General features: G+C 33.7%; 4 protein-coding genes and 1 non-coding gene across 5 annotated transcripts; 1 reads left to right on the forward strand and 4 right to left on the reverse strand.

Annotated features, from left to right (window-relative positions):
* Positions 1–10,325: 10,325 nt before the first annotated feature.
* Positions 10,326–51,762, reverse strand: LOC135152834 (uncharacterized). The gene is made up of 5 exons (XM_064093954.1): positions 51,732–51,762; positions 51,434–51,573; positions 47,104–47,253; positions 46,815–46,934; positions 10,326–10,490 (listed from the first exon to the last, which is right to left on the reverse strand). The coding sequence occupies exons 1-5, from the start codon at positions 51,760–51,762 to the stop codon at positions 10,326–10,328; spliced, it is 606 nt and encodes a 201-aa protein (XP_063950024.1).
* A 9,254-nt stretch (positions 51,763–61,016) lies between these two features.
* On the reverse strand, positions 61,017–74,272 carry LOC135152835 (uncharacterized). The gene is made up of 5 exons (XM_064093955.1): positions 74,242–74,272; positions 73,944–74,083; positions 69,644–69,793; positions 69,328–69,474; positions 61,017–61,181 (listed from the first exon to the last, which is right to left on the reverse strand). The coding sequence occupies exons 1-5, from the start codon at positions 74,270–74,272 to the stop codon at positions 61,017–61,019; spliced, it is 633 nt and encodes a 210-aa protein (XP_063950025.1).
* An 8,473-nt stretch (positions 74,273–82,745) lies between these two features.
* LOC135146860 (small nucleolar RNA R71) lies at positions 82,746–82,853 on the reverse strand. Its single transcript, XR_010283954.1, has one exon. It is a non-coding gene; the product is annotated as a small nucleolar RNA R71 (small nucleolar RNA).
* A 9,446-nt stretch (positions 82,854–92,299) lies between these two features.
* LOC108192686 (protein FAR1-RELATED SEQUENCE 5) lies at positions 92,300–97,477 on the reverse strand. The gene is made up of 9 exons (XM_017373492.2): positions 97,306–97,477; positions 96,619–96,887; positions 95,569–95,584; positions 95,341–95,477; positions 94,554–95,251; positions 94,077–94,335; positions 93,898–93,991; positions 93,577–93,797; positions 92,300–92,548 (listed from the first exon to the last, which is right to left on the reverse strand). Exons 1-9 carry the CDS (start codon positions 97,475–97,477, stop codon positions 92,300–92,302), a joined length of 2,115 nt encoding a protein of 704 aa, XP_017228981.2.
* Positions 97,478–120,291: 22,814 nt separating this feature from the next.
* LOC135152837 (uncharacterized) lies at positions 120,292–122,104 on the forward strand. Its single transcript, XM_064093956.1, has 5 exons — positions 120,292–120,498; positions 120,637–121,032; positions 121,075–121,221; positions 121,507–121,617; positions 122,090–122,104. Exons 1-5 carry the CDS (start codon positions 120,292–120,294, stop codon positions 122,102–122,104), a joined length of 876 nt encoding a protein of 291 aa, XP_063950026.1.
* The last annotated feature ends 22,075 nt before the right edge of the window (positions 122,105–144,179 follow it).

Raw genomic sequence — 144,179 nt, forward strand, 5'->3', positions numbered from 1 at the left:
TGTTGTTTTTACTTGTTTAATGTAGTGCCCAATGAGGCAAAAATTGTGCAAAAGAATCTTCACTTGGATGAAAAGGCTTTTAAGCAGTTTAGGGAAAAGCTCAAAGCTCAAGAAGAACAATATAGGAAAATTCAAAAGACCACCAACCACCAGCATAATGAGAAGGTGCAAGAGGTGGAAGAAAAGAACTATGAATTGGAGATCCTAGGGGATCAGCCCGAGTTCAAAGAAAAGGAGTTACTTTCCAAGGATGATGAGATGGATAGGCTTAGGGAACGAGCAATAGGTGCCGAGGTAAAATGGTACAGGACATGCATGAAATTATCACGAAGGCAAAACAAGTTGGTTTCAACCACAAGTTGCTCCTTCCTTCCGCTTACAATCCTACCAAAAATACTCAATGATTTTTTATTACTTCTAGCAAGTTCTTAGTGCCATTTGTATTTCGATGCAATATATTATGTGGGAGAATTGCAGATATCTAGTGACCATGACATCCATATTTTTAGATTACTATAGTTTTTAGTTCTGCATGCATGTAGTCATTTAGTTTTCTCAAATTATTTTTTATTTTGGTTCCATTGGGCATACACCATGAACTTTATTAATTTATTAATATAAGAATTTATATGTATTCGTAAGCTTCTGGAGACGATAAGACAAAAAAATCTATCACCTCAACAAGGTGCAGATACAAGAGGTGATTTAGAGTTATGGAGAGTACCAGTAGTAACATATGTAGGTCTATATTTATATATTGGAATTGACTATCATATCTTCTGGTAACCAAAGCACCCTTGGTATAAATGGAGTGACAGGAGTTAATATATATATATATATATATATATATAGATACATACATACACACACATATATATACACACATACATATTATAAAATATTATACGGTGACAACTATTTTGTTGGACATCTGAAACAACATAGTTTGTGTGCAAACAGAATAACATGTCACCTATAAAATAACATATTTTATAATATTCTACTTGTAAAACATATATAGTTTTCAATATCACCTATAAATGCATACATTTATCAATATTTCAAATATAAATCGGCATCCAGACATATGTAAAAGAATTACTCGCCCTATAGATCGTTGAAATCATAAATATATAATTATTGAAATGTTGTTGCCTTTTAAAATATATTGCGTTATAGTTTGATCGATGGGCTTGCATGAACTTCAACATTTAGTAGACACTACATACAAAAAGGTGTCGAGACTATAAAAAGAAGAGAACATCGAAGAATATTTTGGAGATCTTTTACCTTGAATCAACCTAATGGTATGTCCAAGGAAAACTTGATAAATTAATTGGCAAGCTATGAGATGAGCATGTCATTTGGCTTAAAAAGAATGTGAATCCAGGAAATCAGAGTTAGAGGAAAGCCTTGTTAGGTTGTATCATTTACAATTAAGATATCTATAATGCACTTTACAAGTACTTATCATTTTTTCCCAAGAGATGGATCTTAAGAGGAGGAAGAAAATCGTGACTTGAAACTTTTTAAGGTTACCTTTGTGGAATTCATGGCCGAGTAGCTTCCACCTTATTTTCCACAAGGCTAGAAGTAACTTGAATAAAATATGTTACCACCCTCTGAGCAAAAGAAGAAGAAGATATGGCAACATGCTGGCAATGAGCTATCCCGAGCAAATCTCCCGAAACTCAACATCCATGCATGTTGAGATTTTTGCAGCTCCTCTTCTATTTGGCATTCTCCAATAACTAAGATTATGCAAAGCTACTATAGAAAGACATTTGCTTGAAAGAAACAAAAGAGAGGAAAATTGAACAAGTCAAAGGTAAGAAATGAAGAAAGTAACCGAGTTAAAAAACAAGGACACATATTGTTGCAATGGCGTGAGTTCCCTAGAACTCAATATGAGAATCATCAGAAGTTTTGATAATTCCTCGGTGATCTCTTGGAGAGGTGGCAAACTTGGACCATTTGGACCCCTTCTTGGATCAAAGGGCGTCTTATCAAATTGTGTAGACATTTTTTCTTCATAAAGAAGAAAACTCCTTTCTCATTCTCAACCACTAAAGGTTTAGAGGATGTTCTACCCTGCTTGGCTTTATCGCCCTAGCACCCTTTACTGCACCAGCCTCTCTTTGAGCAAATATCTTGCCCAGAGCTACCATGGCTAAGAAAAACAATAAGAAACATTTAAAACATAAAATAAGAAAAAGGAAGAATGATGGAAGAAATAAGAAGTCATGCCTACAGGCCCCAAAAGGCTTAAAATAAGCCTTTGAAAAAAAAAGTTCGAAGATAGGCCTGCACAAAAATGGCCACAGTCCCTTGTATGAACTTTAATTGCATTTTTGTCATCCACTGCTAGGTTGATACATTGGGTATTTTTACTGATAGCATGAAGAAAGTTGGCTCTAAAAATTAATTCCAATCACCCCCCTCGACCTCGACCCAATACCACTATTTCTTCTATTTAAGAATAGTCTAGAGTGGTACTCGGGGTGAAAGCAAGAGATTTCCAAACTACGGTGGGTGATATGTACCCACAATTATGGTTAGAGATGTTCAAGAATTTGAACAGATAATGAAACACGACAATAATAGGAGCTAAGTGGTTTTCGCTATATTGAAAAAGGTAGCAAAATATGAACCTCCAACTACTGTTGGGCATGAGCTGGGTGGGGAAAACTCTAGCCTCCGCCAGAAGATGATAAATGAACAAGGAGGTTGAAACCTGAAGCCTGTATAAAGGGTTCCTTATGGATGTAAAGAAACCGCGACTTGGGATTGCAGGCCCCTTCGTTGGCTATCGCTGCAACTAATCTTAAACAAGTTGGCTTGGAGATCTGCTAGCTACTGGTTATACTTGGAGGGGATGTTGGTTGCTTCACAACAAAGCATGTTTAGGAATGCATTGCCAAACTCATCAAAAATGTTGTGAATGTTTACTACACTCACATGGACAATGAATTTCTTTGCCAGAGTAAGGCGAGGATCCTTGACCACTTTCATTTACTTTCCATTGTCGTAAATAGGAATATTAATCTCACTGGAAGAATTGGAGTCAGCCATCTTGAGGGAGAGAGATAAAAACAAGGTTTCCATAAAAACCATCAAAAGATTTGAGAACAGAGGAACATAGAATGCTTGAAGAATGAAAGAAGTAAGAAGAGAGGAAATGAGACCTCTTTACACCTTTTATAGAGGCAAAAATGAAAAGTGTATTTTTGCTTTTACCAGTGATTAGATTGGCTTTGAAATAATTGAAGAATTTAGGGGCATGATGTTAATATTATCTCCTCAAAGGATCTAGAAAACACTCCACGAATTCTGTAAAATAGATCCCTTTTCGAGTTCGTCATCAATGATGATTATAAAAATAATTACCAGTCAACGAATGTAAAAATAAGTTCATATTAAAAAAATAAGATTCTTGTTCAGGTCCAAAACCACACAAATTCATGTATTGCATCCTTTCAGAAGGACGAATACAAGAACGAACACCTTATTCGAGCTTTGAGCTGAACAGAATTCAGAAAAATACCCGATAGAAAACATGACTAGAGAAAAACACCTCATGTTCATCTTATATGCACCAAACAGAGAGGGTTTTGGCGCTATCTATAAAAACTAACGAGGGACTCCCCTCCTAGACATTTTCGGCACCGAATAAGGGAGTTTTGGCCAAGAATCATCAAAACCGACAACGAACCCCACTATTCGGTTTTCAAATCGAAAAGTGGTTCGATCCTGGTTCCTGAACAAATAAGGAAATATTCATGTTCGAGATTCGCTTTCAAAATCATTTCATTTTATTTTTTATTAAAAAGAAGGAAAATAATAATAATAATAATAATAATAATAATAATAATACAAATCATGAAATAATATATAAAGATAGCAACCAATATTCAATGTTCGATGCGAAGAATTCTAAACTTCTACCTTGATTTCAAAAAAAAAAAAGAAATGAATGGAAAATGATATGGGCCAATCTTAAAGAATTAAATTTAAAATTTTATTTTGAGAAATGTTGGATATTAGAAATTGATTAAGATTTAGCTCATACTTACAGATTTGATAGCCGATTTGGGGAACTGCTGAATAGTCCGGAACCAAACTTAACCTGTATTGAAACAAATGAAACAATAAAAATACGATAGATTATAACCACAAACGAAAATAACATGAATATAAAGTTAAAAATTACTTGGAGATATGTACCTAGATAATGAGATTGACACACTCAGATTGAGACCAGATATACGTAGAATTTGACATAGATGAGATATACTTACAATTTGAATCAGATATAAGTAGAAATTAAATTAGACCATATATACATAATATTGAAGTGAGAGACACGGGCGATTCAAGATTGTGATTATATAGACTTTGAGATTGAGACAGACGGCTACTAGACTGAAACTAGGCAATTTAGGGGTTGGGCACCATGAACAACAAGTTGGTTATATATGCAAAATTTAGGGTTTTTGAAAAGACATATTTACCCTCTAAAGTACAAATGTAATACTATTCTAATTTCTATGTGAATGGTAGTCGGGAGATAAAGAGTCATCCAAATACTTTTAAATCTAGTAATAAAATCTCGGTTTTTTTTATATGTTTATAAGACATTATACATGCTTTTCACGAAAAATATTTGATATCATTTACGTAGATAATTTTTAATTTTTAAAAATAATTAACTTTATTAAATAAATACTTAATTCAAAATTTATCATATTTTCTAGCATAATACGGTAAGAATTGATTTTTGTGGCACCACCAAACTCAGGTGCCATGACATACATTCATATATATATATATATATATATATATATATATATATATAGGGATATGATCAAATAAAAACTTTTTTAAGTTACAAATTTACAAACTTTTTTTTGAATTTTTTTTTTATTCTCCCATCATGTTAATCCTTAGCTATCAAAAGTATTCATGTTAAAATTTCTTGAAAAAACATCACAATTTTTAAAAATAACGCATACATTAATCGTGCATTCAACACATTTGTAACTAGGGTTTAACATCGGGTGTAGAATACTAATTATCATTATGTTGAATATATCCATAAAGATGCTTAAACTATACCTCTGGGGTTTGGGTAGGGTCTAGAAGCATAAATATTAGTTATATAATACGTTTAACTTACATTGAAAAATTAATTTATGTACTTATCCAACACAATTTTAATCGATGTTCAACAAAATATGTTAAAAATATGTTGAACTCAAATTATATATGTGTTGAAGACATAAAGTTTGTAAGAATAATTTACACTATTCTTGTCCTGCATTTCTAGTAATGTATATTAATATTCTTGTCCTGCATTTCTTGTTTTAGTTTTAATTTAAAACTATTTTTATAATTTACACTATTCTTGTCCGTCATTTCTAGTAATGTAATATTAATAATTTGTCTCGCATATTTGTGATATATCTAAGTGTTATTTTGTCTTGCAACAACATCCTTCTTTTCTTCCGGTACAGGTGACTCAACAACTAGAGCTCTCGAATGGTTCTGTGTTTTACCCCAGCCATATCTCTGTTTACTCTGAACTTGCTCCAGTTCATAAGTTTTCAAAACTCCGTAGAATCTTTCCAGAGAAATCTCATTCAGATCTCTGCTTTCCCTGATGGCAGTGATTCTGTGTTCCAGATGTTCGGGAAGTGTTAAAAGAAACTTCATGTTGACCTCTTTCTTGTCAAAGAATTTCCCATTCAGATTTAAATTATTTATCAAATTATTACGTTTGAAAACCCTTCTCCGGGATTGGAACCAAATTGTTCATACTGAGCCATCAGTATCTCTTTCTTGTTTTCCCTAACTTCTTCTGAGCCTTCATTGATAATCTCTAACGTATCCCAGATTTGCTTCGCGTTCGTACAATTAACAACAGCATTTTACATCACTGGATCTAGAGATTCAACCAAAATCAGTTGAAGAGCGTCATCTAAGTTCATCTATTCACTCTCTTCATCTGTGTACTCAGAAAGTTCTTTCGGAATAGTCTGATGAGGTATTAACACACCATCTTCTTCGTGTGCTAATATGACATTCATCGGAATAGAAACACCCTTGTTTAATATCCCGATATATTTTCTGTTGGCGGTGCGGAGGAACAATAACATATGCCTCTTCCAAAGGCCAAAGTGTTCCTTGCTGAACGGTGGGATTTTAATGCTACTGATCTTTTGTGTACTCATGTTTAAAGATTTAAAGTGAATAGTGTTTGGATGAGAAATGGATTTTTGAAAGAAAAATATTTTAAATCAAAATTAATTTTTTTTTTTAAAAATTAATTCAAATTAAAAAATATTTGAATTTGAAGTGAATAGTGTTTGGATGAGATTTGGATTTTTGAAAGAAAAATATTTTAAATCAAAATTAATTTTTGGAATAAAATTAATTCAAATAAAAAATATTTGGACGTTACAGAGTGTGTATAGGATCTGATACGGAAAATGGTATCGACTGCTCTGATGCCAATTGTTAGGTCTAGATACGATTGTAGAAGGGGGTTGAATACAATCTATACCAAATAATCGCGGAAGTGAATCTGATTGGAATATAACTTGTTAATCAGATTATAATTAATTAATATAACAATGTTTGAAGTCGTTATATAATTAATATGGTTCAGTTTTAATGTCCACTAAAGTTCGTAGAATAAATTCGACAGGGTATATTCTAGATTTAGTGATTAAAACAACCGGGTTATCAAAGCACAGAAAACTGTGGATATAACAACTTGAAAGCTTTACAAATGCTTTGAATTACAAACTGATGAACACTTTCAAATGAAGAAACTAAGCCATATATATATGCAAAGCTTTGTACTTGAAAGACAAACACAAGACAAGACAATTACAAGCTTGGAAAGACAAATACAAAGAAGGTATGACAATCTAGGCTTGGGCAAGACAATACAAGGCAAGGTAAGACAATTTTGGATTGTCTACCATGCTTTCAACTCTCCAGAAAGACAATTTAAGGGAAGGTATGACAATTCAAGGGAAGGTATGACAATCCCAGGGAAGGTATGACAATTCCAGGGAAGGTATGACAATTCAAGGGAAGGTATGACAATCTGTCACAAGGTAAGACAAACTAATTGTCTACTAAGCCATTGCACATGGCAGAAAGACAAAGTGAGATTGTCTTGGTCACACATGAAGCACACGGCAGAACAATGTAGATTGTCTTGCTGCCACCAACCCATTTCGCCAAGACAATTCAAATTAATTGTCTTGTACTTCTCCTTCCTTCCTTGAAGCAAGTTAGGTAAGACAATCTTGAATTGTCTTGCTCAGCTTGTTTTGGTGATAATGAATGTAATATTGTAGTATATATAAAATAGAAAATTATCCACTTAATTAAGTTAATCATATAAATTCATAAATTAAATTAATTCAAGAGTGAATTAATTTAATAAATAAATTACATAATTAATATAATTATTTGTGAAGTGGAATAATAGTCTATTAAATATTTAATCACCCATTCTTCAGTAGAACTGCTTCCTGTCTTCTTTAAACTTTAATAACTTCTTCTTGATTTGTCGAACGAATGAACTACCACTTCTGCTTGACTTCAAATATTTAATTTGAGTAACTGATACACACACAGATGTACTGTCTAGTTCATCTGTATCTAGTTAAATCAAATATTCTTCGTCAAATAAACAATATAAATTTGGTTTGTTCGTCGAGTCTTCGACTTGTAAGAATTTCTTCATTGAATGGAATCTTCTGATAAAATAAAGTATAGAAACTTTATATCTTCTGAACTCTTGGACGTGCCACAAAAGATTATTTGTGCACTGAGGCTTGAACATATTAATGAACTTCGTTCAGTGGTGTGCAGCATCCTGGAATTTATCTGACATATAATTCCCATAAATCATTTGACGCTATTCATATGGATTCCGATGACTTGCTATTTACTGAGCTTCTTATCTGAGTTGAGTTGTACCTCTTTAAAATCCTTATCTATTTTTTTATAATTACTATATTATAAAGAATTTTAAGTATGCTTCTGTTTGAATATTCAATCATAAAACTGATATCATATTCTTCTAGTAAGAAAAATATAACGATAAATTAATTTATTTTCAAAAGTTAGAAAACTAATGATTTAATAAAATACCTAATAAATAATGTTGAAATTTAAAATCTGAATATAAATTTTAATACATTTACTTAGTTCTGTAATCTGTGTTGCTTATTATGTAATTTATTTGTGTACATGTTTTGTAAATTTTCTTCTCATGTTTTGTAATTTATATTTTATATTTAGTTTTTTTCTATTTTATATTATCTATTTCAATATTCAAAAAATTTCATGTGTTATGTATTTCATTTATATACTTGTTCTAAAAATTGTGTCATGTTATCTGTATTTTATTTATGTACATATTCTGTAATTTGTCTCACATGTTCTGTATTTTGTTGATATACATGTTCTGTATTTTATTTATATACTTGTTCAGTAATTTGTTTCATGTGTTCTATATTTTATTTATATACAGGTTCTGTAATTTATTTAAATTATTTGTATTCTGTATATTCTATAGTTGTGTTATGTATTTATTGTTAATATCATTAAAATATAATATAAGAAAATACAGAACATACAAATATTTAGAAAAGAATGTACCATCACTAAAAGAATATAATATAAATCAAAGAAGAAAATTATAAATATTAAGAAATAAAGAACAAGAAAAATTGAACATAAAAAAGATATTTTCATAATATACTGAGCAATACATATATTAAAAACAAATTATATTTAAAAATATAAAAAATAAGGGATATCCAGATATTGTAGCGATAATTATAGGATATACAAATATAAACAAGTCAAAGAAAAAAATGAAAATGCAAAAGTTACAAAATAAAAACATATGTCCAGTTTTTTTCAAATTAAAATATATACGATTGAACAAAAAAATGTAGTGTTAAATAAGAAAATTATATATAACTTAATTTTAATGTTCTGTATTATTGTGTGATCTATCGATTTTGTGCTTTTATATGTTGATTTTATATTTTTGCACAAGTTCTGTAATTTATTTATTATATAATTTAGGTTTTTTGTTGTATTCTTTTTAGCACATTATTACACTTTTTCTGTAACACTTTTGCAGTTATGAGAGACACTGTAGAGTGAGTATAAAACATAAGAGCTAAACTCGTTCACTTTACACCTCCTCAATCACCTAGTTCTGTATTTAGGACATATTTATTGATTTTAATCCTTATTGAATAGAGGAGCAGATCATAATTTGCTTCCTCTAAAACTATTAAGCAACTTATTTATTGTTTTTCTATTCACTTGATACATTATATGAAAGGTTTTATAGGAACAACCAACAAAGTTTTTCAGTTACATTTTTTTAATAACATGAAATTGCAGACTTTACTTTACTGCTTTATTAGTTATTTTTTGTGCTTGTTATGTTAAAACTTATGAATTAATAATATAGCTAGAAAATATCACTTTTTTTCTTTGTGGAAGGTTAAAACATTGTTCACGGTGAAAAAATATATTTCATAAATTTTAGTGGATCGGAGATCCGATTCGATTATCCATGATTCGAATGAACCGAATATGGATTGACTTGTAAAATATCTGACTCTTGATCCGATCCGATCCGAATCTGATAAAATTAAATAGATTAGGATATTGATAAAATTAAATAGATTAGGATATGGATTACTCCTATGACTGGAGTAATTAGGTTAGGCGTGGTAACTGTCGCACGGCTCCTCTGCTTCGCGTACCAGCATAACTCATCTGCATGTAATATCTAATGGTTAAGATTAGAAGTTACTTAGTTACCAGTTACGTAACTGGTTACCCACTATATATATATATATATATATATATATATATATAGTCTTACCCCAATCGAGACCTCCTTATTCTACAAACTAAAAACCAAACTGGAATATCACTAAATCCTAAAACAAATACCACTAAATTCTTAAATAACCCCATCTCCACTTCCATCTTCACCAACCCCACCTCCACATCCGCCACTCCACCACCTCCGGCCCCGCCTCCTCCATAACCACACCACACCTTTATGTAGCCCGCCACCTCCAAAACCACCACTTCCATCTCCACCTCCATTATTTCTCTAAACAACACAATCTCGACCTCCATCTTCACCAGCCCCATCTTGTCGCTGCTTCAACCTCCTTCACCCCCGTTCATACTTCTTTCTCCACCTCAGCTTAACTTCAAAACGCAGCGGAGCCGCCACTATTCCGGCAACGCTCCGACCCCCTACTTCAAGCCGCCCAGACCTCCGCTACAATCATCCTTCGTCCATCTCCACCTTCAACTCCACCATCTCCACCACCGTCACCACCATCTGAATCAAAAACATCAACAGATCTGGAGATCTCGAACAAATCTGGAGTTTTTGGGCAGTTTCTGCAAGTTTTCACTAATTCCTGCAACACAGATCACTAAATCCTAAAGAAAATATCACTAAATTGTACTAAGAATGTCACTAACTTGTATTGGTTTCTAGTTTTTATTTTAAAAGTGATTTCTATTTGTTCATGAGCCTATATATATATAGATATAATATATATAGATATATATATATATATATATAGATTCCTACTTCAAAGAAACCAATTAGCCTAAAAAACTAAATCCAGTTTCTGGACAGTTTTTTATCACTATTTTTAACTACAGAAATCACTAATTTGTACATAACATATTACTAATTTCAATATAGCATATCTCGCGAATATAAATAAATATATATATATATATATATATATATATATATATATACATACATACATATAATGCAACGTATATGACCATCATCTTCATCACCCAATCGTAATAATGGACCTCTTACCCCCATTACCAGACGTTTCAATGACTTGCCACCATTGTCTATCATCACCAATAGTCACATACACTTTTCATCATAACTTACAAAACTAACACTACTACCCATCATCATACAACTTCTCTTGCGGCTTCCTACCGCCAAGAACCTTCCTACGGATGAAATTGATCATCTACGGATGAAATACAATAAACTGCATCCGGGATTTCTTTCTTTCAAGAAAGTTTATCATCTAACCGAAAGTCATGCAAGCATAACTCCGGACGTTTAGACAATAAAGCTTAAATGAATTAGAAAAGAATACCCACAAGGAAATCTCGCTCCAAAGTATCCTGAAAAGAGAAACAAACAAACAAACATAAATCTATACAAGAAAATATATATGTTATATATATATATTTATATAATATATATAAATTTAATTAATGTAAAAAATAATAAATCTAATGAAACAAAAAAGAAAAGAGCGTACAAATAAAAAATAAAAAATATAATTAAAACTACAAGAGAAATCTAACCAAAGGAAAATCCTTTGGTTAGACTCATAAAATTAAAATATTTAATCGAGTATAACATAATAGACATTAAAACATAATTATATATATATAATATATATATATATATATATATAGATAGATATATATATATATCATATTAATGACCATCACAATGGTAACACAAGCCATAAAATGACAACCAAAAGGTACTAAAAGCCATTAAAGGCACAATAAAGTCATCAATGATGACTCTCATAAAAGATAATAAATATTCATAAAGAGTATTTAACCTGCAAGAAATTTGAAATATCACAAATAGCCATAATATTAGCACATGCAATATGAAACATCAAATTAAATGATAAATTAGCACAATCTAATGCTAAACATACCAAATTAGATTCTTTTCCGATTTAAAATGTATGTATTATATAAAAACAATGACATAAATAAAATAAAATGTTACATGCACCTAAAACCATGTTACAAAATTAAAACTATTAATATAGAAGATCAAGCACACACTTAACAACCCACACAATCAAAAACCCAAGAACACTTATCGAACTCGACAATGGATCTGATTTCAAATAATATTACGGCCAACCATAACAAAATTACGGCAAAGACAAAAGCATGTCAGAAAAATTCGGAAAACGGTTACAAACTCGACCTGATCTACACAGTAATCCAAACAAAATTAACAAACCAGATACAAATCCAAGATTTCGATCACCTAAATTTTTTACACAACCTTAAAATCAGAAGAGCAAAAATATGAAAAGATATATATGAAGTAGATATGCTATCGTAAAAATACAAAACAAACAAATTGGACAATAACCACAACAAACAATTATCTTTGATCACAACAACAAGATATTCGAGAAAAACGTACTTATTCGAAGAGACGGGAATATCTTGATTACATATGATATTGAGTGAATAAACTTACCGAATCCAAAGAATTAAGTCCTTAAAATCGAATCAACAACCTGAAAAGAGATGTAGTGATCGACGGAGAGCACGCGAGTATGACCGCCGTTGTAACGGAGGACGCCATCATGATAACGGGAGAGGATTAGAACTCATATCATATAAATGGATTTGCATGTATAGAATCAAATATCGATCAACTGAGAAAGAAGGTTTTTGAATTTTTTGAGATGGGGTTCCTTGGCGAAGCCAAGAGGCTTTATTTTTAATTCTGCCAAAACATTTGAATGCCCATGATTCCGAAAATTCTTATTTTCCCGCTCATAATATTATATCGAATTTTTCGGTCGAATTTAATTGGTTGAAAATAAATGGTCAAAATTATTTTACCTATTTTATTTCATGATCGAATTTATTATACCATATTTAAAAAAGTACAATCTATGCAGATTTCTAGCCAACATGTATAAACCTAATAACAATGCTTTAAATCAAAGTACAAAGTAACTAATATCCACATATAAAGACACAAATGTAAATATTAAGCCAAATAACCATTACCTTTAGCTAAATAAAAAAATATTCAAGTCATTACCAAAATATAGAGAGTTACGATCACTTTTATCACAATCCATCAACTAAAAATATAAAAGTTAATTTTTGACATCATCACTGATCTAAAATATCAAGTGCAGTAGCAAAATGTCAATTCTAACAACCAACACAGTATATGGGCCTCACTTTTCTAAACTTGGGGGAATAAATGGGTATCGGGGTCAAACTCCTTCAATCTCACTTGTCTCCTCCACAGCAGTTCTTTTGGCTTTCCCGCTGGCTGACTAGGCTGTTATCAACATGAGATTACAAAATAAAGTTTAGAGAATAAGTCATTAAAGATTATAAAAATAGAATAACTACGGAGCAAAACCCAAACATACATGATACTTAATTAACAAATTAACTAAACAATCATTCAGAATAAATTCTCGAGCAAATAAATAGCACAATGGACAAATAAGTAATGTACCTCTACAATGACCTTGTCATCCTCCTGGCCGGGGTCTGAAAAATTGCACGTCTGTAATAAGTCCTCAATAACTCATCTATCTGCACGTATGTAATGAGTCCTCAATAGCTCCTGGCATGGGTCCGGAAAAGTTGCAGTGTCAAGCTAGCCAGCTCCCGATCTAGTACAAGTTGTGTGACCTCACGTGTAGGCAAAACACTTATTACCATCTGTTATACACCGCCCAATGTATTGGACATGATCCTGTAAATACAATGAGAAACTTTACGCGTGCCTTCAGCAAATTTTGATGCTTCTGCTCTTCCGACAAGCTCGGACAACTTTGACAGGATGAAGAATGACTTTCCTTTTCTTGGAAGCCTTTCTTGCAGCGTCACCAACAAATCTTGCTTCTGTGAATGGCATTTTTATCTATTTTGATATTAGGGGAAGGAGTTTAATTAGCATTTTCAGGGAAAGCAGCCTTAGCTAGAAAAGACTCGTCTGCTTGATTTTCTTGCAATGTAGCATATAGGCATCAAACTTAATATTTGACATCATCGAACTAGCCTGACCAAGCAACAATTCAAATTTAATATTTGACAACATTAGTAGAGACTAATGATGTTTCTTGTGGCTCCATCTCCACATGTATTATAGGCTAGACGCGTATGGCCTGTTCCATTGACAATGATGGTTACTTTCAGTTTTTTTTCCATACATATAATGATCACTATATATCAATGCTATATTATATACAATTTAATATAATACCAAGGGTGCTTTGGACACGATATGATCGTCGAAGAGGAATCAAATCCTGTATATTCATATAGACCCTGTGTTACTGGTGCTACTCTCTGCTACTTTGAATCACCTCTTGTTTTGTAGCTTGTTCAATAGTAGATTTTGTGTCTTATCATCTCCGGAAGCTTACAAATACATATAAAATCTTATATAAATATTAAGGTTGATGGTGTATTGCATCCGGATACAAATGGAAGTGAGAACTTGTTACAAGTAATATAATAATCATTGAGTATTTTCATTGGATTGTAAGAGAAAGGCAGGTGCATCTTTTGATGAACCCAACTTGTTTTGTTGTCATGATAATTTCATTTTTCCCTGCCTGTACCATTTGCCTCGGTTGCTATTACTCCTTTCCTAAGCCTATCCATCTCATCGTCCTTAGCAGTTTACCTCCTTTTCTTTGACCTCGAGTTTAACCCCTAGGATCTAATAATTCATAGTTTTTTTCATCCACCTCTTGCACCTTCTCATTAAGTTGGAGGTGTTGGTAACCTGAATTTTCTATATTGTTCCTCGTGAGCTTCGAGCTTTTCCTTAAAATCCTTAAAAGCCTTTCCGGCCAAGTGAAGAATCTTTTGCACATTTTTGTCTCATTGGGCACTGCATTAAACAAGTAAAAAAAATTAGCCATAATATTAGCACATGCACTATGGCAACATCAAATTAAATATAAATAGCACAATCTAAGTCTAAACCATACCAAATTAGATTCCTTTTCCGATTAAAAATGAAATTTTTGTATTATATAAAAACAATGCCATAAATAAAATAAACTGTTACATGCACCTTAAAAACCATGTTACAAAATTAAAACTATTTAATTATAGAAGATCAAAGCACACTAACAACCCACACAATTCAAGAACACCAAGAACACTTATCGAACTCGACAAGGATCTGATTTTCAAAATAATATTCGGCCAACCATAACAAAAATTACGGCAAAGGACCAAAACGCCTGTTTAGAAAATTCGGACCCGGGGGACAAACTCGCGACCTGCTCGACACAGGAATCCAAACAAATTAACTAAAACAGATACAAATCAAAAATTTCGATCACCTCAATTTTTACACCCAACCTTCAAAAACAGAGAGAGCAACAAACAAATAGCAAAGCTATATATGACGTAGATATGTCTCGTAAAAATATTACAAAACAAACAAATGGACAATAACCACAACAAAATTATCTTTGATCACAAACAAACAAGATATTTTTTTTTTTTCGAGACAAAATTACCTATTCAAAGAGACGGGAATATCTTGCTTACAATGATATTGAGTAATAAACTTACCGAACCAAAGAATTAAAAAGTCCTTTAAATCGAATCACCACTGAGACAGAGATGTAGTGATCGACGGAGAGCCCGCGAGTATGACCCCTGTTGTAACGGAGGACGCCATCATGATAACGGGAACGGATTACGAACTCAATCCTATAAATGGATTTGCATGTAGAGAATCAAATATCGATCAACTGAGAAAGAAGGTTTTTGAATTTTTTGAGCGATTTGTTCCTTGCGAAGCCAAGAGGTCTTTATTTTAATTTGCCAAAACAAATTTGAATGCCCATTGATTCGAAAACTCTTATTTCCCGCATCATAATATTTATATCGAATTTTTCGGTCGATTTCGTAATTTTAATTGGTGAAATTAAATGGTCAAAATTATTTTACCTATTTTATTTCATAATCGAATTTAATTTACCATCTTTACAAAAGTACAATCTATGCAGGGATTTCTAGCCAACTATGTATAAACCTAATAACAAGTTGCTGTTAATAAAGTACAAGTAACCTTAATCTCCACATAAGACACAAATGTAACCATATTACCAATAACATTCCGTAGCTAAAGAAAAAAAATATGCAAGTCATTACCAAAATCTAAATATAGAGGTACGATCACTTTAATCACAATACATTCAAACTAACTAAAATATAAAAGTTACTTTTTGACATCATCATGATCTAATAATATCAAAGTGCAAGTAGAAAAATGTCACTTCTTTTTTTTTTTCTACCAAACCAACACAGTATATGGGGGTGCCTCAATTTTCTAAATTTGTAAGGGGAATAAATGGGTTATATCGGGGTCAAACTCCTTCAATCTCTTGGTCTCCTCCACAGGCCGTTTTTTTTCGGCTTTCCCGCTGGCTGACCTAGCGCTGTATATCAACATGAGATACAAAATTAAAGTTTAGGAATAAGTCATTTACAGATTAAAACTAGAACACTACGGAGCAAAAACCCAAACATACTGATACTTTAATTAAACAAATAATCCTAAACAAATCATTTCAGAATAAATCTCGAGCAAATATAACTAGCCAATTGGACAATAAGTATGTCCTCTACATGAATCTTGTTCTATCCTCCTGTCCGGGGTCTGAAAAATGCACGTCTGTCATCAGTCCTCCAATAAACTCATCTATAGCAAGTATGTAATGAGTCCTCAATTAGCTCCCTGGCATGGTCCGGAAAAGTCTGCAGAGTGTAACGCTTAGCCAGCTCAGATCTAGTACCGTTGTGTGACTCACGTGTAGGCAAAACACTACATCTGGGGGGGTTGACACCGCCCACTGTATTGGAATGACATGTAAATACAATGAGAAGAAAAAACCTCTCAACGGACTTTACGCGTGCCTTCACGCAAATTTGATCTCTGCTCTCCGACAAGCCGGAACAACTTTGACAGGGATGAAGAATGACTTGCTTTCTTGGAAGCTTTCTGCAGCGTCACCAACAAATCTTGCTTCTGTTTGAATGGCCTTTTTATTATTTTTGATATTGGGGAAGGAGTTTATTCATTCGATTTTCAGGGAAAGCGCTTTAGCTCGAAAGACAAAGGGACTTCGTCTGTTGATTTTCTCTTGCAATGTAGCATTAGGCAATAAACTTAATATTTGACATCATCGAAATACTAGCCTGACCAGCAACAATTTCAAATTTACTATTTGACAAACAGAGTAGACTAATGATTGTTTCTTTTGCCATCTCTCCACATGTTATATAGGCTAGACGCGTATTGGCCTGTTCATCTTGACCTGATTGTTACTTTCAATTTTTTTTCCATAACTATTAATGCATGATCATATATATCAATGCTATTATAATAAAATTTAATATACAAGGGTTGCCTTGGACCCGATATGATGTCGAAGAGGACTCCAATCCTTGTAATTCATATAGACCCTGTGTTAGTGCTAACTTCTCTGCTACTTTGAATCCACCTTTCTTTGTCGCTTCCACCACTCTTTCCAAGTGTAGTTTCACTTTGATAATGATGGTTAGCCACCTTCAAACACTAAATTTCAACTGCATCTTTATTCCTTCCGGACCTCGTTTCAACATGCGAATCAATCTTTGTGCCGTGTGCCCAAGTGGCCATACACACCAGTACCGCTCTTTTGTTTCTATCCTGTAATTTGTCATAGTGATACTGGTACTCTTGAGCACTTTGGGCGACGGGACATTAAGGTTGGATGCTCAATTTGGAAACAGAGGCCCAGAAGGATATAAGCTCAGGGAGCACTTACTGTTTGACGGGGTAAATTTTAACCAGACTGAAAAACTACAACTTGGCACGAGTTGGTGTTTTGGTTTTTAAGTCTTGCCTCCTCTGTACCTGAAACTGGTGTCTATGAGATTCACAAATGCTTTGTGAAAAATATATAGTCCTTACAGAAAAGTACTGTTGAAAACCAAAAAAAAAAAAACAATATGATTTAGGACAGGAGTTTCATGACGGAGGTCAATCCAGTCACCAGGCAACAAGAAAAGGTGCTCGGGTTGACTGAAGAGGCTGACGATGTGGACGCCTTACAGTGTTTGCTTGACCACCTTCAAATTTTGTGTTGATTGGATTCTCAAAACTAAATTTATTTGAAGGTAGGTAGAACTAACATATTTTTTTAATTCACTTCACTGACTGGGTGATGGGTAGGAACTAGATATTGGGAGTTATTAGTGGGTATTTTGAGCTTTTGCTTCCTATTACATTTCGCCATTAAGGTGATGCTTGTTTTTACTTGTGTAAGAGTGCCCAATGCGGCAAAAATGTGCAAAAATTCTTCACCTGTATGAAACGGCTTTTAAGCAGTTTAGGGAAACGCTCCAAGCTCAAAAGAACAATATGGAACTTCAAACGCCAAACCAACCACAGCATAATGAGGAAGGTGCAAGCGGTGCAGAAAAGAAACTCTGAACTTGGATCCTAGGGTCAGCCCGGATGTCAAAGATAAAGGAGTTACTTTCAAAGAGATGAGAGGATGGGCTTAGGGAACGAGCATAGGTGCGAGGTAAAATGGTACAGGACAGCTGAAATTAATCACGAAGGCAAAACAAGGTTGGTTTTTGGTTCAACCACAAGTTGCTCTCCTTCCGCTTATCAATCCTACCTACAATACTCAATGATTTTTATTACTTAGCAAGTTCTTAGTGCCATTTGGTATTTCGATGCAATATATTATGGGGGAGAATTGCAGAATCTGAGTGACAGGACATCACGATGTTGTAGTCTTGACGATAGGGGTTAGTGCTGCATGGCATGGTTAGGCATGTAGTTTTCTCAAATGATGGTGGTCTTTTGTTCCATTGGCATTCCCACCCTGTAAACGAACGTGATAATTTATTAATATAAGAATTTATAGGTCTTCGTAAGCTTCTGGAGACGATTTATGACAAAAAAATGCGAGGCACCGTAACAAGGGTGCATGAACAAGAGTGCGAGGTAGAGGTAGGGAGATTACCAGGAGAGGAACAGATGGAGGGCTATATGGAGATAGGGTAAGTGACGATCAGATCTTGGCGGGAACCACGCCACCTTGGTAGCAATGGAGTTGAGTGAAGAGTGATATATATTATATATATATATATACTATAGATACATAATACCACACATCTATACACCACATAATATTATAAAATATTATACGGTGACCAACTCTTTTGTGGACCTCTGAACAAACATAGTGCGTGTGCAAACAGAATTTTTTTTTTCCCACACATAAAATAACAACAACCAAATAACAAGTAAACCACACCCACCTAACCAAAACCACAACAACACAAACCCCCCAACCCACCACCCTCACACACACACCCACCCAAACTCACAAAACAAACACCAACCACACAAACACAAACCACCAAAACCAACACCAACAACTAAACAACAAAAAACCTCAAACAACCTAAACCAAACCCCAACAAAAAAATCACCAACAAAACCCCAAACCACACCAAAAAAAACAAACCAAACACACCCAACCAAAAAAAACAAACACAAAACACCAACCCACCAAACCCACATGTCACCTATAAAATAAACATATTATATATTCTACTTGTTTAAACATATATAGTTTCAATATCCCCTATAAATGCATACATTTCTCCATTTTCAAATATAAATCGGCATAGACATATGTAAAAAGAATTACTCGCCCTATGATCGTTGAATGAAATCATAAATATATAAGTATTGAAATGGTGTTGCCTTTAAAAATATATTGGTTTATAGTTTGATCGATGGGCTTGCCACGCAACTTCACATTTATTAGACACTACATACAAAAAAGGTGTAGCGATATAAAAAGAAGAAGATACATCGAAAGATATTTTTCGGAGATATTTTACCAATTGACTAACCTAAGGTATGTCCAGGAAAACTTGATACATTATTGGCAAGCTATGAGATGAGCCATGTCATTTGGCTTAAAAATATGTGGAATCCGGGAAATCAGGAGTTAGCGGAAAGCCCTTTTAGGTTTATCATTACATTAAGAATCTATAATGCCCACTTACAAGTACTTATCTATTTTCTTCACGAGAGGATCTTAATAGGAGAAGAAAATGGATTGAAACTTTTAAGGTACTTTGTGGAATCATGGCCGGCCGAGTAGCTTCACCTTATTTTCACATAGCTAGATACTTGAATAAAATAGGTACTCACCCTCTGAGCCCAAAGAAGCAGAGATATGGGCAACATGCTGGCACTGAGCATCCCGAGCAAATCTCCCGCAAATCTAAACATCATTTGCATGTGCGATTTTTGCAAGCTCCTCTTCTATTGGCATTTTCCAATAACTAAGATTATGCAAAGCTACTATGAAAGCCATTGCTTGAACGAAACAGAGAAACAAACGAGAGGAATAATGCACAAGGTCACAGGTAAGAACTGAAGAATAACCGAGTTAAAAAACACGGACCCATAGTTGCAATGGCGTGAGTTCCTAGAACTCAATATGAGAATCATATAATTTTGCTAATTCTCGGTGATTCCTGGAGCTGGTGGCAAACTTGGAACCCTTTTGGACCCCTTCTTGGTCAAAGGGCGGCTTATCAAATTGTGTGACATTTTTTTTCATCAAGAAGAAAACCCTTTCTCATTCTCAACCACACAGGTTTAGGAGGGTGTTCTACCCGCTTGCTTTATCGCCCTAGCACCCGTTACTGCACCAGCTCTCTGTGAGCAAATATCTTGCCCAGAGTACTATGCTAAGAAAAACAATAAGAAACATGTTTAAAAACATAAAAAAGAAAAAGGAGAATGATGGAAGAAATAAGAAAGTCAGGCCTACAGGCCCCAAAAGGCTTAAAAAAGCCTGTGAAAAAAACAGTTCGACGATAGGGCCTGCACCAAAATGCCCACAGGTCCCTGGTATGAAACTTTAATTCATTTTTGTCCTTCCCTGCTGGTTATACATTGGGTATTTTTACTGATACGCCTGAAGAAAGTGGCTCTAACATTTAATTCCAACACCCCCCTCGACCTCGACCCAATACCCACTATTTCTTCTAGTTAGAACGTCTAGCGTGGACCCGGGGTGGAAAGCAATAGATTTCAAACTACGGTGGGTTCTATGTACCCACAATATGGTTAGAGATGTTCAAGCATTGACCGAGATACTGAAAATACACATACTAGGAGCTAAGTGGTCTTGCTATATTGAAAAGGTAGCAAAATAGATGAACCTCCAACTACTGTTGGGCATTGAGATGGTTGGGGAGGAAACTCTAGCCTCCGCCAGAAATGATAAGAAACAAGGAGGTTGAAACTAAGCTGTCTAAGGGTTCCTTATGATGTAAAGGAAAACCGCGACTTGGGGATTGCAGGCCCACTTTCGTGGCTATCGAATTTGCCAACTAATCTTTTAAAATCAAGTTGTGGCTTGGAGATCTGCTATCTACTGGTATACTGGAGGGGATGTGGTGCTCAACAAAAGATGTAGGAAATGCATTGCCAAACTCATCAAAAAATGTTATGTAATGTTTTACTACACACATGGACAATGAATTTCTTGCAGAGTTAAGTCGAGGATCTTGACACACTTTCATTTACTTTCCATTGTCGTAAATAGGAATATTAATCTCACTGCGAAGCAATTGGAGTCGTTCAGCATCTTGAGGGAAGAGAGATAAACACAAGTTTTCCATAAAAACCATCAAACGATTTGAGAAAAGAGGAACTAGAATGTTGAAGAATGAAAGAAGTCAGAAGAGAGGAATGAGACTCTTTACACCTTTTTATAGAGGCAAAAATGAAAAGCGTACTTGTGCTTTACTGATTGATTGGCTTGAACTAATTGAAGAAATTTAGGGGCATGATGTTAATATATCTCCTCAAAGGCTCTAGAAAACAATCCACGATTCTGTCAAATAGATCCTTTCGCGTTCGTCATCAATTGATGATTATAACAAATAATTACCAGTCAAGCATGCTAAAATAAGTTTCAATTAAAAAAATAAGATTCTTGTTCAGGTCCAAAAACCACACAATTCATGTATGCATCCTTTTCAGTAAGGACCACGAATACAAGAACGAACACCTTATTCAAGCTTTTGAGCTGAACAGGAATCAGAAGAAAAACTACCCGATAGAAAACATGCTTAGAGAGAAAAAGCACCTTCAGTTCATCTTCTATGCACCAAAAGAGATGGTTTTGTCGCTATCTATAAAAACTAAGAGGGGACTCCCTCCTAGACATTTCGGCACCGGAATATAAGGGAGAGTTTTGGCTAAGAATCACCAAAACCGCCCAACGCCGAACCCCACTATCGGTTTTTCAAATCGAAAAGTGGTTCGAATCCTTGTTCCTGAACAAAATAAGGTAATATTCATGTTCGAGATCGCTTTCAACATCATTTTCATTTTATTTTTATTCAAAAGAAGGAAAAATACTCATATACTAATAATAATAATAATAAATCAATACAAATTCATGGAATAATATCTAAATGATAGCAACCCAATTATTCAATGTTCGATGCGAAGACTTCTAAACTTTACTTGATTTCAAACAAAAAAAAGCAATGAACAATGACGGAAAAATGATATGGGCCAATCTTAAAGAATTAAATTTAAAAATTTTATTTTGAGAAACTGTTGAGCTTATCGAACTTGATTAAGACGATTTAGCTCATCCTTAAGATTTGATAGCCGATTGCGGGAACTGCTGACGTCCGGAACCAAACTTCACTGTATTGAAACAAATGACAATAAAAATACGCCTAGATGTGTTAGTTATAACCACAAAAACGGAAAAATAACAGAATCTAAAGTTAAAAATTACTTCGGGATATATGTACTAGACTAATTGCGATTGACACATCAGATTGAGACCAGCTTTATACGTTAGGAAATTTGACATAGGAGAGATCTATTACAATTTGACTTAGATATAAGTAGAAATTAAATTAGACATTTTAATAACATAATATTGAAGTGAGCGACCCGTGCGATTCAAGATTGTGATTATATAGGCCTTTGAGATTGAGACACGGCTACTAGACTGAAACAACTAGGCAATTTAGGGTTGGGCACCATGAACAACAAGTTGGTTATATATGCAAAATTTAGGTTTTGAAAAGATATATTACCCTCTAAAGTTACAAAATATACTATTCGACTTTTCTATGTGAATGGTAGTCGGGGAGATTAAAGAGCATCCAATACTTTTAAATCTCGTATAAAATCTCGGTTTTTTTTTATTATGTTTATAAGACATTTATACATTGCTTTTCACGAAAAAATATTTGATCTATCATTTACGTAGATAATTTTTAATTTTTAAAAATATATTACCTTATAAATAATTACTTAATTCAAAAATTTATCATATTTGTCTAGATGAATACGGTAAGAAAATTGAGTTTTGTGGCACCACCAAACTCATGGGCCAGGGACATACAATTCCTATATATTATATATAGATCTTATATATATATATCTCTATGGGATTATGATCAAATAAAAACTTTTTTAAGTTCAACTTACCAACTTTTTTTGAATTTTTTTTTTGATTCTCCCATCATGTAAATCCATTAGATATATCAAAAGTATTCCATGTTAAATTCTTGAAACACAATCACAATTTTTAAATATAACGCCATACATTATCGTGCATTAACAATTTGTAAACTAGGGTTTAAACATCGGGTGTAGAATACTACTTATATTTGTTGAATTTATATCCCTGAAAGATGCTAAACTATACCTCTGGGGTTTGGGTTGGTAGGGTCTATCGTTAGCAGCCTACATATTTTTATAAATACGTTTAACTTCTTACATTGCAAAAGTATTTCTGTACTTATCCACACAATTTTCATCGATGTTTCAACAAAATATGTAAAAATATGTGAACTCAAATTATCTTGTGTTGAAGACATAAATTTGTAAGAATAATTTACACTATTCTTGTCCTGCATTTTCTAGTAATGTATATACTATTCTTGGCCTGCCATTTCTTGTTTAGTTTGAATTAACAACTATTTTTAATTTACACTATTCTGTCCCGTCATTTCTCGTACTCGTATATTAATAATTTGTCTCGCATTATTTGTGATATTCTAAGTGTTTTGGTCTTGCAAAAACTCCTCTTTTCTTCCGGTACAGGTGACTCAAACAATAGAGCCTCGAATGGTTATGTGTTTTACCCCAGCCATATCTCTTTGTACTCTGAATTGCTTCAGTTCATAGAGTTTCAAAACTCCGTAGAATCTTTCCCAGAGACATTCATCGTCTCTGCTTTCCCTGATCGGCCGTGATCTGTGTTCCGCTGTCGGGAAGTAGGTGCAAAAGAAACTTCATGTTGACCGCTTGCTTGTCAAAGAATTCCCAGTCAGATTGCAAATTATTTATCAAATTATACGTTTGAAAACCCTTCTCCGGATTGGAACAAATTGTTCATACTATGCCATCAGTATTCTCTTTTCTTGTTTTCCCTTAACTTCTTCTGAGCCTTCATTGATAATCTCTAAGATTCCCAGATTTGTTCGGTTCGTTACAATTAACAACTAGGCATTTACATCATGGCTCTAGAGATTCAACCAAAATCAGTGAAGCGCGTCAATCTAAGGTTTCATCTATTCACTCTCTTCATCTGTGTATCAGAAACGTCTTTCGGAATAGTCTGCATGAGGTATTAACACACCATCTTCTTCGTGTGCATAATATGAAATTCATCGGACTAGAAACACCCTTGTTAATATCCCGATATATTTTTCTGTTGGCGGTGCGGAAGGAACATAACATATGCCTCTTCCAAAGGCCCAAAGTGTTCCTTGCTGTACGTGGTGGATTTTACTGCTACTGCTTTTGTGTATCACTGTTAAGATTTAAAGTGAATAGTGTTTGTATGAGAAGGATTTTTGAAGAAAAATATTTTAAATCATAATTAAATTTTTTTTTTTTAAACAATTAATTCAAAATTAAAAACCTATTTGAAATTCTGATGAATAAGTGTTTGGATGAGATTGGATTTTAAAAGACAAATATTTTAAATCAAAATTAATTTTTTGGAATAAAATTATTCAAATTAAAAAATATTGGGACGTTTACAGCGTGTGTAAGGATTGCTACGGAAAGGCACATGTATCGACTGCCTCTGATGCCCATTGTTAGGTCTAGATACGATTGTTTAGAGGGGTTTGACTACAATCTATACCAAAGTAATCGCGGCGGAAGTAACTCTGTTGGACTATAATGGTAACTCTTATAATTAATCTAATTTAAACCAATGTTGAAGTCGTTTATATAATATTGGTTCAGTTTTCATGTCCACTAAGTTTCGAGAATAAAATTCGAAGGTGTATATTCTCGATTTAGTGATAACACAACCGGGTATCAAAGCACAGAAAACTGTGGTATTATAAACAACTGAAAGCTTTACCCATGCTTTGAATTACAAATTGATATGAACACTTTCCAATGATAGAAACACGCCTAATTATATGACACGCTTTGTACTTTGAAAGCCACCCACAAGACCAGACCATTACAAGCTTGAGAAAGCAAATACAAAGAAGGTTAGCCAATCTAGGCTTGGGCAAGACAATACAAGGCAAGGAAGACAATTTTGGTTGGTTCTTACCATGCCCTTTTTCACTCTCCAGAAAGGACAATTTAAGGGAAGTATGATCCATTCACGGAGGTATGGACAATCCCCGGGAAGGTATGACAATTCAGGGAAGTCTGACATTCAAGGGAAGGTATGACAATTGTTACAAGGTAGACAAACTACTTGTCTTATAAGGCCATCTTGCAACATGGCAGAAAGCAAAGTGAGGATGTCTTGGTTCACACATGAAGCACACGGCAGAAACAATGTAGATGGTCTTGCATGCCACCAACCCATTTCGCCACGACAATTCAAATTAATTTCTTGTACTTCTCCTCCTTCCTTGAAGCAAGTTAGGTAAGACAATCTTGAATGTCTGCTTCAGGCTTGTTTTGGTGATAATGAATGTAATTGTAGTATCATAAAATAGAAAATATCCAATATAAGTTACTCATATAAATTCATAATTAATTAATTCAGCGTGATATTAATTAATAAATAAATTCATAATTCATATACTTATTTGTGAAGTTGGATAATGTATATTAAATATTTAATCACCCCATCTTCAGTAGAACTGTCCTGTCTTCTTTCAACTAATAACTTTCTTCTTGATTTGTCGAACGAATGAACTACCACTTCTGATTGACTTCAACTATTTTAATTGAGAATGATACACACACATATGTTAACTGTCTAGTTCTTGTCTCTAGTTAAATCAAATATTCTTCGTCAAATAAACATACTAATTTGGTTTGTCGTCGAGTCTTCGACTTGTAAGAATTTCTTCATTGAACTGGCATCTTCTGATAAAATAAAATAAAGTATAGAAACTTAATTTCTGAACACTTGGGCGTGCCACCAAAATATTTATTTTGGCACTGCGGCTTGAACCGATTAATTGAACTTCGTTTCAGTGGTTGTGCCGCATCCTGGAATTTATCTGACCATATAATTCCAATTAAATCATGTGACGATATTCTATGGATCCGAGACTTGTCTTTTACTGAGCTTTCTTATCTGAGTTGAGTTGTACCTCTTTAAACATCCTTAGCTATCTTTTTTTATAATTACTATATTATAAAGAATTTTAAGTAGATTCTGTTTGAATATCAATATAAAACTGATATCATATTCTTCTAGTAAGAAAAATATAACGATAAATTAATTTATTTTTCAAAAGTTAGGAAACTAATGATTTAATAAAATACTACTCAATACTGTTGAAATTTTAAAATTGAATATAAAATTTTTAATACATTACTCGTTGTAATCTGTGTGTTTGCTCTTATGTAAATTGATTTGGTTACATGTTTTGTACATTGTCTTCTCATGTTTGTCCTTTAATTTTTATTAGTTTTGTCTAGTTTCTATGATCTCTTCCATATTCAACACATTTAATTTTGTGTTATGTATTTCCTTTATATACTTGTTCTAAAATTGTGTATGTTATTCTGCTATTTTTATTTATGTACATTATTCTTTAATTTGTTCAACCCCCCATGTTCTGTATTTTGTTGATATACCTGTTTGTCTTTATTTAATATCTGTTCAGTAATTTGTTTCATGTGTTCATATCTTATCTAATACAGGTTCTGTAATTTTTTAAATTAATTTGTTATTCTGTATATTCTATAGTGTGTTAGGTATTCATTGTATATCATTGTAAAATATAATATAAGAAAATACAGAACATCCAAATATTTAGAAAAGAATGTACCATCACTAAAGAATCTAATATAAATCAAAGAAGAAATTATAACTATAGGAATAAAGAACAAGAAAAAATTGAAACATCTTAAAAAGATATTTTCATAATATACTGAGCAATACTTATATTAAAAACAAATTATTATTTAAAAATATAACAAATACGGGATATCCAGATATTGTAGCGAAATTATAGCGAATATACAAATATAACCATGTCACAGAAAAAAAATTGAAAATCAAAGTTACCAAATAAAACCACATATGTCCAGTTTTTTTCAAATTAAAATATATAGATTTGAACAAAAAAATGTAGTGTTAAATACGAAAATTATCTATATTAATTTTTAATGTTCTGATCTATTGGTGTGATCCTATCGATTTGTGCTTTCTATGTTGATTTTTTATATTTTTGCACAAGTTCTTTAATTATTTTATTATATAATTTAGGTTTTTTGTTTGTATTCTTTTTTTTTTAGCACTTATTACACTTTTTTCTGTAACACTTTTGCCGGTATGAGAGACACTGTTAGAGTTAGAATCAAACATCAGAGCTTCAAAACTGTTCATGTACCACCTCCTCAATCCCTAGTCTGTATGGGACCTGAGTATGGATTTGAATCCTTTATGGCATAGCGGAGCAGATCATACGTTGCGTTCCTCTTAACACTATTTTAAGCAACTGCTTTATTGTTGTGTTTCTATTCATTGATACATTTTATATGAACGGTTTTATAGGAAACCCCCCATAAGTTTTTTGCAGTTTCTGTTTTTTTAATAACATGAAAATTGCAGCTCCTTTACTGCCTTTTCTTAGTTAGTGTTGGTGGGGTGTGATGTGAAAACTTGAATAATAATGAGAGCGAGAAATTTTTAGCACTTGTTTTGCGTTGTGGAAGGTATAAACCATTGTTCACGGTTGAAAAATTGTTTGGAAAACTATATTTCATCATTTTAGTGGGCTGGACGATCCGATTCGATTATCCATGAGTTCGAATGCACCGACTATGGATTGACTTGTTACAATATCTGCTCTCTTGCTCGGATCCGATCCGACTCTGATACAATTAAATAGATTAGGATATTGATAAAATTAAATAGATTAGGATTATTGGATTATCCTAGGACTGGCGTCGTAATTGGTTAGGGTTGTAACTTGTCGCCTACGGCTCCTCTGCTTCGCGTACCAGCACACTCCATCTGCCTTGTATATCTAATGGTTAAGATTAGCATGTTACGTAGTTACCCGTTCCGTACACTGGTTACCAAATATCTATGACGCTACTATATTACATAGAATATATATAGTCGTTACCCAATCGCAGACCCCTTATTCTATACAAACTAAAAACCAACTGGAAATGATCACTACAATCCTAAACCAAATACACTAACTTCTTAAATAACCCCATTCCTTCCTCTTCCACCAACCCCACTCACATCGCACTAGCCACCACGCCGTCCCCGCTCGCCTCCCGAACCCACCACAACCTTTATGTAGCCCGCCCCCCCCTCCAAATACCACCACTTCCATCTCTACCTCCATTCTTTCTCTAAACACCAAGCTCGGACCTCCATTCTTCACCAGGCCCCTCTGGTGCTTGCTCAACCTCCTCAACCCCGTTCATACTTCTTCTCCAACCTCAGGCTTAACTTCAAAACGCAGCGGAGCAGTACACTATTCCTGGGCGCCAACGCTCCGAACCCACGCTTCAAGCCGCCCGACTCCGCTACAATCACCTTCGTCCATCTCCACCTTCAACTCCACCATCTCCCCACCGTCACCACCATCTTGAATCAAAAAAAGCAAACCGATCTGGAGAGAGCGAACAAAGCGGAGTGGGGGGCAGTGTGCGGCAGGGGTTCCCGCCGTCCGGCAACAGAGCGCACTACAGCCTACAGAAGAATCACGTAGAATGGTAACATAGAATTCTCAGCGAACGGGATGGGTTTAGTGTTTATTGAAAATAGTGAGTGTATGGGGGGCATGCGCCTAGTGATAAGTATAGATATGAGAGATATATATATATATAAGATAATATTATATAGATTCCTACTGCATAGAAACTCCCAACCTTAGCCTAAAAAACTATAAAGCAGGGTCGGGACAGTGGTGATCCACGATTTGGTTTTGAACGACAGGCAAGCACGCAGTTGGTACGCACCGATTACGAAGTTCAAAGATTAAAGCATAATCTCGCGAAATATCAATAAAGCTATCGATATCGATATTATATATATATCTCTATCCTACATTACATCTATCAACGTATGGGACCTCAGTTTCACCCAAAATCGTACTAATGGACCTTTCCAACAGTCAACAGACGTTTCAATGACTTGCCCCCATGTTCATCATCACCAATGAGTCATCAGACACGGTGCCAGCATAACCGTACAAAATACGAAACCCGACGACCCCGGCAGCATCCAAGGCGCTGGCGGATGCCGACCGCCACGAACCGGCCGACGGCGGCCATTGAGCATGCGGAGAACAACCAGAAACTGCAGCCGGGATTCTGCTGGCAAGAGGCAAGAATAGTGTAGCATCCAGCACGGCCCTGCACGCAGACCGCCGGATCGGTGAGACAAGTAAAGCGGAAAGGACTTAGAAAAGAATACCCATCAGGAACGGCCGGCCAAAGATCGGAAATAGAGAAACAAACAAAACAAAAACAGAAATCACTCGACAAGACATCATATTTGTTCGATAGAATTATGTTATCTCTATATATTTAAATTGACTGATGGAAAAAAATAATAAATCGAAGGAAACACAAAACGCCAAGAGCGGAGCGGTGCGCACCCAGAGAAAAAAAGAAAAAAAAAAAGAGGAAGGACCAAACTACAAAGAGAAAATGTCGAACCCAAAGGAAAAGCGGGGGGTAGACGCAAGAAAAGGAAAAATTATATGAGGAGGAGGATAGGAAGGATAGAACATATAGAGACAGGGTATAAACCGATTAAAGAGTAAGGAGTTAGTATGAGAGAGAGGATAGAGAGAGAATAGAGAGATATAGATCGAGCTATCTAGATATAAGGACCAGTCCCTAAGGGAACAGAGCAAGAAACGGACAACCAAAAAGGGGTGACGTGAAACGCCATTTATATCGGCACAAGAAAGGCGCAAGGGGACGGCAGCAAAGAGACGAACGAGGCAAATAGAGTAGGGGAACCGGCACGTAAGGGGACAAGCAAAGGAGCCTAGAAGACTGCGCACAGCAATATGAAGCAGCATTAGTATGAGGAAAGGGGGGAAAGGCGCACAAGCGAAGGCCGAAAACAGACAAATGAGATGCTTGTGCCGAGTGTGAAAAAGGGCAGTGTAGTGAGAAGAAACACAATGGACAGAACGATAAATAAAGGTTACCGGCACCTAAAAAACCAGGGTACACAAGGAAACACTATTCATCTCGCAGAACTCAAGCACACATGAACAACAACCCAAGCAAAAACTACCCAGAAACACTTATCGAACTCTGCCAATGGATCTGATTGCAAAATAATATTAGGCAACCATAACAAAAGACGGCAAATAAGACAAAAGCATGTCAGAAACAAATTCGGAACCGGTTACAAACCGACCTCCTGATCTACACAGGCATATAAACAAAAAAACAAACCAGATACAAATCCAAGCTTTCGATACTAAATTTTTTACACAACCGTTAAAATCAGAAGAGCAACAAAATATTGAACCGATATATATGAAGTAGATATGCTATCTGTAAAATATACAAACACAAAAACAAATTGGAACAATAACCAAAAACAAACAATAGCTTTGATTACAACAACACCTTGTGTTCTCGATATTCTATCACAATAGAATATGTGATGACTGATTAAATCTTTATATGGATACTGCTCATATATGGAAACTGAAATGTCAGAGCATGAAACCTGTAAACAATCTTTGACACAATCTTTTAAGAGAGAATAAATTATACTCGAAATCAACTATTAAGGGAAACAATATGTGATGACCGATGAAATCATAAATGAAAGCCGTTACATGGTTATCTTAACAATATATTAATAATCTTAAATATGGATATTGCTCATATATGGAAACTGAAATGTCAGAGTGTGAAACATGTAAACATCTTTGACACAATCTTTTAAGGGAGATAAATTATACTCGAAATCAACTTATTAAGGGAAACAATATGTGATTGCTACAAAAATAACGTCGGTATATGTGTATTTTGTAGTTTTTAAAACGTGCCTATAGCCCTTATTACGATTTAAAGAGAGTTTATACAGTTTTAATGTACATTAATTCTGACCACATGATAAAACTGATCTAACGATGGATATGTGGTCTCTCGAGTCTCTCAGTGTGGCTCGGTGTCTCTTGGACCTCCCCCTATATATATATATATATATATATATATATAGATATAAGTCTTACCCCAATAGAGACCTCCTTATTCTACAAACTAAAAAACCAAGCTGGCATATCACTAAATCCTAAAACAAATACCACTAAATCGTAAAAACCCCATCTCCACTTCCATCTTCACCAACCCACCGCCACATCCGCCACTGCCACCACCTCCGTCCCCGCCTCCTCCACACAACCACCACCTTTATGTAGCCCGCCCCCTCCAAAACCACCACTTCCATCTCCACCTCCATTATTTCTCTAAACAAACACAATCTCGACCTCCATCTTCCACCAGCCCCATCTTGGTCGCTGCTTCAACCTCCTTCAACCCCGTTCATACTTCTTTGCTCCCACTCGGCTTAACTTTCAAAACGCAGCGGAGCCGCCACTATTCCGGCAACGCTCCGACCCCCTACTTCAGGCCGCCCAGACCTCCGCTACAATCATCCTTCGTCCATCTCCACCTTCAACTCCACCATCTCCACCACCGTCACCACCATCTGAATCAAAAACATCAAACGATCTGGAGTCTCGAACAAATCTGGAGTTTTGGGCAGTTCTGCAAGTTTTCCTAATTCCGCAACACATATCACTAAATCCTAAAGAAAATATCACTAAATTGTACTAAGAATGTCACTAACTTGATTGGTTTCTAGTTTTTATTTTAAGAGTGATTTCTATTTGTTCATGAGCCTATCTATATATATATATATATATATATATATATATATATATATATATATATATATATATATATCGATATATATATATATATATATATATATATATATATATATATATATTATATCTATATATATATCTATATATATATATATTATATATATAGATATATATATAGATTCCTACTCCAATAGAAAACCAAATTAGCCTAAAAAACTAAAATCCAGTTTCTGGACACGTTTTTTATCACTATTTTTAACTACAGAAATCACTAATTTGTACATAACATATACTAATTTCAATATAGCATATCTCGCGAATATAAATAAATAAATAATATATATTTACATACATATATGCAACGTATATGACCATCATCTTTACCCAAATCGTAATAATGGACCTCTTACCACCATTAAAGACGTTTCAATGACTTGCCACCATTGTCCTATCATCACCAATAGTCACATACATTTTTCATCATAACTTACAACACTAACGACTCTACCCATCCTCATACAACTTCTCTTGCGGGCTTCCTACCGCCAAGAACCTTCCTACGGATGAAATTGATCATCCTACGATGATGAAATACAATAAACTGCATCCGGGATTTCTTTCTTCAAGAAAGTTTATCATCTAACCGAAAGTTATGCAAGCATAACTCCGGACGTTTAGACAATAAAGCTTAAATGAATTAGAAAAGAATACCCACAAGGAAAGCTCGCTCCAAAGTATCCTGAAAGAGAAAACAAACAAAACAAAACATAAATCAATATACAAGAAAATCATATATGTTAATATATATATATATCTATCTGTTTATATATATATATATATTTAATTAATATAAAAAAATAATAAATCTAATTGAAAACAAAAAGAAAAGAGCGTCCATATTTAATAGAGTACAAATAAAAAATAAAAAAATATAATTCAAACTAACAAGAGAAATCTAACCAAAGGAAAATCCTTTGGTTAGAATCATAAAATTAAAATATTTAATCGAGTAATAACAAATAGACATTAAAACATAAATTATATATATATGTATATATATATATATCATATATAATGGACCATCACAATGGTAACACAAGCCATAAATGACACCCAAAAAGGTACTAAAAGCCATTAAAGGCACAATAAAGTCATCAATGATGACTCTCATAAAAAGATAATAAATATCATAAAGAGTATTTAACGTGCAAGAAATTTGAAATATCACAAATTAGCCATAATATTAGCACATGCAATATGAAACATCAAATTAAATGATAAATTAGCACAATCTAATGCTAAACATACCAAATTAGATTCTTTTCCGATTAAAAAAAATGTATGTATTATATAAAAACAATGCCATAAATAAAATAAAATGTTACATGCACCTAAAACCATGTTACAAAATTAAAACTATTAATATAGAAGATCAAGCACACTTAACAACCCACACAATCAAGAACACCAAGAACACTTATCGAACTCGACAATGGATCTGATTTCAAAATAATATTCGGCCAACCATAACAAAAATTACGGCAAAGACAAAGCCTGTTAGAAAATTCGGAAAACGGTTACAAACTCGACCTGATCTACACAGTAATCCAAACAAAATTAACAAACCAGATACAAATCAAAGATTTCGATCACCTAAATTTTTACACAACCTTAAAATCAGAGAGAGCAAAAATATGAAAAGCTATATATGAAGTAGATATGTATCGTAAAATATACAAAACAAACAAATGGACAATAACCACAACAACAATTATCTTTGATCACAACAACAAGATATTCGAGAAAAAACGTACCTATTCAAAGAGACGGGAATATCTTGATTACATATGATATTGAGTGAATAAACTTACCGAATCCAAAGAATTAAGTCCTTTAAATCGAATCACAACTGAGAAAGAGATGTAGTGATCGACGGAGAGCACCGCGAGTATGACCGCCGTTGTAACGGAGGACGCCATCATGATAACGGAAAGGATTAGAACTCATATCATATAAATGGATTTGCATGTATAGAATCAAATATCGATCAACTGAGAAAGAAGGTTTTTGAATTTTTTGAGAGATGGGGTTCCTTGGCGAAGCCAAGAGGCTTTATTTTAATTTTGCCAAAACAATTTGAATGCCCATGATTCCGAAAATTCTTATTTTCCCGCTCATAATATTTATATCGAATTTTTTCGTCGAATTTTAATTGGTTGAAAATAAATGGTCAAAATTATTTTACCTATTTTATTTCATAATCGAATTTAATTTACCATATTTACAAAAGTACAATCTATGCAGATTTCTAGCCAACATGTATAAACCTAATAACAATTGCTTTAAATCAAAGTACAAATTAACTAATCTCCACATATAAAGACACAAATGTAAATATTAAGCCAATAACCATTCCTTAGCTAAATAAAAAAAATATTCAAGTCATTACCAAAATATATAGAGTTACGATCACTTTTATCACAATCCATCAACTAAAAAATATAAAAGTTAATTTTTGACATCATCACTGATCTAAAATATCAAGTGCAGTAGAAAAATGTCACTTCTTTCTACCAACCAACACAGTATATGGGGCCTCACTTTTCTAAACTTGTAAGGGGAATAAATGGGTATCGGGGTCAAACTCCTTCAATCTCTTGTCTCCTCCACAGCAGTTTTTTTTGGCTTTCCCGCTGGCTGACTAGGCTGTTATATCAACATGAGATTACAAAATAAAGTTTAGAATAAGTCATTAAAGATTAAAAATAGAATAACTACGGAGCAAAACCCAAACATACATGATACTTAATTAACAAATTAACTAAACAATCATTCAGAATAAATTCTCGAGCAAATAAATAGCACAATGGACAAATAAGTATGTACCTCTACAATGAACTTGTCATCCTCTGGCCGGGGTCTGAAAAATTGCACGTCTGTAATAAGTCCTCAATAACTCATCTATCTGCACGTATGTAATGAGTCCTCAATAGCTCCTGGCATGGGTCCGGAAAAGTTGCAGTGTCAAGCTTAGCCAGCTCCGATCTAGTACAAGTTGTGTGACCTCACGTGTAGGCAAAACACTTACATCTGTTGTACACCGCCCAATGTATTGGAATGATCCTGTAAATACAATGAGAAACCTCCTCAACGACTTTACGCGTGCCTTCAGCAAATTTGATGCTCTGCTCTCCGACAAGCTCGGAACAACTTTGACAGGGATGAAGAATGACTTTCCTTTCTTGGAAGCCTTTCTTGCAGCGTCACCAACAAATCTTGCTTCTGTTGAATGGCATTTTTATTATTTTGATATTGGGGAAGGAGTTTAATTAGCATTTTCAGGGAAAGCAGCTTTAGCTAGAAAAGACTTCGTCTGCTTGATTTTCTCCTTGCAATGTAGCATATAGGCATCAAACTTAATATTTGACATCATCGAAATACTAGCCTGACCAAGCAACAATTCAAATTTAATATTTGACAACATGAGTAAGACTAATGATGTTTCTTTTGCCAACATCTCCACATGTATTATAGGCTAGACGCGTATGGCCTGTTCATTGACAATGATGGTTACTTTCAATTTTTTTTCCATACATATTAATGCATGATCACTATATATCAATGCTATTATAATACAATTTAATATACCAAGGGTGCTTTGGACACGATATGATCGTCGAAGAGGAATCAAATCCTGTAATTAATATAGACCCTGTGTTAGTGCTACTCTCTGCTACTTTGAATCACCTCTTGTATTTGTAGCTTCCACCAACTCTTTCCAAGTGTAGTTTCACTCTGATAATGATGGTAGCCACCTTCAAACACTAATTTCAACTGATCTTTATTCCCTTCCGGACCTCTGTTTCAAAATGAGAATCAATCTTTGTGCCGTGTGCCCAAGTGGCATAAACACCAGTACCGCTCTTTTGTTTCATTATCATGTAATGTCAATAGTGATACTGGTACTCTTGATGCAACTTTGGGCGCACGACATTAAGGTTGATGCTCAATTTGAAACAGAGGCCCAGAAGGGAATAAAGATCAGGAGCAATTACTGTTTGAAGGTGGTAAAATTATTACCAGACTGAAACTACACTTGGCAAGAGTTGGTGGTGGTTTTAAGTCTTGCCTCCTCTGTACCTGAAATGGTGTCTAGAGAATTTCACAAATGCTTTGAAAATATATAGTCCTTACAGAAGTACTGTGAAAACCAAAAAACAATATGATATAGGACAGAGTTATCATGCTGGAGGTCAATCCAGTCACCAGCAAACAAGAAAAGGTGCTCAGGCTGAAGATGGTGGAAGCCATTACAGTGTTGCTTGACCACATCAAATTTTGTGGATATGGATTCTCAAACTAAATTCATTTTGAAGGTATGGTAGAAGCTAACAATTTTTTTAAGTTCACTTAATATTACATGGTTGATGGGTAGGAAACTAGATATTTGGGATTATAGTGGTTATTTTAGCTTTGCTGCCTATTACTATTTCGCCATTTTAATGTTATGTTGTTTTTACTTGTTTAATGTAGTGCCCAATGAGGCAAAAATGTGCAAAAATCTTCACTTGGATGAAAGGCTTTTAAGCAGTTTAGGGAAAAGCTCAAAGCTCAAGAAGAACAATATAGGAAATTCAAAAGACCACCAACCACCAGCATAATGAGAAGGTGCAAGAGGTGGAAGAAAAGAACTATGAATTGGATCCTAGGGGATCAGCCCGAGGTCAAAGAAAAGGAGTTACTTTCCAAAGATGATGAGATGGATAGGCTTAGGGAACGAGCAATAGGTGCCGAGGTAAAATGGTACAGGACATGCATGAAATTATCACGAAGGCAAAACAAGTTGGTTTCAACCACAAGTTGCTCTTCCTTCCGCTTACAATCCTACCAAAAATACTCAATGATTTTTTATTACTTCTAGCAAGTTCTTAGTGCCATTTGTATTTCGATGCAATATATTATGTGGGAGAATTGCAGAATCTAGTGACCATGACATCATATTTTTAGATTACTATAGTTTTTAGTTCTGCATGCATGTAGTCATTTAGTTTTCTCAAATTATTTTTTTATTTTGGTTCCATTGGGCATACACCCATGAACTTTATTAATTTATTAATATAAGAATTTATATGTATTCGTAAGCTTCTGGAGACGATAAGACAAAAAAAGTCTATCACCTCAACAAGGTGCAGATACAAGAGGTGATTTAGAGTTATTGAGAGTACCAGTAGTAACATATGTAGGTCTATATTTATATATTGGAATTGACTATCATATCTTCTGGTAACCAAAGCACCCTTGGTATAAATGGAGTGACAGGAGTTAATATATATATATTATAGATATATATAGATACATACATACACACACATATTATATACACACATTCATATTATAAATATTATACGGTGACAACTATTTTGTTGGACATCTGAAACAACATAGTTTGTGTGCAAACAGAATAACATGTCACCTATAAAATAACATATTTTATAATATTCTACTTGTAAAAACATATATAGTTTTCAATATCACCTATAAATGCATACATTTATCAATATTTCAAATATAAATCGGCATCCAGACATATGTAAAGAATTACTCGCCCTATAGATCGTTGAAATCATAAATATATAATTATTGAAATGTTGTTGCCTTTTAAAATATATTGCGTTATAGTTTGATCGATGGGCTTGCATGAACTTCAACATTTAGTAGACACTACATACAAAAGGTGTCGAGACTATAAAAAGAAGAGAACATCGAAGAATATTTTGGAGATCTTTTACCTTGAATCAACCTAATGGTATGTCCAAGGAAAACTTGATAAATTAATTGGCAAGCTATGAGATGAGCATGTCATTTGGCTTAAAAAGAATGTGAATCCAGGAAATCAGAGTTAGAGGAAAGCCTTGTTAGGTTGTATCATTTACAATTAAGATATCTATAATGCACTTTACAAGTACTTATCATTTTTTCCAAGAGATGGATCTTAAGAGGAGGAAGAAAATCGTGACTTGAAACTTTTAAGGTTACCTTTGTGGAATTCATGGCGAGTAGCTTCCACCTTATTTTCCACAAGGCTAGAAGTAACTTGAATAAAATATGTTACCACCCTCTGAGCAAAAGAAGAAGAAGATATGGCAACATGCTGGCAATGAGCTATCCCGAGCAAATCTCCCGAAACTCAACATCCATGCATGTTGAGATTTTTGCAGCTCCTCTTCTATTGGCATTTCTCCAATAACTAAGATTATGCAAAGCTACTATAGAAAGACATTTGCTTGAAAGAAACAAAAGAGAGGAAAATTGAACAAGTCAAAGGTAAGAAATGAAGAAAGTAACCGAGTTAAAAAACAAGGACACATATTGTTGCAATGGCGTGAGTTCCCTAGAACTCAATATGAGAATCATCAGAAGTTTTGATAATTCCTCGGTGATCTCTTGGAGAGGTGGCAAACTGGACCATTTGGACCCCTTCTTGGATCAAAGGGCGTCTTATCAAATTGTGTAGACATTTTTTCTTCATAAAGAAGAAACTCCTTTCTCATTCTCAACCACTAAAGGTTTAGAGGATGTTCTACCCTGCTTGGCTTTATCGCCCTAGCACCCTTTACTGCACCAGCCTCTCTTTGAGCAAATATCTTGCCCAGAGCTACCATGGCTAAGAAAAACAATAAGAAACATTTAAAACATAAAATAAGAAAAAGGAAGAATGATGGAAGAAATAAGAAGTCATGCCTACAGGCCCCAAAGGCTTAAATAAGCCTTTGAAAAAAAAGTTCGAAGATAGGCCTGCACAAAAATGGCCACAGTCCCTTGTATGAACTTTAATTGCATTTTTGTCATCCACTGCTAGGTTGATACATTGGGTATTTTTACTGATAGCATGAAGAAAGTTGGCTCTAAAATTAATTCCAATCACCCCCCTCGACCTCGACCCAATACCACTATTTCTTCTATTTAAGATAGTCTAGAGTGGTACTCGGGGTTGAAAGCAAGAGATTTCCAAACTACGGTGGGTGATATGTACCCACAATTATGGTTAGAGATGTTCAAGAATTTGAACAGATAATGAACACGACAATAATAGGAGCTAAGTGGTTTTCGCTATATTGAAAAAGGTAGCAAATATGAACCTCCAACTACTGTTGGGCATGAGCTGGGTGGGGAAAACTCTAGCCTCCGCCAGAAGATGATAAATGAACAAGGAGGTTGAAACCTGAAGCCTGTATAAAGGGTTCCTTATGGATGTAAAGAAACCGCGACTTGGGATTGCAGGCCCCTTCGTTGGCTATCGCTGCAACTAATCTTAAACAAGTTGGCTTGGAGATCTGCTAGCTACTGGTTATACTTGGAGGGGATGTTGGTTGCTTCACAACAAAGCATGTTTAGGAATGCATTGCCAAACTCATCAAAAATGTTGTGAATGTTTACTACACTCACATGGACAATGAATTTCTTTGCCAGAGTAAGGCGAGGATCCTTGACCACTTTCATTTACTTTCCATTGTCGTAAATAGGAATATTAATCTCACTGGAAGAATTGGAGTCAGCCATCTTGAGGGAGAGAGATAAAAACAAGGTTTCCATAAAAACCATCAAAAGATTTGAGAACAGAGGAACATAGAATGCTTGAAGAATGAAAGAAGTAAGAAGAGAGGAAATGAGACCTCTTTACACCTTTTATAGAGGCAAAAATGAAAAGTGTATTTTGCTTTTACCAGTGATTAGATTGGCTTTGAAATAATTGAAGAATTTAGGGGCATGATGTTAATATTATCTCCTCAAAGGATCTAGAAAACACTCCACGAATTCTGTAAAATAGATCCCTTTCGAGTTCGTCATCAATGATGATTATAAAAATAATTACCAGTCAACGAATGTAAAAATAAGTTCATATTAAAAAAATAAGATTCTTGTTCAGGTCCAAAACCACACAAATTCATGTATTGCATCCTTTCAGAAGGACGAATACAAGAACGAACACCTTATTCGAGCTTTGAGCTGAACAGAATTCAGAAAAATACCCGATAGAAAACATGACTAGAGAAAAACACCTCATGTTCATCTTATATGCACCAAACAGAGAGGGTTTTGGCGCTATCTATAAAAACTAACGAGGGACTCCCCTCCTAGACATTTTCGGCACCGAATAAGGGAGTTTTGGCCAAGAATCATCAAAACCGACAACGAACCCCACTATTCGGTTTTCAAATCGAAAAGTGGTTCGATCCTGGTTCCTGAACAAATAAGGAAATATTCATGTTCGAGATTCGCTTTCAAAATCATTTCATTTTATTTTTATTAAAAAGAAGGAAAATAATAATAATAATAATAATAATAATAATAATAATACAAATCATGAAATAATATATAAAGATAGCAACCAATATTCAATGTTCGATGCGAAGAATTCTAAACTTCTACCTTGATTTCAAAAAAAAAAAGAATGAATGGAAAATGATATGGGCCAATCTTAAAGAATTAAATTTAAAATTTTATTTTGAGAAATGTTGGATATTAGAAATTGATTAAGATTTAGCTCATACTTACAGATTTGATAGCCGATTTGGGGAACTGCTGAATAGTCCGGAACCAAACTTAACCTGTATTGAAACAAATGAAACAATAAAAATACGATAGATTATAACCACAAACGAAAATAACATGAATATAAAGTTAAAAATTACTTGGAGATATGTACCTAGATAATGAGATTGACACACTCAGATTGAGACCAGATATACGTAGAATTTGACATAGATGAGATATACTTACAATTTGAATCAGATATAAGTAGAAATTAAATTAGACCATATATACATAATATTGAAGTGAGAGACACGGGCGATTCAAGATTGTGATTATATAGACTTTGAGATTGAGACAGACGGCTACTAGACTGAAACTAGGCAATTTAGGGGTTGGGCACCATGAACAACAAGTTGGTTATATATGCAAAATTTAGGGTTTTTGAAAAGACATATTTACCCTCTAAAGTACAAATGTAATACTATTCTAATTTCTATGTGAATGGTAGTCGGGAGATAAAGAGTCATCCAAATACTTTTAAATCTAGTAATAAAATCTCGGTTTTTTTATATGTTTATAAGACATTATACATGCTTTTCACGAAAAATATTTGATATCATTTACGTAGATAATTTTTAATTTTTAAAAATAATTAACTTTATTAAATAAATACTTAATTCAAAATTTATCATATTTTCTAGCATAATACGGTAAGAATTGATTTTTGTGGCACCACCAAACTCAGGTGCCATGACATACATTCATATATATATATATATATATATATATATATATATATAGGGATATGATCAAATAAAAACTTTTTTAAGTTACAAATTACAAACTTTTTTTGAATTTTTTTTTTATTCTCCCATCATGTTAATCCTTAGCTATCAAAAGTATTCATGTTAAAATTTCTTGAAAAAACATCACAATTTTTAAAAATAACGCATACATTAATCGTGCATTCAACACATTTGTAACTAGGGTTTAACATCGGGTGTAGAATACTAATTATCATTATGTTGAATATATCCATAAAGATGCTTAAACTATACCTCTGGGGTTTGGGTAGGGTCTAGAAGCATAAATATTAGTTATATAATACGTTTAACTTACATTGAAAAATTAATTTATGTACTTATCCAACACAATTTTAATCGATGTTCAACAAAATATGTTAAAAATATGTTGAACTCAAATTATATATGTGTTGAAGACATAAAGTTTGTAAGAATAATTTACACTATTCTTGTCCTGCATTTCTAGTAATGTATATTAATATTCTTGTCCTGCATTTCTTGTTTTAGTTTTAATTTAAAACTATTTTTATAATTTACACTATTCTTGTCCGTCATTTCTAGTAATGTAATATTAATAATTTGTCTCGCATATTTGTGATATATCTAAGTGTTATTTTGTCTTGCAACAACATCCTTCTTTTCTTCCGGTACAGGTGACTCAACAACTAGAGCTCTCGAATGGTTCTGTGTTTTACCCCAGCCATATCTCTGTTTACTCTGAACTTGCTCCAGTTCATAAGTTTTCAAAACTCCGTAGAATCTTTCCAGAGAAATCTCATTCAGATCTCTGCTTTCCCTGATGGCAGTGATTCTGTGTTCCAGATGTTCGGGAAGTGTTAAAAGAAACTTCATGTTGACCTCTTTCTTGTCAAAGAATTTCCCATTCAGATTTAAATTATTTATCAAATTATTACGTTTGAAAACCCTTCTCCGGGATTGGAACCAAATTGTTCATACTGAGCCATCAGTATCTCTTTCTTGTTTTCCCTAACTTCTTCTGAGCCTTCATTGATAATCTCTAACGTATCCCAGATTTGCTTCGCGTTCGTACAATTAACAACAGCATTTTACATCACTGGATCTAGAGATTCAACCAAAATCAGTTGAAGAGCGTCATCTAAGTTCATCTATTCACTCTCTTCATCTGTGTACTCAGAAAGTTCTTTCGGAATAGTCTGATGAGGTATTAACACACCATCTTCTTCGTGTGCTAATATGACATTCATCGGAATAGAAACACCCTTGTTTAATATCCCGATATATTTTCTGTTGGCGGTGCGGAGGAACAATAACATATGCCTCTTCCAAAGGCCAAAGTGTTCCTTGCTGAACGGTGGGATTTTAATGCTACTGATCTTTTGTGTACTCATGTTTAAAGATTTAAAGTGAATAGTGTTTGGATGAGAAATGGATTTTTGAAAGAAAAATATTTTAAATCAAAATTAATTTTTTTTTTTAAAAATTAATTCAAATTAAAAAATATTTGAATTTGAAGTGAATAGTGTTTGGATGAGATTTGGATTTTTGAAAGAAAAATATTTTAAATCAAAATTAATTTTTGGAATAAAATTAATTCAAATAAAAAATATTTGGACGTTACAGAGTGTGTATAGGATCTGATACGGAAAATGGTATCGACTGCTCTGATGCCAATTGTTAGGTCTAGATACGATTGTAGAAGGGGGTTGAATACAATCTATACCAAATAATCGCGGAAGTGAATCTGATTGGAATATAACTTGTTAATCAGATTATAATTAATTAATATAACAATGTTTGAAGTCGTTATATAATTAATATGGTTCAGTTTTAATGTCCACTAAAGTTCGTAGAATAAATTCGACAGGGTATATTCTAGATTTAGTGATTAAAACAACCGGGTTATCAAAGCACAGAAAACTGTGGATATAACAACTTGAAAGCTTTACAAATGCTTTGAATTACAAACTGATGAACACTTTCAAATGAAGAAACTAAGCCATATATATATGCAAAGCTTTGTACTTGAAAGACAAACACAAGACAAGACAATTACAAGCTTGGAAAGACAAATACAAAGAAGGTATGACAATCTAGGCTTGGGCAAGACAATACAAGGCAAGGTAAGACAATTTTGGATTGTCTACCATGCTTTCAACTCTCCAGAAAGACAATTTAAGGGAAGGTATGACAATTCAAGGGAAGGTATGACAATCCCAGGGAAGGTATGACAATTCCAGGGAAGGTATGACAATTCAAGGGAAGGTATGACAATCTGTCACAAGGTAAGACAAACTAATTGTCTACTAAGCCATTGCACATGGCAGAAAGACAAAGTGAGATTGTCTTGGTCACACATGAAGCACACGGCAGAACAATGTAGATTGTCTTGCTGCCACCAACCCATTTCGCCAAGACAATTCAAATTAATTGTCTTGTACTTCTCCTTCCTTCCTTGAAGCAAGTTAGGTAAGACAATCTTGAATTGTCTTGCTCAGCTTGTTTTGGTGATAATGAATGTAATATTGTAGTATATATAAAATAGAAAATTATCCACTTAATTAAGTTAATCATATAAATTCATAAATTAAATTAATTCAAGAGTGAATTAATTTAATAAATAAATTACATAATTAATATAATTATTTGTGAAGTGGAATAATAGTCTATTAAATATTTAATCACCCATTCTTCAGTAGAACTGCTTCCTGTCTTCTTTAAACTTTAATAACTTCTTCTTGATTTGTCGAACGAATGAACTACCACTTCTGCTTGACTTCAAATATTTAATTTGAGTAACTGATACACACACAGATGTACTGTCTAGTTCATCTGTATCTAGTTAAATCAAATATTCTTCGTCAAATAAACAATATAAATTTGGTTTGTTCGTCGAGTCTTCGACTTGTAAGAATTTCTTCATTGAATGGAATCTTCTGATAAAATAAAGTATAGAAACTTTATATCTTCTGAACTCTTGGACGTGCCACAAAAGATTATTTGTGCACTGAGGCTTGAACATATTAATGAACTTCGTTCAGTGGTGTGCAGCATCCTGGAATTTATCTGACATATAATTCCCATAAATCATTTGACGCTATTCATATGGATTCCGATGACTTGCTATTTACTGAGCTTTCTTATCTGAGTTGAGTTGTACCTCTTTAAAATCCTTATCTATTTTTTTTATAATTACTATATTATAAAGAATTTTAAGTATGCTTCTGTTTGAATATTCAATCATAAAACTGATATCATATTCTTCTAGTAAGAAAAATATAACGATAAATTAATTTATTTTCAAAAGTTAGAAAACTAATGATTTAATAAAATACCTAATAAATAATGTTGAAATTTTAAAATCTGAATATAAAATTTTAATACATTTACTTAGTTCTGTAATCTGTGTTGCTTATTATGTAATTTATTTGTGTACATGTTTTGTAAATTTTCTTCTCATGTTTTGTAATTTATATTTTATATTTAGTTTTTTTCTATTTTATATTATCTATTTCAATATTCAAAAAATTTCATGTGTTATGTATTTCATTTATATACTTGTTCTAAAAATTGTGTCATGTTATCTGTATTTTATTTATGTACATATTCTGTAATTTGTCTCACATGTTCTGTATTTTGTTGATATACATGTTCTGTATTTTATTTATATACTTGTTCAGTAATTTGTTTCATGTGTTCTATATTTTATTTATATACAGGTTCTGTAATTTATTTAAATTATTTGTATTCTGTATATTCTATAGTTGTGTTATGTATTTATTGTTAATATCATTAAAATATAATATAAGAAAATACAGAACATACAAATATTTAGAAAAGAATGTACCATCACTAAAAGAATATAATATAAATCAAAGAAGAAAATTATAAATATTAAGAAATAAAGAACAAGAAAAATTGAACATAAAAAAGATATTTTCATAATATACTGAGCAATACATATATTAAAAACAAATTATATTTAAAAATATAAAAAATAAGGGATATCCAGATATTGTAGCGATAATTATAGGATATACAAATATAAACAAGTCAAAGAAAAAAAATGAAAATGCAAAAGTTACAAAATAAAAAACATATGTCCAGTTTTTTTCAAATTAAAATATATACGATTGAACAAAAAAATGTAGTGTTAAATAAGAAAATTATATATAACTTAATTTTAATGTTCTGTATTATTGTGTGATCTATCGATTTTGTGCTTTTATATGTTGATTTTATATTTTTGCACAAGTTCTGTAATTTATTTATTATATAATTTAGGTTTTTTGTTGTATTCTTTTTTAGCACATTATTACACTTTTTCTGTAACACTTTTGCAGTTATGAGAGACACTGTAGAGTGAGTATAAAACATAAGAGCTAAACTCGTTCACTTTACACCTCCTCAATCACCTAGTTCTGTATTTAGGACATATTTATTGATTTTAATCCTTATTGAATAGAGGAGCAGATCATAATTTGCTTCCTCTAAAACTATTAAGCAACTTATTTATTGTTTTTCTATTCACTTGATACATTATATGAAAGGTTTTATAGGAACAACCAACAAAGTTTTTCAGTTACATTTTTTTTAATAACATGAAATTGCAGACTTTACTTTACTGCTTTATTAGTTATTTTTTGTGCTTGTTATGTTAAAACTTATGAATTAATAATATAGCTAGAAAATATCACTTTTTTTCTTTGTGGAAGGTTAAAACATTGTTCACGGTGAAAAAATATATTTCATAAATTTTAGTGGATCGGAGATCCGATTCGATTATCCATGATTCGAATGAACCGAATATGGATTGACTTGTAAAATATCTGACTCTTGATCCGATCCGATCCGAATCTGATAAAATTAAATAGATTAGGATATTGATAAAATTAAATAGATTAGGATATGGATTACTCCTATGACTGGAGTAATTAGGTTAGGCGTGGTAACTGTCGCACGGCTCCTCTGCTTCGCGTACCAGCATAACTCATCTGCATGTAATATCTAATGGTTAAGATTAGAAGTTACTTAGTTACCAGTTACGTAACTGGTTACCCACTATATATATATATATATATATATATATATATATAGTCTTACCCCAATCGAGACCTCCTTATTCTACAAACTAAAAACCAAACTGGAATATCACTAAATCCTAAAACAAATACCACTAAATTCTTAAATAACCCCATCTCCACTTCCATCTTCACCAACCCCACCTCCACATCCGCCACTGCCACCACCTCCGTCCCCGCCTCCTCCATAACCACCACCACCTTTATGTAGCCCGCCCCCTCCAAAACCACCACTTCCATCTCCACCTCCATTATTTCTCTAACAACACAATCTCGACCTCCATCTTCACCAGCCCCATCTTGGTCGCTGCTTCAACCTCCTTCAACCCCGTTCATACTTCTTTCTCCACCTCAGCTTAACTTCAAAACGCAGCGGAGCCGCCACTATTCCGGCAACGCTCCGACCCCCTACTTCAAGCCGCCCAGACCTCCGCTACAATCATCCTTCGTCCATCTCCACCTTCAACTCCACCATCTCCACCACCGTCACCACCATCTGAATCAAAAACATCAACAGATCTGGAGATCTCGAACAAATCTGGAGTTTTTGGGCAGTTTCTGCAAGTTTTCACTAATTCCTGCAACAGAGATCACTAAATCCTAAAGAAAATATCACTAAATTGTACTAAGAATGTCACTAACTTGTATTGGTTTCTAGTTTTTATTTTAAAAGTGATTTCTATTTGTTCATGAGCCTATATATATATATATATATATATATATATATATATATATATATATATAGATTCCTACTTCAATAGAAACCAAATTAGCCTAAAAACTAAAATCCAGTTTCTGGACAGTTTTTTATCACTATTTTTAACTACAGAAATCACTAATTTGTACATAACATATTACTAATTTCAATATAGCATATCTCGCGAATATAAATAAATATATATATATATATATATATATATATATATATACATACATACATATATGCAACGTATATGACCATCATCTTCACCCAAATCGTAATAATGGACCTCTTACCACCATTACCAGACGTTTCAATGACTTGCCACCATTGTCTATCATCACCAATAGTCACATACACTTTTCATCATAACTTACAAAACTAACAACTACTACCCATCATCATACAACTTCTCTTGCGGCTTCCTACCGCCAAGAACCTTCCTACGGATGAAATTGATCATCCTACGGATGAAATACAATAAACTGCATCCGGGATTTCTTTCTTTCAAGAAAGTTTATCATCTAACCGAAAGTCATGCAAGCATAACTCCGGACGTTTAGACAATAAAGCTTAAATGAATTAGAAAAGAATACCCACAAGGAAAGCTCGCTCCAAAGTATCCTGAAAAGAGAAACAAACAAAACAAAACATAAATCAATATACAAGAAAATCATATATGTTATATATATATATGTTATATATATATATATAAATTTAATTAATGTAAAAAAATAATAAATCTAATGAAAACAAAAAAGAAAAGAGCGTACATATAAAAAAATAAAAAAATATAATTAAAAACTAACAAGAGAAATCTAACCAAAGGAAAATCCTTTGGTTAGACTCATAAAATTAAAATATTTAATCGAGTAATAACATAATAGACATTAAAACATAATTATATATATATATATATATATATATATATATATATATATATATATATATATATATATCATATATAATGACCATCACAATGGTAACACAAGCCATAAAATGACAACCAAAAAGGTACTAAAAGCCATTAAAGGCACAATAAAGTCATCAATGATGACTCTCATAAAAGATAATAAATATTCATAAAGAGTATTTAACCTGCAAGAAATTTGAAATATCACAAATTAGCCATAATATTAGCACATGCAATATGAAACATCAAATTAAATGATAAATTAGCACAATCTAATGCTAAACATACCAAATTAGATTCTTTTCCGATTTAAAAATGTATGTATTATATAAAAACAATGACATAAATAAAATAAAATGTTACATGCACCTAAAACCATGTTACAAAATTAAAACTATTAATATAGAAGATCAAGCACACACTTAACAACCCACACAATCAAAAACACCAAGAACACTTATCGAACTCGACAATGGATCTGATTTCAAAATAATATTACGGCCAACCATAACAAAATTACGGCAAAGACAAAAGCATGTCAGAAAAATTCGGAAAACGGTTACAAACTCGACCTGATCTACACAGTAATATAAACAAAATTAACAAACCAGATACAAATCCAAGATTTCGATCACCTAAATTTTTTACACAACCTTAAAATCAGAAGAGCAAAAATATGAAAAGATATATATGAAGTAGATATGCTATCGTAAAATATACAAAACAAACAAATTGGACAATAACCACAACAAACAATTATCTTTGATCACAACAACAAGATATTCGAGAAAAAACGTACTTATTCGAAGAGACGGGAATATCTTGATTACATATGATATTGAGTGAATAAACTTACCGAATCCAAAGAATTAAGTCCTTAAAATCGAATCAACAACCTGAGAAAGAGATGTAGTGATCGACGGAGAGCACGCGAGTATGACCGCCGTTGTAACGGAGGACGCCATCATGATAACGGGAGAGGATTAGAACTCATATCATATAAATGGATTTGCATGTATAGAATCAAATATCGATCAACTGAGAAAGAAGGTTTTTGAATTTTTTGAGAGATGGGGTTCCTTGGCGAAGCCAAGAGGCTTTATTTTAATTCTGCCAAAACAATTTGAATGCCCATGATTCTGAAAATTCTTATTTTCCCGCTCATAATATTATATCGAATTTTTTCGGTCGAATTTAATTGGTTGAAAATAAATGGTCAAAATTATTTTACCTATTTTATTTCATGATCGAATTTATTATACCATATTTAAAAAAGTACAATCTATGCAGATTTCTAGCCAACATGTATAAACCTAATAACAATTGCTTTAAATCAAAGTACAAATTAACTAATATCCACATATAAAGACACAAATGTAAATATTAAGCCAAATAACCATTACCTTTAGCTAAATAAAAAAAATATTCAAGTCATTACCAAAATATAGAGAGTTACGATCACTTTTATCACAATCCATCAACTAAAAATATAAAAGTTAATTTTTGACATCATCACTGATCTAAAATATCAAGTGCAGTAGCAAAATGTCAATTCTAACAACCAACACAGTATATGGGCCTCACTTTTCTAAACTTGTAAGGGGAATAAATGGGTATCGGGGTCAAACTCCTTCAATCTCACTTGTCTCCTCCACAGCAGTTTCTTTTGGCTTTCCCGCTGGCTGACTAGGCTGTTATATCAACATGAGATTACAAAATAAAGTTTAGAGAATAAGTCATTAAAGATTATAAAAATAGAATAACTACGGAGCAAAACCCAAACATACATGATACTTAATTAACAAATTAACTAAACAATCATTCAGAATAAATTCTCGAGCAAATAAATAGCACAATGGACAAATAAGTAATGTACCTCTACAATGACCTTGTCATCCTCCTGGCCGGGGTCTGAAAAATTGCACGTCTGTAATAAGTCCTCAATAACTCATCTATCTGCACGTATGTAATGAGTCCTCAATAGCTCCTGGCATGGGTCCGGAAAAGTTGCAGTGTCAAGCTTAGCCAGCTCCCGATCTAGTACAAGTTGTGTGACCTCACGTGTAGGCAAAACACTTAATTACCATCTGTTATACACCGCCCAATGTATTGGACATGATCCTGTAAATACAATGAGAAACTTTACGCGTGCCTTCAGCAAATTTTGATGCTTCTGCTCTTCCGACAAGCTCGGACAACTTTGACAGGGATGAAGAATGACTTTCCTTTTCTTGGAAGCCTTTCTTGCAGCGTCACCAACAAATCTTGCTTCTGTTGAATGGCATTTTTATCTATTTTGATATTAGGGGAAGGAGTTTAATTAGCATTTTCAGGGAAAGCAGCCTTAGCTAGAAAAGACTACGTCTGCTTGATTTTTTCTTGCAATGTAGCATATAGGCATCAAACTTAATATTTGACATCATCGAAATACTAGCCTGACCAAGCAACAATTCAAATTTAATATTTGACAACATTAGTAAGACTAATGATGTTTCTTTGGCTCCATCTCCACATGTATTATAGGCTAGACGCGTATGGCCTGTTCCATTGACAATGATGGTTACTTTCAGTTTTTTTTCCATACATATTAATGCATGATCACTATATATCAATGCTATATTATATACAATTTAATATACCAAGGGTGCTTTGGACACGATATGATCGTCGAAGAGGAATCAAATCCTGTATATTCATATAGACCCTGTGTTACTGGTGCTACTCTCTGCTACTTTGAATCACCTCTTGTATTTGTAGCTTGTTCAAGTAGTAGATTTTGTGTCTTATCATCTCCGGAAGCTTACAAATACATATAAAATCTTATATAAATATTTAAGGTTGATGGTGTATTGCATCCGGATACAAATGGAAGTGAGAACTTGTTACAAGTAATATAATAATCATTGAGTATTTTCAGTTGGATTGTAAGAGAAAGGCAGGTGCATCTTGTTGATGAAACCAACTTGTTTTGTTGTCATGATAATTTCATTTTTTCCCTGCCTGTACCATTTTGCCTCGGTTGCTATTACTCCTTTCCTAAGCCTATCCATCTCATCGTCCTTAGCAGTTTACCTCCTTTTCTTTGACCTCGAGTTTAACCCCTAGGATCTAATAATTCATAGTTTTTTTCATCCACCTCTTGCACCTTCTCATTAAGTTGGAGGTTGTTGGTAACCTGAATTTTTCTATATTGTTCCTCGTGAGCTTCGAGCTTTTCCTTAAAATCCTTAAAAGCCTTTCCGGCCAAGTGAAGAATCTTTTGCACAATTTTTGTCTCATTGGGCACTGCATTAAACAAGTAAAAAAAACATTAACATTTGGAGGACGCAACAGCAACCGAAAACAAAGCTAACATAACCCTTGTAATCCCCAATCTCTAGGTTCCTGCCTAACAGGAAGTAATATTAGGTGAACTTAAAACATTGTAAGCTTCTCTAACATACCTCCAATATGAATTTTAGCGTTGGAATCCATATCCATAATATTTTGATGTCGTCAAGCAACGTTGTAATGGCTCCCACCATCTTCATCCTGAGCACTTGTCTTTGTTTGCTGGTGACTGGATTGACCTCCAGCATGATAACTTCATCCTATATCATATGATTCTTTTTGTATTTCAAAGCACTTCTGTAAGGACTGTTTTCAAAGCATTTGCAGAATTCTCCGAACACCATTTCAGGTACAGAGGGGCAAGACATAACACTTCCACCAACTCTTTCCAAGTGTAGTTTCACTCTGATAATGATGGTAGCCACCTTCAAACACTAATTTCAACTGATCTTTATTCCCTTCCGGACCTCTGTTTCAAAATGAGAATCAATCTTTGTGCCGTGTGCCCAAGTGGCATAAACACCAGTACCGCTCTTTTGTTTCATTATCATGTAATGTCAATAGTGATACCGGTACTCTTGATGCAACTTTGGGCGCACGACATTAAGGTTGATGCTCAATTTGAAATAGAGGCCCAGAAGGGAATAAAGATCAGGAGCAATTACTGTTTGAAGGTGGTAAACATTATTACCAGACTGAAACTGCACTTGGCAAGAGTTGGTGGTGGTTTTAAGTCTTGCCTCCTCTGTACCTGAAATGATGTCTAGAGAATTTCACAAATGCTTTGAAAATAGTCCTTACAGAAGTGCTGTGAAAACCAAAAAAAATATGATGTAGGACAGAGTTATCATGCTGGAGGTCAATCCAGTCACCAGCAAACAAGAAAAGGTGCTCAGGCTGAAGATGGTGGGAGCCATTACAGTGTTGCTTGACCACATCAAATTTTGTGGATATGGATTCTCAAACTAAATTCATTTTGAAGGTATGGTAGAAGCTAAATTTTTTTTTAAGTTCACTTAATATTACATGGTTGATGGGTAGGAAACTAGATATTTGGGATTATAGTGGTTATTTTAGCTTTGCTGCCTATTACTATTTCGCCATTTTAATGTTATGTTGTTTTTACTTGTTTAATGTAGTGCCCAATGAGGCAGAAATTGTGCAAAAGAATCTTCACTTGGATGAAAAGGCTTTTAAGCAGTTTAGGGAAAAGCTCAAAGCTCAAGAAGAACAATATAGGAAAATTCAAGAGACCACCAACCACCAGCATAATGAGAAGGTGCAAGAGGTGGAAGAAAAGAACTATGAATTGGAGATCCTAGGGGATCAGCCCGAGGTCAAAGAAAAGGAGTTACTTTCCAAGGATGATGAGATGGATAGGCTTAGGGAACGAGCAATAGGTGCCGAGGTAAAATGGTACAGGACATGCATGAAATTATCACGAAGGCAAAACAAGTTGGTTTCAACCACAAGTTGCTCCTTCCTTCCGCTTACAATCCTACCAAAAATACTCAATGATTTTTTATTACTTCTAGCAAGTTCTTAGTGCCATTTGTATTTCGATGCAATATATTATGTGGGAGAATTGCAGATCTCTAGTGACCATGACATCCATATTTTTAGATTACTATAGTTTTTAGTTCTGCATGCATGTAGTCATTTAGTTTTCTCTAATTATTTTTTATTTTGGTTCCATTGGGCATACACCATGAACTTTATTAATTTATTAATATAAGAATTTATATGTATTCGTAAGCTTCTGGAGACGATAAGACAAAAAAATCTATCACCTCAACAAGGTGCAGATACAAGAGGTGATTTAGAGTAATGGAGAGTACCAGTAGTAACATATGTAGGTCTATATTTATATATTGGAATTGACTCCTCGTTTGGATCATATCTTGTGGTAACCAAAGCACCCTTGGTATAAATGGAGTGACAGGAGTTAATATATATATATATATATATATATATATATATATATATATAGATACATACACACACATATATACACACATACATATTATAAAATATTATACGGAGACAACTATTTTGTTGGACATCTGAAACAACATAGTTTGTGTGCAAACATAATAACATGTCACCTATAAAATAACATATTTTACAATGTTCTACTTGTAAAACATATATAGTTTTCAATATCACCTATAAATGCATACATTTATCAATATTTCAAATATAAATCGGCATCCAGACATATGTAAAAGAATTACTCGCCCTATAGATCGTTGAAATCATAAATATATAATTATTGAAATGTTGTTGTCTTTTAAAATATATTGCGTTATAGTTTGATCGATGGGCTTGCATGAACTTCAACATTTAGTAGACACTACATACAAAAAGGTGTGGAGACTATAAAAAGAAGAGAACATCGAAGAATATTTTGGAGATCTTTTACCTTGAATCAACCTAATGGTATGTCCAAGGAAAACTTGATAAATTAATTGGCAAGCTATGAGATGAGCATGTCATTTGGCTTAAAAAGAATGTGAATCCAGGAAATCAGAGTTAGAGGAAAGCCTTGTTAGGTTGTATCAATTACAATTAAGATATCTATAATGCACTTTACAAGTACTTATCATTTTTTCCCAAGAGATGGATCTTAAGAGGAGGAAGAAAATCGTGACTTGAAAATCTCCCGAAACTCAACATCCATGCATGTTGAGATTTTTACAGCTCCTCTTCTATTTGGCATTCTCCAATAACTAAGATTATGCAAAGCTACTATAGAGAGACATTTGCTTGAAAGAAACAAAAGAGAGGAAAATTGAACAAGTCAAAGGTAAGAAATGAAGAAAGTAACTGAGTTAAAAAACAAGGACACATATTGTTGCAATGGCGTGAGTTCCCTAGAACTCAATATGAGAATCATCAGAAGTTTTGATAATTCCTCAGTGATCTCTTAGAGAGGTGGCAAACTTAGACCATTTGGACCCCTTTTTGGATCAAAGGGCGTCTTATCAAATTGTGTAGACATTTTTTTTCAAAAAGAAGGGAACTCCTTTCTCATTCTCAACCACTAAAAGTTTAGAGGATGTTCTACCCTCCTTGGCTTTATCACCCTAGCACCCTTTACTGCACCAGCCTCCCTTTGAGCAAATATCTTGCCCAGAGCTACCATGGCTAAGAAAAACAATAAGAAACATTTAAAACATAAAATAAGAAAAAGGAAGAATGATGGAAGAAATAAAAAGTCATGCCTACAGGCCCAAAAGGCTTAAAATAAGCCTTTGAAAAAAGATTCTGAGATAGGCCTGCACAAAAATGGCCACAGTCCCTTGTATGAACTTTAATTGCATTTTTGTCATCCACTGCTAGGTTGATACATTGGGTATTTTTACTGATAGCATGAAGAAAGTTGGCTCTAAAAATTAATTCCAATCACCCCCCTCGACCTCGACCCAATACCACTATTTCTTCTATTTAAGAATAGTCTAGAGAGGTACTCGGGGTGAAAGCAAGAGATTTCCAAACTACGGTGGGTGATATGTACCCACAATTATGGTTAGAGATGTTCAAGAATTTGAACAGATAATGAAACACGACAATAATAGGAGCTAAGTGGTTTTCGCTATATTGAAAAAGGTAGCAAAATATGAACCTCCAACTACTGTTGGGCATGAGCTGGGTGGGGAAAACTCTAGCCTCGGCCAGAAGATGATAAATGAACAAGGAGGTTGAAACCTGAAGCCTGTATAAAGGGTTCCTTATGGATGTAAAGAAACCGTGACTTGGGATTGCAGGCCCCTTCGTTGGCTATCGCTGCAACTAATCTTAAACAAGTTGGCTTGGAGATCTGCTAGCTACTGGTTATACTTGGAGGGGATGTTGGTCGCTTCACAACAAAGCATGTTTAGGAATGCATTGCCAAAGTCATCAAAAATGTTGTGAATGTTTACTACACTCACATGGACAATGAATTTCTTTGCCAGAGTAAGGCGAGGATCCTTGACCACTTTCATTTACTTTCCATTGTCGTAAATAGGAATATTAATCTAACTGGAAGAATTGGAGTCAGCCATCTTGACGGAGAGAGATAAAAAGAAGGTTTCCATAAAAACCATCAAAAGATTTGAGAACAGAGGAACATAGAATGCTTGAAGAATGAAAGAAGTAAGAAGAGAGGAAATGAGACCTCTTTACACCTTTTATAGAGGCAAAAATGAAAAGTGTATTTTTGCTTTTACCAGTGATTAGATTGGCTTTGAAATAATTGAAGAATTTAGGGGCAGGATGTTAATATTATCCCCTCAAAGGATCTAGAAAACACTCCACGAATTCTGTAAAATAGATCCCTTTTCGAGTTCGTCATCAATGATGATTATAAAAAAAATTACCAGTCAACGAATGTAAAAATAAGTTCATATTAAAAAAATAAGATTCTTGTTCAGGTCCAAAACCACACAAATTCATGTATTGCATCCTTTAGGAAGGACGAATACAAGAACGAGCACCTTATTCGAGCTTTGAGCTGAACATAATTCAGAAAAATACCCGATAGAAAACATGACTAGAGAAAAACACCTCATGTTCAGCTTATATGCACCAAACAGAGAGGGTTTTGGCGCTATCTTTAAAAACTAACGAGGGACTCCCCTCCTAGACATTTTCGGCACCGAATAAGGGAGTTTTGGCCAAGAATCATCAAAACCGACAACGAACCCCACTATTCTGTTTTCAAATCGAAAAGTGGTTCGATCCTGGTTCCTGATCAAATAAGGAAATATTCATGTTCGAGATTCGCTTTCAAAATCATTTCATTTTCTTTTTTATTAAAAAGAAGGGAAATAATAATAATAATAATAATAATAATAATAATAATAATAATAATAATAATAATAATAATAATACAAATCATGAAATAATATATAAAGATAGCAACCAATATTCAATGTTCGATGCGAAGAATTCTAAACTTCTACCATGATTTAAAAAAAAAAAGGAAGAAATGAATGGAAAATGATATGGGCCAATCTTAAAGAATTAAATTTAAAATTTTATTTTGAGAAATGTTGGATATTAGAAGTTGATTAAGATTTAGCTCATACTTACAGATTTGATAGTCGATTTGGGGAACTGCTGAATAGTCCGGAACCAAACTTAACCTGTATTGAAACAAATGAAACAATAAATATACGATAGATTATAACCACAAACGAAAATAACATGAATATAAAGTTAAAAATTACTTGGAGATATTTACCTAGATATTGAGATTGACACACTCAGATTGAGACCAGATATACGTAGAATTTGACATAGATCAGATATACTTACAATTTGAATCAGATACAAGTAGAAATTAATTTAGACCATATATACATAATATTGAAGTGAGAGACACGGGCGATTCAAGATTGTGATTATATAGAGTTTGAGATTGAGACAGACGGCTGCTAGATTGAAACTATGCAATTTAGGGGTTGGGCACGATGAACAACAAGTTGGTTATATATGCAAAATTTAGGGTTTTTGAAAAGATATATTTACCCTCTAAAGTACAAATGTAATACTATTCTAATTTCTATGTGAATGGTGGTCGGGAGATAAAGAGTCATCCAAATACTTTTAAATCTAGTAATAAAATCTCGGTTTTTTATATATGTTTATAAGACATTATACATGCTTTTCACGAAAAATATTTGATATCATTTACGTAGTTAATTTTTAATTTTTTAACATAATTAACTTTATTAAATAAATACTTAATTCAAAATTTATCATATTTTCTAGCATAATACGGTAAGAATTGATTTTTGTGGCACCACCAAACTCAGGTGCCATGACATACATTCATATATATATATATAGGGATATGATCAAATAATAACTTTTTTAAGTTACAAATTTACAAACTTTTTTTTGAATTTTTTTTTATTCTCCCATCATGTTAATCCTTAGCTATCAAAAGTATTCATGTTAAAATTTCTCGAAAAAACATCACAATTTTTAAAAATAACGCATAAATTAATCGTGCATTCAACACATTTGTAACTAGGGTTTAACATCGGGTGTAGAATACTAATTATCATTATGATGAATATATCCATAAAGATGCTTAAACTATACCTCTGGGGTTTGGGTAGGGTCTAGAAACATAAATATTAGTTATATTATACGTTTAACTTACATTGAAAAATTAGTTTATGTACTTATCCAACCCAATTTTAATCGATGTTCAACAAAAAATATGTTAAAAATATGTTGAACTCAAATTATATATGTGTTGAACACATAAAGTTTGTAAGTTTGTAAGAATAATTTACACTATTCTTGTCCTGCATTTCTAGTAATGTATATTAATATTCTTGTCCTCCATTTCTTGTTTTAGTTTTAATTCAAAACTATTTTTATAATTTACACTATTCTTGTCCATCATTTCTAGTAATGTAATATTAATAATTTGTCTCGCATATTTGTGATATATCTAAGTGTTATTTTGTCTTGCAACAAATTCAATTCGTTGCAGGACAATGACAATGAGTTCAGTGCTAATTTTAGCAATGTCCAACTACATCTTTGTTTTGTATGCAATTATTATTTTTATTTGTTAGGATTTCGGTGATTGAACACCAATATTATGGAATTATTATTATACGTTATGCAAGATTTAGAAGTTCTGCTTGTTCTTCACCGATTTATGCAAGATTTAGAAGTTCTGCTTGTTCTTCACCGATTTAGAAGTGCAGGTCAGGATAGGGAGAGAAAACGAATGTGCAGGACAAATATCTGCAGCCCTTGGATGGATAAGAAATGGATGGTTGTGATTAAGTTTCTAAAGCCTCCACAAAAATCAGTCTCCATAAAAGGGTTACTTTTTGTATGTGTAGACACAGAGAAACAAAACATGCAAGATGTGTAGACACAGAGAAACAAAACATGCAAGCGTGAAAGCACGAATGTGGAATGTAACTCCTGATAATCTGCCACTCAAACTTTTAAATATAGCATTTTATTTTCTAAATAAAATTAGTACCCCGGTCAATTGCTTTTTTATTTCCTCCTCTAGATCAAATTATTTTTTATTACTATTAGGTTAGATAGATGTGAAAACAAAAAATTTAAATATGTATTAATTTTTTAAAATCCTTATATATTTTTTTTTATAATTACTATATTATAAAGAATTTTAAGTATGCTTCTGTTTGAATATTCAATCATAAAACTGATATCATTTTCTTCTAGTAAGAAAAATATAACGATAAATTAATTTATTTTCAAAAGTTGGAAAACTAATGATTTAATAAAATACCTAATAAATAATGTTGAAATTTTAAAATCTGAATATAAAATTTTAATACATTTACTTAGTTCTGTAATCTGTGTTGCTTATTATGTAATTTATTTGTGTACATGTTTTGTAAATTTTCTTCTCATGTTTTGTAATTTATATTTTATATTTAGTTTTTTGCTATTTTATATTATCTATTTCAATATTCAAAAAAATTCATGTGTTATGTATTTCATTTATATACTTGTTTTATAAATTGTGTCATGTTATCTGTATTTTATTTATATACATATTCTGTAATTTGTCTCACATGTTCTGTATTTTGTTTATATACATGTTCTGTATTTTATTTATATACTTGTTCAGTAATTTGTTTCATGTGTTCTATATTTTATTTATATACAGGTTCTGTAATTTATTTAAATTATTTGTATTCTGTATATTCTATAGTTGTGTTATGTATTTATTGTTAATATCATTAAAATATAATATAAACAAATACAGAACATACAAATATTTAGAAAAGAATGTACCATCACTAAAAGAATATAATATAAATCAAAGAAGAAAATTATAAATATTAAGAAATAAAGAACAAGAAAAATTGAACATAAAAAAGATATTTTCATAATATACTGAGCAATAAATATATTAAAAACAAATTATATTTAAAAATATTAAAAATAAGGGATATCCAGATATTGTAGCGATAATTATAGGATATACAAATATAAACAAGTCAAAGAAAAAAAAATGAAAATGCAAAAGTTACAAAATAGAAAACATATGTACAGTTTTTTTCAAATTAAAATATATACGATTGAACAAAAAAATGTAGTGTTAAATAAGAAAATTATATATAACTTAATTTTAATGTTCTGTATTATTGTGTGATCTATCGATTTTGTGCTTTTATATGTTGATTTTATATTTTTGCACAAGTTCTGTAATTTATTTATTATATAATTTAGGTTTTTTGTTGTATTCTTTTTTAGCACATTATTACACTTTTTCTGTAACACTTTTGCAGTTATGAGAGACACTGTAGAGTGAGTATAAAACATAAGATCTAAACTTTTTCACTTAACACCTCCTCAATCACCTAGTTCTGTATTTAGGACATATTTATTGATTTTAATACTTATTGAATAGAGGAGCACATCATAATTTGCTTACTCCAAAAATATTAAGCAACTTATTTATTGTTTTTCTATTCACTTGATACATTATATGAAAGGTTTTATAGGAACAACCAACAAAGTTTTTCAGTTACATTTTTTTTAATAACATGAAATTGCAGACTTTACTTTACTGCTTTATTAGTTCTTTTTTGTGCTTGTTATGTTAAAACTCATGAATTAATAATATAGCTAGAAAATATCACTTTTTTTCTTTGTGGAAGGTTAAAACATTGTTCACGGTGAAAATATATATTTCATAAATTTTAGTGGATCGGAGATCCGATTCGATTATCCATGATTCGAATGAACCGGATATGGATTGAGTTGTAAAATATCTGACTCTTGATCCGATCCGATCCGAATCCGATAAAATTAAATAGATTAGGATATGGATTACTCCTGTGACTGGAGTAATTAGGTTAGGCATGGTAACTGTCGCACGGCTCCTCTGCTTCGCGTACCAGCATAACTCATCTGCATGTAATATCTAATGGTTAAGATTAGAAGTTACTTAGTTACCAGTTACGTAACTGGTTACCCACTATATATATATATATATATATAGTCTTACCCCAATAGAGACCTCCTTATTCTACAAACTAAAAACCAAGCTGGAATATCACTAAATCCTAAAACAAATACCACTAAATTCTTAAATAACCCCATCTCCACTTCGATCTTCACCAACCCCACCTCCACATCCGCCACTGCCACCACCTCCGTCCCCGCCTCCTCCATAACCACCACCACCTTTATGTAGCCCGCCCCCTCCAAAACCACCACTTCCATCTCCACCTCCATTATTTCTCTAACAACACAATCTCGACCTCCATCTTCACCAGCCCCATCTTGGTCGCTGCTTCAACCTCCTTCAACCCCGTTCATACTTCTTTCTCCACCTCGGCTTAACTTCAAAACGCAGCGGAGCCGCCACTATTCCGGCAACGCTCCGACCCCCTACTTCAAGCCGCCCAGACCTCCGCTACAATCATCCTTCGTCCATCTCCACCTTCAACTCCACCATCTCCACCACCGTCACCACCATCTGAATCAAAAACATCAACAGATCTGGAGATCTCGAACAAATCTGGAGTTTTTGGGCAGTTTCTGCAAGTTTTCGCTAATTCCTGCAACACAGATCACTAAATCCTAAAGAAAATATCAGTAAATTGTACTAAGAATGTCACTAACTTGTATTGGTTTCTAGTTTTTATTTTAAGAGTGATTTCTATTTGATCATGAGCCTATATATATATATATATATATATATATATATATATATATATATATATAGATTCCTACTCCAATAGAAACCAAATTAGCCTAAAAACTAAAATCCAGTTTTTGGACGGTTTTTTATCACTATTTTTAACTACAGAAATCACTAATTTGTACATAACATATTACTAATTTAAATATAGCATATCTCGCGAATATAAATAAATAAATAAATATATATATACATACATATATGCAACGTATATGACCATCATCTTCACCCAAATCGTAATAATGGACCTCTTACCACCATTAACAGACGTTTTTATGACTTGCCACCATTGTCTATCATCACCAATAGTCACATACACTTTTCATCATAACTTACAAAACTAACGACTACTACCCATCATCATACAACTTCTCTTGCGGCTTCCTACCGCCAAGAACCTTCCTACGGATGAAATTAATCATCCTACGGATGAAATACAATAAACTGCATCCGGGATTTCTTTCTTTCAAGAAAGTTTATCATCTAACCAAAAGTCATGCAAGCATAACTCCGGACGTTTAGACAATAAAGCTTAAATGAATTAGAAAAGAATACCCACAAGGAAAGCTCGCTCCAAAGTATCCTGAAAAGAGAAACAAACAAAACAAAACATAAATCAATATACAAGAAAATCATATATGTTATATATATATATATATATATATATATATATAAATTTAATTAATGTAAAAAATAATAAATCTAATGAAAACAAAAAAGAAAAGAGCGTACATATTTAATAGAGTACAAATAAAAAAATAAAAAAATATAATTAAAACTAACTAGAGAAATCTAACCAAAGGAAAATCCTTTGGTTAGACTCATAAAATTAAAATATTTAATCGAGTAATAACATAATAGACATGAAAACATAATTATATATATATATATAGAGAGAGAGGGTTACTCCTGTGAGAACTTCTTAAAATGAGAACCGTGAGAACTTCCTTAATTTATCATATTTTGACTAATATAAACATCAAACTAGTGGGTACCCAATATAAAAAGTGTATATAAAACTAGTCTCTCCCTAACTAGTCAAAAAAAAAATTCAAAAAAAAAAGTCCACTGCCACGTCATCAGTGATTTTTTTTATTTATTTTTTATTTTTTTTTTCGGCTAGCTAGGTGGAGACCTTAATTATATACATTTTTTGTGAAGGTGCCCCTAGCGGGGCCCTTCAAATGAATGAGATATTGATAAATTAGAAAAGTTCTCATGGTTCTCATTTTAAGAAAGTTCTCATTTGAGCCAGTGCCATTATATATATATATATATATATATATATATATATATATATATATATATATATATATATATCATATATAATGACCATCACAATGGTAACACAACCCATAAAATGACAACCAAAAAGGTACTAAAAGCCATTAAAGGCACAATAAAGTCATCAATGATGACTCTCATAAAAGATAATAAATATTCATAAAGAGTATTTAACCTGCAAGAAATTTGAAATATCACAAATTAGCCATAATATTAGCACATGCAATATGAAACATCAAATTAAATGATAAATTAGCACAATCTAATGCTAAACATACCAAATTAGATTCTTTTCTGAGTTAAAAATGTATGTATTATATAAAAACAATGACATAAATAAAATAAAATGTTACATGCACCTAAAACCATGTTACAAAATTAAAACTATTAATATAGAAGATCAAGCACACACTTAACAACCCACACAATCAAGAACACCAAGAACACTTATCGAACTCTACAATGGATCTGATTTCAAAATAATATTACGGCCAACCATAACAAAATTACGGCAAAGACAAAAGCATGTCAGAAAAATTCGGAAAAGGGTTACAAACTCGACCTGATCTACACAATAATCCAAACAAAATTAACAAACCAGATACAAATCCAAGATTTCGATCACCTAAATTTTTTACACAACCTTAAAATCAGAAGAGCAAAAATATGAAAAGATATCTATGAAGTAGATATGCTATCGTAAAATATACAAAACAAACAAATTGGACAATAACCACAACAAACAATTATCATTGATCACAACAACAAGATATTCGAGTAAAAACGTACCTATTCAAAGAGACGGGAATATCTTGATTACATATGATATTGAGTGAATAAACTTACCGAATCCAAAGAATTAAGTCCTTATAATCGAATCAACAACCTGAGAAAGAGATGTAGTGATCGACGGAGAGGACGCGAGTATGACCGCCGTTGTAACGGAGGACGCCATCATGATAACGGGAGAGGATTAGAACTCATATCATATAAATGGATTTGCATGTATAGAATCAAAGATCGATCAACTGAGAAAGAAGGTTTTTGAATTTTTTGAGAGATGGGGTTCCTTCGCGAAGCCAAGAGGCTTTATTTTAATTCTGCCAAAACAATTTGAATGCCCATGATTCCGAAAATTAATATTTTCCCGCTCATAATATTATATCGAATTTTTTCGCTCGAATTTAATTGGTTGAAAATAAATGGTCAAAATTATTTTACCTATTTTATTTCATGATCGAATTTATTATACCATATTTAAAAAAGTACAATCTATGCAGATTTCTAGCCAACATGTATAAACCTAATAACAATTGCTTTAAATCAAAGTACAAATTAACTAATATCCACATATAAAGACACAAATTTTGAGAAATGTTGGATATTAGATATTGATTAAGATTTAGCTCATACTTACAGATTTGATAGCCGATTTGGAGAACTGCTGAATAGTCCGGAACCAAACTTAACCTGTATTGAAACAAATGAAACAATAAAAATACGATAGATTATAACCACAAACGAAAATAACATGAATATAAAGTTAAAAATTACTTGGAGATATGTACCTAGATATTGAGATTGACACACTCAGATTGAGACCAGATATACGTAGAATTTGACATAGATGAGATATACTTACAATTTGAATCAAATATAAGTAGAAATTAAATTAGACCATATATACATAATATTGAAGTGAGAGACACGGGCGATTCAAGATTGTGATTATATAGACTTTGAGATTGAGACAGACGGCTCCTAGACTGAAACTAGGCAATTTAGGGGTTGGGCACCATGAACAACAAGTTGGTTATATATGCAAAATTTAGGGTTTTTGAAAAGACATATTTACCCTCTAAAGTACAAATGTAATACTATTCTAATTTCTATGTGAATGGTGGTCGGGAGATAAAGAGTCATCCAAATACTTTTAAATCTAGTAATAAAATCTCGGTTTTTTATATATGTTTATAAGACATTATACATGCTTTTCACGAAAAATATTTGATATCATTTACGTAGATAATTTTTAATTTTTTAAAATAATTAACTTTATTAAATAAATACTTAATTCAAAATTTATCATATTTTCTAGCATAATACGGTAAGAATTGATTTTTGTGGCACCACCAAACTCAGGTGCCATGACATACATTCATATATATATATAGGGATATGATCAAATAAAAACTTTTTTAAGTTACAAATTTACTAACTTTTTTTTGAATTTTTTTTATTCTCCCATCATGTTAATCCTTAGCTATCAAAAGTATTCATGTTAAAATTTCTTGAAAAAACATCACAATTTTTAAAAATAACGCATAAATTAATCGTGCATTCAACACATTTTTAACTAGGGTTTAACATCGGGTGTAGAATACTAATTATCATTATGTTGAATATATCCATAAAGATGCTTAAACTATACCTCTGGGGTTTGGGTAGGGTCTAGAAACATAATATTAGTTATATAATACGTTTAACTTACATTGAAAACCCTTCTCCGGGATTGGAACCAAATTGTTCATACTGAGCCATCAGTATCTCTTTCTTGTTTTCCCTAACTTCTTCTGAGCCTTCATTGATAATCTCTAACGTATCCCAGATTTGCTTCGCGTTCGTACAATTAACAACAGCATTTTACATTACTGGATCTAGAGATTCAACCAAAATCAGTTGAAGAGCGTCATCTAAGTTCATCTGTTCACTCTCTTCATCTGTGTACTCAGAAAGTTCTTTCGGAATAGTCTGATAAGGTATTAACACACCATCTTCTTCGTGTGCTAATATGACATTCATCGGAATAGAAACACCCTTGTTTAATATCCCGATATATTTTCTGTTGGCGGTGCGGAGGAACAATAACATATGCCTCTTCCAAAGGCCAAAGTGTTCCTTGCTGAACGGTGGGATTTTAATGCTACTGATCTTTTGTGTACTCATGTTTAAAGATTTAAAGTGAATAGTGTTTGGATGAGAAATGGATTTTTGAAAGAAAAATATTTTAAATCAAAATTAATTTTTTTAAAAAAAAATTAATTCAAATTAAAAAATATTTGAATTTGAAGTGAATAGTGTTTGGATGAGATTTGGATTTTTGAAAGAAAAATATTTTAAATCAAAATTAATTTTTGGAATAAAATTAATTCAAATAAAAAATATTTGGACGTTACAGAGTGTGTATAGGATCTGATACGGAAAATGGTATCAACTGCTCTGATGCCAATTGTTAGGTCCAGATACGATTGTAGAAGGGGGTTGAATACAATCGATACCAAATAATAGCGGAAGTGAATCTGATTGGAATATAACTTGTTAATCAGATTATAATTAATTAATATAACAATGTTTGAAGTCGTTATATAATTAATATGGTTCAGTTTTAATGTCCACTAAAGTTCGTAGAATAAATTCGACAGGGTATATTCTAGATTTAGTGATTAAAACAACCGGGTTATCAAAGCACAGAAAACTGTGGATATAACAACTTGAAAGCTTTACAAATGCTTTGAATTACAAAGTGATGAACACTTTCTAATGAAGAAACTAAGCCATATATATATGCAAAGCTTTGTACTTGAAAGACAAACACAAGACAAGACAATTACAAGCTTGGAAAGACAAATACAAAGAAGGTATGACAATCTAGGCTTGGGCAAGACAATACAAGGCAAGGTAAGACAATTTTGGATTGTCTACCATGCTTTAAACTCTCCAGAAAGACAATTTAAGGGAAGGTATGACAATTCGAGGGAAGGTATGATAATCCCAGGGAAGGTATGACAATTCAAGGGAAGGTATGACAATCTGTCACAAGGTAAGACAAACTAATTGTCTACTAAGCCATTGCACATGGCAGAAAGACAAAGTGAGATTGTCTTGGTCACACATGAAGCACACGGCAGAACAATGTAGATTGTCTTGCTGCCACCAACCCATTTCGCCAAGACAATTCAAATTAATTGTCTTGTACTTCTCCTTCCTTCCTTGAAGCAAGTTAGGTAAGACAATCTTGAATTGTCTTGCTGAGCTTGTTTTGGTGATAATGAATGTAATATTGTAGTATATATAAAATAGAAAATTATCCACTTAATTAAGTTAATCATATAAATTCATAAATTAAATTAATTCAAGAGTGAATTAATTTAATAAATAAATTACATAATTAATATAATTATTTGTGAAGTGGAATAATAGTCTATTAAATATTTAATCACCCATTCTTTAGTAGAACTGCTTCCTGTCTTCTTTAAACTTTAATAACTTCTTCTTGATTTGTCGAACGAATGAACTACCACTTCTGCTTGACTTCAAATATTTAATTTGAGTAACTGATACACAGATGTACTGTCTAGTTCATCTGTATCTAGTTAAATCAAATATTCTTCGTCAAATAAACAATATAAATTTGGTTTGTTCGTCGAGTCTTCGACTTGTAAGAATTTCTTCATTAAATGGAATCTTCTGATAAAATAAAGTATAGAAACTTTATATCTTCTGAACTCTTGGACGTGCCACAAAAGATTATTTGTGCACTGAGGCTTGAACATATTAATGAACTTCGTTCAGTGGTGTGCAGCAGCATCCTGGAATTTATCTGACATATAATTCCCATAAATCATTTGACGTTATTCGTATGGATTCCGATGACTTGCTATTTACTGAGCTTTCTTATCTGAGTTGAGTTGTACCTCTTTAAAATCCTTATCTATTTTTTTTATAATTACTATATTATAAAGAATTTTAAGTATGCTTCTGTTTGAATATTCAATCATAAAACTGATATCATATTCTTCTAGTAAGAAAAATATAACGATAAATTAATTTATTTTCAAAAGTTAGAAAACTAATGATTTAATAAAATACCTAATAAATAATGTTGAAATTTTAAAATCTGAATATAAAATTTTAATACATTTACTTAGTTCTGTAATCTGTGTTGCTTATTATGTAATTTATTTGTGTACATGTTTTGTAAATTTTCTTCTCATGTTTTGTAATTTATATTTTATATTTAGTTTTTTGCTATTTTATATTATCTATTTCAATATTCAAAAAATTTCATGTGTTATGTATTTCATTTATATACTTGTTCTAAAAATTGTGTCATGTTATCTGTATTTTATTTATGTACATATTCTGTAATTTGTCTCACATGTTCTGTATTTTGTTGATATACATGTTCTGTATTTTATTTATATACTTGTTCAGTAATTTGTTTCATGTGTTTTATATTTTATTTATATACAGGTTCTGTAATTTATTTAAATTATTTGTATTCTGTGTATTCTATAGTTGTGTTATGGATTTATTGTTAATATCATTAAAATATAATATAAGAAAATACAGAACATACAAATATTTAGAAAAGAATGCACCATCACTAAAAGAATATAATATAAATCAAAGAAGAAAATTATAAATATTAAGAAATAAAGAACAAGAAAAATTGAACATAAAAAAGATATTTTCATAATATACTGAGCAATAAATATATTAAAAACAAATTATATTTAAAAATATAAAAAATAAGGGATATCCAGATATTGTAGCGATAATTATAGGATATACAAATATAAACAAGTCAAAGAAAAAAAATGAAAATGCAAAAGTTACAAACAATAGAAAACATATGTACAGTTTTTTTCAAATTAAAATATATACGATTGAACAAAAAAATGTAGTGTTAAATAAGAAAATTATATATAACTTAATTTTAATGTTCTGTATTATTGTGTGATCTATCGATTTTGTGCTTTTATATGTTGATTTTAATTTTTTGCACAAGTTCTGTAATTTATTTATTATATAATTTAGGTTTTTTGTTGTATTCTTTTTTAGCACATTATTACACTTTTTCTGTAACACTTTTGCAGTTATGAGAGACACTGTAGAGTGAGTATAAAACATAAGAGCTAAACTCGTTCACTTAACACCTCCTCAATCACCTAGTTCTGTATTTAGAACATATTTATTGATTTTAATCCTTATTGAATAGAGGAGCAGATCATAATGTGCTTCCTCTAAAACTATTAAGCAACTTATTTATTGTTTTTCTATTCACTTCATACATTATATGAAAGGTTTTATAGGAACAACCAACAAAGTTTTTCAGTTACATTTTTTTTAATAACATGAAATTGCAGACTTTACTTTACTGCTTTATTAGTTATTTTTTGTGCTTGTTATGTTAAAACTTATGAATTAATAATATAGCTAGAAAATATCACTTTTTTTCTTTGTGGAAGGTTAAAACATTGTTCACGGTGAAAAAATACATTTCATAAATTTTAGTGGATCGGAGATCCGATTCGATTATCCATGATTCGAATGAACCGAATATGGATTGACTTGTAAAATATCTGACTCTTGATCCGATCAGATCCGAATCTGATAAAATTAAATAGATTAGGATATGGATTACTCCTGTGACTGGAGTAATTAGGTTAGGCGTGGTAACTGTCGCACGGCTCCTCTGCTTCGCGTACCAGCATAACTCATCTGCATGTAATATCTAATGGTTAAGATTAGAAGTTACTTAGTTACCAGTTACGTAACTGGTTACCCACTATATATATATATATATATATATATATATATATATATATATATATATATAGTCTTACCTCAATAGAAACCTCCTTATTCTACAAACTGAAAACCAAGCTGGAATATCACTAAATCCTAAAACAAATACCACTAAATTCTTAAATAACCCCATCTCCACTTCCATCTTCACCAACCCCACCTCCACATCCGCCACTGCCACCACCTCCGTCCCCGCCTCCTCCATAACCACCACCACCTTTATGTAGCCCGCCCCCTCCAAAACCACCACTTCCATCTCCACCTCCATTATTTCTCTAACAACACAATCTCGACCTCCATCTTCACCAGCCTCATCTTGGTCGCTGCTTCAACCTCCTTCAACCCCGTTCATACTTCTTTCTCCACCTCAGCTTAACTTCAAAACGCAGCGGAGCCGCCACTATTCCGGCAACGCTCCGACCCCCTACTTCAAGCCGCCCAGACCTCCGCTACAATCATCCTTCGTCCATCTCCACCTTCAACTCCACCATCTCCACCACCGTCACCACCATCTGAATCAAAAACATCAACAGATCTGGAGATCTCGAACAAATCTGGAGTTTTTGGGCAGTTTCTGCAAGTTTTCACTAATTCCTGCAACACAGATCACTAAATCCTAAAGAAAATATCACTAAATTGTACTAAGAATGTCACTAACTTGTATTGGTTTCTAGTTTTTATTTTAAGAGTGATTTCTATTTGTTCATGAGCCTATATATATATATATATATATATATATATATATATATATATAGATTCCTACTCCAATAGAAACCAAATTAGCCTAAAAACTAAAATCCAGTTTTTGGACAGTTTTTTATCACTATTTTTAACTACAGAAATCACTAATTTGTACATAACATATTACTAATTTCAATATAGCATATCTCGCGAATATAAATAAATATATATATATATATATATATATACATACATACATATATGCAACGTATATGACCATCATCTTCACCCAAATCGTAATAATGGACCTCTTACCACCATTACCAGACGTTTCAATGACTTGCCACCATTGTCTATCATCACCAATAGTCACATACACTTTTCATCATAACTTACAAAACTAACGACTACTACCCATCATCATACAACTTCTCTTGCGGCTTCCTACCGCCAAGAACCTTCCTACGGATAAAATTGATCATCCTACGGATGAAATACAATAAACTGCATCCGGGATTTCTTTCTTTCAAGAAAGTTTATCATCTAACCGAAAGTCATGCAAGCATAACTCCGGACGTTTAGACAATAAAGCTTAAATGAATTAGAAAAGAATACCCACAAGGAAAGCTCGCTCCAAAGTATCCTGAAAAGAGAAACAAACAAAACAAAACATAAATCAATATACAAGAAAATCATATATGTTATATATATATATATGTTATATATATATATATATATATATAAATTTAATTAATGTAAAAAATAATAAATCTAATGAAAACAAAAAAGAAAAGAGCGTACATATTTAATAGAGTACAAATAAAAAAATAAAAAAATATAATTAAAACTAACAAGAGAAATCTAACCAAAGGAAAATCCTTTGGTTAGACTCATAAAATTAAAATATTTAATCGAGTAATAACATAATAGACATTAAAACATAATTATATATATATATATATATATATATATCATATATAATGACCATCACAATGGTAACACAAGCCATAAAATGACAACCAAAAAGGTACTAAAAGCCATTAAAGGCACAATAAAGTCATCAATGATGACTCTCATAAAAGATAATAAATATTCATAAAGAGTATTTAACCTGCAAAAAATTTGAAATATCACAAATTAGCCATAATATTAGCACATGCAATATGAAACATCAAATTAAATGATAAATTAGCACAATCTAATGCTAAACATACCAAATTAGATTCTTTTCCGATTTAAAAATGTATGTATTATATAAAAAGAATGACATAAATAAAATAAAATGTTACATGCACCTAAAACCATGTTACAAAATTAAAACTATTAATATAGAAGATCAAGCACACACTTAACAACCCACACAATCAAGAACACCAAGAACACTTATCGAACTCGACAATGGATCTGATTTCAAAATAATATTACGGCCAACCATAACAAAATTACGGCAAAGACAAAAGCATGTCAGAAAAATTCGGAAAACTGTTACAAACTCGACCTGATCTACACAGTAATCCAAACAAAATTAACAAACCACATACAAATCCAAGATTTCGATCACCTAAATTTTTTACACAACCTTAAAATCAGAAGAGCAAAAATATGAAAAGATATATATGAAGTAGATATGCTATCGTAAAATATACAAAACAAACAAATTGGACAATAACCACAACAAACAATTATCTTTGGTCACAACAACAAGATATTCGAGAAAAAACGTACCTATTCGAAGAGACGGGAATATCTTGATTACATATGATATTGAGTGAATAAACTTACCGAATCCAAAGAATTAAGTCCTTAAAATCGAATCAATAACCTGAGAAAGAGATGTAGTGATCGACGGAGAGCACGCGAGTATGACCGCCGTTGTAACGGAGGACGCCATCATGATAACGGGAGAGGATTAGAACTCATATCATATATATGGATTTGCATGTATAGATTCAAATATCGATCAACTGAGAAAGAAGGTTTTTGAATTTTTTGAGAGATGGGGTTCCTTGGCGAAGCCAAGAGGCTTTATTTTAATTCTGCCAAAACAATTTGAATGCCCATGATTCCGAAAATTCTTATTTTCCCGCTCATAATATTATATCGAATTTTTTCGGTCGAATTTAATTAGTTGAAAATAAATGGTCAAAATTATTTTACCTATTTAATTTCATGATCGAATTTATTATACCATATTTAAAAAAGTACAATCTATGCAGATTTCTAGCCAACATGTATAAACCTAATAACAATTGCTTTAAATCAAAGTACAAATTAACTAATATCCACATATAAAGACACAAATGTAAATATTAAGCCAAATAACCATTACCTTTAGCTAAATAAAAAAAATATTCAAGTCATTACCAAAATATAGAGAGTAATTACAATCACTTTTATCACAATCCATCAACTAAAAATATAAAAGTTAATTTTTGACATCATCACTGATCTAAAATATCAAGTGCAGTAGCAAAATGTCAATTCTAACAACCAACACAGTATATGGGCCTCACTTTTCTAAACTTGTAAGGGGAATAAATGGGTATCGGGGTCAAACTCCTTCAATCTCACTTGTCTCCTCCACAGCAGTTTCTTTTGGCTTTCCCGCTGGCTGACTAGGCTGTTATATCAACATGAGATTACAAAATAAAGTTTAGAGAATAAGTCATTAAAGATTATAAAAATAGAATAACTACGGAGCAAAACCCAAACATACATGATACTTAATTAACAAATTAACTAAACAATCATTGAGAATAAATCCTCGAGCAAATAAATAGCACAATGGACAAATAAGTAATGTACCTCTACAATGACCTTGTCATCCTCCTGGCCGGGGTCTGAAAAATTGCACGTCTGTAATAAGTCCTCAATAACTCATCTATCTGCACGTATGTAATGAGTCCTCAATAGCTCCTGGCATGGGCCCAGAAAAGTTGCAGTGTCAAGCTTAGCCAGCTCCCGATCTAGTACAAGTTGTGTGACCTCACGTGTAGGCAAAACACTTACCATCTGTTGTACACCGCCCAATGTATTGGACATGATCCTGTAAATACAATGAGAAACTTTACGCGTGCCTTCAGCAAATTTTGATGCTTCTGCTCTTCCGACAAGCTCGGACAACTTTGACAGGGATGAAGAATGACTTTCCTTTTCTTAAAAGCCTTTCTTGTAGCGTCACCAACAAATCTTGCTTCTGTTGAATGGCATTTTTATCTATTTTGATATTAGGGGAAGGAGTTTAATTAGCATTTTCAGGGAAAGCAGCCTTAGCTAGAAAAGACTTCGTCTGCTTGATTTTCTCTTGCAATGTAGCATATAGGCATCAAACTTAATATTTGACATCATCGAAATACTAGCCTGACCAATTCAAATTTAATATTTGACAACATTAGTAAGACTAATGATGTTTCTTTTGCTCCATCTCCACATGTATTATAGGCTAGACGCGTATGGCCTGTTCCATTGACAATGATGGTTACTTTCAATTTTTTTTCCATACATATTAATGCATGATCACTATATATCAATGCTATATTATATACAATTTAATATACCAAGGGTTCTTTGGACACGATATGATCGTCGAAGAGGAATCAAATCCTGTATATTAATATAGACCCTGTGTTACTGGTGCTACTCTCTGCTACTTTGAATCACCTCTTGTATTTGTAGCTTGTTCAAGTAGTAGATTTTGTGTCTTATCATCTCCGGAAGCTTACAAATACATATAAAATCTTATATAAATAATTAAGGTTGATGGTGTATTGCATCCGGATACAAATGGAAGTGAGAACTTGTTACAAGTAATATAATAATCATTGAGTATTTTCAGTTGGATTGTAAGAGAAAGGCAGGTGCATCTTGTTGATGAAACCAACTTGTTTTGTTGTCATGATAATTTCATTTTTTCCCTGCCTGTACCATTTTGCCTCGGCTGCTATTACTCCTTTCCTAAGCCTATCCATCTCATCGTCCTTAGCAGTTTACCTCCTTTTCTTTGACCTCGAGTTTAACCCCTAGGATCTAATAATTCATAGTTTTTTTCATCCACCTCTTGCACCTTCTCATTAAGTTGGAGGTTGTTGGTAACCTGAATTTTTCTATATTGTTCCTCGTGAGCTTCGAGCTTTTCCTTAAAATCCTTAAAAGCCTTTCCGGCCAAGTGAAGAATCTTTTGCACAATTTTTGTCTCATTGGGCACTGCATTAAACAAGTAAAAAAAACATTAACATTAGGAGGACGCAACAGCAACCGAAAACAAAGCTAACATAACCCTTGTAATCCCCAATCTCTAGGTTCCTGCCTAACAGGAAGTAATATTAGGTGAACTTAAAATATTGTAAGCTTCTCTAACATACCTCCAATATGAATTTTAGCTTTGGAATCCATATCCATAATATTTTGATGTCGTCAAGCAACGTTGTAATGGCTCCCACCATCTTCATCCTGAGCACTTGTCTTTGTTTGCTGGTGACTGGATTGACCTCCAGAATGATAACTTCATCCTATATCATATGATTCTTTTTGGATTTCAAAGCACTTCTGTAAGGACTGTTTTCAAAGCATTTGCAAAATTCTCCGAACACCATTTCAGGTACAGAGGGGCAAGACATAACACTTCCACCAACTCTTTCCAAGTGTAGTTTCACTCTGATAATGATGGTAGCCACCTTCAAACACTAATTTCAACTGATCTTTATTCCCTTCCGGACCTCTGTTTCAAAATGAGAATCAATCTTTGTGTCGTGTGCCCAAGTGGCATAAACACCAGTACCGCTCTTTTGTTTCATTATCATGTAATGTCAATAGTGATACCGGTACTCTTGATGCAACTTTGGGCGCACAACATTAAGGTTGATGCTCAATTTGAAACAGAGGCCCAGAAGGGAATAAAGATCAGGAGCAATTACTGTTTGAAGGTGGTAAACATTATTACCAGACTGAAACTACACTTGGCAAGAGTTGGTGGTGGTTTTAAGTCTTGCCTCCTCTGTACCTGAAATGGTGTCTAGAGAATTTCACAAATGCTTTGAAAATAGTCCTTACAGAAGTGCTGTGAAAACCAAAAAAAATATGATGTAGGACAGAGTTATCATGCTGGAGGTCAATCCAGTCACCAGCAAACAAGAAAAGGTGCGCAGGCTGAAGATGGTGGGAGCCATTACAGTGTTGCTTGACCACATCAAATTTTGTGGATATGGATTCTCAAACTAAATTCATTTTGAAGGTATGGTAGAAGCTAACAATTTTTTTAAGTTCACTTAATATTACATGGTTGATGGGTAGGAAACTAGATATTTGGGATTATAGTGGTTATTTTAGCTTTGTTGCCTATTACTATTTCGCCATTTTAATGTTATGTTGTTTTTACTTGTTTAATGTAGTGCCCAAGGAGGCAAAAATTGTGCAAAAGAATCTTCACTTGGATGAAAAGGCTTTTAAGCAGTTTAGGGAAAAGCTCAAAGCTCAAGAAGAACAATATAGGAAAATTCAAGAGACCACCAACCACCAGCATAATGAGAAGGTGCAAGAGGTGGAAGAAAAGAACTATGAATTGGAGATCCTAGGGGATCAGCCCGAGGTCAGAGAAAAGGAGTTACTTTCCAAGGATGATGAGATGGATAGGCTTAGGGAACGAGCAATAGGTGCCGAGGTAAAATGGTACAGGACATGCATGAAATTATCACGAAGGCAAAACAAGTTGGTTTCAACCACAAGTTGCTCCTTCCTTCCGCTTACAATCCTACCAAAAATACTCAATGATTTTTTATTACTTCTAGCAAGTTCTTAGTGCCATTTGTATTTCGATGCAATATATTATGTGGGAGAATTGCAGATATCTAGTGACCATGACATCCATATTTTTAGATTACTATAGTTTTTAGTTCTGCATGCATGTAGTCATTTAGTTTTCTCTAATTATTTTTTATTTTGGTTCCATTGGGCATACACCATGAACTTTATTAATTTATTAATATAAGAATTTATATGTATTCGTAAGCTTCTGGAGACGATAAGACAAAAAAATCTATCACCTCAACAAGGTGCAGATACAAGAGGTGATTTAGAGTAATGGAGAGTACCAGTAGTAACATATGTAGGTCTATATTTATATATTGGAATTGACTCCTCTTTTGGATCATATCTTGTGGTAACCAAAGCACCCTTGGTATAAATGGAGTGACAGGAGTTAATATATATATATATATATATATATATATATATATATATATATATATATATACACACACACATACATATTATAAAATATTATACGGAGACAACTATTTTGTTGGACATCTGAAACAACATAGTTTGTGTGCAAACATAATAACATGTCACCTATAAAATAACATATTTTACAATGTTCTACTTGTAAAACATATATAGTTTTCAATATCACCTATAAATGCATACATTTATCAATATTTCAAATATAAATCGGCATCCAGACATATGTAAAAGTATTACTCGCCCTATAGATCGTTGAAATCATAAATATATAATTATTGAAATGTTGTTGTCTTTTAAAATATATTGCGTTATAGTTTGATCGATGGGCTTGCATGAACTTCAACATTTAGTAGACACTACATACAAAAAGGTGTGGAGACTATAAAAAGAAGAGAACATCGAAGAATATTTTGGAGATCTTTTACCTTGAATCAACCTAATGGTATGTCCAAGGAAAACTTGATAAATTAATTGGCAAGCTATGAGATGAGCATGTCATTTGGCTTAAAAAGAATGTGAATCCAGGAAATCAGAGTTAGAGGAAAGCCTTGTTAGGTTGTATCAATTACAATTAAGATATCTATAATGCACTTTACAAGTACTTATCATTTTTTCCCAAGAGATGGATCTTAAGAGGAGGAAGAAAATCGTGACTTGAAACTTTTTAAGGTTACCTTTGTGGAATTCATGGACGAGCAGCTTCCACCTTATTTTCCAGAAGGCTAGAAGTAACTTGAATAAAATATGTTACCACCCTCTGAGCAAAAGAAGAAGAAGATATGGCAACATGATGGCAATGAGCTATCCCGAGCAAATCTCCCGAAACTCAACATCCATGCATGTTGAGATTTTTACAGCTCCTCTTCTATTTGGCATTCTCCAATAACTAAGATTATGCAAAGCTACTATAGAGAGACATTTGCTTGAAAGAAACAAAAGAGAGGAAAATTGAACAAGTCAAAGGTAAGAAATGAAGAAAGTAACTGAGTTAAAAAACAAGGACACATATTGTTGCAATGGCGTGAGTTCCCTAGAACTCAATATGAGAATCATCAGAAGTTTTGATAATTCCTCGGTGATCTCTTAGAGAGGTGGCAAACTTAGACCATTTGGACCCCTTTTTGGATCAAAGGGCGTCTTATCAAATTGTGTAGACATTTTTTTTCAAAAAGAAGGGAACTCCTTTCTCATTCTCAACCACTAAAGGTTTAGAGGATGTTCTACCCTCCTTGGCTTTATCGCCCTAGCACCCTTTACTGCACCAGCCTCCCTTTGAGCAAATATCTTGCCCACAGCTACCATGGCTAAGAAAAACAATAAGAAACATTTAAAACATAAAATAAGAAAAAGGAAGAATGATGGAAGAAATAAGAAGTCATGCCTACAGGCCCCAAAAGGCTTAAAATAAGCCTTTGGAAAAAAAGTTCTGAGATAGGCCTGCACAAAAATGGCCACAGTCCCTTGTATGAACTTTAATTGCATTTTTGTCATCCACTGCTAGGTTGATACATTGGGTATTTTTACTGATAGCATGAATAAAGTTGGCTCTAAAAATTAATTCCAATCACCCCCCTCGACCTCGACCCAATACCACTATTTCTTCTATTTAAGAATAGTCTAGAGAGGTACTCGGGGTGAAAGCAAGAGATTTCCAAACTACGGTGGGTGATATGTACCCACAATTATGGTTAGAGATGTTCAAGAATTTGAACAGATAATGAAACACGACAATAATAGGAGCTAAGTGGTTTTCGCTATATTGAAAAAGGTAGCAAAATATGAACCTCCAACTACTGTTGGGCATGAGCTGGGTGGGGAAAACTCTAGCCTCCGCCAGAAGATGATAAATGAACAAGGAGGTTGAAACCTGAAGCCTGTATAAAGGGTTCCTTATGGATGTAAAGAAACCGTGACTTGGGATTGCAGGCCCCTTCGTTGGCTATCGCTGCAACTAATCTTAAACAAGTTGGCTTGAAGATCTGCTAGCTACTGGTTATACTTGGAGGGGATGTTGGTCGCTTCACAACAAAGCATGTTTAGGAATGCATTGCCAAAGTCATCAAAAATGTTGTGAATGTTTACTACACTCACATGGACAATGAATTTCTTTGCCAGAGTAAGGCGAGGATCCTTGACCACTTTCATTTACTTTCCATTGTCGTAAATAGGAATATTAATCTCACTGGAAGAATTGGAGTCAGCCATCTTGAGGGAGAGAGATAAAAAGAAGGTTTCCATAAAAACCATCAAAAGATTTGAGAACAGAGGAACATAGAATGTTTGAAGAATGAAAGAAGTAAGAAGAGAGGAAATGAGACCTCTTTACACCTTTTATAGAGGCAAAAATGAAAAGTGTATTTTTGCTTTTACCAGCGATTAGATTGGCTTTGAAATAATTGAAGAATTTAGGGGCAGGATGTTAATATTATCCCATCAAAGGATCTAGAAAACACTCCACGAATTCTGTAAAATAGATCCCTTTTCGAGTTCGTCATCAATGATGATTATAAAAAAAATTACCAGTCAACGAATGTAAAAATAAGTTCATATTAAAAAAATAAGATTCTTGTTCAGGTCCAAAACCACACAAATTCATGTATTGCATCCTTTAGGAAGGACGAATACAAGAACGAACACCTTATTCGAGCTTTGAGCTGAACAGAATTCAGAAAAATACCCGATAGAAAACATGACTAGAGAAAAACACCTCATGTTCAGCTTATATGCACCAAACAGAGAGGGTTTTGGCGCTATCTATAAAAACTAACGAGGGACTCCCCTCCTAGACATTTTCGGCACCGAATAAGGGAGTTTTGGCCAAGAATCATCAAAACCGACAACGAACCCCACTATTCGGTTTTCAAATCGAAAAGTGGTTCGATCCTGGTTCCTGATCAAATAAGGAAATATTCATGTTCGAGATTCGCTTCAAAATCATTTCATTTTCTTTTTTATTAAAAGAAGGGAAATAATAATAATAATAATAATAATAATAATAATAATAATAATAATAATAATAATATAATACAAATCATGAAATAATATATAAAGATAGCAACCAATATTCAATGTTCGATGCGAAGAATTCTAAACTTCTACCTTGATTTCAAAAAAAAAAAAGAAATGAATGGAAAATGATATGGGCCAATCTTAAAGAATTAAATTTAAAATTTTATTTTGAGAATGTTGGATATTAGAAGTTGATTAAGATTTAGCTCATACTTACAGATTTGATAGTCGATTTGGGGAACTGCTGAATAGTCCGGAACCAAACTTAACCTGTATTGAAACAAATGAAACAATAAATATACGATAGATTATATCCACAAACGAAAATAACATGAATATAAAGTTAAAAATTACTTGGAGATATGTACCTAGATATTGAGATTGACACACTCAGATTGAGACCAGATATACGTAGAATTTGACATAGATCAGATATACTTACAATTTGAATCAGATACAAGTAGAGATATACTTACAATTTGAATCAGATACAAGTAGAAATTAATTTAGACCATATATACATAATATTGAAGTGAGAGACACGGGCGATTCAAGATTGTGATTATATAGAGTTTGAGATTGAGACAGACGGCTGCTAGACTGAAACTATGCAATTTAGGGGTTGAGCACGATGAACAACAAGTTGGTTATATATGCAAAATTTAGGGTTTTTGAAAAGACATATTTACCCTCTAAAGTACAAATGTAATACTATTTTAATTTCTATGTGAATGGTGGTCGGGAGATAAAGAGTCATCCAAATACTTTTAAATCTAGTAATAAAATCTCGGTTTTTTATATATGTTTATAAGACATTATACATGCTTTTCACGAAAAATATTTGATATCATTTACGTATTAATTTTTAATTTTTTAAACATAATTAACTTTATTAAATAAATACTTAATTCAAAATTTATCATATTTTCTAGCATAATACGGTAAGAATTGAATTTTTTGTGGTGGCACAACCAGACCAAAAAAGCAGGTGCCATGACAGACAATTCATATATATATATAGACATCCATATTTGTATTCCTTTGACAGGTATGCTGACAACAAACATTTAAAAGCCTAAACCACTACAGAACACTCCTGAACAAAACATGGAACTAAACCATATTGTGGAACTTGAACCATATACATGTATTGATATAAGGTTGATATCCCAAGGAAGTTGCCAACACTCTTTTTAAATGTGACCAGATGAATTTGAAATTTATACAAAGCACGATATACTTAACGATAAGGAGAAACATAGAGATATGACATGATGTCCATCAAAATTGCACTGCAATCAATAGATAATGTATTTTATGTCTAATATCGGGTTAAAACATTACATATTTGACAACCAATGATAGAAGGTTTGTTCCGAAAAAAAGGAAAATTAAAAGTGACACCTATCAAAATCATTGCAAGACTAGGAATTAATTACATTTTTCCTTATGGGACAGGTGATAAGTGGTATTTATACACACTTATAGGCCTTCATTTCCACTTAAATTGGTGGTTGTACTTAAGTGTTTAGTGTCTTTTGATGTGTTTTTCTGTGCAGGTCACGAGTTGAGGTGATGAAGTGATTTTCTATCATTTTAGGTTGTTTTGGTGCATTATTTGCAAGAATAGAGAATTGTGGATTCACCGCGACTTGGGATTTTGTGGGTACATCTTCTACAAACCCTCACGAGAGCACACTCGTCCACTAGAGCTATCTAGGGGTTTAAAGGGCTTGTTGCATATGCTAAATGCAACCGTGATCACCTACGGAAGTGGTACTAGAAGCGAGGAAGGACATGCACGCGAGAACGAGCGAGAAACGAAGAAACAGGGCCACCATGCAGACAGTAGCGCGCCCGCGCTACTTGTAGCGCGCCGCGCTACGCGCGCCCGCGCTACAACTGCTGTGACTAGCGCGCCTGCGCTAAGTTAGCGCGGCCGCGCCCAGCAGAACTTCCCCGGGCCGATTTTTACAGCTTTTTAGTGGATTTTCGCAGCGGTCGAGGCCCGGTTGACTTGGTCAATGTATTTTTTATTTCTCATGTGTAAAACCCTAGCCTCGTAGGAATAGTTTGAGAGGAGAACAATATCGTAGTTTCAGTTAATTATTCAAGCACAATATCAGTTTGTATTAGATCGTTCTTCGCGAGGAAGTGACAGTTTCGAGCGAGATCGTGAACTTCAAATCTGTAACGTGTGATCTTTATTATTAATTCAAGCATTTTATTCCATTCAATTCTTGTATTTGATTTATCATGTTTTCATTAGAAACCATGATGTCGATTAGTTCGATTATGAACTAACCGCCTTCATGGGATTCTAATGGATTTATCGATGTAGTCTAGTAACGAATATTAATTACTTGATTTTGTGACGTACGTTGAGTTCTTTGCATGAGCCGTGCTTATTCTTCTTAGGAGCGTAGCTAACTTCTAAGTTGTTTGTTAATTCTTTCTGAAGCGAGAGTGGATGATTGAATTTAGAACTATGCCATGTAAACATAGGATTATGTGAATGAAACATAATTTGTGATAGACTTGAACTATTTTTATCACCCTGTGTAATCACGATAGATGACTTGTTATTTAAACCTCTCTGCTTACACTACCGCTATAGAGATATAGGGTCTGAGCTTTGTTGGTGTCCATGAGATTTCTATCTTAATTGTGGATTTTGATTGGTATGATATGTGTGCAACGAGAGTTGGCATGTATTACTTTCGTGTTGTCTGATTAGGATCAACAGTCGCATGTTAATCAGTAATTTCAATTCTAGATGAATTCGATAATGAAGTTAGAATCCCATGTGTTTTCCTATTCTGAATTTGATTATTAAATTTAGTTATTAGTATAAAAGAAACCAATCCTTGTTAATTGTCTTGGCAGTGAAAATTGATCATACATTGTTGCATAGGTGCGTATTCTTAATTCACCAGTCTCTGTGGGATCGAACTTAATATATTACTTGTGATCACGTGCGCTTGCGTGTAGATTTCACCGAACAAGTTTTTGGCGCCGCTGCCGGGGACTCGGTGTTAATTAATAGTTTATGTACTTGTCATCAGTGTGCATTAAAATTCACTGACTAGGATTCTATTCTCTTCTCACTTTTCTTCTTTTCTTTATTTCAGGTACTTGGATCGCGTTTATGCAAACACGTTCTCAAACCCGTAAAAGAAAAGCAATTGATTCATCTTCATCTTCTTCTTCTGATTCTGAAACAATGACAGAACCTGAAGCACAACCAGACAGTAAGGCATTGAAGGATTTCTCTATGCCAAAGATCGATGATATCCAATCAAGCATTGTCAGGCCTGCAATCGCAGCCAAAGCCTTTGAAATCAAACCAGGAACTATTCAAATGGTCCAGAACTCGGTACAGTATGGGGGTTCTCCTACTGAAGACCCTAATATGCATATACGGAATTTTATAGAGATCTGTGACACTTTCAAATTTAATGACGTCTCTGATGAGGCTGTGAAGCTAAGACTTTTCCCATTTTCACTGAAAGATAAGGCCAAGGGATGGTTACATTCTTTACCATCTGGTTCCATTACTACATGGGAAGATCTAGCTCAGAAATTTCTCACTAAATTCTTCCCCATGGCAAAGACTGCTGCGCTACGAAATGCTCTATCTCAATTCTCTCAACAATCAGGAGAAAACATTCTGTGAAGCCTGGGAGAGGTATAAAGAGATGCTAAGAAAGTGTCCCCACCATGGTATGCCGGATTGGATGCAAATAAACAGTTTCTACAATGGTCTGGGACCTCAATCCAGACCTATGCTTGATGCTGCTTCTGGAGGTGCGCTATGGGCTAAGAGTTATGAAGAAGATTATGATCTTATTGAAATGATGGCGGCTAATGAATATCAGAACCCTACTCAAAGACTTACTCAAGGGAAAGTAGCCGGAATTCTTGATCTTGACACGTCTACAGCTATAGCAGCTCAACTTAAAGCTCTCACGATGAAAGTTGATTCTCTGGCTCACCAAGGAATTCAACAGCCAATCATTATTTGCGAATTATGTGCTGGTACTCATGCTACTGATCAGTGTGCCATTTCTAGTGAATCAGCACAATTTGTGAGCAACTTTCAGAGAGGTCAACAGCCTGCTCCAGCTACTTATCATCCTAACAACCGAAATCATCCTAATTTCAGCTGGAGTAATAACCAGGGATATAACCAACCTCAACAAGGATTTCAACAGGGACCTAAACAGTACAGTCAGGCTGGAAATTCACAACAGTATGCACCTAAACAGCCATATCACACTCCCCCGGGATTTCAGAATCATGGGCAATCAGCTAACGAAAGGTCTGACATGGAAGAGCTAAGGCTCATGTACAAAAGTCAAGCAGTAACTTTAAAAGCCTTGGAGACACAAGTCGGTCAGTTAGCTAACGCTTTACTAAGCAGACCACAGGGGAATCTCCCTAGTGATACAGAGGTACCAGGTAAGAGGGACCCTAAAGAGCAAGTCCAATCCATTACGCTGAGATCTGGAAAAACTACAACAGGGCCTACCTCAACATTAGTACAAGATCAGGGTGATGAACCGCAAGAAATTCCAGCAGAAGTTCCTTCAAATACAATTGGCACCAACCCTACTGTTGAAAAGGATAAGGCTATTCCTGCAGCTGCTCCGATGTCAAAACCAGTATATCCACCACCTCCATTTCCTAGGAGGTTAAAAAAACAGCAGCTGGATAAGCAATTTGGTAAATTCCTAGAAGTATTCAAAAAGCTTCACATCAACATTCCATTTGCTGAAGCACTCGAGCAAATGCCTAGTTATGCCAAGTTCATGAAGGGTATTCTTTCAAAAAAGCTAAAGCTCGAAGAGTTAGAGACCGTGGCTTTAACGGAGGAATGTAGTGCTGTACTTCAACAGAAATTACCACCTAAGCTTAAGGATCCGGGAAGCTTTACTATTCCTTGCACTATCGGGAAGTTCTCTTTTGATAAGTGTCTGTGCGACTTGGGAGCTAGCATCAATCTGATGCCTCTATCTATCTTCACACAACTTGGCCTGCCAGAGCTCAAGCCAACAAATATGTCTTTACAGTTGGCTGATCGTTCGATCACACATCCGAGGGGTATAATTGAAGATGTGCTAGTCAAGGTTGATCAATTAATATTTCCAGCAGACTTCGTGATTCTTGATTTTGAAGAAGACAAAAGGATTCCTATCATCTTGGGTAGACCCTTCTTAGCCACCGGGCAAACATTGATCGATGTCCAAAAAGGGGAACTTACAATGAGAATACAAGATCAGACGGTCACGTTCAACGTATTCAATGCAATGAAATTACCAACCGATGAGGAATCTTGTTTTAGTATGGATGTACTTGATACTACAGCAGAAGCTAATAGCAAGCGGGTTTTACAGGATGATGCATTGGAAGCGATCCTTACAAATGATGAGGAATGGGGCAGTGAAGAAGAATTGGAAGAAATCCATCACCTTAACTCATCACCTTGGAGAAGGAATTTTGAACCACCTGTCGAATCTCTTGGCTTGGAGGAACAAAAAGAAGATCACAAACCACTACAACCATCAGTAATCGAAGCACCTAAACTTGAACTTAAACCACTACCGGATCACTTAAGGTATGCTTTTCTTGGTGAAGGTTCTACTCTTCCTGTTATTATTGCATCTAACTTGTCAGGTGAGGAAGAGGAAAAACTTTTGAGGGTGCTAAGGGAATTCAAAACAGCGATTGGTTGGACCATAGCTGATATCAAGGGCATCAGTCCCTCCTTTTGTCAACACAAAATTCTCATTGAAGAAGGAAGCAAACCTTCAGTGGAACAACAAAGAAGGCTAAATCCTATCATGAAGGAGGTTGTAAAGAAAGAGATTCTTAAATGGCTTGATGCAGGTATCATATATCCAATTTCAGATAGCTCATGGGTGAGTCCAGTACAATGCGTGCCTAAGAAAGGAGGAATGACAGTAGTAGCCAACGAAAAAGGGGAACTCATCTCAACTAGAACTGTCACGGGTTGGAGGATTTGCATGGACTACAGGAAGCTGAATAAAGCTACAAGAAAAGATCACTTCCCTCTGCCTTTTATTGATCAGATGCTTGACAGGTTAGCTGGCCATGAGTTCTATTGTCTGTTAGATGGGTATTCTGGCTATAATCAGATTGCTATTTCCCCGGAAGATCAAGAAAAGACAACCTTTACATGCCCTTATGGTACTTTCGCATTCCGAAGAGTACCTTTTGGTTTATGTGGTGCACCAGCCACTTTTCAAAGGTGCATGATGGCAATATTCTCAGAGATGATCGGCATCAATGTGGAGGTATTCATGGACGACTTTTCTGTATTTGGAACATCTTATGACGAATGCCTCACGAATCTTAGAATGGTTCTTAAGCGCTGTGTGGAAACTAATCTGATTCTCAATTGGGAAAAATGTCATTTCATGGTGCAAGAAGGAATCATATTGGGGCATAAGGTATCTGCCAAGGGACTAGAAGTCGATAAAGCGAAGGTGGAAACAATTAAAAATCTTCCTCCACCACTTTCAGTCAAGGGCGTCCGAAGCTTCCTTGGTCATGCAGGTTTCTATCGGAGGTTCATCAAGGATTTCTCGAAAATTTCTAAACCTCTTTGCAATCTGTTAGAGAAAGACATTCCATTCAAATTTGATGAGGAGTGCTTGGAAGCATTTGAAATCTTGAAAAAGAAGTTGACATCAGCACCTATCATCACTGCACCTGATTGGAGTAAACCATTCGAATTAATGTGTGATGCCAGTGATTATGCTGTAGGAGCTGTACTGGGCCAGCGAACAAGCAATGTGTTTCATGTTATCTACTATGCCAGCAAAACATTAAATGATGCACAATTGAACTACACTACTACTGAAAAAGAACTTCTAGCTATTGTCTTTAGCTTTGAGAAGTTCAGGTCTTACCTTCTTGGAACAAAGGTAGTGGTATATACTGATCATGCAGCCATTCGATATCTCATCTCAAAGAAGGATTCTAAACCAAGACTAATTCGCTGGGTTTTATTGCTCCAAGAATTTGATGTGGAAATTAAAGATCGAAAGGGCACAGAAAATCAGGTGGCGGATCATTTATCCAGACTAGAAGAACATAGCAAACAAACTACCGACAACACTCTAATCAATGAATTCTTCCCAGACGAACAGTTGTTTGGAGTTGAGGCAGAAGAGCCATGGTTTGCTGACATTGTGAATTATCTAGTGAGTAAGGTCATTCCTCCAGAATTCTCTTATGCTCAACGCAAGAAATTCCTTCACGATGTGAAATGGTATATTTGGGATGAACCCTTTCTGTTTAAACAAGGAGTCGATCAGATTCTCAGACGGTGTATTCCTAATAATGAAGTTGAGGGAGTTTTGCGCGAGTGCCATTCCACTGGTTATGGGGGCCATTATAGCGGAGAGAAGACAACAAAGAGGGTACTTCAAGCAGGTTTTTACTGGCCAACTCTGTTTAAAGATGCTCATCAATTTGTGTTGGGTTGCGATCGATGTCAACGTACAGGTAATATTTCTAGGAGGAATGAAATGCCTCTTAAAATGCTTTTGGAAGTTGAAATATTTGATGTTTGGGGTATTGACTTTATGGGACCGTTCGTTTCGTCTTGCAACAACCAGTATATTCTATTAGCAGTTGATTACGTGTCTAAATGGGTGGAGGTGAAAGCCTTACCTACAAATGATGCTAAGGTGGTCTTGCAATTTCTACAAAAACAAATATTTACCCGTTTCGGAGTCCCTAGAGTCATTATCAGTGATGAAGGCTCTCATTTCTGCAATCGGAAATTCACAACCTTGATGACGAGGTATAATATCAATCACCGGGTTGCTACTGCTTATCATCCTCAAACAAATGGTTAAGCTGAAGTGTCTAACAGAGAGATCAAACGCATATTAGAGAAGGTGGTTAACCCTTCTAGGAAGGACTGGTCCTTACGATTAGATGAGGCTGCTTGGGCTTATCGAACAGCTTATAAAACACCGTTGGGTACTTCTCCATTTCAGTTAGTGTTTGGCAAGGCTTGTCACTTACCAGTTGAGTTGGAACATAAAGCTTATTGGGCCCTAAAGAAGTTGAACTTCGACTTACAATTAGCTGGAGAGAAACGAATGATGCAACTCAATGAGTTAGAGGAGTTTCGCCTCCGTGCTTATGAAAATAACAAACTCTACAAAGAAAAGGTGAAAAGATTGCATGATCAGCGGCTGATACAAAAATCGTTTGTGGTTGGTCAATTGGTGCTATTGTATAACTCTCGGTTGAAGCTGTTTCCAGGGAAACTCAAGTCACGCTGGTCAGGGCCATTTACAGTCAAGACGGTATTTTCCCACGGTGCAGTAGAAATCTATGCAAGATCACCGGATGAATCATTTAAGGTTAATGGTCAAAGGTTGAAGCTTTACTTTGGCGGAAATGTGAATCGTGAGGTACAAACCACGATTCTTCAATCGGAATCGGATTAATTCTGGACTTCACGTCGAGCTAACGACGTTAAACAAGCGCTTCGTGGGAGGCAACCCACGCATTGGAACCACATTGTACCATTGTAAACCTCAAAAACACAAAAATCGAAAAATTCAGCCTCCGGTGTCAGACACTAGCGCGCCCGCGCTAGTGTCAGCGCGCCCGCGCTAAGTTGCACAGCGCGCCCGCGCTACACTTAGCGCGGCCGCGCTACTGACTGCCGAGCCAGGCGATTTTTCTCCCAAAAATATTTTCTTTTCGTTTTTAAAAGCCCACAATCCTAATTTTGCATGCCTAGCCCGAAATACATCGTATTAAACCCTAACTCAGCTCTCCAATCCTTATATAAACACAAAACCCATCTCCAAATCCCATTATAATTCTTTAAACCCTAATTATATATACACATCCATACACACAACCTTCATCCAATCTCTCAAACCCACTACACACAAATCTCTTGCAACTCTAAATCTCTACCAATGGCACCCAAAAGAGCCCGAAGATCACAAGGAACAAGCACCCAAGCCCCTACATCTAGCGATTCTTCCTCGATGGGTGAGGTTGAGTTCACCTCGGATGGTGCGCGAACCGAGTTTCAACGGCTTATGAATAAGTCGTTAGTCAAGGAGAGGGGATTCTTACCCACGGCGGAAGATGGTGAGCTTTTGAACATGGTTCAAGAACGGGGTTGGGAGTCTTTTTGCGAGGCTCCGGAGGCGGTTCCCTTGGCTATTATTCGAGAGTTTTATGCTAATGCCAAGGAGAATCGCGATGGATTCACGGTGGTGCGGGGAATCCGTGTGGATTATAGTGCGGATGCGATCCGCCGAGTTATTGGGGGGCGTGCCAAGCGCCGTAATGAAGAAGATTGGGTTGTTGAGAGGATTGGGCGTGCCAAACGCCGTTTTGATGACGATCCGGTTGATCTAGAGCGGTTGGTGTATGATATGTGTGTACCGGACACGGCTTGGAAGATGACTGCACCTCCTTTGCCGGCACATGTTTCGTTTCCAGCAGCCGCATTGAACCGGTATGCGAAGGCGTGGAACGCCTTCATCTGTGCTAACATCATGCCATCTTCACATGGGCATGAGGTGATAGTGGAGAGAGCTATTCTGCTCTTTGGGATTGTCTCGGGCAAGTATATTGATCTGGGACATGTTATTCATCAGGGGATTCTGAGGTTCTTGAAGGGAGGAACCACTGGTGCCATTCCATATGGCACAATTGTGACGAAGCTCTGTCGATCGAGCGGTGTTCGTTGGCCAGCCAACGAGCAACTACAGTTGCCGGGAACACCTATTGATCATTCGGCGATCAGTCGGATGACGGAGTGGGATGGAGGAGTTCCCCACCCTCGAGGCCTCGGGTACTTATATGATGAGATGCCAGGGGGACGTCCAGAGTTTGTTAGGAGGGAGCCGCCTAGAGCTTCTGGAGCTGGTACTTCACAGACGGAGAGGAGCTCCGAACCGATGGGAGATGCTCATTATCGCCGCCTAGCGAGACGGATGGATACCATGCATGACATCCACCAGAGGTTTGCTTTTGATTTGACACAGGCTCTAGGTAGTGCTTTCCAGGCACAGGGGGTCACAGTTCAGTGGCCGGTGTTCGGAGCAGGGATGCAGTATCCTCCACCTGATTCACCTCCAGCAGAGGAGGGGGAGGACTCGGACTCCGAGTAGGTATGTGGGTGCTCTAGCCTTTTTATCACTTTCAATGGGGACATTGAAAACTTTAAGTTTGGGGGTGGTAATCTAAGGAAGAGCATATTATTAGATAGTTTTTTTTTATTTGCATGTGTTAGTTAGTTCATGTAGTTCACGTTTTTTTTTATTTTGCTTTGATTATTTCTCACGTTTTCTTTCTATTTTTCCCATATTTTCTTTATTTTTACATGTTTAGTGGTAGTTGTCATAGTTAGTATCACGAGCATTTGCATGAATTATGAAGTTAAGCCAAGTTAATTGCCTATGATGAGTTATGTGCGTAGTTCTTGATTAGTAGTTTCAATTGCAGTGCTAGGTTAGTACTTGGAAATTGCTTGTGTGGGAAATTGTAATTCACATATGTTCTTGAGATAGGATTTAGACGAATTTCCATGAATTCTAGGATTGAATTGAACACCCTTCAGCTTAGGTCTGTAAATCTTAAGTTTGGGGGAACTGAGGGGTAGATATGCCTTTCTTAAAAAAAAAAAAAGAAAAAAAAAAGAAAAAAAATAGTAGTAAATAAATTCACTAGAAAAATAAGTGGTAGAATTAACTAGGTTGGGCTCATTAGTACTCGAGTAAATAAGTCTGAGGGGACTTTGTGCCTAACAACCTAAAGCCCTTCGTGGTTTGGGATTGTTGACCCAACGCTCGCTACATGGGTACTAGTGCATAAATCTTTAGGGATCTCAACCATTGCACAGTTAAATAAACCACTAGAATAAAGTGAATAATTGGTGTGTGAAGTCTTATGGTGTTCGTAACGCATTTACACTGCGAAGCGCTCTGACCCTAGACCGAGCATTTAATCACCAATAAAAAGAAAAAGAAAAAAAATATATATATAGTGAATAAAATAGAAGGGTGTGGACATTCTTTGGGACCTTGGCTTTAGTTGGACTTGAGTGACGGGGTGTTAGTTTAAAACTTTTACGATTCTTGATTGGGATTCTGTGGGAGTAGTAGTTTTTGTCTTATCTCAATAAAAGAGCATGCTTGCACACATTGGCACTCCACACTTGTAAATAGAAGAGTAATTGACTTGGTAGCGAGAGAAGTGAAATTCGAGAACATTAGCACAATCTGAGGTATTATAATTGACAAGGCAATTACTTCATAGTTCACTCATTCATCACGTAGTTGCATTCATGCATTGCATTGTATTATTGTTAGTGTCTTTGACGCTTGAGGACAAGCATCAGTTTAAGTTTGGGGGTGTGATAAGTGGTATTTATACACACTTATAGGCCTTCATTTCCACTTAAATTGGTTGGTTGTACTTAAGTGTTTAGTGTCTTTTGATGTGTTTTTAGTGTTTTTCTGTGCAGGTCACGAGTTGAGGTGATGAAGTGATTTTCTATCAATTTAGGTTGTTTTTGGTGCATTATTTGCAAGAATAGAGGATTGTGGATTCACCGCGACTTGGGATTTTGTGGGTACATCTTCTACAAACCCTCACGAGAGCACACTCGTCCACTAGAGCTATCTAGGGGTTTAAAGGGCTTGTTGCATGTGCTAAATGCAACCGTGATCACCTACGGAAGTGGTACTAGAAGCGAGGAAGGACATACACGCGAGCACGAGCGAGAAACGAAGAAACAGGGCCACCAGTGCAGACAGTAGCGCGCCCGCGCTACTTGTTAGCGCGCCCGCGCTACAGACTGCTGTGACTAGCGCGCCTGCGCTAAGTTAGCGCGGCCGCGCCCAGCAGAACTTCCCCGGGCCGATTTTTACAGCTTTTTAGTGGATTTTCGCAGCGGTCGAGGCCCGGTTGACTTGGTCAATGTATTTTTTATTTCTCATGTGTAAAACCCTAGCCTCATAGGAATAGTTTGAGAGGAGAACAATATCGTAGTTTCAGTTTAATTATTCAAGCACAATATCAGTTTGTATTAGATCGTTCTTCGCGAGGAAGTGACAGTTTCGAGCGAGATCGTGAACTTCAAATCTGTAACGTGTGATCTTTATTATTAATTCAAGCATTTTTATTCCATTCAATTCTTGTCTTTGATTTATCATGTTTTCATTAGAAACCATGATGTCGATTAGTTCGATTATGAACTAACCGCCTTCATGGGATTCTAATGGATTTATCGATGTAGTCTAGTAACGAATATTAATTACTTGATTTTGTGACGTACGTTGAGTTCTTTGCATGAGCCGTGCTTATTCTTCTTAGGAGCGTAGCTAACTTCTAAGTTGTTTGTTAATTCTTTCTGAAGCGAGAGTGGATGATTGAATTTAGAACTATGCCATGTAAACATAGGATTATGTGAATGAAACATAATTTGTGATAGACTTGAACTATTTTTATCACCCTGTGTAATCACGATAGATGACTTGTTATTTAAACCTCTCTGCTTACACTACCGCTATAGAGATATAGGGTCTGAGCTTTGTTGGTGTCCATGAGATTTCTATCTTAATTGTGGATTTTGATTGGTATGATATGTGTGCAACGAGAGTTGGCATGTATTACTTTCGTGTTGTCTGATTAGGATCAACAGTCGCATGTTAATCAGTAATTTCAATTCTAGATGAATTCGATAATGAAGTTAGAATCCCATGTGTTTTCCTATTCTGAATTTGATTATTAAATTTAGTTATTAGTATAAAAGAAACCAATCCTTGTTAATTGTCTTGGCAGTGAAAATTGATCATACATTGTTGCATAGGTGCGTATTCTTAATTCACCAGTCTCTGTGGGATCGAACTTAATATATTACTTGTGATCACGTGCGCTTGCGTGTAGATTTCACCGAACAACAGGTACGAGCATTGTGCCTCCCAACCTTGTTGCATATGCTGCATTTCCTTGTCCCCTTGTTCTCTAATGAGATCTCACGGCTACTTTTTATCCAGCTTCCACAGCCTTTGTTCCGACTTATATTCGGATTCCTTACAGATATTTCAGATGCAGACGTGGGGCCAATAAACTTGTCGGCTCTGTTGGAACTATTATCTATGTTGCATGAACCTTTCTTTTCAGAAAGGGACGAGTGCACTGAAGTCCATTAAGAACAGTATCAAGGAACTCTTCGCTATCTCCGGCCAGATTAATGCAATTATTGAATTCAAACCATGCACGAGTCCTTTTTAGCTTTGCTCTATCACGGTCTACGCATGTATCACCATTATTGCTTGAACTTAGAAAGGAATGGTTTCTAATGGCATTTTTCTGCCATCGCGGCTTCACAAAATCACGAGGTATCTGTTTTATTCCGCATTGGTGAAGTGCAGCAAAAGCATGTCGACATAAATAGCCCCTTCGAAAAAATAATTTACAGCTGCAGCTGACGTGGTTGTCCTGGTGGCGTACAGAGACCTGCCATAGTGGGGGAAATGAATAACTAAGCATCAAGATTTAATAGCAGCAGGGGACCGTAATAACAGTGTAGGATAAAAAAACAAAAAGATCAAGGCTGTTATTAAAACTAAAACATCCTTTAGCACTACACACTGAAGAACAAAGGTACTGAATATTGTTGTACAATCTCAAGTTGTCTCATTATTAGAGTAAATCTCATTTACCAACTTCAGGCTTCTATCTCTATTTCACTTATTTTGCGAGTTTATATGTACTCCCAATATTAAAAATTAAACTAAATTGTTTGGGCAACTAGGTAAACTTAATTATGTACTTCGACACAACATCACATTTACAGATCACTTGAGATGGTATACACATGATCTACTTGCCAAGTAGGATCACAGGAAGGTGTATCTCACAAATACTATGACACTCCTTAAAATTAGCATAACAAAATAGTGCAGAGAAGAAATATTATTCTGTAGAGTACAGACTCAGCACAACTACATACAGTACAGGAATGTTAACTGCATATAAACCATGCTTCAAAAAAAAACAAAAAAAACAAACTTATATCACGCTGATTCAAGAAACATGAAACAGCTAAGAACGATTAAAACTGAATTGTTCTATTCAAGGGTAGCATCAACATGGCGCAGATAACAAATGTAGCGTAAATCGGGAGAATGTCGACATGACAGAACATCCTTAATATGACACGCAAAATATCAATAATCCATTAATTCTGATAAAAAGAGAACATAGGTGGTCAGAAAGAAAAATACCTCAAAAATCTGATCATTAAGCAGCTCATCTTTACATTTAAAATAGCGATACTCATCATCTCTGGACATGTCGGACATAATTGTGTGGAAACATCCTGATTATATCTCTTCCCTTATCATGTAATAAAGCTCGAGGGTGTATACCTTTGAGGCATCTAACTCTATGCTCATTGAGGTAACAGTTAATGGAATCTGCTCAGATCTCCTCTCGTCATCTGCATTTCTCATACGCTGCTTGTCCATGGCACTTTCGAAGCTAGAGAAAAACTCAACTAATGTGTCACCACTTTCATGATAATGCTGGAAAAAGAAATTGGAACTCTCTGATCTAGATGTGGTTCTTAACAATCCAGCCATTTCAATATCTGGAAAAGAAAGCTGGGATCCATTGATCTCGTATGCTAAACATTTCGGACAGCCACACATTAGACTCTAATTTGAACTCGGATATAACACTTTTCCAACGTTCTTCAAAAGCGTGAGGTGTAAGGTGATCAGAATACACTGCAGACTTTAACTTCTCCACAAACTTCTTATTACAAGCCAATTTAAGACCAACCTACGTAAACAAAACAGTACACTAGTGTTACAAAACCATTTTTTTAAATAAGAAACATATTATATTGCACAGATTGATGGCTTACCTTTAGAGGCAATTTATTCATAATATGCCACATACAAAGACGATGCTTTGTGGAAGGCCACCATTTCTCCAATGCTTTTCTTATTGCAGGGCACTGATCGGTAATCACACATGAAGGTGCGCGTCCCATTACTGTCTTGAATGTGTTAATTAGCCACTTAAAACTTTTATATTTTTCATTCGATAGAAGTCCAGCCGCGAAGGTCACATTCTTCCAGTGATTGTCAACGCCGGTAAAAGGGACAAAGACCATGTTGTAACTTAAACAGAACAGAGGCAGGTCATTTATTAAACAAGTAAAAACTTTTAAACTATTGTAGTTACAAGCTTAAAAACACAAGATCATGTCTAGTAAATATAAGCAAAAAATCTAATAGAATGTAACAAGTAAGCAGCTTCAAGTTGTTTACATGTAAAACAACATGACAAAACAAAATGCATCAACGTTGTATCTTCACAGAAAGATGAGAAAACTCACTTATTAGTGCGAAATGTAGGATCAAATGAGACAATATCGCCAAAAACTTCGTAATTTGCTTGCCCAATGGCATCAGTCCAAAAAAGTCCAGTCAAATGACCTTTCTTATCAACTTTGTAATCATAATAGAATGAGTTTTCAGGTTTGCTCCTTCGATCCTTCAATTTCCCAAGTAACTTGTCGGTGTCATGATCCCCAATTCGGACTTTGACATCCCTCGAAAAATTCTTAAAATCAGAAATAGTGGCACCGACGTTCTCATATGATCCAGTCATTTCTTTTACCAAGCTATGGGCGCGTGTTGCACCTATGTTAGCCCGGGCACAGTCCATTATAAATTGTTGATAAGCATGAGACAGATGCCTGTTACACCGTAAAAACATGCGTCCTGCGCCTGAAACAAGAGGGTGATTGTGTTCCTCGATAAAACCCATGAGTACAAAACCCCTGTTACCTGCAGTCTTCAACACAACTTGTGCCGGAAAATTACATCTTTTAGAAGATGTCTTCCTGAATGGACCTTCAACAACATTACCTACATCATCTAACAATTTTTTGGGCCTAGAAGAACCACCTCGATTGCATATTAAATATTTGGCATACAAATTCCCAAACCTATCAGTTCTTTTCGTATACTTTCTCACATCAAAACCACATATACGGCCATATTCCTTGTAAAAAATAAATGCATCCTCCAACTAGGGTAATGTTGATTTAACTGAGGTTTCTTACTATCTTCACAAATAGGAGTCCAAAATTTAACACCATCAGGAGAAGTAAAACACACAGACTCAGGACTATCAACTTCATTCTGTTCTCCCACATCTTCATCAGAATCAGAACTGCAAGAGCTTTCAGATATTTGCGGTTCTGTATCGTGAACAGTCGTATCTGACTCGGAAGATTCAATGTGTGGACTCACCTCTGAAAATGAAAAACAAACCAACAGAAAAGTATACACAAATTAATCATGCTAATCGAACAAAAAGATTCATTGTAACATTAACTCAAATACTTGTCATGCTTGGTATCTAATCACGCATAACATATAAAGAAGTACTGTACAGACCAATCTGTTCGGATTGTAATAAATTGAAACATACCAATCTGTTCGCCGGCAACTTGCATTATTACCCGTTAGGCAAGAACACGATACAAAATTGAAATACAACGGAACAAAAAATCTCGGCAGTCTAGTAGTGATGAACTGTAGGATATAATATTTCCATGAACAAGGTAGTGATAGAGAGACAGAGCAGAACAACAATAACAGCGCGCTACAATCATGGAACTGTGTAACTGCCCACTAATTTAGTTTTTATACGTATGTATCCAATAATCTCTTATACGGACAGTATACTGCTTGTTTATAAAATAGATAAAAGAAAAATAATCAGGACCGTAGGATTGTTACAAAATGGACGGCAGATAGTTTGTCCTCCAAAACTCCAAAAAAGATGTGTACTCCACTGAACTTTTGTATATATATATATATATATATATATATATATATATATATATATATATATATATATTAACTCCTGTCACTCCATTTATACCAAGGGTGCTTTGGTTACTACAAGATATGATAGTCAATTCCAATATATAAATATAGACCTACATATGTTACTACTGGTACTCTCCATTACTCTAAATCACCTCTTGTATCTGCACCTTGTTGAGGTGATAGATTTTTTTGTCTTATCGTCTCCAGAAGCTTACGAATACATATAAATTCTTATATTAATAAATTAATAAAGTTCATGGTGTATGCCCAATGGAACCAAAATAAAAAATAATTAGAGAAAACTAAATGACTACATGCATGCAGAACTAAAAACTATAGTAATCTAAAAATATGGATGTCATGGTCACTAGAAATCTGCAATTCTCCCACATAATATATTGCATCGAAATACAAATGGCACTAAGAACTTGCTAGAAGTAATAAAAAATCATTGAGTATTTTTGGTAGGATTGTAAGCGGAAGGAAGGAGCAACTTGTGGTTGAAACCAACTTGTTTTGCCTTCGTGATAATTTCATGCATGTCCTGTACCATTTTACCTCGGCACCTTTTGCTCGTTCCCTAAGCCTATCCATCTCATCATCCTTGGAAAGTAACTCCTTTTCTTTGACCCCGGGCTGATCCCCTAGGATCTCCAATTCATAGTTCTTTTCTTCCACCTCTTGCACCTTCTCATTATGCTGGTGGTTGGTGGTCTCTTGAATTTTCCTATATTGTTCTTCTTGAGCTTTGAGCTTTTCCCTAAACTGCTTAAAAGCCTTTTCATCCAAGTGAAGATTCTTTTGCACAATTACTGCCTCATTGGGCACTACATTAAACAAGTAAAAACAACATAACATTAAAATGGCAAAATAGTAATAGGCAGCAAAGCTAAAATAACCACTATAATCCCAAATATCTAGTTTCCTACCCATCAACCATGTAATATGAAGTGAACTTAAAAAAATTGTTAGCTTCTACCATACCTTCAAAATGAATTTAGTTTGAGAATCCATATCCACAAAATTTGATGTGGTCAAGCAACACTGTAATGGCTCCCACCATCTTCAGCCTGAGAACCTTTTCTTGTTTGCTGGTGACTGGCATGGATTGATCTCCAGCATGATAACTCTGTCCTACATCATATTTTTTTTTGTTTTCACAGCACTTCTATAAGGACTATTTTCAAAGCATTTGTGAAATTCTCTAGACACCATTTCAGGTACAGAGGAGGCAAGACTTAAAACCTCCACCAACTCTTGCCAAGTGCAGTTTCAGTCTGGTAATAATGTTTACCACCTTCAAACAGTAATTGCTCCTGATCTTTATTCCCTTCTGGGCCTCTGTTTCAAATTGAGCATCAACCTTAATGTCGTGCGCCCAAAGTTGCATCAAGAGTACCGGTATCACTATTGACATTACATGATAATGAAACAAAAGAGCGGTACTGGTGTTTATGCCACTTGGGCACACGGCACAAAGATTGATTCTCATTTTGAAACAGAGGTCCGGAAGGGAATAAAGATCAGTTGAAATTACTGTTTGAAGGTGGATACCATCATTATCAGAGTGAAACTACACTTGGAAAGAGTTGGTGGAAGTGTAATGTCTTGCCCCTCTGTACCAGAAATGGTGTTCGGAGAATTTTGCAAATGCTTTGAAAACAGTCCTTACAGAAGTGCTTTGAAATCCAAAAAGAATCATATGATATAGGATGAAGTTATCATGCTGGAGGTCAATCTAGTCACCAGCAAACAAAGACAAGTGCTCAGGATGTAGATGGTGGGAGCCATTACAACGTTGCTTGATGACATCAAAATATTATGGATATGGATTCCAAAGCTAAAATTCATATTGGAGGTATGTTAGAGAAGCTTACAATGTTTTAAGTTCACCTAATATTACTTCCTGTTAGGCAGGAACCTAGAGATTGGGGATTACAAGGGTTATGTTAGCTTTGTTTTCGGTTGCTATTGCGTCCTCCTAATGTTAATGTTTTTTTTACTTGTTTAATGCAGTGCCCAATGAGACAAAAATTGTGCAAAAGATTCTTCACTTGGTTGGAAAGGCTTTTAAGAATTTTAAGGAAAAGCTCGAAGCTCACGAGGAACAATATAGAAAAATTCAGGTTACCAACAACCTCCAACTTAATGAGAAGGTGCAAGAGGTGGATGAAAAAAACTATGAATTATTAGATCCTAGGGGTTAAACTCGAGGTCAAAGAAAAGGAGGTAAACTGCTAAGGACGATGAGATGGATAGGCTTAGGAAAGGAGTAATAGCAGCCGAGGCAAAATGGTACAGGCAGGGAAAAAATGAAATTATCATGACAACAAAACAAGTTGGTTTCATCAACAAGATGCACCTGCCTTTCTCTTACAATCCAACTGAAAATACTCAATGATTATTATATTACTTGTAACAAGTTCTCACTTCCATTTGTATTCGGATGCAATACACCATCAACCTTAATTATTTATATAAGATTTTATATGTATTTGTAAGCTTCCGGAGATGATAAGACACAAAATCTACTACTTGAACAAGCTACAAATACAAGAGGTGGTTCAAAGTAGCAGAGAGTAGCACCGGTAACACAGGGTCTATATTAATATACAGGATTTGATTCCTCTTCGACGATCATATCGTGTCCAAAGCACCCTTGGTATATTAAATTGTATATATTAATATAGCATTGATATATAGTGATCAGGCATTAATATGTATGGAAAAAAAAATTGAAAGTAACCATCATTGTCAATGGAACAGGCCATACGCGTCTAGCCTATAATACATGTGGAGATGGAGCAAAAGAAACATCATTAGTCTTACTGATGTTGTCAAATATTAAATTTGAATTGTTGCTTGGTCATGCTAGTATTTCGATGATGTCAAATATTAAGTTTGATGCCTATATGCTACATTGCAAGAGAAAATCAAGCAGACGAAGTCTTTTCTAGCTAAGGCTGCTTTCCCTGAAAATGCTAATTAAACTCCTTCCCCTAATATGAAAATAGATAAAAAAGCCATTCAATAGAAGCATGATTTGTTGGTGACGCTGCAAGAAAGGCCTCCAAGAAAAGGAAAGTCATTCTTCATCCCTGTCAAAGTTGTCCGAGCTTGTCCGAAGAGCAGAAGCCTCAAAATTTGCTGAAGGCACGCGTAAAGTCGTTGAGGAGGTTTCTCATTGTATTTACAGGATCATGTCCAATACATTGGGCGGTGTACAACAGATGGTAAGTGTTTTGCCTACACGTGAGGTCGCACAACTTGTACTAGATCGGGAGCTGGCAGAGCTTGACACTGCAACTTTTCCGGACCCATGCCAGGAGCTATTGAGGACTCATTACATACGTGCGGATAGATGAGTTATTGAGGACTTATTACAGACGTGCAATTTTTCAGACCCCGGCCAGGACGATGACAAAGTCATTGTAGAGGTACATTACTTATTTGTCCATTGTGCTATTTATTTGCTCGAGAATTTATTCTGAATGATTGTTTAGTTAATTTGTTAATTAAGTATCATGTATGTTTAGGTTTTGCTCCGTAGTTATTCTATTCCCAGCGGGAAAGCCAAAAGAAACTGCTGTGGAGGAGACAAGTGAGATTGAAGGAGTTTGACCCCGATACCCATTTATTCCCCTTACAAGTTTAGAAAAGTGAGGCCCATATACTGTGTTGGTTGTTAGAATTGACATTTTGCTACTGCACTTGATATTTTAGATCAGTGATGATGTCAAAAATTAACTTTTATATTTTTAGTTGATAAATTGTGATAAAAGTGATCGTAACTCTATATTTTGGTAATGACTTGAATATTTTTTTTATTTAGCTAAGGTTAATGGTTATTTGGCTCAATATTTACATTTGTGTCTTTATATGTGGATATTAGTTAATTTGTACTTTGATTTAAAGCAATTGTTATTAGGTTTATACATGTTGGCTAGAAATCTGCATAGATTGTACTTTAAAATATGGTATAATAAATTCGATCATGAAATAAAATAGGTAAAATAATTTTGACCATTTATTTTCAACCAATTAAATTCGATCGAAAAAATTCGATATAATATTATGAGCGGGAAAATATTATTTTTCGGAATAATGGGCATTCAAATTGTTTTGGAAGAATTAAAATAAAGCCTCTTGGCTTCGCCAAGGAACCCCATCTCTCAAAAAATTCAAAAACCTTCTTTCTCAGTTGATCGATCTTTGATTCTATACATGCAAATCCATTTATATGATATGAGTTCTAATCCTCTCCCGTTATCATGATGGCGTCCTCCGTTACAACGGCGGTCATACTCGCGTCCTCTCCGTCGATCACTACATCTCTTTCTCAGGTTGTTGATTCGATTATAAGGACTTAATTCTTTGGATTCGGTAAGTTTATTCACTCCATATCATATGTAATCAAGATATTCCCGTCTCTTTGAATAGGTACGTTTTTACTCGAATATCTTGTTGTTGTGATCAATGATAATTGTTTGTTGTGGTTATTGTCCAATTTGTTTGTTTTGTATATTTTACGATAGCATATCTACTTCATAGATATCTTTTCATATTTTTGCTCTTCTGATTTTAAGGTTGTGTAAAAAATTTAGGTGATCGAAATCTTGGATTTGTATCTGGTTTGTTAATTTTGTTTGGATTATTGTGTAGATCAGGTCGAGTTTGTAACCCTTTTCCGAATTTTTCTGACATGCTTTTGTCTTTGCCGTAATTTTGTTATGGTTGGCCGTAATATTATTTTGAAATCAGATCCATTGTAGTGTTCGATAAGTGTTCTTGGTGTTCTTGATTGTGTGGGTTGTTAAGTGTGTGCTTGATCTTCTATATTAATAGTTTTAATTTTGTAACATGGTTTTAGGTGCATGTAACATTTTATTTTATTTATGTCATTGTTTTTATATAATACATACATTTTTAAATCGGAAAAGAATCTAATTTGGTATGTTTAGCATTAGATTGTGCTAATTTATCATTTAATTTGATGTTTCATATTGCATGTGCTAATATTATGGCTAATTTGTGATATTTCAAATTTCTTGCAGGTTAAATATTCTTTATGAATATTTATTATCTTTTATGAGAGTCGTCATTGATGACTTTATTGTGCCTTTAATGGCTTTTAGTACCTTTTTGGTTGTCATTTTATGGCTTGTGTTACCATTGTGATGGTCATTATATATATATATATATATCTATATATATATATATAAGAGTTAAGTTCTATGGAGTACACAAAAACATTGGAGTATTGGAGTACAAGTCTTAATTTTTTAGTTTAATCATAAATAATATATTTGATTATACAAATTTATATACAATCTATCATGGGAAAATAGATTTTTTTGCCACCCAACTTATTATTTGTTTAGAAACCTACCACTGAACTATAATTTTTTTCTTTTTTGTCACTAATGTTAGGTTCGGACTTTTTTTTGTCACTAACGTTAGGTTCGGATTTGATTATTAACACTATGTTATTTTTTTAGTATTATTAAAATATAGTGTTAGTCTGCAATATAATGGCGATCTGATATGTGTCTATATCTTTATGTTGTGTCCCAGGTAGTTTACCTCGGAGGACGAGAGTTGGACACCCATTTCGAGACTCCAAAAAATTTCAAAAATTATTTTATTTTATTTTTTCTGAATAAAATTTAATGTTGGTTTTTTTTCCTAAAAAAAAACGTTGGATTTTTTCTTGTCACTAACGTTATGTTTTAATTTGATTATTAACAATATGTCATTTTTTTAGCATTATAAAAATATAGTGGTAGTCTGCAATATTAAGGTGATATGATATGTGTCTATAACATTATATACAGTCATCTATTTGTCCCTTAGCTAGTTTACCTTGAAGTATGAGAGTTTAACAGGTATTTTAAGAACCTAAAAAATTTAGTTTTATGAATTATTTTAAGACTCCACAAATATATGGTATCACTTGACTTTATAGTTCTTTACCACTACTTGTCACGTATTCTAAGGTTCCCACTTTTTATAAATATAGTTCCATAAGTTACTTTTGAGATTTCCTTTCCGAGTAAAAAAATCCGTACTCTCATCCTCTAAGATAAACTACCTAGGATACATTTAGGGCATTTCCCAAAATGCCCCTTCAAAAGTTAACGGCAACGGCAGAAGATAACGGAAAGGGTGCAAAGTGTCTACGGGTTAAAAGTAAGGGGCTGCATAGTGTTTATTCCAAACCTATTAAGTGCAATGTGCAACATGCTGAAATTAAAGGGGTGCCAAATGCAATAAACTCTTAAAAGAATAACATAGTGTTAATAATCAAATCCGAACCTAACGTCAGTGACAAAAAAAAAATCCGAACCTAATATTAGTGGCAAAAAAGAAAAAAATTATAGTTCAGTGGTAGGTTTCTAAACAAATAATAAGTTGGGTGGCAAAAAAATCTATTTTCCCATCTATCATTTATAAGTTGTCTTGCACATAATTGTCTATCAATTTTTTATATCCTTCAACTTTAACAAGTATTAACATTATTGTTCTGCTTATTAGTTATATTGCAGAACATAGAGTCCTGTAATTTATAAAAGTCATTATTCTACCTTTTGATTACAATGTTTATGTTGTGTAGAACATAATGTGCAGGTTATTAAATGTTTACGAATATTATTGAACAAAAAAATTGAAATTTAGATGAATAAATTACATTTTATCCAACTTTGTACTCCAATACTCCAATATATTGTGTACTCCATTGAACTTTACTCTATATATATATATATATAATTATGTTCAAAGGATTTTCCTTTGGTTAGATTTCTCTTGTTAGTTTTAATTATATATTTTTTATTTTTTTATTTGTACTCTATTATAATATTTACGCTCTTTTCTTTTTTGTTTTCATTAGATTTATTATTTTTTTACATTAATTAAATATATATATATATATATATATATATATATAACATATATGATATTCTTGTATATTGATTTATGTTTTGTTTTGTTTGTTTCTCTTTTCAGGATACTTTGGAGTGAGCTTTCCTTGTGGGTATTCTTTTCTAATTCATTTAAGCTTTATTGTCTAAACGTCCGGAGTTATGCTTGCATGACTTTCGGTTAGATGATAAACTTTCTTGAAAGAAAGAAATCCCGGATGCAGTTTATTGTATTTCATCCGTAGGATGATCAATTTCATCCGTAGGAAGATTCTTGGCGGTAGGAAGCCGCAAGAGAAGTTGTGATGGGTAGTAGTCGTTAGTTTTGTAAGTTATGATGAAAAGTGTATGTGACTATTGGTGATGATAGACAATGGTGGCAAGTCATAGAAACGTCTGGTAATGGTGGTAAGAGGTCCGTAATGGTAAGAGGTCCATTATTACGATTTGGGTGAAGATGGTCATATACGTTGCATATATGTATGTATATATATATTTATTTATTTATTTATATTCGCGAGATATGCTATATTTAAATTAGTAATATGTTATGTACAAATTAGTGATTTCTGTAGTTAAAAATAGTGATAAAAAACTGTCCAAAAACTGTTTTAGTTTTTAGGCTAATTTGGTTTCTATTGGAGTAGGAATCTATATATATATATATATATATATATATATATATATATATATAGGCTCATGAACAAATAGAAATCACTCTTAAAATAAAAACTAGAAACCAATACAAGTTAGTGACATTCTTAGTACAATTTAGTGATATTTTCTTTAGGATTTAGTGATCTGTGTTGCAGGAATTAGTGAAAACTTGCAGAAACTGCCCAAAAACTCCAGATTTGTTCGAGATCTCCAGATCTGTTGATGTTTTTGATTCAGATGGTGGTGACGGTGGTGGAGATGGTGGAGTTGAAGGTGGAGATGGACGAAGGATGATTGTAGCGGAGGTCTGGGCGGCTTGAAGTAGGGGGTCGGAGCGTTGCCGGAATAGTGGCGGCTCCGCTGCGTTTTGAAGTTAAGCCGAGGTGGAGAAAGAAGTATGAACGGGATTGAAGGAGGTTGAAGCAGCGACCAAGATGGGGCTGGTGAAGATGGAGGTCGAGATTGTGTTGTTAGAGAAATAATGGAGGTGGAGATGGAAATGGTGGTTTTGGAGGGGGCGGGCTACATAAAGGTGGTGGTGGTTATGGAGGAGGCGGGGACGGAGGTGGTGGCAGTGGCGGATGTGGAGGTGGGGTTGGTGAAGATGGAAGTGGAGATGGGGTTATTTAAGAATTTAGTGGTATTTGTTTTAGGATTTAGTGATATTCCAGCTTGGTTTTTAGTTTGTAGAATAAGGAGGTCTCTATTGGAGTAAGACTATATATATATATATATATATATATATATATATATATATATATATATATATATATATAGTGGGTAACCAGTTACGTAACTGGTAACTTAGATATTACATGCAGATGAGTTATGCTCGTACGCGAAGCAGAGGAGCCGTGCGACAGTTACCACGCCTAACCTAATTACTCCAGTCACAGGGGTAATCCATATCTTAATCTATTTAATTTTATCAGATTCGGATCGGATCGGATCAAGAGTCAGATATTTTACAAGTCAATCCATATCCGGTTCATTCGAATCATGGATAATCGAATCGGATCTCCGATCCACTAAAATTTATGAAATATATTTTTTCACCGTGAACAATGTTTTAACCTTCCACAAAGAAATAAAGTGTTATTTTCTAGCTATATTATTAATTCATGAGTTTTAACATAACAAGCACAAAAAAGAACTAATAAAGCACTAAAGTAAAGTCTGCAATTTCATGTTATTAAAAAAAATGTAACTGAAAAACTTTGTTGGTTGTTCCTATAAAACCTTTCATATAATGTATCAGTGAATAGAAAAACAATAAATAAGTTGCTTAATATTTTTGGAGGAAGCAAATTATGATCTGCTCCTCTATTCAATAAGCATTAAAATCAATAAATATGTCCTAAATACAGAACTAGGTGATTGAGGAGGTGTTAAGTGAAAAAGTTTAGATCTTATGTTTTATACTCACTCTACAGTGTCTCTCATAACTGCAAAAGTGTTACAGAAAAAGTGTAATAATGTGCTAAAAAAGAATACAACAAAAAACCTAAATTATATAATAAATAAATTACAGAACTTGTGCAAAAATATAAAATCAACATATAATAGCACAAAATCGATAGATCACACAATAATACAGAACATTAAAATTAAGTTATATATAATTTTCTTATTTAACACTACATTTTTTTGTTCAATCGTATATATTTTAATTTGAAAAAAACTGTACATATGTTTTCTATTTTGTAACTTTTGCATTTTCATTTTTTTTCTTTGACTTGTTTATATTTGTATATCCTATAATTATCGCTACAATATCTGGATATCCCTTATTTTTTATATTTTTAAATATAATTTGTTTTTAATATATTTATTGCTCAGTATATTATGAAAATATCTTTTTTATGTTCTATTTTTTTTGTTCTTTATTTCTTAATATTTATAATTTTCTTCTTTGATTTATATTATATTCTTTTAGTGATGGTACATTCTTTTCTAAATATTTGTATGTTCTGTATTTTCTTATATTATATTTTAATGATATTAACAATAAATACATAACACAACTATAGAATATACAGAATACAAATAATTTAAATAAATTACAGAACCTGTATATAAATAAAATATAGAACACATGAAATAAATTACTGAACAAGTATATAAATAAAATACAGAACATGTATATAAACAAAATACAGAACATGTGAGACAAATTACAGAATATGTATATAAATAAAATACAGATAACATGACACAATTTATAGAACAAGTATATAAATGAAATACATAACACATGAAATTTTTTGAATATTGAAATAGATAATATAAAATAGCAAAAAACTAAATATAAAATATAAATTACAAAACATGAGAAGAAAATTTACAAAACATGTACACAAATAAATTACATAATAAGCAACACAGATTACAGAACTAAGCAAATGTATTAAAATTTTATATTCAGATTTTAAAATTTCAACATTATTTATTAGGTATTTTATTAAATCATTAGTTTTCCAACTTTTGAAAATAAATTAATTTATCGTTATATTTTTCTTACTAGAAGAAAATGATATCAGTTTTATGATTGAATATTCAAACAGAAGCATACTTAAAATTCTTTATAATATAGTAATTATAAAAAAAATAGATAAGGATTTTAAAAAATTAATACATATTTAAATTTTTTGTTTTCACATCTATCTAACCTAATAGTAATAAAAAATAATTTGATCTAGAGGAGGAAATAAAAAAGCAATTGACCGGGGTAATAATTTTATTTAGAAAATAAAATGCTATATTTAAAAGTTTGAGTGGCAGATTATCATTATCAGGGAGTTACATTCCACATTCGTGCTTTCACGCTTGCATGTTTTGTTTCTCTGTGTCTACACATACAAAAAGTAACCCGCGCTTTCAAAATCCAACGCTCCGCACCGAGTTACTCAGTTACTCACATAAATTAGTTCCTCAATGAACTATATATATATATATATATATATATATATATATATATATATATATATATATAGGGATAGGATCAAATAAAAACTTTTTTAAGTTTCAAACTTACAAACTTTTTTTTATTCTCCCATCGTGTTAATCCTTAGTTATATAAAGTATCCATGTTGAAAATTCGTCAAAAAACATCACAATTTTTAAAAATAACGCATAAATAAATCGCGTTTTCAACACATTTATAACTGGGGTTCAACATCGGGTGTTGAACACTAATTATCATTGTGTTGAATATATCTAAAAAGATGTTTAAACTATACCTCTGGGGTTTGGGTAGGGTCTAGAAACATAAATATTAGTTAAATAACATGTTTACCTTAGTTCTTACATTTAAAAATTGGTTTATGTACTTCTCCACCACTATTTTAATCAATGTTCAACAAAATATGTTAAAAAAATGTTGAACTCAAGTTATATATGTGTTGAACAAAAAAAGTTTGTAAGTTTGTAAGTTTGTACCAGAACCCTCTCCCTATCCTGACCTGCACTTCTAAATCGGTGAAGAACAAGCAGAACTTCTAAATCTTGCATAACGTATAATAATAATTCCATAATATTGGTGTTCAATCACCGAAATCCTAACAAATAAAAATAATAATTGCATACAAAACAAAGATGTAGTTGGACATTGCTAAAATTAGCACTGAACTCATTGTCATTGTCCTGCAACGAATTGAATTTGTTGCAAGACAAAATAACACTTAGATATATCACAAATATGCGAGACAAATTATTAATATTACATTATTAGAAATGATGGACAAGAATAGTGTAAATTATAAAAATAGTTTTGAATTAAAACTAAAACAAGAAATGCAGGACAAGAATATTAATATACATTACTAGAAATGCAGGACAAGAATAGTGTAAATTATTCTTACAAACTTACAAACTTTATGTGTTCAACACATATATAATTTGAGTTCAACATATTTTTAACATATTTTTTGTTGAACATCGATTAAAATTGTGTTGGATAAGTACATAAACTAATTTTTCAATGTAAGTTAAACGTATAACATAACTAATATTTATGTTTCTAGACCCTACCCAAACCCCAGAGGTATAGTTTAAGCATCTTTATGGATATATTCATCATAATGATAATTAGTATTCTACACCCGATGTTAAACCCTAGTTACAAATGTGTTGAATGCACGATTAATTTATGCGTTATTTTTAAAAATTTTGATGTTTTTTCGAGAAATTTTAACATGAATACTTTTGATAGCTAAGGATTAACATGATGGGAGAATAAAAAAAATTCAAAAAAAAGTTTGTAAATTTGTAACTTAAAAAAGTTTTTATTTGATCATATCCCTATATATATATATATATATGAATGTATGTCATGGCACCTGAGTTTGGTGGTGCCACAAAAATCAATTCTTACCGTATTATGCTAGAAAATATGATAAATTTTGAATTAAGTATTTATTTAATAAAGTTAATTATGGTAAAAAAATTAAAAATTATCTACGTAAATGATATCAAATATTTTTCGTGAAAAGCACGTATAATGTCTTATAAACATATATAAAAAACCGAGATTTTATTACTAGATTTAAAAGTATTTGGATGACTCTTTATCTCCCGACCACCATTCACATAGAAATTAGAATAGTATTACATTTGTACTTTAGAGGGTAAATATGTCTTTTCAAAAACCCTAAATTTTGCATATATAACCAACTTGTTGTTCATCGTGCCCAACCCCTAAATTGCATAGTTTCAGTCTAGCAGCCGTCTGTCTCAATCTCAAACTCTATATAATCACAATCTTGAATCGCCCGTGTCTCTCACTTCAATATTATGTATATATGGTCTAAATTAATTTTTACTTGTATCTGATTCAAATTGTAAGTATATCTGATCTATGTCAAATTCTACGTATATCTGGTCTCAATCTGAGTGTGTCAATCTCAATATCTAGGTACATATCTCCAAGTAATTTTTAACTTTATATTCATGTTATTTTCGTTTGTGGTTATAATCTATCGTATATTTATTGTTTCATTTGTTTCAATACAGGTTAAGTTTGGTTCCGGACTATTCAGCAGTTCCCCAAATCGACTATCAAATCTGTAAGTATGAGCTAAATCTTAATCAACTTCTAATATCCAACATTTCTCAAAATAAAATTTTAAATTTAATTCTTTAAGATTGGCCCATATCATTTTCCATTCATTTCTTCTTTTTTTTTTTGAAATCAAGGTAGAAGTTTAGAATTCTTCGCATCGAACATTGAATATTGGTTGCTATCTTTATATATTATTTCATGATTTGTATTATTATTATTATTATTATTATTATTATTATTATTATTATTATTATTATTATTATTTCCCTTCTTTTTAATAAAAAAGAAAATGAAATGATTTTGAAAGCGAATCTCGAACATGAATATTTCCTTATTTGATCAGGAACCAGGATCGAACCACTTTTCGATTTGAAAACCGAATAGTGGGGTTCGTTGTCGGTTTTGATGATTCTTGGCCAAAACTCCCTTATTCGGTGCCGAAAATGTCTAGGAGGGGAGTCCCTCGTTAGTTTTTATAGATAGCGCCAAAACCCTCTCTGTTTGGTGCATATAAGCTGAACATGAGGTGTTTTTCTCTAGTCATGTTTTCTATCGGGTATTTTTCTGAATTCTGTTCAGCTCAAAGCTCGAATAAGGTGTTCGTTCTTGTATTCATCCTTCTGAAAGGATGCAATACATGAATTTGTGTGGTTTTGGACCTGAACAAGAATCTTATTTTTTTAATATGAACTTATTTTTACATTCGTTGACTGGTAATTATTTTTATAATCATCATTGATGACGAACTCGAAAAGGGATCTATTTTAAAGAGTTCGTGGAGTGTTTTCTAGATCCTTTGAGGGGATAATATTAACATCATGCCCCTAAATTCTTCAATTATTTCAAAGCCAATCTAATCACTAGTAAAAGCAAAAATACACTTTTCATTTTTGCCTCTATAAAAGGTGTAAAGAGGTCTCATTTCCTCTCTTCTTACTTCTTTCATTCTTCAAGCATTCTATGTTCCTCTGTTCTCAAATCTTTTGATGGTTTTTATGGAAACCTTCTTTTTATCTCTCTCCCTCAAGATGGCTGACTCCAATTCTTCCAGTGAGATTAATATTCCTATTTACGACAATGGAAAGTAAATGAAAGTGGTCAAGGATCCTCGCCTTACTCTGGCAAAGAAATTCATTGTCCATGTGAGTGTAGTAAACATTCACAACATTTTTGATGAGTTTGGCAATGCATTCCTAAACATGCTTTGTTGTGAAGCGACCAACATCCCCTCTAAGTATAACCAGTAGCTAGCAGATCTCCAAGCCAACTTGTTTAAGATTAGTTGCAGCGATAGCCAACGAAGGGGCCTGCAATCCCAAGTCACGGTTTCTTTACATCCATAAGGAACCCTTTATACAGGCTTCAGGTTTCAACCTCCTTGTTCATTTATCATCTTCTGGCGGAGGCTAGAGTTTTCCCCACCCAGCTCATGCCCAACAGTAGTTGGAGGTTCATATTTTGCTACCTTTTTCAATATAGTGAAAACCACTTAGCTCCTATTATTGTCGTGTTTCATTATCTGTTCAAATTCTTGAACATCTCTAACCATAATTGTGGGTACATATCACCCACCGTAGTTTGGAAATCTCTTGCTTTCACCCCGAGTACCTCTCTAGACTATTCTTAAATAGAAGAAATAGTGGTATTGGGTCGAGGTCGAGGGGGGTGATTGGAATTAATTTTTAGAGCCAACTTTCTTCATGCTATCAGTAAAAATACCCAATGTATCAACCTAGCAGTGGATGACAAAAATGCAATTAAAGTTCATACAAGGGACTGTGGCCATTTTTGTGCAGGCCTATCTCAGAACTTTTTTTTCAAAGGCTTATTTTAAGCCTTTTGGGGCGTGTAGGCATGACTTCTTATTTCTTCCATCATTCTTCCTTTTTCTTATATTATGTTTTAAATGTTTCTTATTGTTTTTCTTAGCCATGGTAGCTCTGGGCAAGATATTTGCTCAAAGAGAGGCTGGTGCAGTAAAGGGTGCTAGGGCGATAAAGCCAAGGAGGGTAGAACATCCTCTAAACCTTTAGTGGTTGAGAATGAGAAAGGAGTTTTCTTCTTTATGAAAAAAAAAATGTCTACACAATTTGATAAGACGCCCTTTGATCCAAGAAGGGGTCCAAATGGTCCAAGTTTGCCACCTCTCCAAGAGATCACCGAGGAATTATCAAAACTTCTGATGATTCTCATATTGAGTTCTAGGGAACTCACGCCATTGCAACAATATGTGTCCTTGTTTTTTAACTCGGTTACTTTCTTCATTTCTTACCTTTGACTTGTTCGATTTTCCTCTCTTTTGTTTCTTTCAAGCAAATGTCTCTCTATAGTACCTTTGCATAATCTTAGTTATTGGAGAATGCCAATAGAAGAGGAGCTGCAAAAATCTCAACATGCATGGATGTTGAGTTTCGGGAGATTTGCTCGGGATAGCTCATTGCCAGCATGTTGCCATATCTTCTTCTTCTTTTGCTCAGAGGGTGGTAACATATTTTATTCAAGTTACTTCTAGCCTTCTGGAAAATAAGGTGGAAGCTGCTCGGCCATGAATTCCACAAAGGTTACCTTAAAAAGTTTCAAGTCACGATTTTCTTCCTCCTCTTAAGATCCATCTCTTGGGAAAAAATGATAAGTACTTATAAAGTGCATTATAGATATCTTAATTGTAATTGATACAACCTAACAAGGCTTTCCTCTAACTCTGATTTCCTGGATTCACATTCTTTTTAAGCCAAATGACATGCTCATCTCATAGCTTGCCAATTAATTTATCAAGTTTTCCTTGGACATACCATTAGGTTGATTCAAGGTAAAAGATCTCCAAAATATTCTTCGATGTTCTCTTCTTTTTATAGTCTCTACACCTTTTTGTATGTAGTGTCTACTAAATGTTGAAGTTCATGCAAGCCCATCGATCAAACTATAACGCAATATATTTTAAAAGGCAACAACATTTCAATAATTATATATTTATGATTTCAACGATCTATAGGGCGAGTAATTCTTTTACATATGTCTGGATGCCGATTTATATTTGAAATATTGATAAATGTATGCATTTATAGGTGATATTGAAAACTACATATGTTTTACAAGTAGAATATTATAAAATTTGTTATTTTATAGGTGACATGTTATTCTGTTTGCACACAAACTATGTTGTTTCAGATGTCCAACAAAATAGTTGTCTCTGTATAATATTTTATAATATGTATGTGTGTATATATATGTGTGTGTCTGTATGTATCTATCTATCTATATATATATACATATATGTTAGATATAATTGATGATTACTAATGTTCTTAAAGTTTGTTTTAGAACAGGAGTGATCAGAGTTTAAGCTGGGAGCTGATCAGAGTTTGCTAAAGTCTGATCAGAGTTTACATAGTCAAGACTCATCAGAGTTTACACGTGGAAAGAGCTCAGAAGCGGATATACTTCAAGGAAGGATAGAAGCGGAGGAGTGATTTGCAGACTATGGAAACTAAACAGAAAACAGTAGCAATCTTTGATTGATAGAATACATAGCTGATTTATAGGATATCAAATCAGAGATTGATTTTGTAACTGTGTCTATATAAACACAGATTAGGGTTACTCTATACGAGTGGAGTTATCGAGTATATTGTTCATAGAACCCTAGCAGCTCTTAGTGATAATATATAAATCACTGAGAGAGTTTTTGTAATTAATCTCTTATATTGTCATACTGTGTTATTGATTGTGTTCACTATATTAACTTATATAGTGAGTTTATAGGACCTAACAAGTGGTATCAGAGCCAGCTCTGTTAAGATAACTACAGTGAGATCTTAATCACAATCATGTCTGAAAAATCACAAGCTTCGTCTTTTAGAGTTCCAGTCCTTAAGGCATCTGAATATCCAGTCTGGAAAGAGAGAATGATTATATTTCTAGACTCTGTCGATCCAGAATACCTTGACAGGATCAATGATGGACCACATATGCCCACCAAGCTCTCTGTTGGGCTTGCAGATGAACCTCAGAAGATGGTTCCAAAAGACAAGAAAGATTATACCCCTGAGGACATCTTTTCAATTGGTAAAGACTCAAAGGTGAAACACCTTCTGCACAGTGCCCTTGATAATGCAATGTCTAATAGGGTGATTGGGTGCAAAACTGCTAAACAAATCTGGGATGCTCTGGAAACCAGATGTCAGGGAACTCAAGCCATCAAGAAGAACAGAAAAACCATCCTTACACAGGAGTATGAGCACTTTGACTCAAAATCTGGTGAGTCCTTGACAGATTTGTCAAACTGTTGAATGACTTATCTCTGGTGAACAAGGAATATGATCTTGAAGACTCAAACCTCAAATTCCTTCTGGCTCTTCCTGAAAAATGGGATTTGAAAGTCACTACAATAAGAGACAATCTTGATCTTGGAGAAATGTCTCTTGATGATGTTTTTGGAAGACTGAAGACTCATGAACTTGAGATGGAGCAGAGGAGCAAACGTCATGGAGGCAAATCAAAGTTTGTTGCTCTAAAAGTTCAAGAGGAAGCTGCTAAGAGCAAAGGAAAAGCTCATGTCACAAAGTCTGACATTGAGTCATCAAACTCTGATGACTCAAACTCTGATGTTCCCTCAGACTCTGAAGACAGTGATGATGAGATGATGCAGTTAGCAGCATTGATGGTGAAAAGCTTCAAGAAGTTGGCTTACAAAAAGTTCAACAAAGGCAAAAGTTTCTCAAGGAAAGACAGAAACTCTGAAAAAGTTTATGATAAGAAGAACTTCAGGAAGAATGAGGGCAAGGAAGGTAAAGCTGGAAAAGCTGACAAGTATACCTGTTTCAACTGTGGTGAAAAGGGTCACTTTGCATCTGAATGCAAGAAAGCCAAGAAAGAAAAGGAAAAAGCCTTTATCACCAAGAAAGGAAACTGGACAGATACATCTGATTCAGAGGAAGAAGTCAATTATGCTCTGATGGCAAACACTGACAACAACTCTGAATCTACTGCTAAGGTACCTCATTCTACTCTTGCCTTTGATACTGAAGATATAACTGAGTTAAGATTGTTCCTTAAAACTTTGCATATCAGCTTTAGAGATCAGACTTTAGAGAATGAAAGATTAAAATCTGAAACTCTAAGTGTAAAGAAAAGGAATGATTATCTAGAAAAAGAATTAGTTCAGATGTTAGAAGTTCAGAAAGAAAGAGATGATGTTGTCATTGTCAAAGATGAACTATTAAAGAGGTATGCATCTCTTCAATCAGAACTTGCTAAGGAAAGGGATATTATTAAGACATGGACTAATTCAGGCAAAACTACTCAGGATATCTTAGGTAGTGGAAACTGGAAGAAGGGACTAGGTTACACTGATAACTCAGAAGCTGAGTCATCAAAAACAGAGTTTGTTAAAACTGAAAAACCTAAGGTTAAACCTGTTAAATTTGTTGCTGAATCCTCTAAGTCTAAACAGAGTAGACTAGAATCAGAGATTAACAACAATTTAAAATCTGATAAGCCCAAACAGGTTAACATAGGACTGATGACTCAGAAACAGCTTAAGCATAAGCTTAAAGAAGTAAAGTCTGATAACAAAGACAAGGAGCCTAGGAAAAATAGAAATGGCAAGGTTGGAATAGACAAGAGTAATAACTACATGCCTATTCCAAATGCACCTAGGAAGACATGCCATAACTGTGGAAATACTAATCATCTTGCTAATTTTTGCAGGAAGAACAAGGACATTAACTCCTTACCTACAAAGTCTGGAGTTAGAAAAAGTAGTATTAGATATAAACCACAAGATCCATGTTTTCATTGTGGTAGTTTATGGCATTCTATTTATACTTGCAAAGAATATCATAGTTTGTATTATGATTATTATCAATTGAAACCTTCTTTGAAAAAGGTTAATAAAAACTCTGCAAGTACAAAATCTGTTTCTAGTACGAACTCTGTTCCAAAGTCTGTTAGCTCAAACTCTGATAATAATAATTCCGCTGCAAAAGCTAACAAACTTAATAAGGCCAAGGGATCCAAGCAAGTCTGGATCCATAAAACTAACAATTAGTGGTCTTTGTGATTGCAGGGCAACAGGAAGAATATCCTAGTCTTGGACAGTGGATGTTCAGGACACATGACTGGAAATAAGGCCCTGCTGTCAGACTTTGTGGAGAAAGCTGGCCCAAGTGTTTCTTATGGAGATGGCAACATAGGAAGGACTCTGGGATATGGCAACATCAATCTTGGAAATGTCATCATCTCAAATGTAGCTCTTGTTCAAGGGCTAAAACACAATTTACTCTCTGTCAGTCAGATCTGTGACAGAGGATATCATGTTGATTTCTATGAAGAACACAGTGAGATAGTAAGCAAGTCAACAGGGAAGGTGGCAGTGATTGCTCACAGACATGGAAACATCTATGAAATCAACTTGCCTACAAACTCTGAAGGAAAAGCAATTTGCTTATCTACAAGAATCTCTGCAGAAGAAAGTTGGAAGTGGCATAAGAAGCTCTCACATCTCAATTTCAACTCCATAAATGAGCTTATAAAGAAAAAGCTTGTGAGAGGACTCCCTGAATCACTACTCACTTCAGATGGTCTATGTGATTCATGTCAGAAGGCCAAGCAGAGAAAGACATCCTTCAAGAGTAAGACTGAATTCTCAATAAAGAAGCAATATCATCTTCTACATGTTGATCTATTTGGACCAGTTAATGTACCATCCATTGCAAGGAAGAAATATGCTCTTGTCATTGTTGATGAGTATACTAGATACACTTGGGTATATTTTCTTCACTCTAAAGATGAAACAGCTTTGCATCTGATGGATCATGTGAAGCAACTGGACCATGGATCTGAAGACAAAGTAAAGATCATTAGAAGTGATAATGGAACTGAGTTCAGAAATTCAACAATGGAAGAGTTCTGCAAAGAAAGAGGTGTAGTGCAACAATTTTCTGCACCTGGAACACCACAGCAAAATGGTGTAGTTGAAAGGAAAAACAGGACTCTAATAGAAGCTGCCAGAACTATGCTTGATGAGGCTAAATTACCTACTTATTTCTGGGCAGAAGCTGTTCAAACAGCTTGTTTCACTCAAAATGCAACACTGATTAATAAGCATGGCAAGACCCCATATGAGATGGTGAAGAAAAAGAAGCCAAATCTGAAGTACTTTCATGTATTTGGGTGCAAATGCTTTGTATTGAAGACTTATCCAGAACAGCTTACCAAGTTTGATTTAAAAGCTGATGAAGGCATTTTTGTAGGTTATCCTCTGACAACAAAGGCCTTCAGAGTCTATAATCTAAGAACCAAGGTGATCATGGAATCCATACATGTGTCATTTGATGACAAGAGAATTATGGGTTTAGCAGATATGGATGATCATGAAGAACTGCATTTTGAAAATGAAGAAATATTCTCTGATTCGACAAACTCTGATGAACAGTCAAACTCTGACTGTGAGCAAAATACAACAAACTCTGGTGAAAATTTACAAGTTCATGATGATGAAGCATATGTTGAGGGGGAGCATCAGAATGTTTCAGACTCTACCCAAGACTCAAACTCATCAGAGAATGCTGACTCAAACTCATCAGAGAATACTGATTCAAACTCTGATAACACAAATTCAGGGGGAGCTACAGAGAAAGATCAACAGAATCAAGAGAGCATGGATCAAGGGGGAGGATCCAATGATGAAAGTAGCCAACTTCCACATGCTAGGAAGTGGACAAAATCTCATACACCTGATTTGATAATTGGAAATCCAGAAGCAGGTGTGCAAACAAGGACAGCTACAGCAAATGAGTGTTTACATCATTGCTTTCTGTCACAAACAAAACCTAAAAAGGTGGAGGAAGCTCTTCAAGATGCTGACTGGATTCAAGCAATGCAAGAAGAGCTAAATGAGTTTGAGAGAAATAAAGTCTGGACCCTAGTACCAAGACCTAAAGATAGATCCATAGTTGGTACAAAATGGGTTTTCAGAAACAAAACTGATAGTGAAGGTGTCATTACAAGAAATAAAGCAAGACTTGTGGCAAAAGGGTATTCACAACAGGAAGGTATTGATTATGATGAGACATTTGCTCCAGTTGCAAGATTGGAGGCAATTAGAATCTTTCTGGCCTATGCTGCTCACAAAAAGTTCAAAGTATTCCAGATGGATGTCAAGAGTGCTTTTCTTAATGGGAAACTGGATGAAGAGGTATATGTTGAACAACCTCCAGGATTTGTGGATCCAAAGCATCCAGACTATGTCTACAGATTGGACAAAGCTCTCTATGGACTAAAGCAGGCTCCAAGGGCATGGTATGAAACTCTAGCTCAATTTCTTATTGAAAGTGGATTCACTACAGGTACCATAGACAAAACCTTGTTTTATTTGAATCATGGTAATGATCTGCTTTTAGTTCAAATCTATGTTGATGATATCATTTTTGGTTCCACTAATGCTAAACTCTGTCAAAGATTTGCCAAGCTCATGCAGTCTAGGTACCAAATGAGCATGATGGGGGAACTCAGTTATTTTCTGGGTTTACAAGTAAAACAGACTGAAGATGGAATTTTTATCAATCAAGCCAAGTATACCAGAAATCTCTTGAAGAAATTTGGTATGCAAGACAGTTCAGCTGCAACTACTCCTATGGCAACAGCAACCAAGCTAGACAAAGATACTGGTGCATCAGTGGATATCACAAACTATAGAGGAATGATTGGATCTTTGCTTTATCTGACTGCAAGTAGACCAGACATAATGTATGCCACATGTCTATGTGCAAGATTTCAGGCAGATCCAAGAGAGCCTCATCTGATTGCAGTAAAGAGAATATTCAGATATCTCAAGGGAACCACATCATTGGGATTATGGTATCCTAGAGAATCAGATTTTAGTCTAATTGGATACTCTGATGCAGATTTTGCAGGTTGCAAAATTGACACGAAAAGCACAAGTGGGAGTTGTCAATTTCTGGGTGGAAGACTTGTTTCTTGGTACAACAAGAAGCAAAAGTCAATATCAACATCAACAGCAGAGTCAGAGTATATAGCTGCAGGCAGCTGCTGTGCTCAAATTATTTGGATGAAGAATCAATTGTTGGACTATGGGTTATCCTTTTCTAAAATTCCTATTTATTGTGATAACCAAAGTTCTATTGCTATGACAGGAAACCCAGTTCAACATTCTCTAACAAAGCACATCAGTATCAGATATCATTTTATAAGGGAGCATGTGCTGGAAGGAACCATTGAACTTCACTTTGTTCCCACTGAACAGCAGCTAGCAGACATATTCACCAAACCACTATGTGAAGCAACCTTTACTAGGCTGGTGAATGAGCTAGGAATGATATCAGGAACTGAGTAAACATAATGGTCAGATCTTTCAAGTTTAAATTGTCAAATTACCATATGTATTGCTCACAAATTTGCCATGATATACTCTGATTGTTAAACTCTGATGACATTCTCTGATGATATACTCTGTTTGTTATACTCTGATTGTCATTCTCTGACGACATTCTCTAATGTTTGTAAACTCTGAATCTTGCTAAATGATCTCATTTTATTTCTTTGAGACAAATAACCTGTGAAGATTCTATGAAGCATGATCTGAATTAGTAATCATGAATCTCAGTTAAGTTCTTCAATCTTGATCTCAATTTTGTGCAACTGTATTACACAAGAAGCATGTTAATATCATTGAGACTCTTTTACTTCACATATCTTAATTATAAGTGAGACTGATTAATTTGAATTTTCTCTCATTAAATTAGAGATGCACAGTGGTTATAAACTCTGATGACTTTATATCTAAGCCAACACACCCCAGATGATAAGCATGGTACTCCTTTGAGATCTTAGATGTCTATATGACAGTGACTGGGAAGACCCAAACATTTGCTGGTATTAAGTAATTGCTAAGATTTTAAAATCTATGGTGACCAGTCACAATCTCTGATTACTGGAGAAATACTGATGCAATATTATATTTAAAGGTCGTGCCTCATTTACACTGAGAAGCGTCCTTATTAAAATATATATATATATATATATATATATATATATATATATATATATATATATATATATATATATATATAGGGGGTATTTAATTGCATAATTCTTCATCAGAGTATGTCACTTCTCTATGTCTTGAGAGTTTGAACAGATTATATTTGTCTTCCTTATTCTTAGGAAATTATGAAATTCTTTAGTCTCTGATTTAATATGTTAAATCACACACATTATTTCACAAGCACATTATTGAGCTATGGATTTTATGACAAAATCTGATTTTTTGATGAATTTTCTAAACATCATGTCTTATTCTGAGGTACTTAGAAATTTATTTTCTTTGTTTTAAATCTCAGAGTTTAAAATTCGAGGGATTTGATCTTGATTTTTAAAATCTTGTACATCTCAGGAGTTTAAATATTCAGAGAATGTGAAGAGAGTGTACCAAACGGCTGTATTGTTAGTGGGCTTACATGTAAAACATTTTAATAGGAGAACGTGTAATCAGCATTTATAACTGCACAAGTTTTACTGCGCTCATGATTACTATTTTCTTTTCTCCATGCCACTAACACTCATCTACCAGTTAAAATCTGACAGGTGTACAGATGAACAACAGTCCAAGCGTGTCCAGCTAAACAAAATCTGAAGAGTTTATCAAATCAGATTTTACTGCTTGTTATTCACTTATACACTTCATCTTTACACACACTCTCTCAACAAACTCTTAAACTTTTCTCTCTGCAACTCAAATCTTCTCTTACACACTTTCTCAAACACCTTTCTTCCTTTACAAACTCTGTTCTAATGGCGACTTCAGCGTTTATCCATGCGGGTGTGGAATTTGTTCCCAACAACCACGCTGCCATTCTTAACACAGCAGATGCTCCAAGGGATTATCATCCAATCCAGCAATTCCTGGCATAGAGTGCCCTGGCTACTGCTCTTACCGCTCCTGCCAGACTCTCTGGAAGCCAAATCATCAATTTTTGGAGGACAGGGCAATATGATAATGGTGGTGCAGATGGATCACCATCTATTGTGTTCGCATATGAAGGGGAGGAGTATGCTGTTACTCCAGCCACAGTTCGTCGAGCATTCAACATGCCAGAGAATGCAGCTCACATCACAAATGGAGATACCAATCTCAGGGGCATGATGAACGCTCTGGGCTACAGTGAATCGCTTGATAAACTGGGACAATTAAAGCGTCCAGGACTAAGAAGGGAATGGAGCTTCTTCTTTGACTGTATCACGAGGGCTTTCTAGAAGAAATGCACCAACTGGGATGCTATACCCATGGATATGCTACAAATTGGGTATTCTCTGATCTACTCTACTAATTTTGATTTTGGTAGATTAGTTCTTAGAAATATTGGTGAAAGAATGCATGAAAATAGACAAATCATATATTTCTCAAGATTTTGTCAATTACTGTTTAATGCCACTGTTGGTGAGGTGGATTTTGCTGTTGATGATGAGATCAAGCCCTTTAGGCTTCATAAAAGGGTGTTCAAGGACCTCATCTCAAAAGATGAGAAGTATCCAATCTAGAGGCCTCTCCTAATTCCAGCTCCAGTTAGAGCTAGGATGGATTTGCCCCCAGTCCAACAACATCAACCCCAACAACAACCTCAACCTTCCAGACCTCTCACACCAAGCAGATCTTCTGCATCCAAGTCAACAAGGGCTACAAAGTCTGATGCAGCCCCTTCCACTGTGAAGACCAGAACCTCTGTTGCTACACAAGTTCTGAAGACAAAGTCTGATGTGCCAACAAACTCTACAGTTCCTCCTGTAAACTCTGATACAGTCTCTAAGACTATAAACTCTGAAGCTGCTTCTCCACCAAAGCAGAAAAGAAAGAGACTGGTTGCAGCTTATGATTATGATGATCTGGAACCCTCTCATGCAACAAACTCTGAACCTTCTCAGGCTAGCCCTCAGTCAAGAAAAGTTCGATTTAAAGCAAGGGCAAACAAGCCTAAGAAGGCAAAAATACCCATTACTGAGATCACAGATTTCACTCTTGAGGAAGAGCAAGCACCATCTACTACACTTCCTGATTCTTCTCAAGCTCTAATGGTGCATCCTCTTCAAGCTGTTCCACTCTCTACTGCTACAGCATCTTCTACTTCATCTGAAGTAGATGAGGAGATACTCTGCAAGGAACCAGTTACAACTGAAGCTGGGACAACATTGTCTGTTCCTCACACTCCAATCTCTGATCATGGACCCTCCACTCCATTGAAAATGCCTCAATCTCCATTGAAATTTCCTAAGGGTGCCATAATTCATGATACAGCTCCAGAAAATTACAAGTCAGATGCTGTAATTGCAGACTCTGACAAGGTAGCATTGGAAGCATTGCAGTCACTTGCTAAGGCTGGTGAAGAGCCCAGCAAATCAAAATCTGCAGATCAAGAGAATGTTGTTCCAGATCCTGTTAAAGATGATGTTGATCATGCATCTGATGATGATGAGGATGATGAAAATGACGATGATGAAAATGAGGATGAAGTCCCCATGTCTCTTCAACAACAGAAGTGGGAGCCTACCAGTCAATACAATGCCAGACTGCAGACTCTGAAGACAAACTCTGAGCCTCTTCCTAGGGATCTTCAGGTTGATCCACCTAATGAAGTATGGGATAAACTCTGGCTGAGTCACCAGCATTCTCTGGAGCCAGCAAAAGCTGAAGAATTCTTATCTATGGCAGAGAATAAAATTACAAACTCTGATGTCATGTCAAGCCTCAAAGCCATAGTTCTATATCTGAAGACATTTCATACTGCTCATGCTCAGACATCTAAGTCAGTGGATGGTCTTAGAACAGAGGTAGCTAACTTTAAGGAAACTCAGAATATGGACGAGAAAAGGCATTTACTACCTCTAAAGGAAGACATGAAGAAGCTGGTGTCTGCAAATCAATCTCTGGAACAGAGGATGTCAAACATTGAGTCCACTCAAGAGACAATGTCTAAACAGCTTGAAGCCATCCAATCTTCACTTTCTCTGATAACCTCAGTACTGATTCCTGATGAGGATGATGTCAAAAAGGGGGAGAGAGTAGCACAAGTCAAATGCAAGTCTACTTCTCAAACTCTGAAAAGAAAGAAAAATGATGATGATGATGATGTGGATGACTTCACAAAGAACAAGAGATTTCAAGCTGCAGTTGGTGGAAGAGTTTCAAACTCTGACAGTGCAAAACAGTCTAAGCAAAGCTCAAAGTCTGCTCCAGCTCCAACACACAATGTCACATCTGGATCAAAGCAAAGACCAGTGGCTGGATCAGATAAACCAATGACTGATGAAGAATATGCTAGACTGATATTTGAACAAGAAAATCCAGAAGCTAAATTGGATTTGGAGTTGATTGATGCAGATGAAGCAGAGCTAAAGAAAGAATATGAGCAAGCTATAACCTCAGGCAAAATCCAGAAACCTGCAAAATCAACTGCCAGACCAAAGGAAAAAGGAATAATGATCAAGGAAACTACTATTGCTGATCAGAGTTTACCAATCAAAAAGGTATACTCTAAAGATGAATATACAAGCAAAGGCAAAAGCATAGTAGATGATAGCCTTGAGAAAGGCTGGATTCAGAAGAAGCCTACAACCTCTGACAAAGATCAAGTTGTAAAAGGAAAGAAATCAGAAGCTGCAATCTCTGACAAAGCTCATATTGCAGAATCACAAGAAGAAAAATTAACCTCTGACACAGCTAAGTTAATGAGGAAGCAAAGAAAGACACAACCTCTGACAAGGCTCAAGTAGTGTTTAAACCAACAACAACCCCATTGCCAGGATTTGCAAAGCCAAGTCTGATGACTGAGATAAATTTCGACAAGGGCTCAATTCAACCAATCTCTCATCGAAAAGCAGGAAGAGATAAAGGAGGATTAGGATCTAAATATGAAAAATTTGATCAGAGTATAGGATCAATGTCAACAGACCCCTCATCTCTCTGTGCACCCAAGACTGGAGCATTTCAAGAAAGAATGGACAAACTTGATTCAGTCCAACTGGTAAAGAATGACAGAGGTGATAACATTCTTATCTACTTTATGTCTGATGGAACAGTGTTTAGAGTTATTGAAGCTGATCTCTATGCTAAACACTGGGAGGAATTGAGATATGTTCAGTACATATTTCAAGTGAAGAACAAATCATGTCAGCACATCTCAAATCTGATCAAGGATCAAATCAAGAGAAAGATGGGTATAACTGGAAACAAGAATGCTGGACCTTTTGTTCCAAAGTACTTTAATTACCAAAGACAGCTAGTTGAGATGAAGAAGAATTCAGCAAAAATAGAAACAATAGCTGGAATCAGTACTCTTAGTTTCAATGAAGAGTCTGACAAAGGTTACTACATCAGGCTGGATAAAGACATGAGAAGAAACAAGATCTATGATCTTAGAGCTGCAATCTATCAAACTGGAGTTTCAGATCCAGAACTAAGAGAGATCAAGAGACAGATGATCACAGCACTTGCAGAAGCTGAAAGAGAACTCCTCAGAGAATACTTAAAGACAACCAATGGTGTCTATGAAGCTAAGGAGTAAAAGTATCTGTAAGTTTTAAAAGTTTTCTGTTATATAGCTAAACTCTGTTGCATTTGACTTATTTGTTTTGACATCATCAATTATCTGTTAACTTGCACATAACATATTTATGCACAAGTTGGGGGAGATTGTTAGATATAATTGATGATTACTAATGTTCTTAAAGTTTGTTTTAGAACAGGAGTGATCAGAGTTTAAGCTGGGAGCTGATCAGAGTTTGCTAAAGTCTGATCAGAGTTTACATAGTCAAGACTCATCAGAGTTTACACGTGGAAAGAGCTCAGAAGCGGATATACTTCAAGGAAGGATAGAAGCGGAGGAGTGATTTGCAGACTATGGAAACTAAACTAGAAAACAGTAGCAATCTTTGATTGATAGAATACATAGCTGATTTATAGGATATCAAATCAGAGATTTATTTTGTAACTGTGTCTATATAAACACAGATTAGGGTTACTCTATACGAGTGGAGTTATCGAGTATATTGTTCATAGAACCCTAGCAGCTCTTAGTGATAATATATAAATCACTGAAGAGTTTTTGTAACCTACTGAGCATTGTGAATAAGAGTTTATTGTAATTAATCTCTTATATTGTCATACTGTGTTATTGATTGTGTTCACTATATTAACTTATATAGTGAGTTTATAGGACCTAACAATATATATATATATATATATATATATATATATATATATATATATATATATATATATATATTAACTCCTGTCACTCCATTTATACCAAGGGTGCTTTGGTTACCACAAGATATGATAGTCAATTCCAATATATAAATATAGACCTACATATGTTACTACTGGTACTCTCCATTACTCTAAATCACCTCTTGTATCTGCACCTTGTTGAGGTGATAGATTTTTTTGTCTTATCGTCTCCAGAAGCTTACGAATACATATAAATTCTTATATTAATAAATTAATAAAGTTCATGGTGTATGCCCAATGGAACCAAAATAAAAAATAATTAGAGAAAACTAAATGACTACATGCATGCAGAACTAAAAACTATAGTAATCTAAAAATATGGATGTCATGGTCACTAGAAATCTGCAATTCTCCCACATAATATATTGCATCGAAATACAAATGGCACTAAGAACTTGCTAGAAGTAATAAAAAATCATTGAGTATTTTTGGTAGGATTGTAAGCGGAAGGAAGGAGCAACTTGTGGTTGAAACCAACTTGTTTTGCCTTCGTGATAATGTCATGCATGTCCTGTACCATTTTACCTCGGCACCTATTGCTCGTTCCCTAAGCCTATCCATCTCATCATCCTTGGAAAGTAACTCCTTTTCTTTGACCTCGGGCTGATCCCCTAGGATCTCCAATTCATAGTTCTTTTCTTCCACCTCTTGCACCTTCTCATTATGCTGGTGGTTGGTGGTCTCTTGAATTTTCCTATATTGTTCTTCTTGAGCTTTGAGCTTTTCCCTAAACTGCTTAAAAGCCTTTTCATCCAAGTGAAGATTCTTTTGCACAATTACTGCCTCATTGGGCACTACATTAAACAAGTAAAAACAACATAACATTAAAATGGCGAAATAGTAATAGGCAGCAAAGCTAAAATAACCACTATAATCCCAAATATCTAGTTTCCTACCCATCAACCATGTAATATTAAGTGAACTTAAAAAAATTGTTAGCTTCTACCATACCTTCAAAATGAATTTAGTTTGAGAATCCATATCCACAAAATTTGATGTGGTCAAGCAACACTGTAATGGCTCCCACCATCTTCAGCCTGAAAACCTTTTCTTGTTTGCTGGTGACTGGCATGGATTGACCTCCAGCATGATAACTCTGTCCTACATCATATTTTTTTTGGTTTTCACAGCACTTCTATAAGGACTATTTTCAAAGCATTTGTGAAATTCTCTAGACACACAGAGGAGGCAAGACTTAAAACCTCCACCAACTCTTGCCAAGTGTAGTTTCAGTCTGGTAATAATGTTTACCACCTTCAAACAGTAATTGCTCCTGATCTTTATTCCCTTCCGGGCCTCTGTTTCAAATTGAGCATCAACCTTAATGTCGTGCGCCCAAAGTTGCATCAAGAGTACCGGTATCACTATTGACATTACATGATAATGAAACAAAAGAGCGGTACTGGTGTTTATGCCACATGGGCACACGACACAAAGATTGATTCTTATTTTGAAAAAGAGGTCCGGAAGGGAATAAAGATCAGTTGAAATTACTGTTTGAAGGTGGCTACCATCATTATCAGAGTGAAACTACACTTGGAAAGAGTTGGTGGAAGTGTAATGTCTTGCCCCTCTGTACCAGAAATGGTGTTCGGAGAATTTTGCAAATGCTTTGAAAACAGTCCTTACAGAAGTGCTTTGAAATCCAAAAAGAATCATATGATATAGGATGAAGTTATCATGCTGGAGGTCAATCCAGTCACCAGCAAACAAAGACAAGTGCTCAGGATGAAGATGGTGGGAGCCATTACAACGTTGCTTGACGACATCAAAATATTATGGATATGGATTCCAAAGCTAAAATTCATATTGGAGGTATGTTAGAGAAGCTTACAATGTTTTAAGTTCACCTAATATTACTTCCTGTTAGGCAGGAACCTAGAGATTGGGGATTACAAGGGTTATGTTAGCTTTGTTTTCGGTTGCTGTTGCGTCCTCCTAATGTTAATGTTTTTTTTACTTGTTTAATGCAGTGCCCAATGAGACAAAAATTGTGCAAAAGATTCTTCACTTGGCTGGAAAGGCTTTTAAGGATTTTAAGGAAAAGCTCGAAGCTCACAAGGAACAATATAGAAAAATTCAGGTTACCAACAACCTCCAACTTAATGAGAAGGTGCAAGAGGTGGATGAAAAAAACTATGAATTATTAGATCCTAGGGGTTAAACTCGAGGTCAAAGAAAAGGAGGTAAACTGCTAAGGACGATGAGATGGATAGGCTTAGGAAAGGAGTAATAGCAGCCGAGGCAAAATGGTACAGGCAGGGAAAAAATGAAATTATCATGACAACAAAACAAGTTGGTTTCATCAACAAGATGCACATGCCTTTCTCTTAAAATCCAACTGAAAATACTCAATGATTATTATATTACTTGTAACAAGTTCTCACTTCCATTTGTATTCGGATGCAATACACCATCAACCTTAATTATTTATATAAGATTTTATATGTATTTGTAAGCTTCCGGAGATGATAAGACACAAAATCTACTACTTGAACAAGCTACAAATACAAGAGGTGGTTCAAAGTAGCAGAGAGTAGCACCGGTAACACAGGGTCTCTATATTAATATACAGGATTTGATTCCTCTTCGACGATCATATCATGTCCAAAGCACCCTTGGTATATTAAATTGTATATAATATAGCATTGATATATAGTGATCAGGCATTAATATGTATGGAAAAAAAAATTGAAAGTAACCATCATTGTCAATGGAACAGGCCATACGCGTCTAGCCTATAATACATGTGGAGATGGAGCAAAAGAAACATCATTAGTCTTACTGATGTTGTCAAATATTAAATTTGAATTGTTGCTTGGTCATGCTAGTATTTCGATGATGTCAAATATTAAGTTTGATGCCTATATGCTACATTGCAAGAGAAAATCAAGCAGACGAAGTCTTTTCTAGCTAAGGCTGCTTTCCCTGAAAATGCTAATTAAACTCCTTCCCCTAATATCAAAATAGATAAAAAAGCCATTCAATAGAAGCATGATTTGTTGGTGACGCTGCAAGAAAGGCCTCCAAGAAAAGGAAAGTCATTCTTCATCCCTGTCAAAGTTGTCCGAGCTTGTCCGAAGAGCAGAAGCCTCAAAATTTGCTGAAGGCACGCGTAAAGTCGTTGAGGAGGTTTCTCATTGTATTTACAGGATCATGTCCAATACATTGGGCGGTGTACAACAGATGGTAAGTGTTTTGCCTAAACGTGAGGTCACACAACTTGTACTAGATCGGGAGCTGGCAGAGCTTGACACTGCAACTTTTCCGGACCCATGCCAGGAGCTATTGAGGACTCATTACATACGTGCAGATAGATGAGTTATTGAGGACTTATTACAGACGTGCAATTTTTCAGACCCCGGCCAGGACGATGACAAAGTCATTGTAGAGGTACATTACTTATTTGTCCATTGTGCTATTTATTTGCTCGAGAATTTATTCTGAATGATTGTTTAGTTAATTTGTTAATTAAGTATCATGTATGTTTAGGTTTTGCTCCTTAGTTATTCTATTCTTATAATCTTTAATGACTTATTCTCTAAACTTTATTTTGTAATCTCATGTTGATATAACAGCCTAGTCAGCCAGCGGGAAAGCCAAAAGAAACTGCTGTGGAGGAGACAAGTGAGATTGAAGGAGTTTGACCCCGATACCCATTTATTCCCCTTACAAGTTTAGAAAAGTGAGGCCCATATACTGTGTTGGTTGTTAGAATTGACATTTTGCTACTGCATTTGATATTTTAGATCAGTGATGATGTCAAAAATTAATTTTTATATTTTTAGTTGATGGATTGTGATAAAAGTGATCGTAACTCTATATTTTGGTAATGACTTGAATATTTTTTTTATTTAGCTAAGGTTAATGGTTATTTGGCTCAATATTTACATTTGTGTCTTTATATGTGGATATTAGTTAATTTGTACTTTGATTTAAAGCAATTGTTATTAGGTTTATACATGTTGGCTAGAAATCTGCATAGATTGTACTTTTTTAAATATGATATAATAAATTCGATCATGAAATAAAAAAGGTAAAATAATTTTGACCATTTATTTTCAACCAATTAAATTCGATCGAAAAAATTCGATATAATATTATGAGCGGGAAAATATTATTTTTCGGAATAATGGGCATTCAAATTGTTTTGGCAGAATTAAAATAAAGCCTCTTGGCTTCGCCAAGGAACCCCATCTCTCAAAAAATTCAAAAACCTTCTTTCTCAGTTGATCGATCTTTGATTCTATACATGCAAATCCATTTATATGATATGAGTTCTAATCCTCTCCCGTTATCATGATGGCGTCCTCCGTTACAACGGCGGTCATACTCGCGTCCTCTCCGTCGATCACTACATCTCTTTCTCAGGTTGTTGATTCGATTATAAGGACTTAATTCTTTGGATTCGGTAAGTTTATTCACTCAATATCATATGTAATCAAGATATTCCCGTCTCTTTGAATAGGTACGTTTTTACTCGAATATCTTGTTGTTGTGATCAATGATAATTGTTTGTTGTGGTTATTGTCCAATTTGTTTGTTTTGTATATTTTACGATAGCATATCTACTTCATAGATATCTTTTCATATTTTTGCTCTTCTGATTTTAAGGTTGTGTAAAAAATTTAGGTGATCGAAATCTTGGATTTGTATCTGGTTTGTTAATTTTGTTTGAATTATTGTGTAGATCAGGTCGAGTTTGTAACCCTTTTCCGAATTTTTCTGACATGCTTTTGTCTTTGCCGTAATTTTGTTATGGTTGGCCGTAATATTATTTTGAAATCAGATCCATTGTAGAGTTCGATAAGTGATCTTGGTGTTCTTGATTGTGTGGGTTGTTAAGTGTGTGCTTGATCTTCTATATTAATAGTTTTAATTTTGTAACATGGTTTTAGGTGCATGTAACATTTTATTTTATTTATGTCATTGTTTTTATATAATACATACATTTTTAAATCGGAAAAGAATCTAATTTGGTATGTTTAGCATTAGATTGTGCTAATTTATCATTTAATTTGATGTTTCATATTGCATGTGCTAATATTATGGCTAATTTGTGATATTTCAAATTTCTTGCAGGTTAAATACTCTTTATGAATATTTATTATCTTTTATGAGAGTCGTCATTGATGACTTTATTGTGCCTTTAGTGGCTTTTAGTACCTTTTTGGTTGTCATTTTATGGCTTGTGTTACCATTGTGATGGTCATTATATATGATATATATATATATATATATATATATATAATTATGTTTTCATGTCTATTATGTTATTACTCGATTAAATATTTTAATTTTATGAGTCTAACCAAAGGATTTTCCTTTGGTTAGATTTCTCTTGTTAGTTTTAATTATATTTTTTATTTTTTTATTTGTACTCTATTAAAATATTTACGCTCTTTTCTTTTTGTTTTCATTAGATTTATTATTTTTTTACATTAATTAAATTTATATATATATATATATATATATATATATATAACATATATGATTTTCTTGTATATTGATTTATGTTTTGTTTTGTTTGTTTCTCTTTTCAGGATACTTTGGAGTGAGCTTTCCTTGTGGGTATTCTTTTCTAATTCGTTTAAGCTTTATTGTCTAAACGTCCGGAGTTATGCTTGCATGACTTTCGGTTAGATGATAAACTTTCTTGAAAGAAAGAAATCCCGGATGCAGTTTATTGTATTTCATCCGTAGGATGATCAATTTCATCCGTAGTAAGGTTCTTGGCGGTAGGAAGCCGGAAGATAAGTTGTATGATGATGGGTAGTAGTCGTTAGTTTTGTAAGTTATGATGAAAAGTGTATGTGACTATTGGTGTTGATAGACAATGGTGGCAAGTCATAGATTTGGGTGAAGATGATGGTCATATACGTTGCATATATGTATGTATATATATATTTATTTATTTATTTATATTCGCGAGATATGCTATATTTAAATTAGTAATATGTTATGTACAAATTAGTGATTTCTGTAGTTAAAAATAGTGATAAAAAACTGTCCAAAAACTGGATTTTAGTTTTTAGGCTAATTTGGTTTCTATTGGAGTAGGAATCTATATATATATATATATATATATAGGCTCATGAACAAATAGAAATCACTCTTAAAATAAAAACTAGAAACCAATACAAGTTAGTGACATTCTTAGTACAATTTAGTGATATTTTCTTTAGGATTTAGTGATCTGTGTTGCAGGAATTAGTGAAAACTTGCAGAAACTGCCCAAAAACTCCAGATTTGTTCGAGATCTCCAGATCTGTTGATGTTTTTGATTCAGATGGTGGTGACGGTGGTGGAGATGGTGGAGTTGAAGGTGGAGATGGACGAAGGATGATTGTAGCGGAGGTCTGGGCGGCTTGAAGTAGGGGGTCGGAGCGTTGCCGGAATAGTGGCGGCTCCGCTGCGTTTTGAAGTTAAGCCGAGGTGGAGAAAGAAGTATGAACGGGGTTGAAGGAGGTTGAAGCAGCGACCAAGATGGGGCTGGTGAAGATGGAGGTCGAGATTGTGTTGTTAGAGAAATAATGGAGGTGGAGATGGAAGTGGTGGTTTTGGAGGGGGCGGGCTACATAAAGGTGGTGGTGGTTATGGAGGAGGCGGGGACGGAGGTGGTGGCAGTGGCGGATGTGGAGGTGGGGTTGGTGAAGATGGAAGTGGAGATGGGGTTATTTAAGAATTTAGTGGTATTTGTTTTAGGATTTAGTGATATTCCAGCTTGGTTTTTAGTTTGTAGAATAAGGAGGTCTCTATTGGAGTAAGACTATATATATATATATATATATATATATATATATATATATATATATATATATATATAGTGGGTAACCAGTTACGTAACTGGTAACTAAGTAACTTCTAATCTTAACCATTAGATATTACATGCAGATGAGTTATGCTGGTACGCGAAGCAGAGGAGCCGTGCGACAGTTACCACGCCTAACCTAATTACTCGAGTCACAGGAGTAATCCATATCCTAATCTATTTAATTTTATCGGATTCGGATCGGATCGGATCAAGAGTCAGATATTTTAAAAGTCAATCCATATCCGGTTCATTCGAATCATGGATAATCGAATCGGATCTCCGATCCACTAAAATTTATGAAATATATTTTTTCACCGTGAACAATGTTTTAACCTTCCACAAAGAAAAAAAGTGATATTTTCTAGCTATATTATTAATTCATGAGTTTTAACATAACAAGCACAAAAAAGAACTAATAAAGCACTAAAGTAAAGTCTACAATTTCATGTTATTAAAAAAAATGTAACTGAAAAACTTTGTTGGTTGTTCTTATAAAACCTTTCATATAATGTATCAAGTGAATAGAAAAACAATAAATAAGTTGCTTAATATTTTTGGAGGAAGCAAATTATGATCTGCTCCTCTATTCAATAAGCATTAAAATCAATAAATATGTCCTAAATAAAGAATTAGGTGATTGAGGAGATGTTAAGTGAAAAAGTTTAGATCTTATGTTTTATACTCACTCTACAGTGTCTCTCATAACTGCAAAAGTGTTACACAAAAAGTGTAATAATGTGCTAAAAAAGAATACAACAAAAAACCTAAATTATATAATAAATAAATTACAGAACTTGTGCAAAAATATAAAATCAACATATAAAAGCACAAAATCGATAGATCACACAATAATACAGAACATTAAAATTAAGTTATATATAATTTTCTTATTTAACACTACATTTTTTTGTTCAATCGTATATATTTTAATTTGAAAAAAACTGTACATATGTTTTCCTTTTGCATTTTCATTTTTTTTCTTTGACTTGTTTATATTTGTATATCCTATAATTATCGCTACAATATCTGGATATCCCTTATTTTTTATATTTTTAAATATAATTTGTTTTTAATATATTTATTGCTCAGTATATTATGAAAATATCTTTTTATGTTCTATTTTTTTTGTTCTTTATTTCTTAATATTTATAATTTTCTTCTTTGATTTATATTATATTCTTTTAGTGATGGTACATTCTTTTCTAAATATTTGTATGTTCTGTATTTTCTTATATTATATTTTAATGATATTAACAATAAATACATAACACAACTATAGAATATACAGAATACAAATAATTTAAATAAATTACAGAACCTGTATATAAATAAAATATAGAACACATGAAACAAATTACTGAATAAGTATATAAATAAAATATAGAACATGTATATAAACAAAATACAGAACATGTGAGACAAATTACAGAATATGTATATAAATAAAATACAGATAACATGACACAATTTATAGAACAAGTATATAAATGAAATACATAACACATGAAATTTTTTGAATATTGAAATAGATAATATAAAATAGCAAAAAACTAAATATAAAATATACATTACAAAACATGAGAAGAAAATTTACAAAACATGTACACAATTAAATTACATAATAAGCAACACAGATTACAGAACTAAGTAAATGTATTAAAATTTTATATTCAGATTTTAAAATTTCAACATTATTTATTAGGTATTTTATTAAATCATTAGTTTTCCAACTTTTGAAAATAAATTAATTTATCGTTATATTTTTCTTACTAGAAGAAAATGATATCAGTTTTATGATTGAATATTCAAACAGAAGCATACTTAAAATTCTTTATAATATAGTAATTATAAAAAAATAGATAAGGATTTTAAAAAATTAATACATATTTAAATTTTTTGTTTTCACATCTATCTAACCTAATAGTAATAAAAAATAATTTGATCTAGAGGAGGAAATAAAAAAGCAATTGACCGGGGTAATAATTTTATTTAGAAAATAAAATGCTATATTTAAAAGTTTGAGTGGCAGATTATCAGGGAGTTACATTCCACATTCGTGCTTTCACGCTTGCATGTTTTGTTTCTCTGTGTCTACACATACAAAAAGTAACCCGCGCTTTCAAAATCCAACGCTCCACACCGAGTTACTCAGTTACTCACATAAATTAGTTCCTCAATGAACCATACCCTATATATATATATATATATATATATATATATATATATATATATATATATATATATATATATATATATATATATATATAGGGTTACTCCAGTGAAAACTTCTTAAAATGAGAACCGTGAGAACTTCCTTAATTTATCATATTTTGGCTAATCTAAACATCAAACTAGTGGGTGCCCAATATAAAAAATCTATATAAAACTAGTCTCTTCCTAGCTAGTCAAAAAAAAAAATTCAAAAAAAAAAATCAAAAAAAAAGGCCCACTGCCACGTCATCAGTGATTTTTTTTAAAATTTTTTTTTTATTTTCGGCTAGCTAGGTGGAGACCTTAATGATATACATTTTTTGTGAAGGTGCCCCTGGCGGGGCCCTTCAAATGAATGAGATTTTGATAAATTAAGAAAGTTCTCACAGTTCTCATTTTAAGAAAGTTCTCATTTGAGCAAGTGCCTATATATATATATATATATATATATATATATATATATATATATATATATATATATATATATAAAGTTTTATGGAGACTATTTTTGTGGAGGCTTTAGAAACTTAATCACAACCATCCATTTCTTATCCATCCAAGGGCTGCAGATATTTGTCCTGCACATTCGTTTTCTCTCCCTATCCTGACCTGCACTTCTAAATCGGTGAAGAACAAGCAGAACTTCTAAATCTTGCATAACGTATAATAATAACTCCATAATATTGGTGTTCAATCATCGAAATCCTAACAAATAAAAATAATAATTGCATACAAAACAAAGATGTAGTTGGACATTGCTAAAATTAGCACTGAACTCATTGTCATTGTCCTGCAACGAATTGAATTTGTTGCAAGACAAAATAACACTTAGATATATCACAAATATGCGAGACAAATTATTAATATTACATTATTAGAAATGATGGACAAGAATAGTGTAAATTATAAAAATAGTTTTGAATTAAAACTAAAACAAGAAATGCAGGACAAGAATATTAATATACATTACTAGAAATGCAGGACAAGAATAGTGTAAATTATTCTTACAAACTTACAAACTTTATGTGTTCAACACATATATAATTTGAGTTCAACATATTTTTAACATATTTTTTGTTGAACATCGATTAAAATTGTGTTGGATAAACATAAACTAATTTTTCAATGTAAGTTAAACGTATAATATAACTAATATTTATGTTTCTAGACCCTACCCAAACCCCAGAGGTATAGTTTAAGCATCTTTATGGATATATTCATCATAATGATAATTAGTATTCTACACCCGATGTTAAACCCTAGTTACAAATGTGTTGAATGCACGATTAATTTATGCGTTATTTTTAAAAATTGTGATGTTTTTTCGAGAAATTTTAACATGAATACTTTTGATAGCTAAGGATTAACATGATGGGAGAATAAAAAAAAATTCAAAAAAAAGTTTGTAAATTTGTAACTTAAAAAAGTTTTTATTTGATCATATAACTATATATATATGAATGTATGTCATGGCACCTGAGTTTGGTGGTGCCACAAAAATCAATTCTTACCGTATTTTGCTAGAAAATATGATAAATTTTGAATTAAGTATTTATTTAATAAAGTTAATTATGGTAAAAAATTAAAAATTATCTACGTAAATGATATCAAATATTTTTCGTGAAAAGCATGTATAATGTCTTACAAACATATATAAAAAACCGAGATTTTATTACTAGATTTAAAAGTATTTGGATGACTCTTTATCTCCCGACCACCATTCACATAGAAATTAGAATAGTATTACATTTGTACTTTAGAGGGTAAATATGTCTTTTCAAAAATCCTAAATTTTGCATATATAACCAACTTGTTGTTCATCGTGCCCAACCCCTAAACTGCATAGTTTCAGTCTAGCAGCCGTCTGTCTCAATCTCAAACTCTATATAATCACAATCTTGAATCGCCCGTGTCTCTCACTTCAATATTATGTATATATGGTCTAAATTAATTTCTACTTGTATCTGATTCAAATTGTAAGTATATCTGATCTATGTCAAATTCTACGTATATCTGGTCTCAATCTGAGTGTGTCAATCTCAATATCTAGGTACATATCTCCAAGTAATTTTTAACTTTATATTCATGTTATTTTCGTTTGTGGTTATAATCTATCGTATATTTATTGTTTCATTTGTTTCAATACAGGTTAAGTTTGGTTCCGGACTATTCAGCAGTTCCCCAAATCGACTATCAAATCATTAAGTATGAGCTAAATCTTAATCAACTTCTAATATCCAACATTTCTCAAAATAAAATTTTAAAAAAAATTCTTTAAGATTGGCCCATATCATTTTCCATTCATTTCTTTTTTTTTTTTTTGAAATCAAGGTAGAAGTTTAGAATTCTTCGCATCGAACATTGAATATTGGTTGCTATCTTTATATATTATTTCATGATTTGTATTATTATTATTATTATTATTATTATTATTGTTGTTATTATTATTATTATTATTATTATGATTATTATTATTATTATTATTATTATTATTATTATTTCCCTTCTTTTTAATAAAAAAGAAAATGAAATGATTTTGAAAGCGAATCTCGAACATGAATATTTCCTTATTTGATCAGGAACCAGGATCGAACCACTTTTCGATTTGAAAACCGAATAGTGGAGAATTTTGCAAATGCTTTGAAAACAGTCCTTACAGAAGTGCTTTGAAATCCAAAAAGAATCATATGATATAGGATGAAGTTATCATGCTGGAGGTCAATCCAGTCACCAGCAAACAAAGACAAGTGCTCAGGATGAAGATGGTGGGAGCCATTACAACGTTGCTTGACGACATCAAAATATTATGGATATGGATTCCAAAGCTAAAATTCATATTGGAGGTATGTTAGAGAAGCTTACAATGTTTTAAGTTCACCTAATATTACTTCCTATTAGGCAGGAACCTAGAGATTGGGGATTACAAGGGTTATGTTAGCTTTGTTTTCGGTTGCTGTTGCGTCCTCCTAATGTTAATGTTTTTTTTACTTGTTTAATGCAGTGCCCAATGAGACAAAAATTGTGCAAAAGATTCTTCACTTGGCTGGAAAGGCTTTTAAGGAAAAGCTCGAAGCTCACGAGGAACAATATAGAAAAATTCAGGTTACCAACAACCTCCAACTTAATGAGAAGGTGCAAGAGGTGGATGAAAAAAACTATGAATTATTAGATCCTAGGGGTTAAACTCGAGGTCAAAGAAAAGGAGGTAAACTGCTAAGGACGATGAGATGGATAGGCTTAGGAAAGGAGTAATAGCAGCCGAGGCAAAATGGTACAGGCAGGGAAAAAATGAAATTATCATGACAACAAAACAAGTTTGTTTCATCAACAAGATGCACCTGTCTTTCTCTTACAATCCAACTGAAAATACTCAATAATTATTATATTACTTGTAACAAGTTCTCACTTCCATTTGTATTCGGATGCAATACACCATCAACCTTAATTATTTATATAAGATTTTATATGTGTTTGTAAGCTTCCGGAGATGATAAGACACAAAATCTACTACTTGAACAAGCTACAAATACAAGAGGTGGTTCAAAGTAGCAGAGAGTAGCACCGGTAACACAGGGTCTATATTAATATACAGGATTTGATTCCTCTTCGACGATCATATCGTGTCCAAAGCACCCTTGGTATATTAAATTGTATATAATATAGCATTGATATATAGTGATCAGGCATTAATATGTATGGAAAAAAAATTGAAAGTAACCATCATTGTCAATGGAACAGGCCATACGCGTCTAGCCTATAATACATGTGGAGATGGAGCAAAAGAAACATCATTAGTCTAACTGATGTTGTCAAATATTAAATTAGAATTGTTGCTTGGTCAGGCTAGTATTTCGATGATGTCAAATATTAAGTTTGATGCCTATATGCTACATTGCAAGAGAAAATCAAGCAGACGAAGTCTTTTCTAGCTAAGGTTGCTTTCCCTGAAAATGCTAATTAAACTCCTTCCCCTAATATCAAAATAGATAAAAATGCCATTCAATAGAAGCAAGATTTGTTGGTGACGCTGCAAGAAAGGCCTCCAAGAAAAGGAAAGTCATTCTTCATCCCTGTCAAAGTTGTCCGAGCTTGTCCGAAGAGCAGAAGCCTCAAAATTTGCTGAAGGCACGCGTAAAGTCGTTGAGGAGGTTTCTCATTGTATTTACAGGATCATGTCCAATACATTGGGCGGTGTACAACAGATGGTAAGTGTTTTGCCTACACGTGAGGTCACACAACTTGTACTAGATCGGGAGCTGGCAGAGCTTGACACTGCAACTTTTCTGGACCCATGCCAGGAGCTATTGAGGACTCATTACATACGTGCAGATAGATGAGTTATTGAGGACTTATTACAGACGTGCAATTTTTCAGACCCCGGCCAGGACGATGACAAAGTCATTGTAGAGGTACATTACTTATTTGTCCATTGTGCTATTTATTTGCTCGAGAATTTATTCTGAATGATTGTTTAGTTAATTTGTTAATTAAGTATCATGTATGTTTAGGTTTTGCTTCATAGTTATTCTATTTTTATAATCTTTAATGACTTATTCTTTAAACTTTATTTTGTAATCTCATGTTGATATAACATCCTAGTCAGCCAGCGGGAAAGCCAAAAGAAACTGCTGTGGAGGAGACAAGTGAGATTGAAGGAGTTTGACCCCGATACCCATTTATTCCCCTTACAAGTTTAGAAAAGTGAGGCCCATATACTGTGTTGGTTGTTAGAATTGACATTTTGCTACTGCACTTACAAGTTTAGAAAAGTGAGGCCCATATACTGTGTTGGTTGTTAGAATTGACATTTTGCTACTGCACTTGATATTTTAGATCAGTGATGATGTCAAAAATTAACTTTTATATTTTTGGTTGATGGATTGTGATAAAAGTGATCGTAACTCTCTATATTTTGGTAATGACTTGAATATTTTTTTTATTTAGCTAAAGTTAATGGTTATTTGGCTTAATATTTACATTTGTGTCTTTATATGTGGATATTAGTTAATTTGTACTTTGATTTAAAGCAATTGTTATTAGGTTTATACATGTTGGCTAGAAATCTGCATAGATTGTACTTTTTTAAATATGGTATAATAAATTCGATCATGAAATAAAAATAGGTAAAATAATTTTGACCATTTATTTTCAACCAATTAAATTCGACCGAAAAAATTCGATATAATATTATGAGCGGGAAAATATGAATTTTCGGAATCATGGGCATTCAAATTGTTTTGGCAGAATTAAAATAAAGCCTCTTGGCTTCGCCAAGGAACCCCATCTCTCAAAAAATTCAAAAACCTTCTTTCTCAGTTGATCGATATTTGATTATATACATGCAAATCCATTTATATGATATGAGTTCTAATCCTCTCCCGTTATCATGATGGCGTCCTCCGTTACAACGGCGGTCATACTCGCGTGCTCTTCGTCGATCACTACATCTCTTTCTCAGGTTGTTGATTCGATTTTAAGGACTTAATTCTTTGGATTCGGTAAGTTTATTCACTCAATATCATATGTAATCAAGATATTCCCGTCTCTTTGAATAGGTACGTTTTTTCTCGAATATCTTGTTGTTGTGATCAAAGATAATTGTTTGTTGTGGTTATTGTCCAATTTGTTTGTTTTGTATATTTTACGATAGCATATCTACTTCATATATATCTTTTCATATTTTTGCTCTTCTGATTTTAAGGTTGTGTAAAAAATTTAGGTGATCGAAATCTTGGATTTGTATCTGGTTTGTTAATTTTGTTTGGATTACTGTGTAGATCAGGTCGAGTTTGTAACCGTTTTCCGAATTTTTCTGACATGCTTTTGTCTTTGCCGTAATTTTGTTATGGTTGGCCGTAATATTATTTTGAAATCAGATCCATTGTAGAGTTCGATAAGTGTTCTTGGTGTTCTTGATTGTGTGGGTTGTTAAGTGTGTGCTTGATCTTCTATATTAATAGTTTTAATTTTGTAACATGGTTTTAGGTGCATGTAACATTTTATTTTATTTATGTCATTGTTTTTATATAATGCATACATTTTTAAATCGGAAAAGAATCTAATTTGGTATGTTTAGCATTAGATTGTGCTAATTTATCATTTAATTTGATGTTTCATATTGCATGTGCTAATATTATGGCTAATTTGTGATATTTCAAATTTCTTGCAGGTTAAATACTCTTTATGAATATTTATTATCTTTTATGAGAGTCATCATTGTTGACTTTATTGTGCCTTTAATGGCTTTTAGTACCTTTTTGGTTGTCATTTTATGGCTTGTGTTACCATTGTGATGGTCATTATATATGATATATATATATATATATATATATATATATATATATATATATATATATATAATTATGTTTTAATGTCTATTATGTTATTACTCGATTAAATATTTTAATTTTATCAGTCTAACCAAAGGATTTTCCTTTGGTTAGATTTCTCTTGTTAGTTTTAATTATATTTTTTTATTTTTTATTTGTACTCTATTAAATATGTACGCTCTTTTCTTTTTTGTTTTCATTAGATTTATTATTTTTTTACATTAATTAAATTTATATATATATATAACATATATGATTTTCTTGTATATTGATTTATGTTTTGTTTTGTTTGTTTCTCTTTTCAGGATACTTTGGAGCGAGCTTTCCTTGTGGGTATTCTTTTCTAATTCATTTAAGCTTTATTGTCTAAACGTCCGGAGTTATGCTTGCATGACTTTCGGTTAGATGATAAACTTTCTTTAAAGAAAGAAATCCCGGATGCAGTTTATTGTATTTCCTCCTTAGGATGATCAATTTCATCCGTAGGAAGGTTCTTGGCGGTAGGAAGCCGCAAGAGAAGTTGTATGATTATGGGTAGTAGTCGTTAGTTTTGTAAGTTATGATGAAAAGTGTATTTGACTATTGGTGATGATAGACAATGGTGGCAAGTCATTGAAACGTCTGGTAATGGTGGTAAGAGGTCCATTATTACGATTTGGGTGAATATGATGGTCATATACGTTGCATATATGTATGTATATATATATATATATATATAAATATATATATTTATTTATTTATTTATATTCGCGAGATATGCTATATTGAAATTAGTAATATGTTATGTACAAATTAGTGATTTCTGTAGTTAAAAATAGTGATAAAAAACTGTCCAGAAACTGGATTTTAGTTTTTAGGCTAATTTTTTTTTTTTTTTTAACGTAGGAACCCGCAGCCGCTACCCTTCGGGTGCGCACTGGGTAAACCCACGAGTAGGAATCTATATATATATATATATATATATATAGGCTCATGAACAAATAGAAATCACTCTTAAAATAAAAAATAGAAACCAATACAAGTTAGTGACATTCTTAGTACAATTTAGTGATATTTTCTTTAGGATTTAGTGATCTGTGTTGCAGGAATTAGTGAAAACTTGCAGAAACTACCCAAAAACTCCAGATTTGTTCGAGATCTCCAGATCTGTTGATGTTTTTGATTCAGATGGTGGTGACGGTGGTGGAGATGGTGGAGTTGAAGGTGGAGATGGACGAAGGATGATATTAGCGGAGGTCTGGGCGGCTTGAAGTAGGGGGTCGGAGCGTTGCCGGAATAGTGGCAGCTCCTCTGCGTTTTGAAGTTAAGCCGAGGTGGAGAAAGAAGTATGAACGGGGTTGAAGGAGGTTGAAGCAGCGACCAAGATGGGGCTGGTGAAGATGGAGGTCGAGATTGTGTTGTTAGAGAAATAATGGAGGTGGAGATGGAAGTGGTGGTTTTGGAGGGGGCGGGCTACATAAAGGTGGTGGTGGTTATGGAGGAGGCGGGGACGGAGGTGGTGGCAGTGGCGGATGTGGAGGTGGGGTTGGTGAAGATGGAAGTGGAGATGGGGTTATTTAAGAATTTAGTGGTATTTGTTTTAGGATTTAGTGATATTCCAGCTTGATTTTTAGTTTGTAGAATAACGAGGTCTCTATTGGAGTAAGACTATATATATATATAGTGTGGGTAACCAGTTACGTAACTGGTAACTAAGTAACTTCTAATCTTAACCATTAGATATTACATGCAGATGAGTTATGCTCGTACGCGAAGCAGAGGAGCCGTGCGACAGTTACCACGCCTAACCTAATTACTCCAGTCACAGGAGTAATCCATATCCTAATCTATTTAATTTTATCAGATTCGGATCGGATCGGATCAAGAGTCAGATATTTTACAAGTCAATCCATATTCGGTTCATTCGAATCATGGATAATCGAATCGGATCTCCGATCCACTAAAATTTATGAAATATATTTTTTCACCGTGAACAATGTTTTAACCTTCCACAAAGAAAAAAAGTGATATTTTCTAGCTATATTATTAATTCATGAGTTTTAACATAACAAGCACAAAAAAGAACTAATAAAGCAGTAAAGTAAAGTCTGCAATTTCATGTTATTAAAAAAAATGTAACTGAAAAACTTTGTTGGTTGTTCCTATAAAACCATTCATATAATGTATCAAGTGAATAGAAAAACAATAAATAAGTTGCTTAATATTTTTAGAGGAAGCAAATTATGATCTGCTCCTCTATTCAATAAGGATTAAAATCAATAAATATGTCCTAAATACAGAACTAGGTGATTGAGGAGGTGTTAAGTGAAAGAGTTTAGCTCTTATGTTTTATACTCACTCTACAGTGTCTCTCATAACTGCAAAAGTGTTACAGAAAAAGTGTAATAATGTGCTAAAAAAGAATACAACAAAAAACCTAAATTATATAATCAATAAATTACAGAACTTGTGCAAAAATATAAAATCAACATATAAAAGCACAAAATCGATAGATCACACAATAATACAGAACATTAAAATTAAGTTATATATAATTTTCTTATTTAACACTACATTTTTTTGTTCAATCGTATATATTTTAATTTGAAAAAAACTGTACATATGTTTTTTATTTTGTAACTTTTGCATTTTCATTTTTTTTCTTTGACTTGTTTATATTTGTATATCCTATAAATATCGCTACAATATCTGGATATCCCTTATTTTTTATATTTTTAAATATAATTTGTTTTTAATATATTTATTGCTCAGTATATTATGAAAATATCTTTTTTATGTTCAATTTTTCTTGTTCTTTATTTCTTAATATTTATAATTTTCTTCTTTGATTTATATTATATTCTTTTAGTGATGGTACATTCTTTTCTAAGTATTTGTATGTTCTGTATTTTCTTATATTATATTTTAATGATATTAACAATAAATACATAACACAAGTACAGAATATACAGAATAAAAATAATTTAAATAAATTACAGAACCTGTATATAAATAAAATATAGAACACATGAAACAAATTACTGAACAAGTATATAAATAAAATACAGAACATGTATATCAACAAAATACAGAACATGTGAGACAAATTACAGAATATGTACATAAATAAAATACAGATAACATGACACAATTTATAGAACAAGTATATAAATGAAATACATAACACATGAAATTTTTTGAATATTGAAATAGATAATATAAAATAGCAAAAAACTAAATATAAAATATAAATTACAAAACATGAGAAGAAAATTTACAAAACATGTACACAAATAAATTACATAATAAGCAACACAGATTACAGAACTAAGTAAATGTATTAAAATTTTATATTCAGATTTTAAAATTTCAACATTATTTATTAGGTATTTTATTAAATATTAGTTTTCTAACTTTTGAAAATAAATTAATTTATCGTTATATTTTTCTTACTAGAAGAATATGATATCAGTTTTATGATTGAATATTCAAACAGAAGCATACTTAAAATTCTTTATAATATAGTAATTATAAAAAAAATAGATAAGGATTTTAAAGAGGTACAACTCAACTCAGATAAGAAAGCTCAGTAAATAGCAAGTCATCGGAATCCGTACGAATAACGTCAAATGATTTATGGGAATTATATGTCAGATAAATTCCAGGATGCTGCTGCACACCACTGAAAGAAGTTCATTAATATGTTCAAGCCTCAGTGCACAAATAATCTTTTGTGGCACGTCCCAGAGTTCAGAAGATATAAAGTTTCTATACTTTATTTTATCAGAAGATTCCATTCAATGAAGAAATTCTTACAAGTCGAAGACTCGACGAACAAACCAAATTTATATTGTTTATTTGACGAAGAATATTTGATTTAACTAGATACAGATGAACCAAACAGTACATCTGTGTATCAGTTACTCAAATTAAATATTTGAAGTCAAGCAGAAGTGGTAGTTCATTCGTTCGACAAATCAAGAAGAAGTTATTAAAGTTTAAAGAAGACAGGAAGCAGTTCTAGTGAAGAATGGGTGATTAAATATTTAATAGACTATTATTCCACTTCACAAATAATTATATTAATTATGTAATTTATTTATTAAATTAATTCACTCTTGAATTAATTTAATTTATGAATTTATATGATTAACTTAATTAAGTGGATAATTTTCTATTTTATATATACTACAATATTACATTCATTATCATCAAAACAAGCTCAGCAAGACAATTCAAGATTGTCTTACCTAACTTGCTTCAAGGAAGGAAGGAGAAGTACAATACAATTAATTTGAATTGTCTTGGCGAAATGGGTTGGTGGCAGCAAGACAATCTACATTGTCTTGCCGTGTGCTTCATGTGTGACCAAGACAATCTCACTTTGTCTTTCTGCCATGTGCAATGGCTTAGTAGACAATCAGTTTGTCTTACCTTGTGACATATTGTCATACCTTCCCTGGGATTGTCATACCTTCCCTTGAATTGTCATACCTTCCCTTAAATTGTCTTTCTGGCGAGTTTAAAGCATGGTAGACAATCCAAAATTGTCTTACTTGCCTTGTATTGTCTTGCCCAAGCCTAGATTGTCATAGCTTCTTTGTATTTGTCTTTCCAAGCTTGTAATTATCTTGTCTTGTGTTTGTCTTTCAAGTACAAAGCTTTGCATATATATATGGCTTAGTTTTTTCATTTGAAAGTGTTCATCACTTTGTAATTCAAAGCATTTGTAAAGCTTTCAAGTTGTTATATCCACAGTTTTCTGTGCTTTGATAACCCGGTTGTTTTAATCACTAAATCTAGAATATACCCTGTCGAATTTATTCTACGAACTTTAGTGGACATTAAA

Source organism: Daucus carota, chromosome 5, assembly GCF_001625215.2.
Source record: "Daucus carota subsp. sativus chromosome 5, DH1 v3.0, whole genome shotgun sequence".
NCBI lineage: Eukaryota > Viridiplantae > Streptophyta > Magnoliopsida > Apiales > Apiaceae > Daucus > Daucus carota.

Excerpts from the sequence above, each read along its gene's own strand:
- LOC135152837 (XM_064093956.1), top strand. The coding sequence starts at position 120,292 with ATGGATTTGCCCCCAGTCCAACAACATCAACCCCAACAACAACCTCAA. Across the intron at positions 120,499-120,636 it reads CAAACTCTACAGTTCCTCCT|GCTAGCCCTCAGTCAAGAAA; the intron begins GTAAACTCTGAT and ends GAACCTTCTCAG. Across the intron at positions 121,033-121,074 it reads AAAATTACAAGTCAGATGCT|TCACTTGCTAAGGCTGGTGA; the intron begins GTAATTGCAGAC and ends GAAGCATTGCAG.
- LOC135152835 (XM_064093955.1), bottom strand. The coding sequence starts at position 74,272 with ATGGATTCCAAAGCTAAAATTCATATTGGAG. Across the intron at positions 74,084-74,241 it reads AGCTAAAATTCATATTGGAG|TGCCCAATGAGACAAAAATT; the intron begins GTATGTTAGAGA and ends TGTTTAATGCAG. Across the intron at positions 61,182-69,327 it reads AAGATGGAAGTGGAGATGGG|GAATTAGCGAAAACTTGCAG; the intron begins GTTATTTAAGAA and ends TCTGTGTTGCAG.
- LOC108192686 (XM_017373492.2), bottom strand. The coding sequence starts at position 97,477 with ATGTCAATAGTGATACCGGTACTCTTGATGCAACTTTGGGCGCACGAC. Across the intron at positions 94,336-94,553 it reads CCTACATTTCGCACTAATAA|TTACAACATGGTCTTTGTCC; the intron begins GTGAGTTTTCTC and ends GTTCTGTTTAAG. Across the intron at positions 93,992-94,076 it reads TGAATAAATTGCCTCTAAAG|GTTGGTCTTAAATTGGCTTG; the intron begins GTAAGCCATCAA and ends TTGTTTACGTAG.
- LOC135152834 (XM_064093954.1), bottom strand. The coding sequence starts at position 51,762 with ATGGATTCCAACGCTAAAATTCATATTGGAG. Across the intron at positions 51,574-51,731 it reads CGCTAAAATTCATATTGGAG|TGCCCAATGAGACAAAAATT; the intron begins GTATGTTAGAGA and ends TGTTTAATGCAG. Across the intron at positions 47,254-51,433 it reads ACCTCCAACTTAATGAGAAG|GAATTAGTGAAAACTTGCAG; the intron begins GTGCAAGAGGTG and ends TCTCTGTTGCAG.